The following is a 135,989-nucleotide window of genomic DNA, read 5'->3' on the forward strand; positions in this document are numbered from 1 at the left end:
GCACAGCATCGCCAGCAACATCCCATGTGCTCACTGCATCCATGCGGTGCCGGGTACTGTATCCCTGGGGGTCCTTGGGACAATGCTGCCAAGCAAGGCTGGTGCCCTTATGGGGTGATCAATGGGGGCACAGCTCTCTGTGTCAGGTACCACCATGAAGGATCTGCTCCTGGAGAGGAGCCTACCCAGCCCTGCAGGCAGCCAAGCAAGCAGCAAACCCCCCCTTGCTGCCTCCCTACGCTGCTTTGTTCGGCTCCATGTTGTCCAGAAGCTGAAGCTGTTCCGCTGTGCTGCAGAGCGCAGCCGTGCTGCTGGGTGGCACTGTTGGGATGCACACTGCGCTGCGCAGGAGCACGCACACAGCAAAGGACGCAGCACACGCAGATCTCACGCACCCAGCTGCATCTGTACAGGGCATTGCACCCCAATGTGAACGCTTCCCAAGGGCTTGCACACTCAGAGGTGCAAACTGTGCAAAGAATTGCATGCTCCAAGGTGCATGCTGCACACACTGAGATGCATGTTGCATCTTTATGCATGCATCCTTATGCATGCTCTGATGTGCTTTGATTTGAAGAAGTAGTAGCACGCTGCACCAGGGCCTGCACCCTCCAGGGTGCACAACACCCATGGCTTTGCACACTCAGGTGCATGCTGCACCAGGGGTTGCACACACCAACATGCTCGTTGCATTGAGAAGTTGCATGCCAGGATGCACCACGCACCCCCAGCACCCCCAGGCACAGGGTTCAACCTGGCGATGCTGGGCAGTGCAGCAGCAATGGGGCTGCAGCAGCAGCAATGGGGCAATCCTGGGGGCCTCCAGCTGCAGCCAGCACGGGCCGGATGTGCAGACCCAGGGCCCCAGCAAAGCGGTTTTGGGTTTCATCACGGCCCCCCTGCTCTGCATTCCTGCTTTCCCAAAGGCCTCCCTGCAGACAGAGGCAGGGAACCCCCCTCCCTGTGCTCGTGCCCCATTGCTGCTGCTGGCCCAGGGACAAAGCAGGGAGCAGATGGAGGTGCCCTTCCCATCCACCCATCGCTATCAGCTCCCCCACTTCTCAGCCCCACAGCTCCCCAGGGCTGCATCCCCCAACTCATCCCACAACAGAGGGGGGTGTTGGGGGAAGTCACCCTGCTAATCCCCATGGCCCCGCTCCTAATCCTGCCTAATGGATCCTTGTCACCGCCACAATGGAATTATCCATCTGGAAGGGGGAACTCCTGGCCCAGGAAGTCACAGCTGGTGGCCTCCAGCCTCAAAGCTGAGCTCAAATCCCACCCCTCTGCGCCCAGGGATAGACAGCAGCGGAGCAGACCCCAGCCCCTCTGCACCCACCCCAGCAAGAAGCCAAATCTACTTCTAGCCCTGCCCAGCTCCAGGCTGCAAAGTGATCCTAGCTCCTCCCAGCCCTTTATAGGCAGCTCCCAGCTGGGTCCTGGCACAACACAGGGCTGAGACCTTAAAGAGATGGGATCCCAAGTGTTGGGTCCTGGGGTGGGGTGCTGGGGATAGGGTCCCAAGGAGGGGATCCTGGGGATGGGGTTGCCTTGGTCGTGTTGGGGCTTGGCCTTGCTTGGTTTCTCCCCCTGTTGCCCTGCTGCAAGAGAGGTTTGCACACAAACCCACACATCCCCAGGGTTCAGGCTCCTTAAAATAAAGGAGGGTCTTTGTGCCCACCCCTGCAGCAGCAACCTACAGAATGTGCCCCAGCCCCAAAGCTGGATCTGCTGGCGAGATGCAGGTATCAGCTCTGTCCTTTTTCTCCTCCTCCTCTTCAACCTCCAAACCCAGCAGCTTCCTCCAGCCATGCAGGAAGTGCTGGCATCCTCCTGCAGCCCTGACTCATTTCCAACCACTTTGAGGCTCCTCTGTTCCTCCCAGCTCCATTTTGGGATGCAGCACACCATGAGGATGGGACCCCCTCACCATGAGCAGTGACAGGGCTGTGATGGGGACCAGTGTCTGGGATGGAGACTGGTGCCTGGGATGGGGTCCCCAATCCTGGCCGTGCTTTCAACCACCCATGAGTCCCAAAGGAATGGGTTTAGGGCATGGCAGCTCTGCCACCAACCCCCATCCATGGGGGCTGGGTGCTGTGGGCTGTGGCCAGGAGGAGCTGAGCCTGCAGGGCCACCTGCTTTGGGGTGCTGCGTGGGCAGGTGCTGAGCACACACTGCAAATTCTTCTGTGCTGACTCCTTGATGCTGCAGTGCATTGAGAGACGTGCACAGAGTGATGGGAGCTGTGAGAAACCCTTCCCTGGCCGCCTGGCAGTAGAAATGGAGCTCTTTCCTGCCTTTGTGTCCCTATCAGAAAGTGTTCTCCCATGGGACTGGGGGCACCCAACTCCCATACCAGGGGATGCACAGCCCCATCCCACCTGGGGTCTTCAGGAGCAAGGGATGCAGCCATGCAGCACTGCCCCATCTTCCTTCCCTCATTTGTTTGATGTGCTTCAGCCAACCAAACTGCATCATCCCCGATGCTCCCAGCATTTCCCTTGCTGGATGCAATTACATTAAGATAATGCGATAAACCTGGTTAATAAAGTGTGAGCAGAGCCCCGGTTGCATCACAGCTGGGAGGGGGCACAGCGTGAGCCCCCACTGCCCCTTAGCACCTCGTGGGGCTGAGTGATCCCAATGGGGCTGCATCCCCAGGGAACCCCCACAGCACAACGCCATCCCCTGCTCCAGGACCCCCCCACCCTGGGGCCACCCTTTGTTTTCCTATTGCTGCTGCTTTTTTTTGTTGTTGTTTTGTTTTGATTCTGCCTAATACAAGTTTAATGAGGCCGGACGCCTGCCAACTGTCAGGAGAGCCTCTGCTGGGGGCATATGGCAGCAGGATGGGGCTCCCGGGTGTCCCCAGCCCTGTGTAGTGTAGGCATTGCTGGAAGGAGCAGCTTCTGTGCTGGGTCTGCCCAGAGGGACTCTGGGGACACCCCTCCACCTCAGTGGCACACAGGAGCAGGGTACCCCCATGCACGATCACCCAGTGATGCTCCTCACCCAATAATCCCACTGCTCAGCTCTGGGTTTTAGGGCTGGGGGGGATTGCAGAGGGCTCTGCAGCTCCCAGCAGTGAAGCCCCCATGCATTGCTGCATCCCCAGTGCTGGGGGCAGCGCGGTGACACATGGGGACATCTCGCTGTGTGCTCAGCCAGGCACTGCCACCCTCCCTGCTGCTGGGGAGAAAACTCCTTTTTTTTCCTCCCGTGCATAATTGCCTTTTTTTTTTCTTTCATTGAGCAGAAAAGCCGTTTCTTTCCCATCCTCACCATCTGCCCTCTGCAGTAGCAGGAGATCCCACAGCTGCACAGCCCTGTGGCCAGGTCCTATTGCCCCTCTGCTCCCTGTGAGAGGAGCAGAAGTGCTCCCATATCCCAGCAGTGGAGTTTGCTTCCAACCACCCTCAGGGCTGGGAGCGAGCTGGACTTGCAGGAGCAGAGCAGGGCAAAGCCAAGCAAACCCATCCAGACCTGCCCACACATCCTATGGGCGCAGCCGGGGGGGCAGCTGGAAGCAGTAAGCAGTGCTCCTGGGGCAGAACCAGTGCGCCCAGTGCAGAACCAGTGTGTGCTGTGGAGGTGAGGAGGTGGCTGGGGGTGTGCCCCCCTGCAGCCCATCCCTTGTTCCCCTTCAGGCAGCTCAGTTCCCTGATCCACCCTTTGGTTTTCCATCCCAGTGCTGCCCCACTTGCCTTGCAGTACCCCCATGCTTTGCTTCAGCGTGGATGCTGGGGAGCTGGAGGAACCACTAGTTCCCAGCCACCCCCTGCCCAAGGGGGGATAGATCTGGGTCCCCCCACTCCCAGATGCTTCAGCCCCAGTGGTGCCTGGCACGGGGCTTTGGGGTGGCTCTGTTGGGGTTCAGCACTCACGGTTCTCTGCTTCAACCCTGCTGCACGGCTGGGGGGTGCAGAGAGGTATAAGGGGGGCACGCAGTGTAGCACAGGTCCTGCAAGAGGAGGGGGCCTTGCATTTCAACAGGGAGTCTCGCAGCACAGGGGCTGGTGCTACAGAGTGGAGGCGGGAGGCTGCAGAGCATTGTGGGCTGGTCCCACAATTCAAGGAGAGCATTGCTTTGCAAGGAGGGGTCTCCCAATACCGCGGGGTCTTTGCATTGCAGAGGGATCCCTGCAGTGTGGAGAGGGCCTTGCATTGCAGAGGGGGGTCTTGAAAACAGGGGTGTTGTAGGATGCCATGGGGTTCATGCAATGCCGAGGGATCTTTGCAATGTAGAAATGAGTCTCGTGATGCAGAGAGGGTCTTGTGTTGCAGGAAGGGTCGTGCACTGCAGGAGAGGGCAACCTTGAAATGAATGGGGAGGGGTCGCAGTGCTGAGGAATCCTTGCCACGCAGGGTGGGCATTGCCATGCAGGGGGTAGTTCCGCTGCGTGGGGGTGATCCTGAGATCTGAGCGGGCTCTTGCTCTAACAACAGGGGGGCTATTGCAAGGAAGGGGGTGTAATGCAGCAAAGGGCCACTGCAGTCGTGGGGTATCGTAGTGGCGGTACTGCGGGGGGTGTATTGCGACATGGGGGTATCGCAGTGCGGGGTTATTGAAGCGATGGGGATGGCAGTGGGTACCGTGGGTGGAGGGTATGGCAATGTGGGGTTATGGCATTGATGGGGATGGCAGTGGGTACCGTGGGGGGGCTCTGGCGGCTCCGGGGGCCGCGCGGGGCGGGGAGGGGTCGTGGGGGCGGCGCCGCGCGGTGCTATAAAGGCGGCGGAGGGGGCGGGCGCGGCGGCGGCAGCGCGGAGCGGAGCCGAAAGTGCCACGATGACGGCGAACGGAACGGCGGAACCGGTGCAGATCCAGTTCGGGCTGATCAACTGCGGCAACAAGTACCTGACGGCGGAGGCGTTCGGCTTCAAGGTGAACGCGTCGGCCGCCAGCATGAAGAAGAAGCAGATCTGGACGCTGGAGCAGGACGGGGAGGATTCCAGCGCGGTGCTGCTCAAGAGCCACCTGGGCCGTTACCTGGCGGCCGACAAGGACGGCCGGGTGAGCTGCGACAGCGAGGAGCCGGGACCCGACTGCCGCTTCCTGGTGGTGGCCCACGGCGACGGGCGGTGGTCGCTGCAGTCCGAGCCGCACCGCCGCTTCTTCGGCGGCACCGAGGACCGGCTGTCGTGCTTCGCCCCGTCCGTGTCCCCCGCCGAGAAGTGGAGCGTGCACCTGGCCATGCACCCCCAGGCCAACCTCTACAGCCTGGCCCGTAAGCGCTACGCTCACCTGGGGCCGCGCCGCGACGAGCTGGCCGTGGACCGCGACGTGCCGTGGGGAGTGGACGCGCTCATCACGCTGCTCTTCGTGGATCAGCGCTACAGCCTGCAGAGCTGCGACCACCGCCTGCTGCGGGCCGACGGCCGCCTGGTGCCCGACGCCGAGCCCGGCACCGCCTTCACGCTGGAGTTCCGCTGCGGGAAAGTGGCGTTCCGCGACGGGGAGGGCCGCTACCTGGCGCCGTCGGGGCCCAGCGGGACGCTGAAGGCGGGGAAGAGCAATAAGGTGGGGAAGGACGAGCTGTTCGCGTTGGAGCAGAGCTGCCCGCAGGTCGTGCTGCGCGCTGGGAACGACCGCAATGTGTCCACCCGGCAAGGTGAGCGACGGGCGGGGAGCGGGACGCGCGTGGGTGACTCGGGGACGCGGAGCGTGGCGGCCCCGCGGTGCTTCTGCTTCTCCCTCGTCCCTCGGGCATCGATCGCTGCTCACGGTGCCCCCCGCGGCACAGCGGCCCCCCCCCGCTCCTCTCCCGCGGGGTCCCCCGCTTCCCTCCTTTGGATCTCTGCCCCCTGCGAACCTCCCGTCTCTCCATGACTGCCCCATCCCCCCATTCGCTTCCAGTACGGCGCTCTGGGTTCCACCAACCCCGCATTCCGCAGCCCCCCATCCTTACAACACAGCACCCCGGGCGGGGCGAGGGGCACGGGGAGGGGGTGCCATGCTGAGGGTGTATGGGGGTCTCTGTGGAGTCTCCCATGGCCGTGGCGGAGGCAGAGCCGCTCATTGTTCACCAACAAAGCCTCTCCCAGCCTCCATCCCCCATCCCTGAGCATCGTTCATCGCATGGAGCGGGGCTGCAGGATGCTGAGCTCCCCCATAACTGCGGGCCGCAGTGCCGCCCCCATCCCCAGCTCTGCCGGCGTTACACGGGGAAAGCAAAGCTCTGCCCGAGCGGAACCCGCACAAAGGCGCGGTGCCACCGCTGTGTCCCCTCCGTCCCCTCGAGGCCACCGCCATGTGCTCGGCTCCCCACGGCCGCGTGGCAGCTCCGCTCCACGGGCACCGAGCCACAAACACGGGGTTGGGAACGTGGGGGGGGGGAGCAAACCCGGGAGCCGCGGGGCACAGAGAGCAGGGATGGGTGCGGGCACGGGGCTGCTGCACAGAGAACAGAGCCCGGATTTTCTTTATATATATATATATATTTAATGATGTAACATTTCAAGGTTGCAGCATAACCCTGATCTGCACGCGGGGAGCTCAGCACTTTGCTGCGGGAGAGCGAGTGCTGCGTGCAGAACAGCCCCTGAGATAAAGGGGTTTGGCTGCGGGGGGGACCGATGTTGGGATTGGGGGAGAGAGGATGGGGGATGGAAATGGAGGGAGGTGGAGGGGGGATGGAGGTGAAGGATGGGGGGAGGATGGAGGGAGGATGGCGGTGATGGGAGGCTGAGCTGGAGGTGGTTGGAGGAAGGAGGGGGATGGAGGCAGGATGGCGGTGGCGGGAGGAAGAGGAGGGTGGAAGGAGAGGAGGATGGTGGGAGGCTGAGCAGGAGGGGGATGGATGGAGGAGGTTGAGGATGGCGGCTGTGGGAGGCTGGGATGGATGGATGGATGGATGGATGGATGGATGGATGGATGGATGGATGGATGGATGGATGGAGGACAGGGGGGATGATGGAGGCAGGCGGGCGCTGCCGCAGCGCAGGGGGAAGGGCTGCTGCAGCCCTTTGTCACCGGAGATGGGAAAACCAGATGTGGGGTGAGGTGCGGGCTGGGGGCCCCGCGCTGGGATGCAGGGAGGGGGGGAAGCAGCCCGGCCCCATGGCTTTGTGCTGGGCGATGGGGGCGGGGAGGGAAGGGGGGTGCAGATCTCCCCAGCAACGGGGGGGTCCCTGCAGTGCGAGGGCTTTTTCTGAGGAAAAATACTGCAGGGAGGGATCCGTGACAGTGGGGCTCAGTGTGCCCAGCAATGGGGCTGCATCCATCCCTTCGGGGTCCTGCTCAGCACCGAGGCTGGGGGCTACTGGGGGGTCTCTCCCTGCACCCAGATTGATGCAGAGCCCCCGGCCATGCTCAGAGTGGTGCTGAGCCCCACACTGGCCCCATTGCATTCATAAAAGCAAAAGCAGCAGAGCAGCGTGCAGCTTCCTTCCCTGCTGAATGGCTGCTGGTGGCTGCAGCAACAAAGAGCCCATTGTGGGATGGAGGGTCCCCGAGGGCAGAGCGCTGCCATCCTCCTGCCCTGCCCCCCTCCCCTGCAGACCCCACACCCTAAAGGTGGGCATAGGGTTGGGGAAGGGATGGAGTTCCTGTTGTCCCTCACTGGGCTGCACCCCTGGTGCTGCTTCTCCCGGATGAACATTGGTTGGGATTTGTTTCCTGGTGCAGTGTATTTCTGCTGGAAGGATGGGGAGGGGACGTGCAGGGCTCTGCAGGGGGATCTGAGCCATCCTGCTGGCTCCCAGCAGCATCTCAGGGCACACAGCAGGGCATCCTCTGAGCAAATGTACATTTATCCAGAGAGCCCTGAATGTGCTGCCCTTCCTTGCAGTTCTTCCCACAGGGCAGCACTGGGATTTCAGTTGCTTTGGGAGAAGGCAGTTGGGTGAGGGTTTGGACATCAGTCCTGAGATGCTGGAACCATCCACGTCCCTCCCAGCTGCCCTTGCTGGGGGCTTAGCAGAATATGCTCTGTCTTCACCTCCAGCCTGGCTCCATCCATGGTCATACATGTGGGGGCCCTACAGCCACCCTTTGGGTTCCTCCCCAGCCGTTGGGTGCCCACGCAGGGAATTTTTTGGGGCCCTCCCCCCTCCTTGCCTCCAGCTGTAATTAGCAGCTTTGTCAAGGTCAGGGAGCGTCGTGCTGGCTCCAGACTCTGCATTTACCAACAGCAGTAATTAAAGAACGCCCGCAGCGGGGAGCAGAGCAGTTCTGCTGGGGGCAGCAAGTGGGGACACGTGGCTGGGATGGGGGGGGGAGGGAAACAGAGGGACATGGTCGGGTTGCATCCACCCCCTGCAGCCCCAACCCTCCTGCTCCCTCACAGCCCTTTGAAGCCTCCCCCCCTGCAGCCCTAATTGCATTCCTTTCCGCTGACATGCAGTAACCCAACCCTGCGTTTGGGCTGGGGGGTGGTGGGAGACCCCCCCTCCCCCTCCATACCCCCCTCCTCTCTGTGGGCCCTGCGGCTGCTCCCCCGCCTGGCAGAGGATAAAGCAAAATCCCTCCCCAAACCCAGCCCAGGTGGGAGCTCGGGGGCACCTCCTGCTCCTCCCTTGCAGTGCAAAGCAGCTCCAGGCTGCACACTGTGTCTGCAGGCCCAGGACCCAGCAAAATACCCGGCACAGATAGAGCATGGAGGTGTGCACAGCACAGGGTCTGTGCAGGGGGCTGGACCTGTCCCAGCATCCCGCTGGGGGCTGCAGTGTGCTGGGGGGGCAGCGAGGTTTTGCTCTCAGTGCTGAACAAAGGCAGTGGGTTTGGCACTGCTTTCCATGCTGGGAAAGCAAACATTCCCTTCCAACAGGCAGCTCCTGCATGCAGCGTCTGCAAGGCACAAGGCCGGTCCTGTGGCAGATACACAGAGTGGCTGCCCCATCTCATGGTCCTTAAACACAGCCCTGAAGTGGGGATTCATGGTGGCACTGCTTTAATGGCTTGAGTCACCCTGCTGTCACCTCCCACAGCAAAAACAACACACGGCCTATTTGCATGTGAGATAGGCGAGTCTGTCTCCATTGGATTGTGTGCTGGAGCCCTGAGCTGGGGGCTGGCCCTGTGCATGAGCATCTGCATGGGAAGCTGGGGTTGGACCTGGATGCTTAGAGGGAGACCAACCTGTGTGCATATGGCTGCAGGGATGGACCTGTCGGCCAACCAGGATGAGGAGGGCGACCAGGAGACCTACCAGCTGGAGATCAACAAGGACACCAAGAAATGTGCCTTCCGCACCTACACGGGCAAGTACTGGACCCTCACCTCCAACGGGGGCATCCAGTCCACCGCCTCCACAAAGTGAGTCCCTGCCTCGTTCCCCCCACTGCTCTGGGACCCCTTTGCCTTCTCCATTGGGTGCGGGGATTTGGGCAGCAGGGAGGAACCCAGGTGCTCACCCCAAAATGAGAATTCCCAGGGCCTTGGGGAAGGCTGGAGCTGCCAAAAACATGGAATCATTGAGGTTGGAGAAGATCCATTTCCTAATAGCCAACCCGAGCCTCCCCCTGTGCATCTGAAGGCCATCATGTCTTGTGTTGCTGTTACCTGCTGTCCTTGGGGTTGGGGTCTTTTCTCACACAGCTTCCCCCATCCACCATAATCCCAGCCAACCTGGACACCCCCCTTTGGCTGTCCCCAACCCCTGGGTGTCCCCATATCCCCGCTGAGCCACTCTCTGCCCTTAGGAACGCCAGCTGCTACTTCGACATCGAGTGGTGTGACAAGCGCATCACCCTGCGGGCCGCCAATGGCAAATATGTGACAGCAAAGAAGAACGGGCAGCTGGCAGCTTCCATGGAGACAGCAGGTAAGGGATCCGGGGCTCTGAGGCACCCTAAGGGGGTGGGTGGGTGACAAATGGGAACACCACTCACCATGTCTATGGTGCCACCCACGGGACCCCGCACTCACGGCTGCTGTCCCCGGTGCAGGTGAGACGGAGCACTTTGTGATGAAGCTGATCAACAGACCCATCATTGTGCTGCGTGGTGAGCACGGCTTCATCGGCTGCCGGAAGGTGACCGGCACCCTGGACTCCAACCGCTCCTCCTATGACGTCTTCCAGTTGGAGTTCAACGACGGAGCCTACAACATCAAGGGTGAGCCTGCGGCCTGGGGTGATGTGTGACTGTCATTGCTTGGAGGGTCTGGGGGGATTTTTGGGGTTGGATGCCTCATCTGGGCCCTCATATTGGCTAATGGCTCCCGTCTGCCCACAGATACCACTGGGAAGTACTGGATGGTGGGCAGCGAGTCGTCCGTCACCAGCAGCAGCGATACACCCGTGGACTTCTTTTTTGAGTTCTGCGACTATAACAAAGTGGCCATCAAAATCAATGGCAAATACCTGAAGGGTGACCACGCTGGGGTCCTCAAGGCATCCGCCGACACCATCGACGCCTCCACCCTCTGGGAATATTGATGCACTTTAGCGTTACCTCCCATTGCCAACCTCTCTTTCCCCCTGTCTGTTTGGTTGGGTTGGGGTTTTTTTGGGGGTTTGGTTCTTTTTTTGGTTTAATTTCTCCTCTCTGTGCAAGGATTTCCAGCCTGGCTCGCCCTCCCCATAGAGCCCAGTGCGTGGTGTTGGAGGTGGATGCCCCCAGGGGCTGTTGTGCCCACTCTGGCTCTGAGCATCACCCCAGTCCTTCTATTTTCCCTTCCCCTATTGGAAAACAAACAAGAAGGAATAACTGCCCCACATTGGTGATAAGAGGACGGGGTGGGGGCACACAGCTCCCATTCCCTCCCCATTGCTGGGCATGGGCACCAGCTGGCAGCAAACCTGCAGCTGTCCGTATGCAGAACAAATTCCTTCACAAACGTTGCACAGTGAGATCTGCTCAGTACTTATTTTGGGTTTTTTTGGGGGTTTGGGTTTATTTTTTTCCTTATTGAATACTGGAACAGTGATGCCAATCACTGAGTGCCCATTGCCGGGCTGGGAGGCTCCTGTGGGTTCCTCCCAGGCTGCGGCCATGTGCCACCTCCTGACTGGAAACAGCAAGAAAGATTAATGACCAAAACAGTATTTTTGTTAGTCCGTATTTATGTACGCTGTCGGCAGCACTGTGCTCTGTGCTCATGGAACGATGCTGGCGATGCCCAGCTGTTCCTTAAGGTGTTGGGGCACTTCATCCTTCGGGCTCCCTGCAGACACCGCAGCCTTCCACCCCCAGCTCCAACCCGAGGGCTGTGGCGGTGCCACCGCTGTGCCATAACCCGGGGCTCTGCAGCCTTAAAGCTCTGCCATCCCTCCAACCAGGGCTCGGTGCTACGCTCCCACCGCCCCATCCCCAGCACGGGGACACCGCCTCGGCTCCAGCACCCGCTGCCTCCCAAGGAAGAAGTGTCCTGATGGAGCCCGGGTGGCCCCTCACCCTGGCGCACACTTTGCTGCCTTGTCACCCACTGTGTCTCCTTTGTCCTCCCCCCCCACCCCGCTCTGTGTGACTTTAGGTCCTCACCTCCCGTCTCCTGTTGTGACCCTCCGTAAGCATCTCACTCTGAAGTTTAATTCCACGGGGGGTTTTGTTCGTTTTGGGGGTGTTGGTTTTAGAACTTCTTGTTGTTTTTTTTTTTTTCCTAATTATTATTATTATTTTTTTTTGTAAGTGCCATTTGTATAACTTAAACAACAACAAATAGCTACAAACTGGAGAAAAGTGAATAATAAAAAGAAGCAAGAGCTGCATTCGGATACGAGCGGTGACGTGTGGTCTGTTGGGGCTCCGGGGGGGGGGGTCCTCACCCCATTGGCATCTATGGGGCACAGCCTGCCAGCTGGAGCTGTGGGTCTGGGGCCAGGCAGTGCTGGGTGATAGTGGTACCCATTGGCTCCTTCCTTCAGCCTCAAAGCAGTCGCTGGATGGAGGCTGGGGTGCATTTTGTGATGCCCTGCAGCCCCCTGGATGCTCCAGAGCTGCTGTGGGTCAGAACTGCTCCTCCTGTGCATTGGGGAGATAAAGAAAGGGGGGGAAGCAAAGCACCCCGTGCAGCGCATCCCAGAGCATGTGCGGGACCCTGTGCTGCAAACAAGGGCTGAGCAGAGGAAGGATGCGATTCCGCTGTTATAAACAAGGCCAACATTAAAGCTGTGCAGGAAACGTCAGCACTTCTCGCCTTCAGCCCCGCGCCCCGCTGAGCCGCGCTCACACCTCCTGGTTTCCATTTACAGCAGCGACTGGGAACCATTTTCTATTCCATTTCTCCCGACAGCATTTGGAGAGCATTAAGCTGAGAGGGGGGGAATGGGGATGTATCTGCTCCCCCCCCATCCCATAAGCACAGCCTGGAACTGGAAACCAGAATGCACAGATTTATTTACAAAAAAAAAAAAAGAAGAAAAAAATCCAAGTTACAATATAATACAGGGCAACCTCTGTACACACCGGATATGAGAAGGGTTTTTACTACCAGAAGGTAAATAAAAATATTCCTTTATTTTATTTCAATAAACCAACCTATTTGCTTTCGGCTTAATGTTATACAAAGTTGCAGAACATGCACGTCTTTACAGGGTTTGTTTCTCTTAACAGGACATTTTGCTAAGTGCAAATACTAAGGTTTCTCTTCCCACCTTTAAGGCAAGTTAAATGGGACACCGCAATTAACCATAATGAGTACCTGGTAAAGGATGCAGCCACGGCTCCTCCAGGGCACGAGGGGACACAACCAGACCCAGGGCTCTGCCAGCTGTGCAGGGTTTTTGCTTTTGTAACAGAACAACCCAAACCAGCAATGGACGCAAACATGATCAGGAAGCACCGCTGGGCATCTCCCAGGCCAGAGGGAAGGAGCAGCCCAGGCACAGGGCACCATGGCCATGCAGGGGAACAGCCCCATCCCTGCCCCTCTCTTTAACCCACCACAGCTCTCCCTGCAGTGGGACATCACTCTGGGGCAGCAGGATGAGCCCTGTGCCCCATGGAGGTGATGGTGCTGACCCACAGACATGGGGACAGAGCCCCAGCCATGGGGACACACCCCAGGCACCACCACCCCCCCATGCCACCTCCGGTACCTCCTCACCACCACACTCCTGTCCCTTTATCTCTGCGCTTCTCCCTGCTCAGGCTGAGGTTGCAATGGAGCCGTGCATCTCTGCAAAGCATCAAGAGGGAATGGAAGCCCAACTTTTGCTACCCCTGTGCTGAGGGGGCACACAGGAGCTGAACACGAGAGCAGCAAAGGGTGACACTGTGCCTGCAAGAGATCCTGCAGTGCTGCTCCAACGCAGAGCAGATGGAGCCAGATGAGCTGCAGCAGAGCACTGAGTGCCACCTCCATCCCCAGGGCAGAGGCACTCTGAGCTCCCACCACCCACCTGTCAGAGAGGTGGGCAGATCTCAAGCACATCGGCCCTGGGGCTGCCTCTGGGAATTAACTAAGGAGGAAAAATAACACAAATTGTATTAAAAAAAATAGATATAAGTGACAGCAGCAAGTAAATGCCACTGGGTTATTAATGTTAGAGACCATGGCACTGAGGGATGGGAACGCTTGGTAGGATACATTCAACCCACAGGAAATGTCTGAGAACAGACTGAACTCTGCAAGACAAGGAAATGCTACCTGACAAACAAACAGCCTGGGGACACCTGGATGGTGGGACGTGGGGGAAAGGCAGCAGGGAGCTGCAGGCTGGTTCTCAGCAGGGGACAGCAGGATGCAGCACAGCCCAAACAACCCGGGAACTACTGCACACGGGGTGGGTAAGAGCCAGCCTGGAGCTCCTGCTGGGTTTGCCCCTCTTGTTGGGGCTGTCCCAGACACAAAGCACAGCCACTGTGAGCAGAAGATGCTGGTGGTTACCAACACTTACACCACAGCACACATCACACACAGCTGCCTATTACCTATCCCTGACTGATGCCAGAAACTGGCATGTTCCGCATGGGAACAGCAAAAGGAAGGGCATGTGCTGGATGCTGGGGGCAGCTTCCTGCTGGGGAAGAACACCTGAGCCCCCAGGAGGGGCAAACTGTGCTCTCAAGGATCGGGGTGGCCGAGTTTTCTGCTTCCTGGAGCCCTGAGATGGGATGTGGCTGTGGGCTGCAGGACAAGAACTGAGAAATGAAATGGCTGCTGCATCCCCTCACTCCTTGCAGAGTGAGAAATGCTAAATACACTATGTTAACTTGGTTTGGAACAATTTATTTCTGCTGGGAGGTGTTAGCAGGTTACAGGGATGCTGGAGAAGACGGGAACCCCAAACCTTGGGCTTAGGGCAGCCAAGTCCCATTACCTTGTTCCTGAAGGTCTTACTCAGGTGCCAAGTCCCTCCTCCCTTCCCACAGGACTCAGGCTGTTGCAGCTGCTCTGGCCAGCAGGGAGGTTGGAGTTTTGGAAGACTCCCAAGGATCTTCTGTATCCCCTGTGCTCCATAAGTCTCATTTACCCTCCCAGCAGCTGTCTGAATAGTCTTTGCCAAATAAAAATAAAAAACCAAAAAAAAAAACCAAAAAAAACCAACAAAATAAAAAAGGACTCCCAACATAGGAAGAGACCTTGGAAATGCAGCACCAAGCCCTGTTGCAGGACAGGTTGAAATGTTTGATTGTAAAGGTCCGGAGAAGCTATAGATAAGGGTGTAGTGCAGGTGTGTGTGAGTCACAGCAGCTCCCCTTGCAGCTGGTTATGGTGGGGGCTGTAGCAGGACGGGGTGATGTTACTGGGGGGCTTCGTCCTGCAGTGACCAACACTATTCAAACCAGGTCAGAAGCGGTGCCGAGGCTGAGGGCCGAAGTGCATAGGCAAGTTGTGCTCCAGCTGAACGTTGATCTGGGGAAAATCATAGTTCACCCTCATGTTGGGCAATGGGGGCACGTAGGGGGCAGGGATGGGGCCGATGTTGAGGGGGATGTTGTTGTACATGGGACGGACGGGAGGCAGAGGGAAAGGAGGGTGCACAAAGGGGTAAGGAGGCATCCGTGGCTGATGGAGGTTCTGAGGAACGGGTCTGGGGATGACTTCAATTCTCTGCATTTTCTCCATGGGCTTTTCCACCGGAGGGCCGATCCGCTTGAAGCTGTTCTCTGCAGAGGAAGGAAGCGGAGGAACCAGTCATCCTCCTCACCAGCCTTGGCCTGCAGTCTCACACCCACCATCCCCAGCACGTTCCTCAAGCACTCTTGCCCCTTCTCCTCCCAGAACATCCTTGCTCTCACTCCCTGCATGGAGCATAGGCACGAGGTTGGAAGGTTGGCTCCTTCCATCAGCAGCACAGCACGAGCACACTCATGTAGGGCTGCCCCCTGCGTGCCTCTGTTCCCTTTTCTCCCCACTGTCCCACCAACACCTGCAAGCAACACCACTTCAAAGCCAGGCAGGTTCCCAGCAGGAACAGTGCGATGGTTTGCATGCAGTGTTGGAAGAAGGCAGCAAACCCAGAGCTGGGAGCCCCACACTCTGCAGTCATCCTTGGTCTGATCTCAAAGCACAGCAACTTACCTCCATTTTTCTTCCTCTGCTCCTCTTCAGCCTCCTTCTGAATCTCTTGAATTATCTTCTCGTCATCCTCCTAGGAATCAGAGCATAAAGAATCAGAATAATTCCTGCTGTAGCTGCTTTCTATTCTCTCAGCACAGCTTTTGGCATGAGTTTGTACAGGAAAAGAGACAAATTCAGCTGGGTTGTCTTTGTCCAGGATGCCCCATGGTCAACCCAAAGCAAAGCTGTGACAAGGGACTGCCATACGAGCAACGTGCACAGAGCCAAGCTGGCTCCATAGAATATACCTAAGAGGCTTAGATCAGCTTTCCAGGGAGATCACTGCTAAAATTCATTGCCTTGATGGAAACCAGAGAGCTGCAACCCAGCTCCGCCCATCCAAAGAGTTGCTGGAGAGCCGTTAATCTTCTCAATGGCAATCGTCTATTAAATATTTACACTGTGCGAGCACTTCTTGAGTTTTTGGCCCAGCAGCTGGAATTAACACAACTTAAATCCTGGCTCTAGTAGCTAAACGGTGCCGTAACGAGGCCATTTAGATCTTATCTGTAACTGTGAGGAGGACATAAATCACAGCACGGTGCTGTAATATCTATCCAGATGTCATAGCTGGAATATTCAGACCCATTGCTCAATGGGAAATTGAAAGCATCCCTCTGCCCATCACCTTTTCCTTTTTCTCAACCCAACATCTCAGCAGTCAGACCCAGGGTCACTGTTGAGCATCAGGTGGCTGCAGGGACCCAGCACTGCTGCTGGCACCTCCTTGATCAAGTGAAGGGAGCACAGAAAACAAAGCACTGGAAGAAGACCATGGAAGTTCTGAGCTGGCTGAGAAGGACACCCATGGCACCCATTTTGAGCAGTGCTCTGGGACTACATTCAAAATACGCTGCAGGTGCCTTTGGCACAGCCAGCCTTCCCAGCCCCACACGTGTCCGGCAGCACCAGAACCTTGCTGCTCTGCTCCCACCACAGATAAGGTTTCCCCGGGAGACAGAAGTTATCTTCATCTGCACAAAGCCACTGAGCTCGGCACCTCCCTCCCTTGGATTGCTCTTTGAATCAATGGTTAAATGAAGGCCTTCCAGCATGTGGTATTTCATCCAAGCGGGTTGTTTCCATGGCCCGTTAATTACAGCCTATCCATCTCCATAAAAAGTGCTGAAGAATGGCTCTTGTGAGCCTGCACGGAGCTTCTGATCACCCCACGAGCATCAGATTGCAGCTGGAAAGCAGCTGAGCCAGACAGCACAGCTCCTCACTGTCCAGGCAGTGCAGGGATGGCCCCGAAGCTTCAGGATCTGTTCAGTTTTGTCTCATGGATATTGTTTTTCAACACCATTGGAAACCAGATTAGCTGCCTCTCCCACCCCACTGCTCTTAATGGAAACATCCACCTGTGGGTTGGTTGTTTTTTAGGCTCTATGGAAAGAAGATAACAAGCTCAACAGAACACTATTCCCCCCATTCCCTTTCCTCACACAGAGGTAAAAATCTCACCTCAAAGCCTAGAAATATGCAGGTTCTCTTCTACTTAAAGTCTGAGTCCAGAATTAGCTTTCTAAAGCAGTGCTTTCCAGATGCTGCCATCCTACTGCCATCAGAGTGCTACCAGCCACGGGTCCATCCCATCCCATCCCATCCCATCCCATCCCATCCCATCCCATCCCATCCCATCCCATCCCATCCCATCCCATCCCATCATCGATCCCTGCAGAAATCTGAGGGCTCAGACCATCAACAGCCCAGCTCCATAGGATCCTCCTGCAGCAGGGGCCATTTGACCCCGCGTTACCCTGCAGCTGACCCCTGCACCACATTCAGCCCTACAGAGCCATCTGCCCGCACCCCCGGGATGCTGCTCCAATCACTGCAGCTCCTGGAGCGGAGCAAAGGCACAAAGCAGCAAACCCCCATCTGTCAGAGCTGCAAAGCGAGCCCTGTCCGCAGGGATAACATAAACCACATCACCTTAAGTGCAGAGCCCATCTGCAGAAAGGGGCAGACCTTGCAGGCTGGGACCCATTAATATCAAGGGAACAAAAATACACTGCACAACATGCACCTTCCTGCTTAGAAGCAGGAGCTGACACACACTGGGTTTGGCACAACACACTGGGTTCGGTAGCTGCAGTATTTCGGCAAGACCCACATTCCAGCTGGAACAGAACAGGGAGGGGGATGCATGCAGTGAGGTAACTGGGGGCTACTTGGAAGGACAGCTGATGTCATGAGACCTGGCTATTGCATTCTGCACCGTCAGGAGCAAGAAATAAGCCTGACCCCTCTGCATTTGTAGGGATTCATTTAGGAGCAAAGGGCCCGCACCAAAAAATAAGGTTTTCTTTGCCACGCTCGGGCTGGTTTGGTGCTGATGTCACATGGGGTGGAGGCACCGTTTCAAAAGCCTCCTGTGTCTGTTTGCTGAGAGGATTCCCAACCCTTCATAAGGGCTGGATGATGATTTTCATCACCCGCTTGCAAGGAGGCATTGATCCCATCGAGTTCACAGTCATCTTCCCGTCAGCTGCCATCGCCTACAGCAAGAAGAGATGAGGAAGGGAAAAGGCAGAGCCCTGAGTGCTGGGGGGTTTGAGGTATCAGAACAAGGAGGGGTCCCTTGGCTGTGAGGGACAACATGAAGGGTGATGCTGCAGCACGGGAGGAGGGGAAAGGTGAGGGCTGCTACCCCTCCCTATCTGCAAGTGCTGCAGAAAGCAAGTGAGGTTATTTGCAGCACCTGCCACAGCACTGACTGACACAACAGGGCCGTGCGTGCCCATGCTGTGAGCAGCATCACACAGCAGTGAGCTGGGCAATGCCTGGTGCTGGGGGCTGCACCCAGAGCAGAGCTGGGCACGGTCACAGAGCTGCTGGGAAACATGGGAGGAAGGAAATGCAGCAGTGAGAGATAATGAGAGCACTGCCAGCCACGCAGGGCCAAGCCTCAAACAGGACCCCCCTGCTCAGAGCAGCATACCCACAGAGCTTTGGAAAGCGCTGCTTTTAGCTGTTGTGCTTCTCACTGCCTTCCTTAGTTATTAAGTGCTGGAGGAAAACGGCTGCTGCCTCCTGGGATGGAGACCAGGACTGGGGCTGTTTGGGCTGCACTCCCTGCCCGGCCTTCAGCAAGAGGCTGGGGGTGTATCTGCCACCGTTACCTCCTCCCACTTTCTGCCATTCCACATATGTGTGGCCACAGCCGTTCCCAATCAACTCGCAGTGATTTTCAGGCCAAAGGACTGCAGGGTTTTGTTTCAAATCATTCCCAGATCGGCTGCAGGGCGGTGGGGGCTGCTCCTGCAGTGCAGAGTGGGAACAGGAGCAGTGCTGCAGGGGGGGAGCAGAGAAACGCAGTCCTTTTAGCAACAGCCGTTGCTATTGGTGCATCTTGATGGCTTTCTGGGCATGCCATGAATTCACCATATGCTTCTGATTAAGGCACTATAGAGCATGTTGGAAAGAAACTGAGTTTCGAGGGTGTTTCCCCACCACTGCAGACTTCCCTTCAAACACTGAACTCACTGCATTCCATGCACTTCCTCGATGCAGCTGCGTTTTGTCAGTCTTTGTTCAGCAGCTCCTGGCAGCAGTGCTGGAAAGAGGGATAACTGCATGGCTGCAGCAGAACATTGATCGTGGTGCGATGGCTGAGCACGGCTGCAGCTCATCTCCGAGCCTGCAAGCATCGCCCAGTGCTTGTGAAGCATTACAGTGCAGGCAGCAGCCTCTCCTTACAAGCAGTCAGAAGGGTCTGCTTTATTCTCCCAAGATCACGGCAGACAAAGACGCACAGATGCTGCTGCTCCCTGAGTCCTTCATTCTGAACCCGAGCCGTGAATAGGTCCATTGATCCTCCATCAAGAATCGCTTCAGACTCAGAAAACCTTAAACGGACGGTGAAGAACAAAGCTGCCCTATTTTAAAGGAACTCAAATTCTGCCTTCAATAATGAGGGATTAAACCCAGGCAGATTTTGCCACCAAAGTGTGAAACTACCCAGCCCAGGTCTAACAAAGCTGCAGCCTGTGGCCGTGAAATAGAAACAGACGGTGCTCCTGTGACTGCACCATGGTCTGCTGTGAGCACAGCTCTGCAGAACACCACCAGCCCATCACCCCCTAAAAGCCACATTTTGGTGGCAATTGTGTGCCCTCCCCATCCTGCAGCAGGAGATGCTCCTGGGCAATGGGCTGCAAAGCCCACCATGGGCAGGCCTGTGTCCTCTGCCTTTGTGCACACACTGAACAGGGCTGCAGCTATAACAGATGCACTCACACACGGACAGCACAAGGCATCCACTGATCTCAATGGAATGAAAGAAACGGAACAAAAAGAGGAAATGGAAGCAAGGAAGGCCCAAGAAGATGCCATGCCAACAGCCCCGGGGTTGGACAGCATCACCCCAGACAAAGGACAGGACACTGCAATGGCATTTTGCAGATTCACATCCCCACGTGCAGATCCACACTCACATCTCCTGCATCACCTCCTGCTCACAGAAAGCAGATCACCAGGAAGGACCGCACCACAGCCTCTAACAGCACCACTCACAATGGGCAACGCAAACTGAAGCTCATCATTGCACCCTGAGAAGCCAACAGCTGAGTTTCACGTTATTCTCTGCACTGCAGCGAGGGCACTCACCCTGCTTCAACTCCCCAGAGGACCAAAAGCAAAGCAGGCAGTGCCAGCTCTTTGCTGACGGTGGGAAATCTTTCTCTGCCACAATATTGGTTAATTAGAGAGCTGGAAAGGGCCCGGTGACAGTGCCTTCTTTGTGCTGCCTGCTTATTTATTTATTTTAAAGTACAGTATGAGCTTTTTTGAGAGGCCCCATGTTTTCTCTGGCTCGGAACAAACGCCATTACTGAGCACAATCAGCATCCTGACGGGAACAAAGGACTCAGCACCACGTTGTGTCCCAGTGGGAAACAGGGAGGGGCTGTGGGGCTGTGGGATGGCACAGCCATGCGTCCCAAAAGGGGGTACCTGGAAGCAGGTGCCTCTGTTTAGAGTAACACTTCTCACTGACAGATAACACACAATATAAGCAGGCAAGAAGAGGACTAAGAAGCTTGCTCTGGTAGAAGGAAGAGATGCAGTGCCTTTGCTTTTTGCTCCATACGAGCTCAGGATTGTGCACATTCCCAGCAAGAGATGCTGTGAGCAGGCTGGCAAGCTGCAGCATCCTGAGACAAAGGAGCATTGGAACAAGTGAAGCCCAAAGAAGCTCTGAGAAGGCAGATCCACACTCACACTGCTCTGCTACTCTGCTGAAATCGGGAGATTCAGCCCCTGCCTTTGGATTTCTGGTACGGACAACCTCTACTCATAGAGCTGCTGCATGAAATCGCCCCATCCCGCAGCTACAACAGCATTACAGTGCAAAGTTTCAAGTTTCTTACTACAGCTTCCCTCACAGCACAGTGGTATTTCAGTTCTTCCTTTGCAGCTGTTGACAACAGCCGTGAGAACGGACACAATTGCAGCTTTGGCCCTTTGGCTCACAGGGATTGGCAGAGAGAGAGAGAAGCAGATAAGCAGAGCTATGGGGCACCAGGAGGACAGCAGGTGCAGAGCCACAGCAAACAGCAACCCGGATGCAGAGCTAAGAACAAGTTGTGGTCAGATGGGACTCCGTGCTGATGTGGGCTTAGAGGAAAAATGTCACACTGCCTAAAAACACTCGCTTCTCTTCATTGGAAAGCATGCATTGCAATGGCACTGAACGATAACTGAAATCAGAGCGCAAACTGCTCCCCAGCATCCTCCTTCACTTACTGTGGGATCCGTCCAGAGAGAGCACTTGGTGCAGTCCTGGCAGGGAGCACCAGGTGAGCGGGGGTGCTGGCAGAAGTGGTCGTAGCCATTGATGGCAGCCCTGCACAGGTAGCACATCTGAGCTCCGCAGCGGCACGACATGCGGTTGCAGCCCTCTGATTTGATCAGGCCGGTCCCACACTTGTGGCATTTTCTGATTCGAGCTGCTGTCATTTTCTCTTCTCTGCGACACAAAGAGGAGAGGAAGGAGGATTAGAGAAGGAGTGTCTGCATTCACCAGTGCACTACCATTCCTGCCACTACATCCCAGCAGCCCCACAGCCCCGCTCCCACTTCTTTCCTCCTACACCATCTCCACAGTCCGATGCTGTTCCAAGGAGGTCTGGGCTCAGCTCCACTTGGAGCCAACCCATGACAACTCGAGAACAAATTAAGTGAAAGAAAGTCAATGGCAGCCTGCGTGCTACAGCCCTGATTCTGGTTTCCATGCGAGCCAAAACACAGCGGTGCTGGGCTCCGGATCGGGAGGAATTCACACCATAAGTCAGGAGACCAAAGGGCACAACAGATTCCTGCCTCGGCTGTGAAGAAATACAGTCAAGGAGATAAAGCTTGGGAAAAGCAAACTGCTGTGGTCATCTGCCAGCTAGTTTAGTGCCCGGCTGTTGCTGCGGCTACAAAGATGCCATGATCGCATAGACTGCTTTCAATCCCGGCTGCTGTGCTACAGATTTATTTGGCTTCTGTTAAGTTTAAATCAGTGGCTGAAAAATAATCACAATTTTCCCCACAGAAACTCAGCTTTCCCAAGAAGATGCTCTGCATAATTTTTCCAGAGGTTATTCCTTTAGGTGTGCAAGACAGGGAGGGGTGGGAAGGCAGCGCAGGGCACAGTCCCTGTCCCCAGCCCCTGTCCCCAGCAGGCAGCCAGGAAGGGACACGCTCTGAGAAAGGTTTGGCTCGTGGCAATGCTGTTTTGGCACAGAACTGGAGGAAAGCATCGGTCACTTAATTAAAAGACTTAAGAATACAAGTTGTCAGCCTGAGGGCCAATTTTATGACCGCTGGGGATCACGTTACAGTTTAATTCGCAGCCGAGAAGTGAAATTTGACGACAGCAGAGGGAAGGGACTGCATTTGGACAGAGGGAGGCACGGCCCCTTGGCTGCGCTGACCCTGCAGCACAGAACCAGCAGCCAGCATCTCCACCCAGCTGCTCCAGGGGATCAGCAAAGCCTGCACGCGTTTGGGAGATGACAGGGTGGGATTTTTAAGGAGGATCCCAGCAACAGAGCAGGCAACAGCACAGCCCCTCAAACTGCTTCATACACAAAGCCAGAGGAGAAGTGAATGGCGAGCAGAAAAACGAGCAGCCAAAAGTGGGGATTTCAGCTGCCTTGCAGCTACACCAAGCTCCCCTGCAGCTATATCCAGCACGATGCGTGCCCAGGCTTTGGGAAATGGGCTAAGAATAGACAGGAAGGAAAAAAATCAACTTGAGCCTGACTGCTCTGAGCAGCAGCTGCTCTTCCCTCCTCTGCTCAACAGGATGCTGCTGATGCAGACTTTTTTTGGAAACTCTGAGCGAGGCAGGAAGCTTGGCCTGAGCTCCAGCTGTGCTTCCCTTTCCTTACGCAGGGCTTCAAAAGGAAGCTCTCATTGTATGGTGCAGTGCGGCTCACCTATCTGCTGCAATGATCTGCCAAAAGTTTTCAAACCGCTTTGCTTTTTGTGTTTTTTTTCCATATTAGGGACATGACAACTTGTTTCTCCTCCTCCTCACCCCTCTTTCCTATAGGGAAAGGAGTGGCAAGAGAAAGAAGCCATATCAAATCTGTAACAACGTTCCGCTCTCAAGTACAGGCTGTGGGATGAGCAAGCAACAGTCATTCAGCTTCACAGCGGTGGAGCTTTCCAACCTCTACTCATACCAGACAGACTGAATCAGAGAGGAAAGGATTGGGCAACGCAGGCAGTTCCCGTCGGGCTGTGCCAAACATGCAGCCCTGCGGCTCAGCCCTCACTCGTTTCCTAAAGCCAGCGGATTTTGTCATGTACTGCAGCAAGGAGAGAAACGAGGCCTTCCAAAGACATGAGGGACACATCTGGGTATGTCAGAAAGCGACTCTATTCCGTAAAGATTCCTACCAACCAGTTAGAAGCACAGATGAGCACCTTTGCTTCACAAAGCCGTGGCTGAGTAAGCCACTCTTCAGCATGTTGTCACCAGTTGAGATTTTCAAATGGTCCTGAGCTACTCTGACTCAATACACACCCCTGCCTCTCACAACACCTCCCTTCTGCCCCAGGCGAATGGAGGCAAGACTCAGCGGGCTTTCTCACCTCTGTGAGTCTCTCCAGGTGCTGGCCTGTGAGACATGGGGCCAGCCAGAGCAACAGGCCACGCTGCCAACAAGTCTCCCACGTTCTCAGGTTACCACCTGGATCCGCTGCCAATTACCTTTCACAGAAAGAAAGCCCATCCCAGGGGCTGTCTGCCCCCTCCAGCTTGATGTCTTCAGAACACAATGGAAGGCATTGACACCCAGCAAGGCTTCAGGGCTTCCAACATTTACAAGAACAGCTGAGTTTCTTATCCCTTCCTCCACACCAGTTCTGTGCCTGGTGTATTGCTGTTATAATTTTACCCACTCCTCATCTGTGCCAGCTTGTGGGGTTCACTTACATGGATGTCCTATACTTGATGTCGTCCTTCTCAGCCAGCTGCTCGCAGGTGAGGTTCATGTGCTCCTTCCACAGCCCCTGGCACTTCCGACATGTTTCCTGAGGAAGACAACAAGCATTAAAGGATGAGAAGACCCAGCACACCACTAAGAGCATCAGGGACTGGAAGAATTCCCATCTTTTCCCAGTACATTGCAGATTCTTACTTGAGGATGGGGCTGGCTGTGTAGAAATATGAGGGCCCAGAAGGTCTGTCCTCCAGTATAGACCACAGCGAGTCCATCAATAATAGGAGCAATGGGGTGGTCTTCAAGGCATGAGAACCCAGGAACAAAACACAACTGGAGCTACCAACAACAGTGCAAAACAAGTCCATCCATACCAGTCTACCTAAAACTCATGGAACAGCCAACAGCTTGGCTGCAAACTTGCAGCAGCAGGCTGCAGACATGAAAACACAATGCTGAAGGTCAGCAGGCCTGTGGGTTTCCTGACCCAAACCTTTCACCTTCACACAAGGGCCTTTCAGATCAGCACACGCTGCAAAGCTTGTCAGTGTTTTGCTGCTGCATTGAGAACTGCTTCATCCCACAGGCATGAGAGTCTACACTCAGCTTGGTGAAACCTCACTAAATAAAGTTAGGATGGCTTACATGAGTAAACAGCTGAAAAGCAGGATGTGGACACACATCCACAGAACAGAGGTGGCATAGCAACAAATATTTATGAATTGAACCAGAACAGCTGAACTAAATTTAAAGCAAGTGACCAAACTCTCTTGTTCCTATAAACTCTCCAGCTAAAAGGCTCAGCCTGGCTGGTAGAGCTGCACAGAGCAGGAGCTGTGGAGGCTCTGCTGCCAACAGAACTTGGACCAGCACTGGGACACGGTTGATTTTCTTCATTGGCCATCCAAAGAAAACATAATTTTGTTTTGGGTCAAACAAGAGATTTTCCTTTAATTTGAGAGAGATTAAAAAACATCCAAATCAAACTTGGAAGAAGAGCGTGTTTTGTGATCCAACTGTTTCATCTTCAGGATGGCTGGGACTCAGCCTTTAAATCCAACCTCCCCTGGCAGGAAAACCATCTGGCTGCAAAGCATCCTCCCTCCCTCCCTTCCTCCACCACGCGGCCCCACCAGCCTTGCCCTGCTCCAGTCATACAACCAGAGCACTGAGACAACCCCCAGTGTGCTTTTAACAAAGAAACTGGACATTCAGTGAACATATATCACCATTTGCTGCTGTCTAACCAAGTTCTCCTCTGCTCAGAGACACACGTAGGCAGCAGAGAGCTTTTGATCAGCCATCAGACAAACAGGACGGAGACCAAAGCTCCCAAGGAAGCTGCCCCTGGGAGGGTGACAAATGTTGACTTGTTTGTGCTCTCCAGGAGATGCCTCACAGCTTGGGCTTTCATCTCAGGAATTAAGGGCCCCTCGTGCAGCTTAGCAGACAGGATACTTCCGCACCTTGCAGGGCACGGGGCTGTAAGAAGGTGAAAGCCATGCATCCCAAAGCATCACCAGCCCTCCTTCCCCTTTCAATCACCACTCGGGCCGTTTCAAGATCAGAAGTGCTGAATGGCCGTGCACAGCAAGGGTTAAAAGCAGCCCTGCTACACGGAGCCACTTTCACATGCCAGCAACAAAGATCTAACAGCTTTTTGCCAGAAGGGTTGGCAGGCTCTCCAGCCAGGAGCCTGCAATTCCCAACTACTTCACTCCAGGAGCCTCTTTCGCTGCCCAATTAGATGCCCGTCCGCAGCAGATGGTGCTGCTCAGGGTTTGGTACCAAGCCCCCCCCTTTGCCTTTTGCCATTACACCACCCTCATTTCCAACACCGTGGTTAAATAATGCCTTCCCCTTGAGCTGTTGCTGCTTGCCCAACATTTGTCTCCTACACTTGGGAAAAAGGATTCCTTGACAGTCGAGGAGGAAGAAAACAGGCACAGCACGCAGCCTCACGAACACCCCACATTCCTCCCTTTGGGGTGAGCACCGTGCAGTCAATGCCATGGGTGCTGGGCTACGTGTGGATCACACGTGGGGTCCTGCCCATAGGGAGCTGTGGCTGAGCACTACAAAGAACAGACCTCCACCACTTCAACTCCTGACCCCAGCTGGGTTCAGCCCATGCCAAGTACAGCCCCTGACCCCGCTGCCTCCTCCCAGACTGAGATAGGACGGATGTGAGGATGCAGGAGCTGCTAACAGATCTGCACACAACTCCCCTCCCTGCTCTCCCAACACAATGGGCCATTGTCTGTGGGTACAGGAGCTCCCATTGGATCCCTCTGCACAAAGGCCTATGGTTCAGGCAAAGGGAGCTGCTCCAACGCCATAACCGCAGTCAGAACAGCAGAACAACCTTTTGCATTTCTATGCTCCCCTGATTCAAACCTGCTTGGCCGATGGGAGGTTTTGCACCTCTCATGCAATAACAATTCTGATCTCGACAGAACTTCCACAGAGGGTTCTTTCATTTCAGGAGCAGCTTTTTGCTCGATAAGGAAACGTACTCCACCATTTCCATATTAATGAATCTAAACACACAGTAGGACGGCTGATTTTCTCTATTGTATAACCTTGGCACCAAGACAGGCTACCACACAACAAGGCAGCTCTAAACCCACATAGAGGGGGAATGCATCCTTCCCACCCCCCGCAGCTTCCACACCCACCCCAAACCTAAGAGGCTGCCTGGCTTCTCCTTCAGTGCTTAGTGAGCAATAGGCAATGCTGCAAAGCATGCTTCACTTGGCTTTTAGCAGCACGTCAGTTCAATTCCTCATGAACCCACTGCATTTCTCCTGCAGTTCCCAGCCCACACCTACAGGCAGGTACAGATATACAGCCCACACTTCAGGTTTGGAGGAGCTTTGGCACTGGGAACGGTGCACGGATGCAGGAGATTAAGGATCTCCTGCCTGCAGCATCTGCCCCAGCCTGGCAGGCAGCCTGGGACAGCCCACAGGGCACCGGGCCGGGACAGCAGAGGGGAGGATGTGATGGAGAGGGTGTTCCATGGCTCTGTAATCTCCTCGCCATGCAGCTGTTGGAGGCAGAGCTCTGTTTCCTCTCCCCGGCCGCCAGGAAGCAGCCGGGATTAACACAAACAGTTTGGGTTCAGGAGGATCCTTTGTTCCCAGGGTCAGCAGCTTTCTGTGCTGGTGCAGCCTGAGCTTTGGGCATCGCAACCTTTGAAGGCCCTTCTTAATTGCCCCTGCACCTAACGAAGGCGGAAGGAAACACCTTATGGGATTGGCCCTTCCTCAGCACTTCCACTGCTCCTCGCACCGCAGACGCTGCAGTTTTAAAACACAGCCCAAACTTATTTCCTTGTGACTCCACCCTCCACTAAAAATAACCCCGTGAGCTCCAGCCCACGGATGGTGGGGGGGGAAAAAAAGCCTCAGCATCCCCTCGGCCCCACATTGCTGCCAACCTGGCCGAGCTGCACGGGTAGAAACAGAGGATGCAAACACATGAGAGGCTATTTGCACGGCCCACGGCATTCCTGCGTGCCTGCTGCTCCTGGAGGAGTTCACACGAAGCCATTTACTGACTGAGCAAAATGCAAAGAGGGGCGGCCACGAAATAAAAACACGAGACAAGCTCAGTGTAACCAACAGGCAGCACACGGGGCTGTCATCGCCGCCCTCCAGCTCGCAGCGGTGGCTCTGAGCAGAGCCCAGTGCTTCCTTAACTCTCCATATGCTGTTAATTAAATCCTCCTGCTGCCGCCCCACGGCCCCCCCCAGTCCTATGGATGGGCACACGGGGATGCTGGTGGCTGTGCTCCCTGCTGGGAGCCAAGGGGAGGCGAAGCACATCGCAGCCCTTTGACGCTCGCTGAGACCCAGATCGATTCCCTGCTCCTTCCTGCTCTTAGAGACACAATAGTGCAGGGCTAACCTCAAACCAGCCAAGTTTTACTCCAAACCAGATGTGAATGCAACAGGCTCAGAATAGCAACTCCATACTGTGCTGGTTTAATTAAAGGGCGGCAGCTCCCAACCAGAGGAGTTAATGGGAAAGCACAGAGAAGCACTCAGCCTTCCTCCCCACTGAGTGCCCACTGCACTGCCCTCATCTACAAACGGGCACAGAAGTGGCTAAACAAGGGCACAACAAGCACGGATAAGCTGTTGTGAGCAAGCTCCTGTAGGGCTCTGCATGGGATTTCCCATACATTAAGCTGGGATTGAGAGGATACAACCCAGCCTGAGATGATCCACTGAGGAGAGAGCCAGCTTTATGGGTGTACGAAGAGAAGGGACCGCAGCTCTGCAGGCGCGGCTCCAAGAAGCGGCACTGCTCCCAGATGCACAAAAGCCGCGGTGGTTTCCTGCTCCTCCTCCTCCCAAAGCCCCGTTCCTCGGGCAGCGCTGCCGCTCAGTGGCTGCTGCTCACACGGCAGCACTGGGAGAAGCACCGGGACTCAGGTCTGCCTGCCTTGCACAGCACTGGTTCAATGCAGCAGGAGGAATACAGCAGAGATGCAAGCATTGGACTGGTCTGCTAGTCTCTATGGATGTGCCAGAGGGCAGGTAAACAGAGTGCTGTGGGTGATGGGGAGTCAAACTTGGATAAGGAAAATCCACATTGATACCCGAACACACGTCAGCTGTGCTGCATAAAGCTCTTACAGCCACATAGCAAACAACGCTACCAAATGTGACAGATCCAGCCAATACTCTTGTTAAACTGAGCACCTTCAAAACACTGCAGACACATGGTGCCCTTCTGCTTCCAGCAATGCACACGGAGGGTGAAGATACCTACAAGCTTATGAGGTCTGTGCCATCCAAGTCAGCGCTTGGCAGCTCCTTCCCTGTGCCTGCCTGAGGCGGTGGCATCTGTGTTATCCACAATTTAGAATCATGAAGGTCAAAAAAGACCTACCCAAGATGGCCAACCCCAACCCATCCCACCACGACACCAAACCAGTTTCCTTTGGAACTGTTCAGCAGTGCCTGAACGCTCATCCAGAAAAGAAACGTGTCCCTAATATCCAACCTGAACCTCCACTGCTGCAACTCAAGGCCGTTCCCTCCCATCCTGCACTTCCCAAAACATCTATTGAAAACCCAAGCAAGCCTTTCCTCCTCCAGAGCTCAGCTCTAAAGGCCAGATTAGCTGCAGTTTGGTTGTGGTAGTCAGGCACCCAGAACAGAAATATCTGCAGCTTCACACAGGACGTGCTGTTCTGCACCAGTATCACAGTGCTGGTCACAGGGGAAACTGCTACACGAGAACCTGCTCGCCTACCAGAACACACTGAGAATAAGAGGAACAGCCCTTCTGTTGGTGCTTTCATTTCATCTATAAAACCTTGAGGAATTGTGCAGGCAGGGGAGCCCAGCCCTCAGTCACTTTACCAGGGTGGGTTAAACACAAACCTCATGCTGAAGATGGTGTTGAAATCAGCATACCTGAATGCCCATCGCTCTGTCTTAGGGCAGGAAGCCAGAGAAACTCAGTACGTGCTATTGGAGCCCTGCGTGTAGCTTTAACCACAGGTTGTAGACCCGCAGGACTGACTGCAGATAACAGCTATACGCCTTCCTGGCCACAGTCAATAATTAAATAGCAGCGGATGGGTTCAAAGCTCCCAGAGCTGACCCTCCAGTATCACCCCCTGCTGCAGATTGCCTCTCTCCATTTGGCAGAGGAGATCTACGAGGTTATCTGCTTAATCCTATACACAGCCCTGCACAAAATGGGATGCTGCTTCCAACAGCTTGTGCTCTAAATCACAAAATCTAGCAGGGCTAAATAACAGCAGTGAGGAAAGCTGTGGGGTTGGTGGAACAATGGGACAGGGATGCATTCAGCATCAGGTGTTAGGATGGTAACACCTTATCTTATTTGCAGTGCTATCTGCTAAGGAAGCATTGTGACACTGCAAGGAGGAACAATCACTGAAGTGAATTTTGAAACTTCCCTCTTGCAGCACCACACAACAAAATAATCCCCCACCTCCTCACCCCATGCAAATCCCCAGCCAGGACTGCACAGACCACCTCTCCCAGCCCCGCTGCCCATCTTCCTTGCTGCTCTACCCCCCAGGACTTCAACATGGCAATCCTGGCAGCAATTTAGCAGTGCCAGCAAAACTCTTTACCAATTCAGAGCTTTTTTTTTTCTTTTTTAAGAGTACAGCAGAGATGAATGCTGCAGGTCACTGTAACACATGGGATGAGAGGTGAGAACTTTGTGAGCAGGAATGCTACACCAGCAGCTCTGCACAATGGAACCTCAGGAACTGCAAGGCCAGCTTGTTTTGCCAGGGAAATTAACCTTGAAGGAGGGAAAGCCCCACGAGTACGGCGCTCCTACCTTCAAGCCAGTCATAATAAAGAAAACAATAAGATACAGAGAACCAGCGAGGATAAGAACTACAGGAAAACATGAGCAAAACGCTCCGTGATGTCTCAGAAGTTGAGGAGACTTGTTTTGCTTTCATGCCTACATGGCACAAAGCTCTCTCCTACCCATTCCTCTCCATACAGGCTGTGTGCTGCCACTAACAGAGGAGGACACACAGCCCCTGAATTTGGGCTGTACAACAGGCAGGGCATAACAGACAGCCCTGCAGCATTAGCAGCTATAGCACTTACAGCAGTGAAGCAGAGAAGCCCTCCGACCTGCACACCTCCATCTTCCAACTTCTCCACCATGACAGAGAATCACCCGCAGCCCATCTGCCAAGCTACAGTAAGCTGGTGGTAAAAGCAAAGGCTGAACCCAGCACAGCCTGCAAGGCTTCATAAAACCCAAAGCATAGAGCACAGCAGCACAGGGACAGGCCATACCAGGCTGCCTCCCCCAGCACTATTCAAATGCCTGCTAAATGAGAAAAACAGACATCAAGCAAATGAGCATGCACCACAACAAAGCCCAGCAAAGCATTAAGGACTAATCAGGGAAATGGATGTGCAAGCAGCTGACCAGTTCCTCTTTCAGAGCCCTCAGATGTCATTTTCACTTGCTCTTCTTGTGCCTAAAGCACCCATGAGTCCACACCAACAGCTGGGCTTGGGTTTGTTCTCCATTGGTGCAGAGGTGGCAAGGAAGCCCCAGCACTAAAGCCTCAGGATGGCTTTCCAGGCTCTGTGACAGCCAGGTGCTGCTCCAGAGCTTTGGAAGATGCAGCCCCTGCAGGAGCAGGGCACTGGATGGGAGCTGCTGCCACAGATATTCAAATCTCTCATGCTAAGCTGAGTTAGCCCTAAAACAAAAGCTGGTAATGCAGCAAGGCAGCGTGCTTCCCTGCAGCCAAGTCAGACCATGGAAGAGCTGGGAAAACGAGACCAACACTGAGCTCTGCAGTGCTCAGCATCACTCTGGGGAAGGCTCAGCTGAACAGAAGTGAGAAGGGAAGAGAGAGCTGCAATGCTTTTCATTGTGAAATCCCAAGTAAAGCACTTCCCTTCCTGTTATGCCTACAAACACTGATCAGAAATGCTGGTTCCCCTCTTCTCTCCTGGTTCACTGCAGCACTGAAGCGGTTTAATTAAATGCACTAATTATTTGCACAGCCTGACTGCTCCATGAAGCAGCGATGGTGCAAGCCTGCTTGCTGTTAAAGACAAGAAAAAATGTACAAGCTGCCTCATCTCCAGGGAACTGCTTGAGAAACAGCACTAAATCCCGAGCAGCAGCAGCGGCAATTCCTGCCACAGCCCAACCACACCAGCCAAATCAACCAGCATATTTCACACTGCACCATCACTGTGAGGTTTCCATGGAAGGGTCCTGCCTTGCTCAGCAGGAAAGCAGCTCCCACTGCCCTGCAGATGGAGCGAGCACTGATGCTTCTGCTGCTGGGGTGGGCCCAGCTGTGCTGTGCCCTCAGAGGGTAACCCAGCACCAACACAACCACAGCGTGGGATGCTGAGGGATGAAACCAATGCGTTTGGCAGCACAGATGAAGCATTTAGAAACAGGATTGGTTGGGACCATCTCCCCGCAGCCCCAGAGCAGTTTACAGATTCTGTACTCTTTTTCCTCTGATCCCTATTGTATAGTTAAGGGGAAAAAAAAATGCACTCATAAACACACTATTGTTAAGGCAGAGCTGAAGAATGTGCATTTGCTACTGAAAACCATTTCCAAGCTGCTTCGCCATCACAGGGGGAAGCATTTAGCTCCTACAGACCAGCTGGCAACCACGAGGACGAGGTTCTCCGTGTGAACAACCCTCCCTGCAGCCGGCTGGGAAGGCATCCAGCCCTGAGACACCTTTCTGAGAGCTGTTATCTACCATTCAACATGGGACCTGCAATGTGCTGAGATACGTGAGCCTACATCCACTGCTGCCGCCTTGGATACCCAGGTCACTTGTTCAGAGATGCACACAAAGATGACACAACCTGTTGGGCCAGCTGAGAACAGCCCTCTTGCTGCCTGCTGGGGGAATGGGGATGGGTTCACTTACCAGGTTCCATTTTGCTAAGGTCTGCAGCCACTGGAAGCAAAGGAGCTCACCAGCAGCCCTGGGAACTGGCTCTCCCAGCCAGGTTGCCTTTTGTCTCCCAGTTTCAGAGTTCAAGGGTTGAATAAGAACTGAAACTACAGCAGCAGCCAACGTGTTTCGCTGAGAAGAAACAAGAGCTGCACCACTTTAAAATGGAGCAGTTGAAACAACTGCCAAATAAACCATTTGCATTTGAGTCGTGAAACGGGATACGAAGTGCTTTGTAGCAAGAAACAGGAGATTCGCTTTATTAGAAAAATACTTTTAAGGCTCAAATTTATCAAACCATTCGTGGCCATGGGTGATTTGTAAAAGACATTATTGGCTGAGAAAGTTGGCTTTTGGCTCACCAGCACCATCTGCAATTACCACCCAGAGGGACGTTACCTTTCAGCTAAGGAGTGAAGCCAGTGCCCACTGCCTACACAAAGAGCACATTAAATTCAGTATAAAACAGTTCCTTAGAGGCCAGGAATAAAACTATTGAGATGTCCATAGAAGGCCGGGACACCTCATTTGGTGCAAAACACTGCACGTAACTGTCACAAAGAGGGTATTGTCCTCATATCTAGATTCAATCAGAGTTCAATCTAGGCTCAAATCAGACCACCCTGGATGGGCAGATAAACTTTACCCCATGAAACTGAGGGTAGTCAGGATTCCTAATTGCTGTCTTAAGAAACAAGGCCAAAGCTTAAGTGCACTCCTCGAGCAAACAAACCCAGCACCTCTGGGTAGATGTCGTAACTGGGTTTATTTTAGCCCAGAATTTGCTGTGTTGCAAATCCCATCTCCACCCAGCGGGAGCGGGCAAAGCCATCCCCTTCCCTGCCCGCATCCACCTCTGACCCAGGACTGTACTGGGAGGAGAAACCAGCACTACTGGCCATAAAAGGAAAAGACCCATTCTGTCACATATCTACAGAGGAGAGTCAGCGAGGAGGAACTTCAGCCACTTCCTGAAAACAACGGAAACACCGCAGGCCACCACCAGCACTGCAAGGATTGAAGGGTTTTCCCCACTTCCCGCAGGGATGCACACTGACAGGGACAGCAGGGAGGCACAGCTGGCTGCTGCAGGGGAGACAAAAGAGGAGGAAAACAAAAGGGACAGCAGCAAACAGGCAGTGAGGACACCTGGGATGCACAACAAGGACATTCGGGATGCACAACATCAGGAGGGGACCGAAAACCTCCTTCCACGCAGCTCTAACTAACTGTGCATTCTCCATTTAACAAGCTGAGAATTTCATCCACATCAGGAATGTGTTTGTCCTTTTAGATAGGGCATGTTTGCGTTTGCTTAGCAAGCCCACGTTTCTTCCATCTGATATCGGTCTGAATTCCTCAGCTCTAAGCAGGCAGGCTTGTTTCACACATAAGAGCAGGCAGGAAGGCTTTGATTTAGAAATAGTTTGGTGGGGGTTTTTTAATGAAAAGGCAAAACAGCATTTTCTTACCTTTACAGCACACAAGACAAGCACATGTTAACCTGCCTACACAAAATGAAGGCTATATGGCTGGGCTGTGCGCTGCATTTCAGACATACCCAGAAGCTGATGGCACAATTCCATGTTTTGTTCAGCACTGGTTTCACTTTCAGAATCATCTCAAACAATGCAGCAGGAGTTGGGTGAAAGCCATAAAACTGATTCCGAATCCAGAAATAAAAAGGAGCCTGAGCTTCAGTTTGTCAAGTCCCATTAGCTGAGCTAACATAAACATGATGGCATTTGGGGGAGAAAAAGCAGCATGAAGACTCCACGACATCCACACTTTGTGGGGGAGGCTGCTGCCATCGCTGCAAGAACAACACAGCTGAAGCTTTGTATGAGAAAGGCATTTTGAGAGAGAAAGGGAAAGCAGCACAGCTTCATTCTCAGTGTCTCAGAGCTTCCCCCCTACCGTGGTTCCCATGCACATGATTGAGGTGCAGCCCCTCGCCCAGCACAGCCACCCAAAGCAGGTGCTGTACCTCATCTCATCATCTCCTGCCCCAAAACTCCACTAAACTTTTGTCACATGAGGCCGCTAAAAATAAGCCCTTAAGAAGCCCTGTTATTTTTACACAGTCACAAGAATCACTGGATTGCTTCTAATTATCCCATCCTTCCTTGGAATTTCTATTTGTGCCTAACAAGACACAACAGGCTGCCTCAGCAGCGCAATCAGCCCACGTCTTGATTACAGGCAGCTGGATAACTTTGGTCTCTCCTTGTGAACAACTCTGGGAGAACAACAGCTACAAAAAGGCAGCTTTAATGTGTTCCTTGGGGTCCGTGTTAGAAAGGGAGAAGCCCTACAGCCAGGTGCCAGAGCTAAGTGGAAACGTGCTTAAAAATACAGCTGGAGTTGGACTCCATGTTCCTCATGGGTCCCTTCCAACTCAGGATATTCTATGATTCTCAATAAGAATCCACTCCACCTACACACAATCAACGAGCAGACTCCTAAAGAGCCCCAGGAGTAGAACTGGGTTTGTTGGTGTTGCCTCTCCTTCCTATATAACAGCCCTGCAGACATTGACTTTCCCTCCAGACAGTGGCATCATGGAGGAATCTGCTCCAGGCACAACAGCAGTATAAATAGCAAACCATCTGCACTGTGCTGGTGTACCAGCCTGGCAGCTGGAGCCTTGCTGGTAAACACGCTATCAGAATGTGCACACTCTCACAATATCTCTGACGTTGCAAGTCAGCAGAGAATTATTACTGGAACTCATTACTACACGGCCAGAAATTTGCATGGAAGACTTGCTGGATGCTCACTCACATGATTAGTGGCTCCTACACAATATCCCTAATGTTCCCTCAATGCCCCAAAGGGAAAAACATTTCCAGAACTGATCTCTGCAGCCCCACATCCTGCAGATGGAACTCACCCTATTCCCACTGCTGCCATTTCATACAACCCTTCTCCTTTGAAAACCTCGATGCTGGTACCTGAAAAGCCATCCCTGGTGACTGATGTTATGGCAATATGCACACCTGGCTATTGGGATGGATGCTGCCTCCCACCTGTCCTGGGCACCACCTGCCTGCAGCCATGCTGACAGCTCTATGACGTGGGTACAGCCAAATCCCCTCCTTTCTACCATTGCAATTACATCAAGTTTCTCCATTCAGGCAAAGAAGGGAGCTTACAAAGCATTTCTGTACTGTTTTCAGTGATACCTGTTGAAATAAAGAGGTTGGTTTGCAACAAGTCTGAGCAATGCAAGAAAGATTACAGCAGGTGTAGAGTTATCATTGGTGGTAAGGCTTTTTTTTGTTTGAAAAGACAGCCTAAGAGGAAGATTGCTTAAGGAAGAGCAGGGCTCTGGAGCCCTCTAATGGCAGCTTGTTACCAGCTTCCCAGAGCAGAACCCCATGCCCACACCCATAGCAGCTCTTTGTATACAAGGGTGCAACGCTGTTCAGATAGGATGGGAAAGGATATAACCCAGCTGAGGCTGGATTTTGATAACACAAGCGTTTAAATAAGAGACAGAGCACGCTCCCAGCTGCCTCGCTGCTCCTGGTGTGTGCATGAAGGCAACCCATGTGTCTAAGAGCAATGACAGAAGGCAGCGAGATTAACAAAAAGCAACACATGAGCGAGCAGTGCTAAGGCAATTCCAACACTTCCTTCTCCATTGCTGACCACCTCAGGCTGGTTAATGGACTGGTTTTGAACAAGCCCCATCTCTGCAGAGCCACAGAGCTGCCAGCAATGGCTGGAAGCCGAGTATGGCACTGAAAGAGTTACAGCGATTCAACAGCAAGGAAATATTTATGGAGGGAAGATGCTGAGCTGTGCACGTTTCCAGGCAGGAGACGGTTTTAATTTACCTCTTGCAAAGGCTGTGATTATTTGCTGCTGGTTTTTCTTGACAGCAATGCTTGGAGGCTCACTTGCTCCCTCTGCTGCCACAGCTCAGCAGCCCATTTGGAACAAAACACTCCTAAACACAGAACTACAGGAGCAGCGCTGCTACATGCACAGACATCTGTAGGAGATGCTAAGTGGAGAGTTGCAAACAAAAGTACAAAGAAGAACCCAGCATAGGACCTCCCTGCACGCCCACACCTGCATGCACCAGCTCATAGCAGGGAAACAACAGATCCTAGCTAACACCATAACCTTTCCTTCAGTATATACATGCAGAAATGACTACCCGTGGTGTGCAACAACAGCTGCTTAAAATAATGTGCTGAAATGAAGGCTGTTCTGCAGAGTTCAGGCCAGAAGTGGAGGCACAGCCATTATCTACAGCCCTCTGCATAGAGATCTGATTTCTGAGCATCAACACGCTGCTGGATTTTTAGCAGCAAAAATCAGTGTGACTGAGAGCACAGTGTGTTCTGCTAGGATGCTGCTGCGACTGTGTTGTTTTCAGCACAGGAAGACAAAGGACACACAGCAAACCCCCTGTGGACAGGGCAGGCATTCTGCACCATTGGTGGCACTTTATCTCAGAGCTCCCCACACCTTTCTCCCTGAGTTTGTCCTGAGGCTTTTCCATCACACGGGTTCCAAGACCTCTCTTGTGGCAGCACTAATTAACACACTGTAAGGTCCCCAGGAGAGCACTGCCTATGGGATCCAGGCTCCCACCTCCTGCAGCCCTTGGCTGTCATCCATCCTCATCTGTTCACACCTAGGCTGGCTCAGCCTGGACAACCTGAGAAGCAGCTTGAAGTGATGGGGCTACAAATTCTAATGGTGCTAAAACCATCGGTTTCAACCCAGAACAAAGACAAGAGTGACCATCAGACCAGGGCATCGTATAACACCGTCTTCTCCCTGCATCAAAAGCTCCATTTACAACTAAGTTTAAGATTTCCCTTCTTCTTCCTTAACCAAGGTACCCAACTCAATCCAAAGACACCAGGCTGACTCCAAGCACAGGTTCACCCCATCTCAGTGCTGCCTTGCTGCTACCTGCTGTGTGCAGCTCTGATGGTGCTCATTCACAGACTCCCCACTGACCTCACAGCATTTCTCTTTCAAGAGTTGGCTCCAACAGCTTAATGGCAGGCAGGATTTCTACATCCCACAGAATACATTCTAAAGTTGAAGAGTCTTCTGGCTTCCTGTCATTCTTAACTAAGAACCAGAACAAAACAGTGTAATTAATGCCACTACACAAAGAAAGATCTGCTTCCTCTGACTCCATACACCCCAGAACGCAAGTCCAAGGACTCCAGCAGCTTTCCTGCTAATTAAGCTGCTCTCTTCCACTTCTCCATGGTGATGTGTTGTGCTTCAGAGCAGTTGCCCAGCCCAGCAGTCCAGGTGCCCAAGGACAGCACCACGAAGAGACCTGAAGAAGGCAGAGCACAGGGCCTGTGGTACTCCAGGCATTACCAGGCAGGTGCTCTGAACAGAAAGCAGCCTGGAGGAAAGCAAACAGATTGTGGGGATGCTGCATCTTCCCAACAAATATTTGTAACGAACCCATGTGGGAGACAAGTGAGAAGACATGGGTCTGTTCTGGTACATTGCACAACTTGCTGTATACAAGCACTGTCCAACCAGAGCATTGAGTAAATACTTTCCAGACCAGTGAAGCCAGCCTTTGCCCCACACCCTGCAGCTCTCCTTTGGGCTTTGTGGCACAAGGGTTGCATATCCAGCCTGAAAAACAACCAGAAAATCAGAAGAATGGTGCAGAGCAGCGGGGCAGCACGTGGTACGGACACACTGATAGTCACAGTCCTTCCACTGGGTGCCAACAGATACCCATTGCTAAAACAAAGTGAAGAATAACACTCACTATCTCAGTAACAACATCTGACCCGTGTCTGGCCATGGCAACTCCCCACGTATAACAGGATGCTGGTGAAGGACAACGTCTCGTATCCAACAGCCACATCATTTAACTCTCAGGTCTCACAGGAGGGAATGGCAGAACTAAGAGCCCCAACTAATGCACAGCAGCTTCTGCAGCTCTGGCCACCCCATTGCTCACCCAGCCCTATCCCAGCACGATGCTCCAGCTGCCCTCATTGTGACGGATCTGAGCCGGCTGTGATTGGAGAGCACGCGTGTGTGTTCACACGTGGTCATGCACAGCTATTGATGCCCAGACACGTTCCTCCTTTATGAGTTCCATACACTGGGAATGAGATCTCTGATTTTACACAACATGTTTTATCTGCTTACAAAGGTAATGTGTAATGAAGGCAACTGCAAGTGTCACTGCGGTAAGAGCTCCAAATGCAGATGAAGAACCCGATCCACATTTCTGGGGAGCACCTGTATCAGTGACTGGACCAGGAAAGGCCACCTTGAGAGCAGCGCCAGTTTCTGAGCTCAGGGTCAGTTCTGCCTCTGTTAGCAGAGCTTTGCTTTCAGAGGAGCAGCTCAGGCAGCTGCATTCGGCCTCCAGCACAGAGCAGGGTTTAGTCTGGCAGATGGAGATGCTCAGCAAAACTCATTAATCTGTTATCACTTTCACCCACCCACAAAAATCCCAGTGGTCTGAAGTCATGGTTTTCTGACACAGATCTTCAAATCTATCGCTCATACAACAGCTGCAACCAGAACCAAGTTCCAGGAAGGAGAAAAAAAAAAAAATCAAGTTTCATTTCATTACACAGGTCAGAGCTGTTCAAGATGGATCTCACAGAAAGACAAAGTTACCTCTGAGAGCATCCAAATGGGTTGGCTGAGGTACCCTTTGCTCCACACACCTGAACCACAACACAGAGGGCCCAACAAAACACTCTCCAGGAGCCTTCCTTGAAAAACAGCCCAGGTCTTGAGTGCAGGCAGAACAGCACACAAACAAATCCCATTCACATAACCTCATCTCACCGCCCTCCGCACAGCCCCAAACACGGGAAGGGTGAAAGCCAGGGCTGAAAACAACTGCAGAGCTGCAGAAGTTGGCAAGCTGCTGCTCAGAGCGAGTTGGTGTCGTGCCTATCTCCATATCTAGAAAGGTTCGATGCGCTCATTCCGGGAGGCCAAGGGAAACTAAATATAGCAGCAGGAGCCAAGTGCTGGCAAACAAAGGGGCACGGGATGCAGCTACCTGAACTCAGCCCTGCTCCAACCACTGCAATCCCTTCCCTTGTTTGGGGGGAGCACCGGGATTGCTCTCAGAGGGATAATTGCACACACAAACTTTAGGATGGAGGTATTACAGTAACACCAACATGCTCAGTGGGGGATCAGTTCTTTCAGGCTGTTTGTATCTTTCTCCCCACTCTGACATCTGCTCGCATATAGGTGGGAGCATCCTCATTTCACATGCTGGGAGCCAAGGGCGGCCCCCAGCAGCATTCTCAGCAAAAGAGCAGAGACGTGTCCAGGAACATCTGCTTTGCTTCAACCTCTGCCCTTCGAGGAGGGCCTAGAAAGGGAACAGCCTCCAGATGCAGCAGGCTCTGCTGTTTTGTGTGGGGCTGGGCATCATCGCGGGGAGGCTCTCAGTATAGAAGATGCCTTGGGGCAGAGATGCTCACCTCCATGTCTGAATGGCACCTCCACCTCTAACAGCCCACGGCGCTGTGTTTTCAGCAGCAGCCCCAAAGACAGACCCTAATTTTAACGGGGCTTTGAGACGTAGCTTAAAGGCATGAAGGCTTCCAACAGAAAAAGGAAGTCAAAGCAGCTCCTTTTGAAAAAAATAAATAGAGCAATAAAGCATTATCTCGTTGGCAAAGAGTAGGTTACAGCGTTTGGCTTTATAGGAAGTCAGTCGGTTGGGCTGGAAGGCAAACTGCCTCCTCATTGTCTGGAAAAATGCTGCTCTTTACTCTTTTGCTTTTTTTTTTTAAATACAAGATTAGTTTTTAAGAGCTGTATGATCTCAAAATGCTGCCAAGTGTGCTTCGCTTCCGACCCCTCACCGCTTCCCTGCGTGCCCCGGGAGGTCCCAGCAAGCCAGCAGCCAAAGCCTGACTGATGCCATTTCCCCACTGATACCCCCTGCCATATCCCAATGGACAGACCCACAAACCTATGGGGATGGCAGAGGCAGTGCCCTCCCTGCACTCAGATGAAAACCCTCCTTAAGCCCCCCACCCTCTATTGGCCCCTTTTAAAGCTGCTGCGAGGCAGTTGAGCAGCTAATGGGCGGCTGCAGGATGCAGCTCCCCCCGCCTCGAATTTCGGCACTGATTTATGACAAGTGGACTCACGTTTCCATTAGCTGCAGCTCTCTCGCCTGACCCTTCTGCTTCGAGAGGCGGACTCGGCATTAAACTCCCATCAGCTTTCAATCCTGCTGACCTCAGCCCCAAAATGCGCGGTGATGTTTTACATCAGCCCAGCACATTCCATTAATGCTCCCCAGGCTCAGGACCAGCAGCTGCTCTGCTCACACCAGTAGGGGCACAGACGCCATTAAGCATCAACTCTGTTCCAAAACTCAACCTGCATTTACTGGCTGTGGCTGGAGGTGCCCAAGGCCAGGGTGGACAGGCCCTGAGCAGCCTGATGTGGTGGGGGCACTCAGCCCACAGCAGGGGTTGGATGATCTTTAAGGACCCTTCCAACCATTCCAGCATCCCAGGATTCTTACCAGGGAAGCCCAACAGCTCTTAAATACCTCTTCATGTAGGGGATGCTCTCCTGGCACTACCATGTACCAACTGCTCTCAGCGAGTTCTGACAACCTCAAAGTGGCGCTGCTATAAAAATCACAAAGATTAAAAAGAATCACAGCATCATTAAGTTTGGAAAACACCACTGAGATCACCAAGTCCAACCATCAACCCATCCCTACCATGACACCAAACCAGGTCCCTCAGTGCCACATCTCCATGGCTCTGGAACACCCCACTGCCAGTGCCTGAACACCCTTTATGAGAAGACATTTTTCCTAGCAGCCAACACCTCCAAAAGGAGCTAAGCTGTGGCAGAACTCACATGACATGTTACTCCCATTGTTCCAGCATTAGATGTGCATTAAATTAACCCCAACTCAACCCTGCTGGTGGTGACTGCAGTGGCAGCTATTAGGGTGGGAAGAGAAAACACTCGCATGCACTCAGCCTTCTGTAACACGCTGGGGATGAGTGACACAATTTGCAGGAGCCCTCCAAGGTGGCAGCAGCTCTCAGATCAGCCAATTCCATCACAGAGTTCAAACACTGACTTAAAGCGTTTTTCTCATCTAATCCCCTTTTCAACCAAAGATGAGAAATAAAAACGAGCAGAAGAGGAAGAAGCTGGCACAGGGTGAGATGATTCAAATCACTCCTTTCCAGTTCCTCAATTCACCTGTTAGGGGACTGAAATTGGGAATTTCAGTCTCTGGAGCAATTAAAGGAAATTAAATTCAAGGAATGAGGCCTTATGCACTCAAAGCTTCATTAACCCTGTCACCTTTTAATTAAATACGTGAGCGTGAAATTTTGGATAGAGGAAACGTTTGCCTTCCTGACACTGCTCAATTTTAATGGCAAGTCAGTGCTTACCTCTTACAGAAGAGTGTTGGGGTTGCAAACTTTGGACCTCTCCAACTCCATAATGGTTATATTAAAAATGTGGTAGGAATTACTGCAATGAACGGAGTGCAGCCCCACCACCTGAAATAGGAACCAGGCTCCAACCCCACATGTTGGTTCATCAGTGAGAAAAACAAAGGTGGGCAGCCCCATCAAGGGAGATGCTTCAGGTTGGAAGGGACCTTTAAGATCATCCAGCTCCAACCGTGGGCTGGCTGCCCCCCACCAGGCTGCCCAGGGCACTTCCAGAGATGGGCACCCATCACTTTGGGAGCAGTGCCAGCACCTCAGCACCCTCTGAGTGAAGGATTCCTTCCTAACATCCAACCTAAATTTTCCCTCTTCCAGTCCACAGCCATTCCCAGCAGGCTGCCACACTGGTACCAAAGCCATAGAGAAGGAAGCAACACGAAATCCCCTCCCCAGTTTCCACGTGGCTCTGCAAGGAGCTTACCACCCTGTGCTGGCTGCCTTGCCAAGCCACACACCTCATACCCATCACTGGGTGAGCTTATACACTCCCATTGTTTATCCTTTTCCCCTTCCTCCAAGCACCTTTTGGGGAAGAGGAACTGCCTCCTTTTGCCAGCACACACTACTTGTATCTGCATCTCAGTGCTGACCTCTGTATTTCAGCTGTTTTAACTATTTCAAAGATGACAGCAAGGAGAGCATGCATTTAAAGAGATTGCCTTCTTCAAGACCATCACATACCATAAGAGCCACACGCTGTACAGCCTGTGACACTTCCCTTCCCACATGCACCCCACGACACACAGACATTTGCAGCAATGCCTCCAAGGGATGTCACGGCCCTGAGCCGACGCTCTGCCCAATGGAGTGAAAAAGCACAGCCCCATTAAGCAGCAGTAGGACGGACAGGCAATTCCTTATGCTTACAGCAGCCCATTATTTGCAGGTTAATTGCTGCACATCCAAAATAATGTTCTCGTTCTGATTTCATAGCAGCCATATTCTCTTATATGGAGCATGGAGAGACGCTTGCTGCTGTAGGATGCCCTTGGTATTACCAAGGACAATTTAAATGCATCGAGCGTGACAGGCTCTTGCTGAATGTGAAAATAAAACATCACTTATGCTTCCTCAGCCTTTGACACCAACAGAAGGGGCTTCGTACTACAGCCCTGCCAACAAAGAGCACATGGACGCTGCGATGTTTGAAGCACACCCAGGCAGAACACAATACAGCCCCTGGAAATCTCAGGTCTATTAACCCTTAGCTGTGTGCAAGATGGTCATCACAAGTAGTAAAGGAGAGAGAAGGACACATGGTGAGCACACATGGGTGTGTTGCAGCCAAGGGAGGCTGCTTCCAATGCAAACCTGCACACACATGGAGTTCTGCTCTGCACTCCTGATGCTATCATTTTACAATGACAGTATTTACCAACCCAGCTTCTATCTTGTTCCTCATTCCTCTGCTCCACGTAGTAATTAGTAATGCCAGTGTTCTGGCTGTATTGCTACAGCCCCATTAATAATGCAAGAGTAGTAAGGGAGAGAGCAGAAGAAGAGAGGCTTGAAGGTTAAAAGCAATAAGAGAATGCGTTCTGGGGGGCAGCAGAAGGGAGGGAGGAGGAAAAGAAGGAGTGACAGCCTTCTGAGATTATCAGCCACATACCTCCAACATACCATTCCTTTCAGGTGGAAACAGTGGGTGAGTCAGTCATGCCTAACTAGGAGATAACATGTGAATGCCAAGTGACACATCGAGGAGATTTTTACTCAAGGATTATAAACCTTCTGTTTCACCTTCCCTTTCCCCTGGCAGCTATGCTGCCTCACCACTCGCTGCCTGCATTTCTCCGTTACTCACCATTCCAAGGCCAGAGGCACTGGGCAGCCCAGTGATGACACACGCTGACGTTTCATCTCTCTGGAGGGTGTTCTGCACAGATCAGCCCACACCTGCCCACCTGCTGCCAGACCTTTAGTGCCGCAGTCAGGCTGCTCGTGGTGCACCTTCACCCTGTGGCTCTGCTGAAGCTTTTTATCTCATGTGCTCTGGACCTGAAATAGGTGCTGGATAATGGTAGACAAACCAGCATCCCCTCCTGCTTCTAAAGCCAGGGAGTCTCTTCCAACACAGGGGGCAAATCCCTCAACACCAATGGCCCCCATCCCTGTAAGGCACCAAATGAAGCTGTCTTCCGCTGGCTCAGCTGGAAGCTGCTCCCCACCTACATACAGCGCAGAAATAAAAGAAAGCAGGAGTCTCTGTGTCTGGTATTGATTCCTCAGCTGCTCATGCTGAGTGGAGGCAGGCCATAGAGGCAGCATTGCCTGCTGCATGCCAGGCATCCTCATCCTCAGGCAGCTCACCTGGGGCTCGTTCTGCTCCAGCACAGCACAGCACAGCACAACACGCCTCTTCTGAAGGGCAGTTGCAGTTTTCTGGAGGACTTGCACAGCACACTAACTCACTTAAAGGTCATTCAGCAGAACTGACCAGCCACACCATTCCTCCCCCAGCATTTGGCATTTCCACTTCCCTAAGCAGTGCCAGGCCTCTCATTAGTACATCTGAAACAAAACATGGGTGCTGCTCCCATTAGCCCAGGCTGGACTTGCATCGCTCTCCCAACATATATTCCCATACATCCACATATCAGTTATTACTTCACACCAGTACAGCTCTCTCTTTCAGTTCAGAGAATTATTTCCCAGACCTCCAGCTCAAAGGACTGCCCAGGAAGATGGAATGCCAGCAGGCTTAGTGGGATGAGCTCATGAAAGAGGGACAAAGAAGGAAAAGGCTGAAAAGATCAGCTTCAGAGCCGCATGGCTTCGTCAAAGAGCCCATTCAAGTATCACTTCCTCTGCAGGGAGGAAGTGAGAAGGGCTGGAGGTCCAGCTTCCCCTCCATGACAATGATATAAAAGGGACCAGTGTTTGAGAAAAGAGGAAAGCAGGCCAGCCCTGAGCATGCTGTGACCAAATTAGGAAACAAACTCAATTGACAGCCTCCAAAATGGACATCAGCTGCGGCAGCGCTGCGCTAGCCCAGGAAGTCTGATGACTGTGTCATCTGCTGAAACCCGTTTATGCGCAAACAGAAAGGAGAAGCAAAACATCTCCTCATGCTGCATAGCTCAGGTTATGGCATCTGGGTGCTCTGGCCCCAAGGAAGAGGCAATCATTCAGCCACCCTGCCACAGAGCTATGCAAAACCTCTGCTGCTGACTCACGGCCCTCCAAAGATAACTCTGCCCTGGAAGCATGATGGTACAGGACAAGGTGTGTGCACAAAGCCTTGTTTCTGTTGGATTGGTGTGTTTTTCATTTTTTTCCTAGTGCTTAACTGCAGCAGATGAAGCTGAGGTTAGAGATCAGTGATTACTATGAGAGGAATGTGAGGGGGAGGGAAGAGAGAGGGAAGATGCAGCATCTTGAGTAAGGTCAGAACAATGTTTTTCAATTGGCTTTGAGAGCAGCCCTTTTCCATGCCCTCCAACCTCCATTTCCACCACAGCAGCAACATGCTGACCCCACCGTGATGCTCTGCAAACACAGGTAGCACTGGGCAGGGCTCTCACCCCAAACTCACTCCTGCTTCCCCAGTGGCACAGGGGAAGACACCCCTCCAGGAGTTGGACTTATCCCCTCCAACTCAGGATACTCTATGCCCTGTCCTGAGCTGACCCCACAGTCCCAGGGCAGCTCAGCACCATCGCTACCTGTTGTGACACAAGGGGCCAGTTTACTTCACTGCTTAAAAATCAAACCAACCAAGCAACCTGAGTGCTCTGCTCCATACAGAGGTTTAGGGTTTCTCCCTGTTAGTGATCATCTCACATTACTCCCCCTCTTCTTGTTGTTCCACCTCTCATGCTGGGAATAACACTCCTCCCTTTCTCTTTCAAGTAAACCCAGGAGAAAAAGGCCAAGTTCACATCGCTGGCAGTGGGTCCCTGAACTCTGTTCTGCCCCCAGCACTGCCTGCAGGTGGGGGCAGCCTGACATCTGTTCTCATGTTCTCATCTAAATGGGGGCAAAAAGGGCTGTGGGAGAGGGGTGAGATGCAGCCAGGTGCCATCATACAACCCAGGCTGAAGTTCTCAACCAACACAAAGTCACATCCAGCCCGTTTAGCTCTGGCCCTTTCCTTGGAGAAGGGACAAAGTTGTGAAGGAGAACAGCACTGCCTCTTATGGACCTGGACGAGGTACTCACCGGCCAGGAAACAGCAGCAGAATTGCCTTTTCCCTGAATGGATATTGCTATATAAGGCAGAAATGAAGCACAGGAGTGAGCTTTGTTGCTTGAAATTGCACTGACTTGCACAGTCTATTTTTAAGAGAGACCACTTTGAGCTCTTGCTTTCAGCAGCTCTTTCCTTTGTCTCCTTTAAGAAACAGATACCCCATTTACACTGACCTCTTTCTCAGGTCCACTTCCAAGCGTGGCTTTGCCCTCTCCTCTGTCAGACCCATTTATCACATGAAACATTTCCAGACATTGCTGCACAAACGGACCTGACCTTGTAAAAGCAGCAGCACCTGAGCTCCCATGGTGGAAACTTCCAGGTGAGCTGCTGGCACAGCACCTGCAGCCCACTCCCATGCATCCCAAAGGACGGTGGTAGAGATACTGACAAGGCAAGGACTGTCTTGGGTTCAGGAGACAACTCGGGTGCTGATTCTTATCCTAGAGGCTGCCAACACAGCAACACACCACGATGCTGGGAAGCAGCAAGAGCCCTCAGCACACAGCTTCCCTGCAGCCCCCTACAAGGGAAGGGCACGGCTCAGCACAAGGCTCGGGATGAGATCTCCTGACTCTCAGCACTCCCCGTGTAACTTTGACCCTACACACCCCAATGGGACGAGCCACGTGGTTGGGCACGCGCATATTTCCTGAGCGGGCCTGTACTTTTAAGGCTTTGCTGCATCAGGAGCACCCTCTTCTTATCTACCTTCCTTTAAGGACTTGGCAATGAGGTCTGACAGGGCGTTACCTGTTGCCTGCAATCACCTCAGCACCCGCAATCACCTTCGGCCTCAGTCTCTCCCTCTTGCCCATCCCTTTGGAAAGAGATACGGAGATGACAGGCGCTCCCCACCGCAGCACTGCTGCTGATAGCATCGCCGCTCGCCCCGCTGCAGCACAAGGCTCCTGCTGATGGCTTTCAGTGTCCTTTTATGGAAGAAAAATGAATCGCCTGCCCAGCCACGAGTGCCTCCGAGCCGAAATGACAGACGGAAAGTTGCCATTTGTTGTGGTTTTGGCAGCGAGCGAGCAGAGCGCGTTCCCATGCGCCGCGCTTGTTTAAAAAGGGCGCAGCAGAGGCACTGAGCTGGAGGAGAAAGCTGGGAGCTGCGGGTTTCCAGGCATGCGGAGCTGAGGGGGAGGATGGCAGAGTCCTGTAAAGAGCCCCGAGCCTTCTGCTGGATCACATAAGATAGGGATGGGCTTCCAGGCAAAGGCATACGGAGGCTTGAGTGCTCCATTCCCTAACCCCACCAGTAAGAGAAGCAGCAACACCATGCTTCCACTTCTCCCCTATCCCCACAATTTCTGCTGAACCACGTTCACACAGACATGGGAGGAGGGGAGCTTAAACATGGGAGGTGGGCCCTAAGGTTATTGCCACCAGGGGTTTGCCATGAGCAAATGCCATCGTCAGCCCTGCTCTCCACTAAAGCTGCAGGGCTAAGCCATCAGCAACGAGCAAATCCAAACAACCAGGCTTCAAGGAACAGCACACAGACAGCGGTGATCAGAATGGCTGAACAGCGAGCGAGACAGGACCAGGGGGCCTCTGAAATGTTTGCAGTGCTGTCAGGAAGCTGAATGAGACAGCAAGACTCCCAACAGCTGGGAAAACATGTTGCAAGGCAAAGAGAACCAAGTAATTCTCCATATGCAAATCTGACACTGAAGCATTTGGGATAAGCTCAGTTTCCCCACAACACCCCATAATACACCTGTAGCTGGATCCTAGGGGGCAGGGGTTGCCTTATTTTGTGCCTCTGAACGAGGCACCACTGTGTGCCGTGTTATTGCAACAGGTAGAGAGACCACAGAGCCTACAGCGCACCTCATCAGCTGCTTCTGTAACCTTAGATCTGGTATGCCATGATTTCTTATTTCAGCAAGAAATGCTGCTCTCATTGAAGTCACTGTGAACCATGCAACGTGACTTATTAGCATGGGCTGTGGATGCAGCATTAGCACCCTGCTAAGAAAAGCCATGTTCAGGCACAGCTTGCTAGGCAGAGCTCCATACAAGCTTAAACCTGTCTCACTACCAGCAGAAAATGAAGGTGAAGAGCAGCTGGGTGCATCTGCTCCTAGCCAGCACCTCGCAATCAATCCTGAGAAATACCAGCAGCTTGCAAAGAAGTCCTTAAAACATCAAACCTCCATTCTGCAAATTAAAAGTGCACACAAAGACTGCTGTGCTCAGAGAGCCCAGGCCAGAGACACAGAGGTGATGGAGGGGGTCCATCCCACAGGTGCATTGACACACACACCTCCAGCACAACAGCAGGCAAACTCAGTCCCTAAGCACAGCCTCATTAGCAGGATGCACTGCAGAGCCCTGAGAACAGGAGAGGCAGCTGCCCCATCCAATGCAATTTAACACTCTGCAGCCATGTATAATCACCTCTTTGCATCCACCCAGCAGACAACTCGGTTCAAATTAGCAAAAATCCTAAAGCGTGCAAAGGAGCTTTAAGGAAAAGTGCTGGAAATACAAGCCCTTGTGATGCGGCTGTAGGTTTCAGCTTCAGGTTTTGAGCTCGCCAGCACCCAGAGGGCCAGCACTGCTTCATGCACACACCATTTCCATAGCAACAGCAGCTCTCACCTCCCCATCTCCAGGCTGGCTGAAAGCCCCGCAGTGCTTTGTGCTGAGACTGCAAAGAGGGGAGAGCCCTTCCCAGGCCACAGCACTGCACTGGGATGGCTGCGAGCAGCTGGGAACAAAAGCTTTGTCTTCCTGAACAATACAGGAGCTGGGGAGGAGGGAGGCAGAGCAGAAGTAAAGGGTTTCCTTTTCTGATGGGAAACAGACCTTTTCCCAGTGTGCAGAAGTGCACACTCACTTCCCAGCACTTCAAGCCAGCAAGCAACCCCTGCCTTCCATGGTTTTACCCAACTGCCAGGTTTACTATGTCAGAACACAGGGAGGAGAAACGTGCATGGTGAAGCAATTACAAATTCATGGTAAGATGGAAGTTGACCGAGCTGGCCAGCAATCCTGCTGCTGGGAACCTGCTCAGTGCACACAGTCCTTCTGGGAACAGATGGACACTGAGCAAAACCCCAGAGCTCCAGCAGACCCTCGTGTCAGCCTGCGGAGTGACAGCTGCTTCCCTCCCACCCCAGCTCAGACAGCAAACACAGCAGGTTGTATTTGTGGGGTAGCTGAGGCAACAGCTTTCCTTGACTAATTAAGCTTCTCCTCCAGCCCGCAGTTAGTGATATTAAGATTCAAGCCGTGGTCACCTCAGAAAGAGCCAAACTTCCCTGGGCACAGCTGGAGCCTCAATGGCCCCAGCAGATGGCATGGGCTCATCTGCATGCTCCACAGGGATCCATCAGCCACAGACAGTGACCAGCAGCTCTGCCCATGGGTGAGGCTCTAACAGCAGAGTTCTGGTCCCTGCAAGGTACCATTGGGTCAAACTATAGGAGATGTGGGCGAGATGCACAGGGAGTAACTTGTGTATGCCTACAGCTCTTCCTCTGTTGAACCCAACCTGTGTTCAGCCAGGACTGCTCCCAGCTGGCTTCCATCACTTATTTTACAGCACATCCATATCTGCCCCAAATATCCTATGCAAGACTTAAAGGAAAGCCAGAGCATGAACACAAAATCTTCAAGCAAGATGAAGGATCCAGGTGATGGAGCACAGAAACACAACAGGACCACCACCTGGTCCCCCCTCTCCCCACCCTATAAGAGCCTTGAGGCTTCCAGAGGCACCTTCTGACCTTTTGCTTTCTGTACCTCCCCTCGCTGTAGGTTCAGCTGTGCAAATGCAGCCCTTTCAGCCAGAGAGAGACTCCTTCTCCTTCCAGGATCAGTCATCACCACCCCAGAGTCTGCCAGAGGCACTGCTAGTAAAGCCAATGCATCCTCTCCAAACTCTGTAAAGCTCCCATAGAGGAAAGGGATAATCTAGCCCTTTCCTCCCTAAAGGCAATGGTTTCCTGCGAGCAAGAGCATTGGCTTAAATTCCTCACTCTGGAAAGAGACAAGATAGCAGAGAATGAGAAGAATCACCAAAGTTGCTGCTATGAGAAAACACCACATCCTGCTGTCCCAATTCTTCATCCTCGCCTTCAAATCCTAAAGTCGTTCAGACTTCTAAGAAGAGCCCTAAGCTACTCAGCAGATTTTCAGCTAATGAATCAACACAAGCTGTCCAGGAAACCAGGAATCCAGCCCACTGGAATGCTGCAACCCCAGGGCAGGGGGAGGGGAACGGACAAGCAGCATCCTTCCCAGCATAGGAAGGAAATGAAACAGCAAACCAGAAGGAAAGGAACATTTCAGCACTGACCTCTTATCCCAGTTACTGCGCCACACAATGCATTTTAAGGGGGAAAAATACATAAAACCTTCAACTTATTTTTTTTGCCCATTTGGAACATTTGCATTTCTCGAGCCTGGATTCTGTTCCGTGCTGCTGACACACACACATTTTTAAACCAGTTTGGGTTTTGCAAGAACAGATTTAAAACAAACAAAAAAAACCCCAACACGCTGATTTGAACGTGAATCCACAGTGCCACCTAGTGCCCTGCACAGCTCCTACCTGCATTTCTTCCTGCACGGAGGAGGGAGGCACTACAAAACGAACCTGGATCTCAGGTCTGTGATAAGGGATCTGTGTAACACTAAAGAGCATCCTTCCCTCACCCCGAACCCCCCCACCAGGAAAGCAAAGTTCACTGCTGGCAACTTCAGCCTCTACAAACAACATAATTGACTTTCTCTTGCTTTCCCAGCACAGGCAAATGGCCGTACTGCCTATGGGAGCCCAACATTGCAGCAGCTACATGCATCGAAGTCCAAAGCACCCACAAACTCTTTGCTGCATGAGCATGCAGCTCTCTGAACGCTGCATGAGAATTAAATGTAGTGGTTAACAGCACACACGTTGCCTTGTAGCTTTGTGACAAACACTAATAGTGCACTGGTCACCACACACGTGCACCAGCAGGACTCTGCTTATGTTGAAGAAACTCAGAAGCAGTTTTTACACATCTGATCTTCCCCAGAACAGACAGTGTAGAAGCACAGCAGCCAGTTTTCCCCTCTCTGTACCCCCTTTGGACCCCATGATTCTTCTTTGATGGCTACTAGCAAGCTTTGGGAAGAGCACAATGATTTTCTGCCCTTTGAATGGACTCAGACAAGTTTCTGTCCCTTCCAATCAAACACGTATTCAAGTGGTAGCACAAAAGAAAAAGGTAAGATGTTAAGAATAGTGTTTAGGGTTGTTTCAGCCCACTCACCAGAAGGTGTAATAGACAAAGGATTACAATTTGCCTTTGAAACACCTGGCTCCCTGCTCACTTAAAACATTCCTGTATGTGCAAGACAGCATCCTAAGGCTTTGTAGAAGCTTTTGTAGCCAACATCTTTCAAGCCTCCCACATAAAAGGGATTCTGTTGTCTATATCAACAGTACCCTGAATACATCTGTCCAGGCACAAAGAACATCAGCAGGATCCAACAAATACCTTGACCACAGCTCCATGCAGCCACATCAGATCCTCAACTCAGCTGGGGCTGTGCTGTGTGAGCTGCGCTCAGCTCTGCTCATAGCCCTCCAGAAGAAACCCCCAAGGGCAAATGTCACCCGATTACCTTTCTGCAGCGGGGATTAGGGCAGCTGAACCTCTTCACATCGCTGTCCAGTAAAGCTGGGAAGTTACAGAAGGGACACCTGCAGCCCAAAATAAGAGGCTATTAATGCACAGTGCCAACAGTGGATTTAGTCAAAAAGCTCTGTGGTGCTTAACAGTGCTGCCAAGCAAATGTCTGCTGCAAGGATATGCTGACTGCTGTCCTTTTCCCTCATATTTCTTCGATCACTTCCCTGTTTGCAATCAAAATGTCATATACTCAGCACTACTCCAGATTGTATAATATAAAGGATCAGCAAAGAGTTTGCAAGCGAGTCTTAAGGGAGACAGCTCTATTGAGTTTTAATCTGCTCCCAGTCAAAGGCAGACCAACCTGAGTAAAAATAGCCCTGGCAGGCACAAGTCTGAGATAGCAATGCAGCTCTATCCCATAGCTGGCAAATATTTAGGGGCTTGGGGAGCCATTTTTTCCTTTTTACAATGGTTAGAGCAGTTTGCACCTTGCACTGGGCACTGACCTGACAAGCTCATCTGCACAGGCAGCAGCCACCTCCTCCTCGGCTTTCCGCTCGTAGTATTTACACAGGATGGTTTCTGGAAGCACCTTCTCCAGTTCACTGGTGGGGAACGAACACGTGCAACTGCCTTCCATGCAGCTGAGCTCTGACTGCGGGTGGAAGAGAGCTCAGTTTCAGTACAATGCCAGTGACAAACCAGTGAGTGCTTGGAATATCCCATGTAAACCAGAGCAGAGCTGTGCTTAGAGATGATAGAGCTTTAACCAGCAAGTGACTGCCAGAAAGCAAGTGTACTATGGTACAATCACGGCTGCCTCATCAAAGCAGATCAGAACTCAAAACATGTACTGGACACGAAGATACTTGCTGATAGTTTGGATCACAGTCCACAAAATCCACCCCGATTTCAAGGCAGCCTGTTATTTCTGCACAGTCTCCACTGGGATCTAATGCTCTGTTTGTGACCAACACGTTACATTCTTGGCAATACAGTCATAGAAAACACAGCTAGGTTCACATATAACAGAGATCCCAGAGTACCAAAGTACCCTACAGTCTGATTATCATACCCAGCACAAATGAGCATGCACACTTTGGAGCAGGTAATAATTCACATGTAGCTCAGCATCAGGACACCGCTACCATTTGGACCAACCCTGGTAACTGTCCCATTCCTAAGTGACACTGTGGTTGAGGAAACAACCCCCAAATTAAGTTGGGATCACAAGGAAGTGATGAAGGACAAATATTTTTACCTAGGAAGGGACTGGTCAAGTCAGAGGTCACACCACACAGAGCAGACACCACTGGTTTATTAAGTAGTGAATCAGAACCAGATGAGTTCAAGCTATTGTTACTATGAATGCTGTAGAAAGTTCTCCTAGCAATCCATTTCAGTTTGTTCAGCATGAAGCACACGAGATGGAGGTCAACAAACTAAAATCTTACAACCCAAATCCCATTGGAAAGTTGTTAATGGTGTGACTGACTCATTGGATCGGCATCTCAAGACAGTTCTGATCAAATACTTCCCAGGAAGTGCGGCTGCATCTGGTTTAAGCTACAAAACTATGCAAACAGCAACGTGATCACCCAACAGCAACTCATCCATTTTCCCCTCATCCAGTTGGGAAATTCTTACCTTCCCAGAGCCAAAGACTGCCTCCTGAGCGTATTTAATTAGGCACTCCTTGCAGAACAAGTGACCATCTGCACACTGGGTTAGCTCTTCAAAAGCAAACTCCCCATAACAACAGCGGCACTCTATCATCTGACCATCCTGCAACACAACAGAAATATTAGCAACAGCAAGAAATAAATAGAAATCAATAGCTATAGCAACATACCAACACAATGCTGCAAATAAACACCCCGTGATGCGGGGTACAACTGTAAGCCATAAACAATGACAACATTAATTATAAAAAGGAGCCATAGTTACACACCATTCCATCAGATATCCTGCTCAGCGGTCAGAATCCACTAAGCAAAACCAGAAACTCAGTTTTAAGTAACTTAATACCTACACGTCCGGTTTGGCAGATTCCAAAAAGCCAGAGAACACATGGTGTTTGAGTAATTCTTAGCTCACAGGCACAAAAGCATCTTGAGTTGGGGAAGCTGTGATCGCAGAGAAGCAACAGAGTACACACCATCCGCATGGGGAAAAGCGAGCTTCAAATCTGTTGCCCTCTAAAAGAACAGCTACCCAGCTGTCTGCAGAAACCCTGCCTTGGCCTCCTCACCACAGTTATGAATGTGTACCCGCTTTTTCAAACATCCAATATCTTCTCTGAAGTCTGAAGAGAAGCAGGAATTGAGAAAGAAAAGGCAATCAATCCACGGCAGCTGAACCTACCTTTAACTTTTCTCCACTGAAAAGGAGAAGCCTGATTTTCAGGTTTTTAAAGAGCCTTTTCTGCAAAGGAGAAAGGCCTTTCCACTGGCAGAGCTCCAAGAACAACAGCAAATCTGCTTCAAAGTCTCAAACAGCCATAACAGCAGTAGCAAGAGCAAGCCTGGTGCTATTCTATTGCAGTGTTTGTTCTGCCCAGTAAAGATACAAGTAGTAGCTGACTGAATTACTGCAGATCATTATGTGCATCAATACAGTCTTTGCTGGACTCAGCTCATCTACTCTGTCCAAAAGCCAGCCAAGAAATGCTATGCCAGCTCAGCAAAAGCAGCACAGTGCAAATGCAGCTGGTCAGGAAAGCTCCCTTCCAGAAGCAAGGAAATTCTGAAGTGGTAAGTGCAAAACAACACCTATACATGAGCCGAACTCAAGGATCATGTTATATACACTGACCTTCTGATACTGCTCCTCATTCATCTGCAGAGCAAGGAGAAAGTCTGCATGCTGTAAAAGAGACGTGCACCTTTATTTACAGAACAGATAAAGCAGTTTTCCAGCCTTTACACTCTTACGTTATGTTATCTCAAGATTTACAGCCCACCACAAAAGACACACTGTCTGCTCCCAACATCACTCAGCCCATCCCTCCAGTCCATTAAGATATTTATGATTCAGCTAAAACAGATGGGGGGGAAGTCAAAGGCAGCAAGAACAAAGAACCAAATTCTACATTACGAGGGGCTACTCTTCATGTTCCTATGGGCAAAGCTCTACCCAATGGGCCTCTCCAGTGAAAGCCCCAAGGAACACTACCATTGCTTTCAAAAGGAGGCTCTAACCATTTGATTAGCAGAAGCTGATCTTTAAGAAGCTACTTCAGAAAGGAGTGTATGTGCAGAAGGGTGAATTCCCTATGGAAGATAACACAGCAGCAGATGTTGTAGGGTTCTGCTTTGAAAGACACAGACCTCAGCAAGGGAGGAGATGTTCTGGAGCCTGGAGTGCCAAGCTCTGCAAGGCAGTGAATGAGCAGACTGCCCTGGGCCTGGCAGCAGGGAGGTTAACATGGTGAGTGACTCTAAGTTCCATTCAGTGTCTGAGTTTCAGTAAGAGGCAGATTTCCATGTTCAGGGCAAAGAGCTCTGCAGCCATTTGCACTATCAAACCAAAGTGGCTCCTCCCACTCACCTCTGCCATCTCTTTAACTTTTTGCTCATAGAATTCCTGCTCCAGTAGCACTGGTGGGAGAAGTGAGAGCTTGTCATAGGTCCTCCAGTGCCGCCTCTTATTCTCCAGGAAGAACATCCGCTTCTCAATCTTCACGTCACCTAAAGCAGAGTTACAGACACCATGAGGCAGGACAGAGCAGCGAGAACAAAGCTCAAATCCTTCCTCCTCTACACAACTTCAAAACCTCATGCACCACAGTACCAAGCAGATGTACTAATGAAGAGCATCTCCAAAACAAGATAGCAGACAAGGACAGAAACGCTGCTGTTTTGGGAACATATCCCCTTTCAAGGACAGCCCTTCTTAGAGTAAAGCCTGTTCTGCTTACAGTAATCATGCAGAGAGAACAATAAACACCGCTTGTTATTTACCTTGCTCAAATTTGAAGTCGATATACGAATACTGATTCATTTCTTTTCTCCTTTTTCGTTTCCCACTGGTTTCTGGAGACAGCTCCTGCCATTTTTTGATGGCATCTGAAAAGGCCTGAAAACAAAACAAAACAAAACCCAACATGCAAATTTAAGTCCCTTCTGTTCTCTGGGAGAAATCAGAAGCACACAACTCTGTACAAAGAGGAGAGCCAGGCACCACACTGCTCTTCCCTTTGTCCACCTTCCTGCTTTATGTACTCATAAAGCAATCATTCCACTACAGCAATGGAGCCACCAGGCAGAGCTGAATGGTACTTTGCACTGCCTCAGCTATTAACACTACTATGGCTGCCATCCACACTGGTGCAGAGCTGATCTTTTTCTTCTTCAAATTGAATTCCTTTTCTGAAGGTCTATAGTTAGAACCTGGTTTTGTTCAATTCAAGTACTCAGTGCTCAATCAAACAAAGAGGAACAGTGGGTTTTGCTTTAGTCGAGTACAGAGAGAAGCTCAAGCAAGAGAAGCATAACAGAGCACATCCAGTCACAAGCTTCAATCTATATTCATGTTTAGCCTGGTGATACTCCAGAACAAATTTCTTTGCAGTTCCATTACTGTGAAAACTTCCACAAAGAATTTAATGATTCATTTCATAAGTCATAATTGTAAGAAACAGGGCAGGGAGACTTGGCCTTCTCCTCAATTACATGCTGTCACTTACAAACTACTAACAGCAGTTGAGTTAAATGTTTTAAGACTTGGCTAAACGTCTTGGTTTTATTGGCCATTCCACCCCATTTCCGCAAAGTACAGGAGTACCTCTGAGTTTAATGCACCATTTATCATCAACTAACTATCATTTCATCAATTATTCTGTTACAGAAAAGTAAAAGCTTCCTGCAGCGTTCTATCTGGCTGATGAGCTTCGCAAGAGTCTACTAAGCAAAGACTTCTCGAAAGGAAAGGAGGATGATTAAAACAAAATCCCACAGAGAAACCCCACATAACCACACAGCCAGAGAAGCAAGTGGCACAGTAAGGCTTAAAAGACATCACACTGCTCCCCACAGACAGCACAAATAACCCTGGGAAAGAAAACAAGAATTGAACAGGAGAACCTTTCGTGTAATTGCATAGTGTCCCTTGAGTTCGTGTAGTGCCCACTTAATGTCTTGGCTGCTCAGCATCTTGAAGTCTGCCATGAGAAGGTCAGCTGCCTGAATGAAGCACCGCTGATCGAGCGGGGCAAGCTTGGAGAAGTCAAAGTAGTCCACTTTGGGCACCTGAGAAGGAAATGCAGAAGATGAGGGAGGATATAAAAAGACTTGCTATACGTACACACACATCTCAAACTACTCTTTGCAGGATAGGAGCCTTCTGCAGGGCACCCTGTTCTGAGCACACACCTAAGCAGCAGCTGGGAGGACAGCATGGGTGTGAAGGTGTATGCTGTGCTCCAGGCAGGACACAAGACAAGTAGCTTAAAGCCACTGTGTGCATCAAGCAGGGAGACTTGCACTTCAGAGGCTGAAAAGCAATGCATCAAGGTCAGACAAAACAGTCCTCAGGCCAAAGTACTTCATGTGACAGAATGACCAAGAATTCCTACAATGGATGTCACATTGAGTCCTTCAGCCAGCGGGTGGCTGACAGGCAGGCAAGCCTGAGGGGCCTGCTGATGGCACAGAGCAGACAAGAGGCAGCTGTGCAACAGCAAAACAGGAGAGTCCTGAAGTCATCTTGCAAGCAACTACTGCCATTACACACCATCTGAATTGCACCCAGAGGCCTCCTACCAAAGCATGGCTCAACCAGGACACTCTGCAAGTACACACAGAACCACACACCCCAAGATCACTTCACATTGGACAGGCTGGAGCCGTGCTGTAGGTGAGGGTATTCTCACTTGCCTTTGTCTCATCTTGGCTGGCAAGCAGGCTGCTGCTGGGATTTAAAACCATCCTGCCTTCCTTCTTCGGGTAATCTGGATTTTCCAGAAGGAAGTTACAAAGCCTGGAAAGAAAACTACAGTTAGTTCAGGTTTGGGGAGCTCAGGCTCATTCCTCACTGCTACAGTTGTTAGCATCCTCTAACCAAGAGGCTGGGCAGGCAAGCCACGGCCTGCCCTGTGACAACCAAGAGAGGTCTCAGGCTGGAACAGACTGAAAATAAATGACTGAGAATTAAGCAAAGAATTATGTGACTCCATCCTGCACCACTGCAAGTTGAGGAGCCCTCATGTTCTGCTATAAGGAAACTAACATTGCAAGGGCTAAACAAGGAACAATGGCAGCACAGCAGCATTAACTGAAGCAGCTGACATCCAACGTGCCACACAGATCTATGGAAAAACAAGCACACAAATCCCTATAACAACTGCAATAGGTCGAGATCTTCCTGGTCAGAAGATTACTGCATCAAATTTTAATTGAAGCCTCCGGTCTTTAACTACTTTCCCATAAGGGCAGAGGCAGAAATATGCTTAAAATTGTTTACATCAGATACATACTGCAAACACAGCTCTCATTGTCACGGAGCCTGAAATCACAACGGCGTTGTCCAAGTTACACTGCAAACTGCTTTAGTGGGAGCGGCGTTCAGAAAACCATCACTAAAAATAGTTGGGAAATGACATCCCAGACAAAGCGCCGCGTGCCTGAGGTCCTGCTGCAAACAATTCTAACTCTGTCAGGAGAATTCAGCTGAACTGAGCATTTCAGCTCCGGAAACCCTCCAGCAAGTGGTTTTGGAATACCCCACTGCTGGGATCCACACCCACTGCACACAGCCCTGCCAAGGGGCTCTGCTTGTTAGCAGCCCCCAGCCCCTGCTGGCTGGGCCAAGGAACTCAGGTCCTCAGTTTCCCCTGCTGCAGAACAACCTCCTTCTGAAAAGAGCTAGGAAGAGCAATTAACATTCATAAAACTGAATAAGAAGGTGCATGGTTGCAGCTGCTAATTTACATCCCTGATGTCAGAAATCAGTCCCTAATTAAGAGATCTGATCCACCATCAAGGCACCATTGCTTCAGGCCTGCACTCACACTCAAAGCAGAGGCATTGCTTTCTGTTTAATCAGGTATTGACATCTTGAGCTTCTGGCCAAGCTGAAGGCTTCGGCACACAAAAGCTGAATGGATGATACCCAGCTGGGAGCAGCTCTCACATCACATCTTTCACATCAGCTGGAAGTTTTAAGACCATCCTATCGGAAAACAACAAAACATCCCGGCACCGAGAGTTTAATAGCTTCCATCTCCCTGCTTTTGTCAAGGATAACTGTTCTAATCCAGCGAAACAAACCTCAAGGAGCTCAGACACGAGGGCCTCAGCTGCAGCACAGCACATTTGAGCTCTCCTGCATGCTGCCTTTTGGAGCTTGGGATTTTCAAAGATGTTAACCCTCAGCATCCAACAATGAGTTCAGTGGGCCCCAGCACACACACACTTGTGGCACTGCTCTGTAATATCTGCACCCCGGGACACAGAGCCAGCTAAAAGCCTCATCCCTGGCCAAACCCAGCTACCCCCAGTTATTATATACCTCGAGCCTGATTCAGCTTGACACGCCGTGGAGATCAAAGAGCCCCTGCCAGCAAGGCTGCCCAGTGCCACGACCCATTTGTTCCGATACAAAAGACACGGTGACAACTCAAAAGACAGTTTGGTTAAAGGAATAAAAATATGGGGAAGAAATCTTTATCATCCTGCAAGTCCGCCACGCGCCACTGAGCAGACACTGTGGGCAGCCTGCGGGGCAGCCTGGAAGCACCTTTTCATCTCTCTGGTTCTGCAGCACACAATAGCAGAGAAGAGATTCCGAGAGCAAAAAGGGAAGGAACGCATTAAGACTTACAGAAGCCAGGGTTTAATTCCACCAGGCTTCACTAAATCCCTGCAGGACACAATAACGGGTTTCGCATACAATCCCTGAGAGGGTCCTGCAGCCACACACCTAACTTCAATGGCCCGACTGCCCCAGGGATGAGTGCTCTGTGCCTCCTGCATTTCCAACACAGCCACCCACTGCTGGGTGCAAGTGCACAGCGTGGGCACCTGAGAGCTCATCACTGCTGCAGGGAAAGGAGAAGGGCTGCGACCTGATGAATTCCCAACCAAGCAGCATTTCTCCCAAGGCACAATTTCACTACACAGGCAAAGGGATAAGAAATCCAAGGATGATCGCATTTACTGGGCTTAGCTCCTTGCCACTCATTTATATCCAGTAAGCCTCACATACTTGAATACAGCTAACTGTAAAGGCATCAGATCCATACAAGATAGAGTGAATCCTATGGAAATCAACACCTATTCATTTTTGTGCCGTGTAATAACTACACTGAATGTGTTTCATACAAAGAGAAGAGAGGGGCCACCCAACATCAGCAGTCATTTACCCCACACCGCCCTCCCCTCGAGCTTCCTGGTGCCAACACACACCATCTCTCACTCTTCATCAGCACAAGCTTTACTCAGCGGGGTGGGGAGATGATGCAACTTATCAACAAGGCAAAGGACTTGTTTTAGTCTTTTGATTCTAGCGTGACTCCTAGAGATGCCAGATATGATTCTTAACAAGAAGCCTGGAGTTGCTGGTACAGTCAGCTAAGCAGCAGACCTCGGGGTGATTTCCCATAGCTTTTACTTCCCTCACTGGCTCCCATTCCTGTCCAATTTGACCCAAATCTGTCCATCAGCAGACACCTATATAAAATAGATCCTACTGGTCCTCAAAATGTTCTTATCTGCAAAAGGTGGTTTGAGAGGAACTGAAATGGTACCACTGCTATCTATTCAAGGGGATAAAAACCAGCACCAAATGAAGTCGTCCAGACCAGTGTCAGTTTTTACCTGGAAAAAGGCATGAAGAGGCAGGAAATGAAGGAGGAAATTGATTTTTATGATTCAAAACTCACCAACTCACCTCTGAGCTCTGTCCTACAGAAGCCAACCCCTATTCCTGACACTCATCTCTACCAAGCCTGGTAACAGGAAGAGATGACGTGTAATAGCTTTAGATCTTCCAACAGCTAGTTAACAGAATGTGCAAATTATCTTAAAAAGCAGAGAAGCTGCAGCATGATGTCAGTCATACAAGCTTTAAGACAAGCTCTATTACACCTTTAAAAAAGAAATCCATGCTTTTTGGCACTCCCAGCCTGGATACACTCAACAGCATTATTAGCAGGAAGGAAATGGAAGTGCGACTGCAGCCAACCTGTTTTATGGTATTCCCTGGCTCTTTGATCCATACTTACACATTTAAGTCATAGCAGTCCTTGATGCTGATTAGCTCTTCGATGTATTCCTTCCTCACATCTGGAAATCTCGCTTCCTACAGTAGGAAAAGCTAAGGGTTATGCAGGTATTAGAGGAGCTGCATAGTACAACCTTGCAACAGCACCAAAGACAGAAACAAATGTAAGAGCAGTTTTCTAGCATGCTCCCTAAACAGGGGTTAAAATGGGATCCAAGAGACCGTTTACATCCATACAGCTTGGATAGTGCAAGCTGCTGGCTCTCCTGGCTGCACTTGATAACTAATAGCTCTTTTTTTATGAGAGCATGGGTAGTGGTGGGAGTGCCTGGCTTTATGAGTGATTCAGGGTAGATGGAAGGAGGAGAGGCACAGAGGTACAGACTACAACACAAGCAAAGTTAATACAAACCCCAGATGGAAGATAAAGGACTTTGAGGTTGTGTGCTGGAATGCATTCCAAAGGCAAGAGGGAAAAGAAACAATACACAAACTCTTGACGAGAGCAGAGCAGACAACAAACCTTTACTGGCATTAGCCATGTAGCCAGGAGCCCTTTAGTGCTCTCTCATTGGGTTTCCATATGGGTATTGCAATTGGTTGCACCAGAGAGCACTTCTTGGCTTTGCAAGACTGAACTGGGAAGGGTTGTCTAGCAACCTGAACAACGTAACAGTACGTACTCATCCACCTCTTAGAGCAGGTCAGCAGTCACCAAGGTCTTACACTGAAAAGTGACTGTTGACGGTGTACTACTTGCAGAATAACAGTATTCTCCCCCATCTTGGTTTCCCAAATTGAATCAGATGGAATTAACACACAGTAAGATGCAATAGATTTGTAAAAGATAAGCTAGCAGGCAGCAGGATGACTGTATGCAGAGGGGAGGGGAAACCACCAGGTGTGAAACATCACCAAGCACTGTTTCCTGCTGCTTTTGTACTGCTCACTGTGCTACCCAAGCTAACAAACACACCACAGGTATGGAGAATAAACCCGTGTCACTTTGCCTCACCACACCCCAACACACTCCATACGTTTCTGCTACATTTTCCTGGCCAGCCACCCACCCCAAAGTGAACACCATTGGGATTCGCATCCATTCATCACTGCTGCCACAGCAATGGGGTTAATCTTCTTTAAACCAAAGTTTGCCAAGACTGCTCATTGCACACTCATATTGCGCATCTCCAAGCTTCAGTCAAAGAGTTGTGCTTTGAGCACGTGCAACACTGCATGCCTTGAAAAGAACATCTGAAAGCAACATGAATGTAAAAATAGGGACACTTACTGTCTCTCTGATGAGCAGGGCTGTGAAGTTCTGGTCCTCCTGTCCAGCAGCCCCTTGTTCTGGCACACTGCTAGAACCCAGTTCACGTGAGCCCTGTGCAGGGAAGGCTGGGCCCGGCCGCTCGTTGTCTGTCGCCTGCTGACCCCTCGTCTCCTCTGGTGGATGTGCTGGCTGTGGCGAAGCAGGACCCGGGATGCCATCCTGCTGCGGCTCCGGTCTGGGGAAGGCCGGCCCTGGAGCCTCCTCTCCAAACGCCCTCAGAGATGCTGAGCCTGCCTCGGGCTGCCCCTGCTGCGGAGCACAGCCACTCAGCACAGTGTGTGGCTCTGTGTCCAGCAGCTGGAGGCAGGGGGGAGCCAGTGGGCTGCTGTCCTGGGTCTCCTGCACTGTGGTTGCAGCAGCTGTTCCATCAATGTTCTGTGAGAGCTCTGGCTTCAAGTCCTCCCCTTGCCAGCCCTGGGCTTCCACCTTTTCCCCTTGCTGTGGAGGAAAGTCTGCTTTCCCCAGACTAACGATCTCCCTGTTAACAAGCTGCGGGCTCATTTTTATTGCTGGAAACAAACTCGGACCAGGCTCAGGGTCACTCGTAAGTTCAGACCTGGGGCCATTTGGCTCAGGTGGTCCAGGCTGCCACAAGGCAAAGTCTACGCTCTCCTCCTTGCTTGGTCCAGCACTGCTCTGCACTGTGAGGTCTTTCTGGCAAAGCAGAGCTGAGACATCCTGCACACACACGCTCCCCAAAGGCCCTAAAGCGCTTTTAGATCCTCCTTCTCCCACAGCATTTGCACCCTGCCACTGAGCAGCAGGTCTGATGACGTTGGGGCGCACAAGCTGCTGAGGTTTGGAGGTCTGAAAAGAAGACAGAGGAGAATAAGTAGAAGTTCTTTTCCACTCACCAGAATCCTTGTTCCAAATGATCTTTTGCATCTCACTAGATTTCTGATGGGAAACAGATGAAAAGCCAGTTTAGCAATGAGCGTAATAAAGCATAAAACTATCAGCTGGATATCTTTGTTCTCCTTTCCTCTGCCCAAAACACGATTAAAAACTCAGACCCAGCTAAATGCTCTCGTGTCAATGCTCACTTCAGACATCCTAAGGAAGCCACTTTAACTTTAGGCAGGACTCCCACAGGAATGCACTGGGTATCTGCACGTGAGTTGCTTATAAAGGCTACGAATAAAGCAGCAACACACATAAACATGAAAAATTACCTCTGCCAAGATGACCACATCTTCATCATCTTCATCATCATCATCATCATCCTCGTGCTGCTGCTCTGCTGGTGATTCCTGCAAAGGTAATTCTTCATCCGAGGAATCTGATATTGTGATAAGACCTTCATCCCTGCGGTTTATTCGGTCTGTAACAGGATAAGTCATGTTACCTGCTTGCAAATTACCCAAACACCTGCAAAAGCAACCCTCACGTTTGTGCTGCAGCAACAAGGGAGAAGCACTTTGAGGTCACAGACACTCCTATGATCCTCAGAGCAAAGCCTTGCACAAACTATAGGTCAAGAGATCACAATGGCACATGCCCAGACCTCTTCTATGCAGAGACTCTTCCATCCTAAGCGTTAGCATGAGTTAAGCTGCTGCAAAGTGTTCCCAGTAGTTCACAGAGTAATTTTTAGAGATACCCTGAACTTTCAGCATCTCAGGCACTACACATTTTCTTTTATTAATGTGCAGTACATTCTAGAGGACAGATAAGGTTCTGTGTGCAATGTGGCATCTCCTGAAAGAGTGACTTTGTGGGAGCACCGTATGAGAGCCTGAGATAGGGCCCCTGACTGAGAGTGCAGATGATATCCTGCTATTAGATGACAGTCCTCAAGGTTTGTCACAAGTGTAATAAAGACGCTGCTGAGCAAAGCTGCTGGAAGCAGGGAGGGAAGAACCAGCCAAAAGCAAAGGATTTCTGCACTGCCTGAGCAGCACACATCCATGCTTTCCCTATGATCTGAAATCTCACCCCTTTCCTATCAGGTTGTTAAAGGGTGGAACACCACGAACCCCTCAGATCTGCTGGAGCTCCTCTGCACAGCCAAGGAGTCAGAACTCCGCCTTAAGGCAGTGCAACACCAGAGAGGGAAGAGCCAAGCACTTTGCATGCCAGCATAGATCAAGAGGCTTTGCAGCTATCTATAGAAAATTAAACAGCAGGGTGTGACACAACGGGACAGGCCACTAGGAGTTTTCTATTAACAACACTCCTGCACATTTAATATCTATTATTCCTGCTCCCTGTAAGCAGGGCTGTACAACTGTGACTTTGGGAAGTACGCAGACATCAGTGCTCACCTTTCCCTCTGTGGCTATGGAAGCTGCTTAGATGAACTGCTTCTTCATTTCCAGCTCTCTCTGCCATTTTCAATAGCTGTTCCTAGAAGCATCAAGGCCCAGGCATGGCACTCAGGCTAGCACGAGGAACTAGAAGACAAAAACAGAAGAGGGTAAAGTGTGTAAAGTGTGTTTCAGTTTCAGTTCTGATTTCCAGCACAGCACAACCAGGCCCACAGAGGGGGAGGAGCATGGAGATGCTCAGAGCTGTGAAGCTGCAGGAGGGCAACACAGCTCTGCCCAGCCAGCACTCGGACCCTCGAAAGCTGTTTTCTGTTTCCCAGAAGTCAAAAAAGTCAGAGTGGTGTTTCTGCCACCACCTGCTGGTAATAGGAGTGAAAGCTTCAAAGCAGAGCTGTGTGCCCCGCGCTCTGCAGCCTCCACAGCCAGCACCCAGTGCAGGGAACAGACCGAGCACAAGAAATGTGGGCATCAGAGCCCAGCAGATCTGAAAGCCTGGCTGCTGAGAAGCTGAATGCAAAGCAAGGTGCTGCTGGAACGAAGACGAGCACCCCAAACCCTCAGTGCCCCACGTGAAGGCTGAACTGGGGCTGCAGAGCAATCAGGGATGCTCATCTCACGCCATCCAGGCACTGACCCTTGGAAAGAAGCTGCACCCCAAGGGCAGTGCGTGACCAGGCCCAGGGACAGGCAGCACTTACAGCAAACACTGCGTTGCCATGACCTGCCGTTCTGAAGAACAGCCCTGCCTGCTTTGTGACACATCCCCTCCTCTATTAGAACTTGCTGGAGATTCCAGGACAACACCTGTACACAAACCAGAGACACAGAAGGGATGTGGCTCCTTCCCAGGACTGAGCTTTGGGACTGAGCTCTGCCAGCCACCTGCTCACAACCTGGCACCACACAGGGCTCCACGATGGGATGGGATCACTGCGACCTGAACAGCTTCCATTTTGTGCTCTGACAGCCCACAGCTCCAGCTTATCACACAACAGCTAAACACAGACTGAAGTTGGAGCAATATTTGGTCACTGGAACACAACTGGAGGCCTTTGTATTGAGAAGTATTCATCTCATTGTCAGAGCATTGAGGAATCTGTATTATTAAATATTTATGGCTGCATACGTTGGAAGAAAATGGTGGGTCTGCTCTAAAATCCTTTTGCTGGTACACAAAAGCAGCGTAAATCCCTCCTCAGTCATTCTGACTAACTTCCCCTGCAGGGAGCAGGATTTGCAGCTGGCACAGCATGACAAAACCTGCTCAGATACACGCTATGAACTTCAACATACACATTCCCCCCCCCAGGAACTATTCATCCCCATTGTGAAAAGTCAGGAACACACGTACCCTGCAGAACTTGGGGGTTATTTCCACAAGGTGCCTCTGCTTTATGTGCAAGGAGAAGCAAGCCTTGCTCTGAGAGGCACTTTGGTGTTCAGAGAGGTGCAGAAGTGCTGCTCCACTCCTGCATGCTATCAGTAAGCACGCCTGCTGAAAGCACTGTCCTTTTAAAAAGGTCACATCCACATGATCCCAGTTCCATTTGCCTGGCACTTGTGAATAGCTATCGCCTTGCCTCGCCACTTTCCCATCCTCAGCCCTCCAAGTGCTTTAGAAAAACAAGATCAATGTTGTTCTCACCACTTACAAGATAGAGAAACAGAAGCACTGGAAGGAGCAATGTGGCCAAGGTCAGCAAGCAGGCGAGAGGCAGCACCAGGAATAGCACCCAAGCCCCTGCAGCCAGCCAGGTGCATCCATGCCCATCAATCCTGCAGGCTGGTCCTGCACAGCACGCCCTGCCGTGCCCACCTCAGCCCCACCACACTGGGAGCAACGCACTGAGCAAGGAAAAGCCATTGCTTGAGCCATCACACAGCAAGGGATCGTTCTGAGGCTGGTGAGGAGGGAAAAGCCACAAATCAGCCCTGCAGCACTTAGCAGTGCAGACAGAGGCTGGGCAGGTGTCTGCTCAGATCTGCTCTCTGCAGAGCTCAGTGGCTCAGATATTCTCCCTGTGCAGGGACATGCAGTGCATCAGAGTTCAGTCTGTGTGGGTCAGCCAACACTGTGACTGCTCCGCGCTGTCCCGGCTCCAGCTGGGACGGTTATCTTCCTTCCCAGCAGTGACAGCAGTGCTGTGTTGTGGGTTGAGGCAGAGCAGAGCTGACAACACCCATGTTTTGGCTCCTGCTGCACAGTGCTTACACTGAGCTGAGGAGCACAGCCTGGGAACTGGCTGGGCACTGCCCAGCAGGTGCAGCAACAGCACCGTGTGCCATTTGTTCCATACATCCCATTGTTAATTTTCTTTCCTTTTTGTTCCGCTCAACTGCCTTTATCTCAACCCATACATTCACCCTTTTTTCCCCTCAGTTCTCTCCCCCATCACAGCAAGTTGGGAGGGAGCAAAGGGCTGGGAGGTGCTGAGCTGACCCACCACCCTTCCCATTTGGCTCTCAGACACCGCTCTCCATCAGCAGCTCTGGTTTCATCTGGCAGTCGGCTTGTTCCTTCAGCATCAAAGCAGAGGGGTAGGAAATGCTCTGTAAAGCAGCTCAGGATCACAGGCTGTGTGTGCCCCCTGCACAGCACCCACAGACCAGCACCCATTGGCGCTGCCAGTTCTGTCCAGCGGCACAATCACAAGTTTTTCACTTGTGTGGCACCGGGCTGCAAAGAAAGTGAGCTAACAAGATCAAAGCCCCCCCAGGGGGCTGCCCTACATAAACAACACAACCAAGGCAAGCAAAGCACATGAAAGAAGCTATTTCACACCACCTCTGTGACTTCTATGCCTGGATAAGGCTACCTATAACAGAGCCCCAGCACAACTATCAGCCTCACAATGCAAGAGCAGGATACAAGAGCCATTCTAAAAGGAAGATCTGACAGCTGAAGGCATGCACACCTCCCAGGCAAGCTGCACACACACACAGATGTGCCCTCTCCAAAGGCACTGCTCCCAGCCACCCCAAGCAGACAGTTCTGCTGCTGGGATGTGAAAGCAGGTCACAGGTGCAGGCTGATTGCTTACACATGAGTCCCCAATCCCACTCAAAATCCCCGCAACCACCACGTTTCATATTTTTAGCCTAACCTAAAAATAGCAAGCAGCAGCACGGTGCATCTATTCCAACTCCCAGCACAGGCTGAAGTTTCCGGCTTGCAAGAATTGGAGCAGAACCCGAGCAGGCTTCCTCCACCTCCTGTTTGTGCTGTAAAAAGCATCTTCAGATGGTGCTGGGATTGAAAGCGACAGTCAAGGGGGGGGACCTCTCCTACCCACCACATCGTAGTCTATTTATTCCTACTTAGAGCATTTGAAATCTTGAACTCCCACATACCCGAGCTGGGAGCAGACACAAAGTGCTCTGTTCTGGCTCTAGCTCAAGGCAGGAGGACATGCAGGAAGCACTGCAGGGGAGGTTGGAATTGAAACCCCGACCAAATGGAAGTGGGGGGAAAAAAAAGAGCAACTTGAAAGAGATGTCAGCAGCATTAAGTCTCAGTGTGTTTTAGCCTCTCCCCCCGCACAGCAACACCACTGCTGCTCACCTATGTTGACAGAAGAGCATCAATTCCTGCCTTCTGCCTACAGGCAGCACCAAGGCTTCTGGTCGCCTGCAAGCAAAGTGAGGTTCTGGCTCGTCTCAAGCTGCTAAAACAAAGAGAAGCTGCTTAAATAATGCATGGCTTGTGACAAGCCAGAAACAGAAAAGCTAAAACTCAGCCCTTAAGAAAAACACAACAACACAAAATAAACTCCGCCTGACCCATTGCTAAGCTTTCAGCGAAACATTTCAAAGGGTTCAATCTGCTCCTTGTAACAGCTGCCCAGCAGAAGCAGGGAGAGCTTAGCAGTGCTTATCACGCCAAGCAGCCTCATCGCAACTGAAACAAGGCTGGCAAGAAATGCCAGAAGATTGTTTGCTGTGTGCGAGGAAACCAGTGACACGGTGTACACCTTGCAAATGAATACAGCCAGAGCTGCCAGAGCAGCTCACATCACCACTGCTTCCCCAGCTCAGGACGCCAGGCTCCCAGTCAGCCTCACTCATGTGGATGAGCCATTCGGGCACAATGATCGCTCAGCCACAGCCCAGGGACGTGCTCCACTGCCATCAGTTCATCTGCCAACATGAAGTTCAGAAAGAAAGGAACCTGTCTGGCTTTATTTTATCCACCTACAACATACAACAGTAGCAGATTTCCCTGTGGGCTTTCCTAGGGAAGGTGAGAGGGCTTTAAAACAGGTGCATTTATTGTCCAAGCTGTGATGGTGCGTGCCTGACACCTCCAAGAGCACTTTGCAGTGGCAGCGTGTGCACAGAACCAACATCTCAGGTTCACAGTCCATCGCTTTAAAGAACCACATTGCTCTGACTTTGTGGTCTAAGAGCACACAGCACCATGTGAACTGCAGCTCTGTCACTTCCAGGGCAAGTCTTTATCCTTTCTTTCAGCCTTGACCTCCCATGTAAGCCAACCAAAGGCCCTTCCTTCTGAGCAGCACCGTTACTGAGGTGCTGGTATCTGAAAGACACAGACATGAAGACAGGCATGAAGGTGTGACACAAGCCTATGTGTGCCCAGCTGGTGCTGATGGCTCTGCCTCCTCCTCCCTATCAGCCTGGGGGCCCACATAGAACAGAACAAAATTAGCAACCTCTGTGCCTGGGGATGTACGTGAGAGTGTTTCTCTGCTACTTACAACTCATAGAGTGCTCCAGGAGAAAGGAGGCAGCGTTTCCTCTCCAGATCCTCAGTAGTGCCTTCTTTGTCTCTTTTCTTTTTTAAGGAAACCCAAATGTCACCTTTAAAAGCTATAAGAGAACAAAGAAAGTGGAGTGCAACTCTTGCAGCAGTCATTCAGCAGCCGGGACACATATCTTCAACTCAGTTTTCTATTGCAAGCAGAGAAATCAAGGGAGAAATCAAGAGTAACAAGGGATTGAGTAGCCCAGACCAGGGGGCTGCAAGGCACAAAAGTACTCTGAGCTGTGGGAACAGCCACAGGGCTTCAAAACCACCACAGGCTTCACGGTGATGCACTGACTTGGAAGTTCACACCCAGCCATCCTTCTGAAGGCATCAAACACCTCAGAACTGCAGGCTTCCCAAAGGAACCACCTCACAGCTCACATCCTATTTACTACAGCAGTGCCCTTTTCTGAGCAACCCACATGGGGGGGTGGCCAGGAGCCTGGTATGCTGACACCAACACACAGACACGGATTTATTTCAGCTCAGACACTTTGCTTCCAGCACAGCTCCATCAGGTCCTGACAGCACCCCCTGCAACACAGGCAGGGAGCCACAGCAGAACAGTGTCAGTCAGCAGCATTTCCTACTGCTAAGCAATTCAGCTTTCCTGAGGATCATTACAAGTCTGAAATGACCACAAGCTCTTCAGCACCGACCCTGAGGAAACAACACCACTCTGAGCTGGTTTCAAACTAAACTTGAGGTTCTGTGACATGAAGGCAGAGAGGGCACGATGGCCTCCATCAGTGATACAAGGCTGCTATCTCCACCTCAGTGCTTCAGAGAGCAGAGCCCACCCCAGCTCCCAGGATACTCAAGGGCCCCTCCTCTCCCTGCCTGCCTCCAACACAGCGCAGGAACTGCCACAGCAGAACAGCAATGAACTTATTTCCTGGGCTGCTGCTGGTGTCCTAAATCAGCTGCATGCTTCAAGCTGTTGGCCATGCACTCACCCCAGCGGGCAGAGATGCTGCTAAGAGCAGTTGAAATCACTCAGGGCAGCTCAAAACACATCCACCCATCCACAAGGGCACACTGTGCACAGAGCTTCAGTGTGTGCACAGACTTTGGAGGCTGTCAGAGCCTCTCCTTTAGGAACAGGGGTCCTCTCCAGACCGAATCCACACGCATAAGTCAGGCTCCTGACACAAAGAATTAGTGGCGTAGCTCTGACTGTCCCATAAAGAATGTGGCTTCAGCAAGCACTGACACCACAGCTGAGCCTTCCTGAACACACTGCTCCAGCAAACCACTCACCGTGGCTCCCAAAAAACAAACCCAAAGGCACCTACTGCAAATGAATAAATGGGAGCCTCTTCCAGCAGCAATGAGCAACACCCAGAGGGTTCTGCTTCCCTCTTAGTGGTGCCTGTGCTGCTCAGGTGTTGCTAATTAGCCCCCAGTCACACTTCCTGCTTCTCCCCAGCTGTGCTGGAGTTGCACTCCACCTGTTTTTGCCACAGGACTTTTAAGCAATTTGTGACCAGCTTCAAAGCACGAGACACGACGCTGTGAGCAGAGCTGTCAGAGGCAGCGCTGGATCCACACTGCTGGCAGCAGCACCCGCTGCATTCCCAACAGACAAAGCAACGGCCTGACATGGAATCTGGAGTTCTGGGGCAGCTTCTGAGGCTGGGACAGACTGCCAGCACCTTGTTGTAAAGCAAAACATACCTTGTCGTCAGCAGAGCCCGCCCCAGCCACTGAGCTGGGAGCAGCAGCCCTAAAAAGGAGCGTGTGGGATGGCAGACAGGAAAGTGCTTGAGGAGGGGAAAGCGAAAGGCAGAGGGGAACTGTCATTGAAACTGAAACAGCACCGAGTGCTGCTGTAGGAAGTGGGGGAACCTCCTTCCAGCCCCAGGAGCCCAGCCCCAAGCTCCTGTCACGGTGATCACTAATTATCCACGCTACACAGACACCCAGCGCACTGAGACGCTCACAGCATCAACAGGACTGAGGAGGGTGCAGAGCTTCGTGCAGCGCAGGCCCTAGAAATGAGGATACCAGGTGAGAACGGTAAACGTGCACACAGGGCCCATGATACAGACTGCAGTGTGCTGATACAGCACGGGAACACAGCAAGAACCGCTCCATGCTCACACAGAGCCACGGCCTCACACAGCCCCTCACCCTGCTGTATGTAAGGCACCTTATGCACGGTGTAACCCAGCCCTGCTCTGCTGCACACCTCACATCCTGCTGCGACCAGGACCCTCCTGCAGCCGCCCCAACAGCCGGACACACGCAGCTATTGCTTCCCAGCAGCTCGGCACGCTTCGAACCAAACACAACACACTGCAGCAGTGCCACAAGTACAGCCGAACAGCAGCACCATTTCTCAATGCAAAGCACCACGAGTCCCAAAGCAGCGGCTGCACCACAGCACTTCACAGACGGGCTGAGCGGACACAGCGCTCTCAGCCGCCCCCAGCACCACACAGACGGACGGGAGGCACCGGGGAGCAGGGCCCGGGACAGGCCCAGCACACAGCGCCCAGCACGGCGGGGTGACGGGGAGCGGAGCCCGAAGCAGCCCCGAGGTGAGGCCGCTCTAACGGCTCCGCTCTAATCGCTGCCCCCCGCTCTGCCCGCAGCGCTACTCACCGGGACAACAACCTCCCGCCGGCCCCGCTCCATTGAGCCGCCGCTGCCCCGCTCCTTCCGGCCTGACAGAGCCACGTGACCGCCCCGCCCCGCACCATAGAGTGGAACGGCGGGAACTGGGGAAATGGGGCGAGAGGAGAGGGACAGAAGGGCGGCCAAGGAGGTCCCGTCACGGAGAACGTACCATAGAGTGCGGGGGGGGCGGTCCGCCACGAGCAATGCCACCTTCCGGGCAATGCGCGGTGACGGAGGGGGCGGGGCTAACAGAAAGGGGCGGGGCTAAAGGGAGGGGCGGGGCTAACACAAAGGGGGCGGGGCCATCACGAGCGCACGTGGTGCCCGGCGGAGCGAGCTCTATAGGCCGGCCGCACCATAGGGAGGGCTGTGATTATATGGGAGGGCTGTGGTCTATATATGGGACCCCCACCTCCAGCTGCCCCACACACTCACCGCCCTCCCAAGGGTCGCTCTCTCTGGGATTCTTCCCCTTCTTCCCCCATTTCTGAGCCTTTGCAGGGCATCTTCTCTCCCATCACCTCGTTCCAATTAGAACCCTGCCAGGATTTCCCCCCATCTTCATTTAGGGCCTTTGCAAGACTTTTTTTCCTCCTAATCTAGACCCTTTTTAGCCTCACTCCCCCTCCTTCCCTTCCCATTCCCAGCACTATCACAGCATTCCCCAGCACTCCCCAGCCCTCAGCACTGCCCCATTACCCCATTTCAGACTCCCAACTAATCCCCCCTCCTCAAACCAACACGCTCCTTATAACCCCCCTGTCCTGCACCTCTCTCCCTTACCCCATTGCTGTGCTGTTTGTGCCCAGAGGATGGAGCAGCAATGCTAATTTCCCTTTGATACCCAACGCCTTCTTGCAAGGAGTGCTGCCCCATAGGGAGCCCTTTTGCTCTGTGCAGTCCATAGCACAAAGTCAACCAGCCTGGGTGCATAGCTGGCAACACAGACCTGGACTGATGCAGAGGTTTCTGATGTGACTCCAGAGGATCCTGCTGCATTTTCCTGGCAGCGTCACTCATTTTGTCTCTGCTCGAAGCAGCTTTTTGCTCTCTGCCTTAACGCTGGAGTTGCAGGGAGGGAAGGTCTCATAGGGGTGGGTGCCAGCGCAAGGTTCCCATTGCCATCAGCTCTGGGGTGATGGTGTTTGCTCTTTTCTCCTTCCCATCCTCTGAGAAGGAGAAAACCCCAAGGAAAAGTTTCTGACATGGAGAAATCGGTGTTTTTTTCCCACCTCCCTCCCAGTGAGGAGCTGTGCCAGCATCCCAGTGGGTGGCAATGGGAGCAGCCGCCGTGTTCCATCCCACTGGAGGGCAGAGGGACAAATCCCACCTCCGTCCGTGCCTCGTCCCTCCTTCAGCTGCAGGAAGGCGGGTGCATGGAGGATGGCTTTTCCAGGCTGCGCAGGAAAGAGCCACACATTGGAGCTGAGCGCTACCACTGCTGCGGGTGCTGCAGCTGGGACAACACAACCAGGAGCTGCAGCTCAGGATTCCCTCCTCCAAGGCAGTGACCTCAGGGGTGGCTGCTGGTGAGGTCCTGTCCCAGCTGCGAGGGGGCAGTGAGGATGGAGCCTGGCGCGTGTACCCCAGAGCTGTGCTATCCAAAGAACGGCAGCACCCAACTCAACGCTACGTCTGATAGCACCAGTGACCTCCTGGCCACTTCCTTCCTGGGTTGCATCCTGGGCACCATGTGCGTGGTGGGCACGGCGGGGAACATCTACACACTGGTGGTCACCACCGTCTCCATGAGGCGCAGCGGCTCCATGTATGTTTACATCATCAACTTGGCCTTGGCTGACCTGCTCTACCTGTCCACCATCCCCTTCGTGGTGTGCACCTACTTCGTGCGGGACTGGTACTTTGGAGACCTGGGCTGCAGGATCCTCTTCAGCCTCGACCTCCTCACCATGCATGCCAGCATCTTCATCCTGACCATCATGAGCACTGAGCGCTACCTGGCTGTCGCCCGCCCTCTGGCCACGCTGCGCGGCTCAAGGGACCGTCGGCGGCTGCTCACCTTCCTGGCATGGCTGGTGGCCTTCCTCCTTGCCCTGCCCAGCATGATCCTCATCGACCTGCGTACCAGCCACCACCACGGGGTGACCAAGCGCATGTGCCACCCCACGTGGCGGATGGGGCCCTATAAGGTGTACCTCACTGTGCTCTTCAACACCTGCATCCTCGCCCCGGGGGTCACCATCTGCTGCGTGTATGCCAAGCTGGCCAGGACCTACTGGAGATCCCAGAGGGCTCTTGTTGCTCATGCCAAGCACGCCAGCCACTGTCCCAAGCAGAAGGTCTTGTACATGATCTTCAGCATTGTGCTCGCCTACTGGGCTTGCTTCGTGCCCTTCTGGCTTTGGCAACTCTTCAGCCTCTACTGGCACGAGCGTGGGGAACGGGGCAGCTCCACCATTGTCCCCATCAACTTCCTGGTGACCTGCTTGGCCTACAGCAACAGCTGCGTCAACCCCTTCCTGTACACGCTGCTCTCCAAGAACTACAGTGAGTACCTGCGGAGACAGCACCGGGCAGTGCAGCAGGGCTCCTCCGCACAGCCGCCAGCCCCCATCCCACCCCTGGGGGGCTCTAGAGAGGATGACTGCGGCCTGTGAGAGGTGGGTGCCCATCAGGCAGGTGGCAGAGATGCAGATGCCTTTTCCTCTGTTGTGGTTCAGTTTCTCAGCCCTTTTGCTGAGAGCTGTGGCACATCATTGCTACCTGGGTGAGGCTGATAAGATATCGGTTATAGCAATAAAGGATGAAAGGCTCTGATCACTGAACTCGCTCTGAGCCTTCTGATAAACGTGCTTCTTGTTGTTATGTTTCTACCAGGAGCTCTACTGAAAATAATCTATCACTAGATTTGTTAGAGGAATCATTTCCTGGATGAAAATGGCACCCCGGACCCTCTCCCATGTCAGGTGCTCTATAGTAGCACTGTTCCCAGCTGGTTCAGGCAGACCTTCAGACGAGCCCATGCTCCCTGCACAAGGGGACAGCGTCTCTGCTCCCCACGGGTTCCCCAGAATGGGTTAAATCTCCCCTTTGATATCCAACAGAGCAAAGGCATAAGGAGCCCTAAGCAGGGGGGACTCTGAGCAGTGTCCCCATGTCAGTCCCACCTGTCTGGACTCATTTAGCCAGCATCCAATTAACATTTCACTCCAAAGTCTCTCAGACCAAATACTTGCCCAGAACGATTCAGTGTCTGTAGCTTTCTTGGATCAAGGTTAGCTCCGTAGAAGAGACCAGGTTAAGTTCACATTGCTTTCTTATTCTCTCCTCACCACCACATCCAGGTTTATCTGTCAGATCTTGTTCTAGAACCCAACCAAATACCGAGAGTGATGCCAGGGTCTCCTGGGTCCTCCAGGAACGTCTACCTCCATCTCCTCCCTGTACCAGAACCGCCACAGCTCAGCCATATGGCTTCCACGCACAGCCCAACCCCTGGTCAGTTTGCCAGCTGCTGCTGAATCTGGGACAGAGCTCCACAGACTTGGCAGGGCACAGCAGCAGCTGTCTGCAAAGCCACACTAACCCTCCCTTTAAACACCCCTCTTCTGCGGTCCATAAAAGCCAGGTTGTGGTGGAAGGAAAAAAAGAAGTCATTCTTAACCTGTTGATGTCTAAGCCCCCCTCCTGTCATCTTACAGCCAGCCCTAAGGGCTCCAGGCAGATTTTCTTTTATTTCATGTCGAGTAGTGCACAGGTCCCAGGTTAAGTGGCTCCTGCTCTCCAAGGGGGGATTAAACCATGAAACAATGCTCCAGCCAAGGCTGGAAAGGGATCCGCAGGACACATGGGCATTGTTTGCATTATTCACCCAGCCACTAACTGCAAGATTGCAGACAGGGGTTATACATTTAGGCTTGATGTTATTTCAAGTCAGCCAAATCAGGAAGAGAGGCATTATCCCTTCCTGCCCCACCGCACCTAAAGGGATTTTGTCTGTACGTGTTTGTTGGCAAAGCTGTAGGGTTTTAGCAGTACCCTAAGCCACATGTGAAAAATAATGCCCGAAAAAGTAAAATGATGATGAGGGTTTATAGCTAAGCATCAAACTGCAAGCCACCATCAGAATATATGAAGAGGGCTGTCAACAGAAAGCATTCATAAATTAAAATACGTTCTGGTGTACCTTGGTCAAGTATATCTCAGTGTACAGCAGGGGCTGCATTCCCCCAGGCAGGCGGAGAGCCGAGGACACGGGAGCATCATCATAAATCAGAAGACAAATCACCACTCCTAGAGCAGCGCTCCTCACAGACTGTTTTTGTACATCCTGCAGAAGGAGGCAGAGACTGGAAAATTTAACCTGAGGAATTTAATCGACCTGCCAAGCTTCTGCAAAAGAGTGAATTACTCTTTTAAGTTCTGTAACATTTCTTAAGAGAAACTGGGATTTGTTAATCAGTTTCCCAAAAGCTCATGTAGCGCAAGAGTCCTACTGCAGCCCCTCTATTACCACTAGGTTAGTCCAGAGAATCCACTCCAGTGGTGTGTCTGGCCATGCTGTGAAGTTGCTTAAAGAATATATCTATTAAAAATAAAGAAAACCAGAATCTACACAGATGAAGGAAAGCCCAGCTTTCAGCTTGGGGAGGGAAGGCTGTGCTGCAGCGCTGAATCACGCGTGCTGACTGCCAGCACTGTCTGCATGCAGACTCATACCACTGAATCTCCACTCACAGAAGTACAGGAAAGCAAAGATTCATCAGCATTAATCAATCTTTCCCCAGCTCTCATTAAGATTTCCCCCCTGCCCATCCCAACTAAAAGCTGAGATTTTGGAAAAATAATGGGACATATAAGAGGAGAAATGGATGAAGGGTGGTAAACAGAGAAGGAATAAAATGCACTCCCTCAAAAGGAGGAGTTTTAGCTGAGCCATCAGTGTAAGCCTGTGAAACCAGCTGCATTTTCACAGCTCATCCACCGAGCCACCCCAGCTTCCTACTGCAGGTACCTGTACTCAGCACAAGGTGAGGCAGTTCTGTCAGACAACGCCGTTGCTCATTAGTCACAAGTCTGGTCACTGCTAACAGCGGCAAAGCTTCATCGCACTGCACTCGGGGTCTGTAAAATAACGGGATTAATTATTAACCCCAATGAGCATTTTGTAATGCTACAGGTTTTTTTGTTCTTGCCTCCTTTAACACTGTGACTCGGTCAGTCCTCCACCCCCAGCTCCAGTTGAGCTGAGCACATTTCATTCCGAGTACCAGTTTTCCTATGGCTTCCATAAATACGTTAACAAAGCGGTGGATACCAAGAGTTTAAAGTTGTGAGTTTATTGCATATGTAACAAAAATGAACATGACCTCCTGGGTCCAGCCTACTATACAATCACTGTTTATTCCAGCTGGTTCCATAACCACATTAAATAGAACTAGTATTTCTTTAAATACTTTGATTTAGACATAAAATGAAACATTAGTGTACAACTTTCACAAAATAAATCTGCCATAAAAACAGTGGGAAGAATAACAAGGATAGCAGCAATACTTAAACATGACATTACAAAATAATAAATTAAAAAAAAAATACATTATAAAGTGGTCGAGGAACAAAAATTAACAAATTCAAAACAGATCCGTACTGTGTTTCTGGGAACTTGCTGTGCCACGCGGCCCTGAACCTGAGCTACAGAAGGGCCCTGGTGGCCAGATCACTAATTTACAAAGTCTATTGGATTTCACAACCACCTCAACTTGAACAAAGTACATACTGCTGAGCAAACGTTGATTTCACCCCCTGGAGCTTCAAGCAGCCTTTCTGAAGCAGGGTCTTGTCTAACATAATGCCCAAGTTAATGCCAACATCCATAAAACAGCCTCATTTCTTCCCGATATAAACACGAGCAAAGTGGTGGTTTCCTACATCCCTGAGCATATAGTATAGGCTGATGAGCAGTATCAGGGCAAGCACTGAAGGTCTGTGCCAACGGACCAGCTTTTAGGTTTGCCTTTAGGACAGGAACGAAAGACACATTGTACCTTGTATTTCCTTCAGGTCTGATCCAAGACGCATGTGTGCACAAGGTGGAACGTGGAATGACTGAACGAACACCAGACTTTATGTTATTCTTTGGGCAAGTTTGAGGAGTAACAACCAGTTCAAGTGCTGGCAGACCAAGTAAGAATGAACACACTCAGACAGACTCAGAAATTCAGACAGCTGAGGTTATGAGAACAGCCCACAAAGCCTCATAGAGTCAATGGCTTGAGCCATGCAAACTCTTGTTTGCGTTTCATCCTTCCCTGGCCTTGAAATCAGCCACTGGAAGAAGAAATCATCACTTAAAACCCATACTGCCTCGCTTCTTTATTTCCTCCATCTATCCATCCATTCAGCTTTAAGGCCTGCCTCAAATGCATGTACAGAACAATACAAAAAAAGGGTCTTTATCATCACTGAAGTGGCACAAAATTGCAAAGACGACACAATGGGAGAGGTGGTGAAGCTGTATAAAAGAGAACTAAAATAATTAAAAAGATGGTGCCCTATTCTCATTATTGTCAGCAAGGAGGAGGTACCTTGACAAGGGCTTTTAAATACAGCAAACAACAATCCTTGCCTATTCTTATTTTGTGCATTCAATAAAACACTGACCTAGAAAAGACATTAGGAACTATCATATGTCAACTGTGTCGTTGACATAAAAGCTACTTGACCTATAGACTTCCAAACCAAGGGCCCTTACCTTCACCTCACTTGGTTTTCACTGACCCAGTTATAGAGCTTGTGTGATAGGATTTCTGTTAGTGGTGGGCTTTAGCATCTGTTTTTTCAACTCTTTTAGTGAAAAATTCACATGAGACTACATGCAAAGCTTTTGGGCAATAATCCATTCTGCATTTTTCCTATCTGACTGGTTTATTGCACATTCAAATGTACTGAAAGGATTAAATACACTCTATGAACAGGTACGACTTCACAGCCATTTTGAAAAGCCAGGGCCATGGGGATCCTGCTGCTCAGCCCAAGACTGTACCGACGTTCACCTACAGACAGCTCCATTTCCTTTCTGCAAAACACACACATGATTTCACTTGTGTCCCAATGATCAGAACTGCAGAAACCCGTCCCCAGCTGCACCAAGATTCCTCCAGAACATGGGTGTAAATACACCTCTCTCCTGTACAGTCTCGCTGGCTGAGCACCTTGAGCCACCCTGTGCAAATCTCACACTATGGTACAATTTTACACCTTCAATGCAATCCTCACTCCCAACCACAAACCACGAGAGTTATGGTCAATGGAAACAAACAAAACTGAGAATGATGCCAGAATTTCGACAAGTGTCTACCTTCTGTCCTATCACAGTTTAAAGCTATTATCAAATTCAATTTAAAAAAGACAAAATAGAAGTATTCCAGTAGACATCTTCTAAGAACAACCTCTTACCCACAGCTGAATTTCAATGCACTATTCCATAAACAAAAACATCTGTTAAATGTTTCAGTAATGAATTTCTCTAAAAATCAGGCTTGCCAAAGAAAAAAGTCCTATACAAGCAAGCCTGCTTTACTTAAGTTTAGACATGTTTGACAGATAACTGGGGCTTTCTGAAGCTGTGTTATTTGTTAAAATGCTGTCTCATTTTGGTGTGCAAACTGGAAAAAATGTTAGTGATTCGGGTGTTTGATTTGCTTTTGTTACCCCCGGGAAGTTATCTTAGCAATGTGTTAGAGAACCAACCTTTTAATATTAGTTTCAGGTATACTAAAAAACAGCCTTATATGGCTCTCTGGAGAAATTCTTATCCTTACAGAACTGAAGTCGTAAATCCTTTCAATAGCTTTCCCTAACATTTAAAATGTATTCACTGTATAGTTACCCTTTTACCACAGCCTCCAAATAAACCTTTCACACAGCCAAAAACTTCAGAACAGAAGTTAGCTCTGTTGATGTAGCATTTGGTGATTTCCATTTTGAGTCTTCAAATATGAAGTCGCAAAAACATCTCAGGTAGAACAGTGGCACAGAAATCACAGCTTTGGAACTGAAGTAATTTTGTCCTCCGCCTCCTCCTTGCAAAGCTTTCTCTGTAAGGTAATTATATCTGAGCAAACTACGGAAAGTAATTCTGCAGGAGGAAATAACTGTTTTCATGTGCAAAACAATTAGGTTTCAGCCAGGACAACCAAAAAGAAATCATACAATACCATTTAAGCTGTCCCCAATTCTTTCGCTTCTCTCAAGTTAAGCCACAGCTTCCACTGGGAGCTTCCTGCTAAGGCAGAACTAGAAATACTTTGCCTTTCAGTTAAATGCTCATATGGAGGTAATTTCTGCTAGAAGTTCACTTTTTAATCAGGTTTTTAGAATGTGCAATGCAAATTCTAGCGCCAGTCAGACACACTGCACCCACTGAACCCTACAGGGCTCAAGCTTGATTTTAGACAAACTAACCAGGCACTCCTAACCATCTGCAAGTCCTCGGCAAATCAAGCTCATTCTTAACTACACTGCGATTTTCCTATTAAAAAAAAAACAACAAACCCACAGGTCATCGACCCATCACAATATGTGTTACAAATCTAGCAGAATATCCTGTGTATCCAAGGCCAAATGCTGAACTTGGCTGCATTACATTTTATGGGGATGGAAGAAGAGGGAAGGGCTTATTGTAACAAAGGGGGAAAAAAAAAAAGAGTTGGAAACCACCAACAAAAGCCCCTGCCCCCACCATCATCCACCAACAGTGGAAGGGAAACAAGCCATCTCCAAGTTGTCTAGAGTTCCGGTGCTTCAGACAGCTTAGCAGGAAGTTCACAGCAAGCTTCTTCTAGCTTTTGATTTGGTGGTCCATGAGCTAGCATCTGTTTCCTTTGGTTGCTTTTTCACTCCACAGCAAACCCACATGTCTCTTCCACAGCTGTCAACAGCTTCTCGTAAAGCTTCTCATATGACTCATAAGGCGGAATGTCAATCCGGTTAAAGCTAGAGATAAAATAATAACACATTGCAGATTATGAACCTAACATATATATTGAAATTAAGGGAAAAAACCAACAAAAAAACTAACATACAAACCCTAGATTAGCTACATAAAGATAGAATTTGTAAAATTCATGTCAAAGCCTCAGCTCTTTCAATGGTCAAAGGAGACAACATCAAAGGAGTAACTGTACTTCTGCAGCAGGAATGCCTTACTTGGGCTGGGTCAGGGAGGAAGAGATGCAGGAGACTTGACACCAGGCAGGCCCGCTCCTTGCTCTGCCTGTATGTAATCTGTGCTTCTACTGAAATCATTTCTTTTCCCTGACATTCCATACGAGAGCTCAGTTTTGTATCAAACAGCACTTTTCTTATACTTTACATCTAAAAACTACTCTTTCTAATCCTCAATGAAGATTCATTGCTATGAGTAATTTATCAGTGAATACTTTTGCTGAATATGTGGACATTAACATCTCACTATTCAGAATAATTGATCTCAGGGCAGACAAAAACCACAGGTAGAACAGAAGACATAAGCCAAGCATCAAGCAATAAGAACTTCAGTCAACTATTTTGCTGGCTGCAGAGTACAGGTATTTCCAAGCTAGCAGAACATACTTGGATTCATCTAAGCACCTCACACGGGTTAATCCATAGCCAGGACTAAGATGGCTACTTTAAGACAAAGGGAAAGTACACACTGACAAGTGGAACATTTCATCTTACCAAGTGTGGGCTTTTGGAAGGTTGTCTGTGTTTGCATCTATTAAATGGATGGTAAACAGTCTGGGTCCTGCAGCGCCTGTAGAACCTTACAAACAGACATTCTAGTTAATGCACTTCAACAAAATAGCATTAATGCACACGTATTTTGCTATTTATAAAAAGGCAAGAGAAAATCACAGTTCCAGGTGCAGATACAAGTGTGCTATAGCCTGTCTGCAGATCAGATTTGCAGCTGGTGAAGAGATAATAGAAATGATGGGTCTCTTAATGACAACAAACTTGCAGAGCAGTATTTTGGAACGTGGTTAAACTTCACATAGTTATATTGAAAAGTCTCAAAAGTAAGAAGACTTTTCTTGCAAAACAGAACTATGCATTCCAATTCTGAAGATCAGTTTGCTGTCAGCTAACACAAGCAATGCTATTAGAAGAACCACAAGTCTAGGACACTGCTACCTTTTATGACAACCAAAACTGCAACTTTCAGGAAGTTGTTTCAGTCTAATGGTCTGCTGCCAAGCATCAATGGGGATACACTTCTCATGTAAAAGAACTGCTCAGTCTGCTCTATAATCACGTACATGCTCTTATGCAGTGATACTAACAACATCAGTCCACAGAACTGTAAGAGACTGATAAGCCAGTACTGACAGCAGCCTAAGTGCTACGTGAGGACAGATTGTCCAGCTTGCATGACTTGTTAGCAACAGCTAAAGTGGTCACCAGCAGCCACTGATAAACGTAGAACTGCTCTTAGGATGAAAAGCTTGCAAGTGATCGAGTTATCCAGTATTGATATTGCTGATATTCCAGAAGGGCCCAATAAATTCCACACAGTCTTCCTCCCACTGCATGTTAACTCAGCCTCCACATCAGTCACCTTGTAAAGCCTTGAAACCTTGAAGTGGGACACGCGTTGAACCTGTCACAAACTGCAAAAGCCTTGCCCTTCTTTCTTCATCAAATGTTTCCACCGCTTGCCAGAACCACTTCACAATATTGCTATCTGCCATGCAGTGCTTTAGGCGTGTGTTTGACTTCCAGTCATTCAGGTCTATCTTATCCAGGCCTCCTATGATTAGCTGTTAATGGATTAGAAAATGCTTTAACATTCAAAGTCATTTCAGTTTTGCAGCTATGAAAACATACATTGAATTATTTCACAATGCCCAGCATTCTTTATGCACTCGAGCCACCTTCCTGGTACACAGTAACCCTCCAAAACAGTTTAGAACAGGAAGTAAATCTCCCCAGTTAATCTGCAATGAAACTGAAGCCGAGGATTGCACCAGAACTGGAATTTTCAGAAGAAATCAGATTCAAATGCCCATTCAAGACCTGCTTTTTAAATCTACCCCACCTGAAAAGTACAGTGAATCTTTGTGAGGACACAGCACAGACTTGGATGAAGGCATGCCATCCACTGAGTTGACACAGAAATCATTTTCCTGATCTGGCTTTGTCCTAGAGCTGCTAATAACCCACTACAAGAAAGTGCTGCTCAGTTTATGGTTACAGCCTAATTGGTCTATTGTCCATAACTAACCATTAAATACAAAAACTTAGCAGCTGTTTTTTGATGTTGTTTATGAGAGTGTCTGACAAAGACTAGACAGATTACTTCAATCTCTTTTCCAGATGAAACCAGGTTGCAAAATATTGAAAGAGGAAGTCATTATTGGCCATGAATCTAACCAGCTACCCTGGCAACGACAAACAAATGGCATACAGGAGACATCATCACTCAAAACAAAATGTGTGTCATATTCTAAATTTCCCACAATATTCCATATTGAGAATTCCATTCTAAGAGCTGCCATTTAGCAGCTGTCTTTTTGTGACACCAAGATAGTACCCACTTAGACTAACTTACAGTATTAGGGCTGTTGTAACTATCCTAATTTGGAAAGAATTGAAATATTAATTGGATTTACAATCTGCCTTTTTAAACAACTAACTCATGGAACACAGTAACTTCGTGTGAACAACTGGTCTGCACAAACTACTTCCATTAAACTACTTCTTCCAATGCTCCAAATAGTCCACTGCCTTCTTTAAAATAATAAACAAAAATCAGAAAGAAAAACGGTGCAGAACTCTGTACCTCAGGATTAAATGCAAAGATAAACTAATTCATTTTCTATGTGCTCTCTCACTTATACTTTAGCTGCTGTAAACCATGACTTATGTGTCTATAGAAACAGACGTATTAAAATAGTTATTGAAGAAAACAAGTTCTGGGGCACATAACAGGTTAGGTCTTGCCAGCAGCTCTTCAGGCTTGCAATTCTCCCTCTCTCTGCCCAGACCACCTGCTCTGAGCATTAGTGATTGGTTACACAGCACGGTGTATTCATCTCCCCTGTCTGAGCAGTCCTCTCACTAACACTAACCCAAAGCACATCTAGAATAAAACAAAGTTTTCTGTTTAACAAACGCATAACCTTCTAGTATAGAAACTGTAATAAACTGTATTGTTATTTACTTTCAAATCAGTGCTTGAGTTTAGAATGTACAAATTACAAACTAATATTCCAAGAGGTTAAGATGTATACCTCAAGCTCCTTCTGGTCAAAAGGCTTGAGGAGATGTTGGGGAATGAGTTCATTAAAACCTTTCTGCAGAGCCAAGAACTGTGCTTCTATGCCTCTCATAAATCGCCAGTTCACATACAACCTGGGGGAAGGCAAAAAAGGTCAGAGTGATAAGCTGGATAAGAATGGGCTTTTTTGAGCAAGGCTGGAAAAAGTTCATTTTACAGAGGAATTAGTTTTAAAAGACATTTTATGAAAGAAATGATTATTAATTCCTTTTGCTATCGACAGTTAATTATTATACCATCAACAGACAACACAATGTACAACTTACAACTTCTTCTTCCCAGGCTTTACTACATTACATTGCATGAAAACACGTAATTTATGAATCAGGTATTTCCCTCTGAAATACCCATACCATTAGTTACACCATATAAAAAGAAGCAACGTGTTCACTGCCTTCCTTCCACTACATTTGCAGGATATGTTCTGCAATACCTGACATATTCTTTCTTGTTCTCTTCTGTCACTGGAATGTTCCTGCCGTTCGGTTTGAGTTCGTGCTGTAAAATCCTCCCAAAAGCATTGTGTTCCACACAGAAAGTATGGTCCAGAACCGGGGTGATATCGTTCTCTCTAACAAATGAAAGACAGAAGGTAAACGTTGTATTTTTGATCACTTGCAGTGGCAATGCTGACAGCTTGTTATTTGAACACACAGTGTCAGTATAAACCTGGTAAGCATCCATCTGCATTCCACACCACTAGAGGAATGCTGCCACAACCACTGATTTCCATACGGCTTAATGTCTGCTGAGGAGCCCAGTCAGAGGCGCCATTCTCACCATTACAGTTGTGGTAGTATTTGGGATAATGAATAAATGATTAAACCCTAAACACACACACATATATATACACAACAATAACGCAATCTGCTGTCATCTACTGAGTGCAGCACAGAAGAAATCAATTATTTTCAATAACATACCAATAACTTCAAACTTAAATTTAAAACAGCCTTTATGAAAAAGGAACAATGCGAAGAAATGCTGAAGAATCCCAAAGCTTCACCTAATGATGATGGGTTTGTTTTGTTCTAAACTGTACATGTACAAAGTTCAAATTAATTCAATTTATTTTCTTTTTAATCAATACTGTTGTTTTTTTGTTTGTTTGTTTTTAAATCCATGCTTTCTTAAGGCCAAAGGTTGTACTTCCAAACTCAGGACGGAGTTCTGAGGATTCTGATACTGTGGTATTCTACCACACTCACGCAACTCTTAATTCAGAACCTAATTTACTACAAGGAGGCCTAACACAGTTTACATGAGAACAATTTCCTCACATAGTTTGAGCTTTTTGACACAGAAATTGTTCCTTGGGAATTTTGTCCCCATCTCCCCTGTTACAAGACCCTTCTATTTTCTGTAAAGCATTATCTTCTCCACAGCAAGACAACCAATAAATACAGTACTTACAGAATCCAGACTAAACTTTTGTGTAGTTCTGGGTCAACAGATTCCAGATCAGAGAGCTGAATGGGTTTCCCCAGGAGCTGTTTATAAAAGGGAACCGTGAACCCCCCATTGATATAGTGTCCATGGAACACAGCCAAACCCATTATCCGACCAACAAAATGGAAATAAGACAAATGGTCCTGCAGGGAGAGAGGAGAAAATCAGGCAGCACAAAGACACTCTAACACTGACATCTCGTGGCTATTTAAGTGCAAATCATCTGCAGCCCCTCTGGGCAAAAGGAACCACATTTTTTCCTCATAACATAACCAAGAAGAGAAACATTTAATGATTAAACATATCAAACAAGTCTCTGCACTTTACCTAATAAACTATATACAAGTACTTTAGACCTTGCAAGCAGAATTGCTTCTCCTTTTAGGGTTTATATCAATACAAGTCCTGCAATAATGAGGAAGCAAACACCCAAACTACACAGCAGCTTATTGAGAGGCCTCTCATGCTTTTCCATTTCTGTGCAAACCCTGCTCCTCTGCATTATAACAATACAAGATGTGTTAACACATTTTTACCTCACTTCACTGTCTATGTTCTCATTGTGAAAGAATTAGCTGCAATTATAAACTGCAAGGGACAATCTCTTAAAATACACACATTGCTCAGAAGTCAATACTTACGGGATTGATAGAGGAGTCTGGATTGATTTGCAGCATGTAAATATTATCTGTAGAGTACTGGAAGAGTCCATAGTATGGATTCAACATTTCATGGCACAGTAAATACAACCATTCTCTGCCAAAAAAGAAAGTGTTATTTTAAAAGAATGCAACTTCCACTTAAGTTTTAGATAACACAGTTACTGTGAACCATTAACACGGTTATCAGTTTCTTATTTCAAATTAAATCTTCTACTGCTTTCCACCTGCAGAAGAAAGAAGTACACTTAAAATCTTACTGTATTTTTCAACGTACAGGTTGCTTGGTTGTAGTTTATAAGTAGTGAAGAAATTAACATGAATTAACATAGCTAGTAAGCAATGAGACAATGCCATCTCATTCCTTATCCATTCCCTAAACATGGTCAGGGGCATATTTAAACTAATCAAATCTGTACAAGACTCATTGAAAAGCACACACAAGAACACAAACACATACACAAAACCCCACCAGTTTTACAGCTAAAAACTGTCAGAAAAACTAAAATCTCACCTTGCTACTCCTCCATAATCCAGGCCTTCCTCGCCTCGAAATTTTACCATAAGTCTCTTTTTCAAATCCTTGGGCCTCATCTTCATTATCTGACGGTAGGATTCCTGTACATGTGTAGACATATTTATTGGTTGGGTTGGTAGTTTTTTTTTTTTAAACAGATTAGACATTTTATTTCTTTTCTATAATTAGCTCTACTAAGAAGCAGTAGTACAATAGATTTTTTTTACTCAGCTGCCAAAAAATTCTGTTAAAGGGCTAATCTAAAGCACATTTCAATGACAAGACTAACATTTGTTGGTATAAAGTCCACAAAAAGCTTAATTCCCCTTTGCTACAAAAGTACTTAAAAAGTAATCCGATCTAAGAATAGAAGAATGCCCAGTTAGAGTTACTTTTTACATGCCCACACACACAAGCAGTAATAACAAGCAGATTCCATTCCTTTTCAGTTTTCAACTTTTGTCATTTCTAAATGAAAAAGAACGCTCAAATTTGTCAGCAAAACCCATGTACACTTTACATAACCCAGCTTTCACCATGAAAGGTGAAAGCCTTTTAGCAACTAAAAATTTGTATTGGCAAAAGAACCCCAAACTACTCAGAATTTCTTCTTATAAATGGCCAAGTTAAAACATGAAACTAAATGAATGTTCTTTTTCTTTATTTTAATCAGAGTTCTGATAATCTGTATGATACCACCAGATTCACCACTTCTCCCATTAAACTGACTTGATGTAAGAAAAGACCAGTTTTATTACACTTGAATGAGAGAAGTTGATATTTGTAATAAAGAGTCCATCAAATACCTCAAATATTTCCTCTCTGGACACTTCAATTCGGCAGTGACCTGCCTGCGGCTGCTGAAGGGAAAGCTCATGTCTAAGAACTTTCAGCTTTTGCACCAAGTCTCTTTCATATCTCTGTGCAGGCAACTCCTCGCCCTCTTCCACGGACCCCTCATTTGGAGCTGGCAGAGGCTGCTGGCTGGGCTCTTTTAGCTGGCATTGATGGCTTTGAAAGAAAAGTAAAATATTTATTCTAGAAGCATTACAAAATGACACAGTAGAAAAGAACTACCTCTACGATTACTGGAAGAGAAATGTGTACTTCTCCTACATAGACAAAGCCTCAAACGTTCATCCTCATTGGTCATGCCTTTATGTGGGTTGAGGATCCATTTCATATTTTAAATAAGAGATTCTGCAGTATATTCTTCAAGCACAGACTGGTTGGATCTAAGGCAAATTCTGAACTCAAGCACAATGCACACCATCAGGCTTCTTCCAGGGCCAGTTCTGTAACAGTGCAGCTGCTTTTGCATGATGTAGAGCTTGAATTTATTAAATCCCGCTAAACCTGAGCTGGCTGTGCACTGCACCAGGAGACCAGACTCCACCTGGCTTTATATTCCTGCTGTCTGGAGCTCAAAGGAGCACAAAGCCAGCTCAGATCTACCAAGAGCTAGAATAGAACTAGAACTGCTAAGCCAGAGAGACATGAGCAGAGTGCTGTGGAACTGCCTGGCAGATCCTCTACTCTGCACTGCAACATTTCTAGATCTGCATATTTTCTCCGACACAACTTGGTGCAGTTTGGTCAAACCAACTTAAAAGATCAGCATTATGCAGAAATATGCAAGCCCTCCCTGGGGACTGCAAAGCATAATAAAAACAGTTTTGTAAAGTCTTTGCATGAAGGTTAGACAAAACTAGGGCTGACAACTAATATTCAGACCCTGATTAGACTCGCACAAAAATTCACCTCCTTGCATCTGTTGCCTAATATCATTAAGCAATGGGGTTTTGTTTCAGCATCTCATGACTCCCGGACTGTAATTAAAATTGTACAAAAATAAATGGCTTAAGAATCCAAACTTGAGATAAATTATTTATCATACAAACTTCTTACTTCATGATGTGATGTAGTCGTGGATCTGTGAATTGTGTGGTTCTGTTGTTATGATCTACAAAATATATTCTTCCTGAAACTGTACTTCTAACTTCCCAACCTGGAGGCAGAGGTCCCAGTTCATCGCAATTCACACTGTTAAGGTCTCTAAGGAGAAAAGTAAACAAAGTTAAAGCACTCCTGAAGTGAAGGTGGAACCAATTACATTCAGGGAATGGGGAGGGGGAGTGCATTTGGCTCTTTGTGATTCCAGGCTATGAAAGCCTCAGGAAAGCAGTACACTGTAACTACTTTAATGTTGCCTTTTTAGAATCCTTCATCTAAGCAGTGCAACTTTGTAATCTGTCCTTGAGAGTAACAAAGCCATGCAGCTTAAAAGTAACTTCAACATGCAACATCATCATTTAGGCAGAGCTGCAAAAGGCCAGAGAGATCTTCTTTGTAGCAAAGAGTTTGACAGAAAATAAAAATAAAAAATCCTATTAACACTAATGCGACCCATGTGCAGAAAACCTAAAAATGAAAGGCCTCTAAATCAACCACTGCCTCCAAATACCCAGGAGGGTAAGAAGCCAAGGCAGCCAAACACTAAAATGGCTTCAAAAGAAAAATTCACCTATTTAATTAGCGAGGTTAGAAACTTAAGTATGAGAAATCGCTCACAGAAAGGCTTCTCTGACACGTTCATCCCTTTCATTCTTGATAGCTTTAAGGTGCCATCCTTTGTAGGAGCTGCTAAAGGCAATCACTCACCTTCAGGTAGCACAATAGCGTTTAAATTCAACACGGGATGTATTTACAACTCGAGAATTTAAAACGCTTTAAAGCTGCTCCATATAGTAAAATACCAACAATGGCAAGAAAAAGAAGGAGGGGAACCTGGAGACTGTTGTTTTGACAGGAACGCTGTTAAGGGAGGTGTTCTCTAGACAGTTGAGGCGGGTTTATCTATTATGCAGGGCTGAAGACATCACTCTATAGATTTCATTACCTAAATCTAACAGCCCAACATCAGTATAAGGGTATGAGAGGCTTTAGAAAAGGTAGAACACTTTGTACATCAAAGGCTTCATTACTGTCAAGGGATGGCATAAGCCAGCATGGGGTACACAGGGAGACAGACAAGCCTTTGTTAGGCTCCTTGAAAGAAGATTATAGTTGTAACCATTTGTTTCAATCAGCTGTGCATCTGAAAGTGCTTTAGAGATCTGATTACACCAAGTTTTAACCTACATCTGTGCTAAATGCCAAGGTTACATTTTTGCACTGTAACTCTGTGGCAAAGAAAAGCCATCTCAACCCAAAGACGGGTGACCACTGAATCTGAGACACTGCTGTGACCACCTACATTGCTGGTCCCAAAATCCTGGCTAAAATGTGCAGCAAAAAGAAGCAGCAGCTTTCATTAAGTAAACCAGGATCAGTTGGAGAAGAAACAAGGCTTTGAGCATCCAAGCCTGACTTGACTGACATGAAGAATGAGCATTGTCATTTTTTCTTCCAACAGCATCAGCTAATCTAACATCAGCGCTTTTATCTCTCTCTGAACCTCATTTTTTCATATCCTCCCATATACTGTGGTTATATCTACACTTTTGCCTACACTACTGTATATAATTTTTCTAATATCCTGTACCACACCGGTCTATTACACAATGAACACAGCAGCTGAAGAGTTACAAACGCTGTTCTTTACTACCGAACTGGGTGTGCAGGCAGCCCAGTGAAACAGTCCAGATTCAGAGCTCCTCAAGGAAGACAGACAGACCTTAGTCACAAAGACCTGGATTAACTGCAGGTTAAGTTTTAAAGTGGCTTTACTAAATTAATCATGTGGAGGATTCGAATTTCCTAGCTGCAAATCATTGGTCTGAAGCATAAAAACCCCAGCACTACTTCAAGTTTAAAGACTGGAGGTAATCTCTGCTTCAGTTGTACAAGAATGGGCACTATTATACAGAAATTACCAATTCAATACTCAGGCGGCAGTCACCTTTTTATCTAATTTGTAGTCCAAACTGTTTCTAAAGAAAAAAATTTGATTCAGAAAACCAACTTTATAAAAAACAATAACAAAGTCACAGTGACCTTTTGGAAGGGTTTGCCAAATGGTAATTCCTGAAGGACTACATGTTTTTCTTTGCTTGTTTTACAAGATTCACTGGTAGATAATTCTCCCTTTCAAAGTCATCTTTAATGTACAGTGCAAAGCTAAATGGAGAGAACCAAAATCACCCCTCTGCTCATCTCTCTCACATTAAATTTAGATAGTCTATTTCATAATTATTATTCTTCAAGTTTTCACTGATTTTTGCTCTAAAAGATTCAGCTCACATCTGTACACACACAGAATCCCACCCCATCGCCCTATAAATACATACCTTGGTATCCTAGGGTCATGCCATGTGCTAACTCCAGTTTGCGTGTGCAAAAAATAAACCTGGCCCTGTACCGTTGTTCTTTGTTCTGCGAAAATGGATGGAAGATTACTTTAAGGCACAAACCTAAAAAAAACCAACCTGAATAAACAGTTAGTTTGAAGCCATTGGTGTACATTGTCTTTCTGTCAGAGCTAGGAGAAACTACTTGAGCCATCCCACCCGATCTCTTGCAGCACAGACTGCTTTGCCCTTAAACACAGTGCTCACAAGTTTACTTGACGACACAGTTCAGCAATCCTTTTCAAACTCAGAAATCCAGCGTGTTTCAGTTTGTATTTTTATTTTTAGATCTTGAGACATCTCAAACCCCCCAAACTGGATTTCTTTCCTCCTAGATTTGGCGTGCTCTTTTCCGAGCTTTAAATTCTCCCTAATCTTATCCTTCTTAATCTTCTGTACTACTGGCTTCTTTGCTTTTATATTTTCCTGATCTTTTCTCAAATGTGGGCTCAAACCTACACGATATGCCAAGGGGGAAGGAAAAAATAGCACTACTGCTCTAGTTTAAAGAGCTCTTTACATTCATTCTCCCTAGATACAATGCCAAGATTAGCAGTGAATTTTCTGTAACAGCATCATACCACAAACTCATGTTTAATTTACCATCAACCTCTCAGTGTATCCTGGAGTAGACAACTGCTAATTAGACTCAAACTTGCAGCTGCACTGCTTAGTTCCTTTTCCAAAACACAGACCATTAGATGCTTATAGATACTTCACGTCCTAACAGGTAAACCGCATCGATTTGGTAAATTGGGATAATTTTCCTCTGAAGTCTTTTGAAAACTTAAATCGAATGGCTCTGGAAAATTCTTACCATAGCCTTCAGGTAGGTCAGGAGACTGGTGACCATGAGGTCTGTTCTGAGGTGTCTGGACATGACCTCTGACTTCAGGAGTCCGAAGTCGCTGTGCCTGAAGCCTCTGATCTTGACTGGGGGACTCTACAAAGCGACAATTGCCTCCACCTGCAGCCCCTGTAGTGTCTGTGTAGGGTGCTGGTTCTTCCATAAAACAACTCAGTGGCCTCCCCGGTCCGGAATCTTCATAAACCGTTCTGAAAATGGGGAAACTTCAAGATTTTCCATCACAGAAGTGAATGCAGAAATAACTGCTTTGTTTTTGTTTGCTTTTTTTCCCCTCTCTCTCCATTACTTTAAGTAACTTCCAGCCCAAGGTACATCACTTTCTTACACCAAATTTCCTACCCAAACAGAGGCACTGGTAACAAGAAATATCAAGTCCTAGTCAGTTTAGATGATTTTCTTCTGAGGAAGCATTCAGCTACAGCTTTACTACCTGTTACGCGTTCCCAGAGAAGATAATAGTCGTTATATTCTTTCCACATATGAACTTGTTTTCTAAGTAAGTGTAAAGAAAGGAGTCCTTACCCTTCATTCTCCAAAAGCCCTCTACAGTCTACTACAGAACCTCCGGTGCCTATTCTGTCCCGTGTCTGTAAACTGACTGAAATAAAAACCAAACACAAGTTAATAATTGTTCCCTAAGCAACAACAAAAACCAGACAACCCATATTTACACAGCATAAAGCACTGAGGAACACTAAAACCATACTGCACATATGAGAGCACATCACTCACGCCAGATCCTTCCATAATCCTAACACACCATTGATTTTTTAAAAAGGGTGAAAAGGCATCAGAGGCATCACATCATCAAAGCTGAAGCTGAGCCTATTTCTGTGAATGTCAAAAGGCAGCTCCCACAACTGCATTCCATGAGGATTCGGGAAGGTTATATGGGAGGAAATTGCTCACCACTAGATGTCATCATTACAGTGAGAATTTAGATTTTGCTAGACATATTGATGTACATATATTGAAAGGTTTGGGTGCAGGGCAGGGCAGGGGGAGGCAGAGCAATGTGGTGATATGGGTTAAGTTAGAGTGCAAAACTAGCACTGACAGAAGTGGGAAAAAAACAGACATAGACAAAAATCAAGGATGGTATTAAAACAGCAATTCTTTAAGTAACTCTTATCCAGGTAACATTCTGTTTGCCTGCCATCTTGGTCCAAATGCAATTAGTTTTACAGTAGCATTCACCCTTCCAGAGCTGCAATAGGAACCTTGCCAAATGCACTCCCTCTTTTTAATATTGTTTGCCATTATTAAATAAGAGCAAATCAACTCATTTGTAAGAGTACAACAAAACAATTTGTGTTATGTAACCTAATCCCATTAAAACCTGAAGAAACAACACAGAAAAGGCTCTGAAGCAACAACCATGGATTTCTTTTTCAATACATTATTTGCCCTCATAGTGTATTTATCTAAACAGATAAATATTTAACTAAGAGTATTCTTACCCACTATTTGGCCTCGTACAGCATCAGTATCTGTGGGATTTAGTTTGCATAGATCCAAACGCTGGTCTGCAAACAAGAATTGAAAACATCAACAAAACACCAAGAGGCTAGGAGAGAACACTACTCACTACAAGATACAAGGCAATGAAGGTTCTTGACTGTGCCAGATAGGAGCTGCTCTTACATCCAGTATCTTTTAGCCTGCTGATGGCATTGGAGAGGAGTCGGACACACCCCAGGAAGCCAGCTCCCTGTTTCTTGTGGATTTTTTTATGGTTCCATACACTGATGGTTATGGAATCTGTCTTCCCAACATACCTAAAAAACATACATAGCAGAAGAGTGATTTTAGAAAAAAATACCACTTTACTCCCCAGTATTTCTGTGGAACAAATTCTGATACACTGGAGTACATTGGTCACGCTCCTCTATTACAAATACAGAAGTGCTTAAGCCTGGAATGGTGTTATTAATGAATTACTGCACTATGATTTTACACAGCACATTAAATTGATATTGCTGCAGCACAAATTAACCACAGACAGCCTCATTAAAACCTAAGCGTCAAACTCATTGAGGTAGAAAACTTTTTTACAATTTATATTTCTTATATTTTGAAGACAGTGAATCACTATAAGGACAGTGTGCTGTAAAAGCTGAACTGCACTCGTCCTGTAGAGCTCAGTACAAGCAGAGGTGCTCTGTACCTAAAATACACCTATTTCTACATTCAAACACAGAAAGCAAACAGAAGCAAACCTTTATTAGCAGACAGTTTTTTGTTATTGCAATAATTAGTCCTCCTCAGTAAATATGATTCTTGGTAACACAGGATGAAGCACCGGTGGCAATTCTCCTATTTCATTTATCAGACAGATCTATATATACACATACAGGTTTACATATGACCTAATGAACAACTCACAGATCATAATGCTGGTTCCATTTGGGGTCCAACGTGTTCTTCACAGTGTCAGTTGAGTGGCACTGACCTGACCCATCAACAACTATTTTTGCAAATGGGTCAGGAAGTCCTGTGGAAAGGAAAAGGGGCTGTTACACGTAATAGATTTTGGTTTGTTTCTTCCCAGATAACAACATCATGAAGTCCTCTCAAGAAAGGAAAGGTGCCATTATCCCCAAACTGAAAATAGAGAAAGCAGTTCCTAATTAAAGAACAAGGTATTTCTGCCCTACACATTTCTATCCGCCATAAATAGTAAAATAATTTAGGAAACAGGTTAAACATGCTTAATTTAACAGTGCTTAAATGGTATAAGCATACTAGTAAGTAGGCATTTTAATTCAATCCTTAATGTAACATTGAAACCACTGCTCTGGGATACTTGCACCCTTGGCATGTTTTGCATGTACTTCTACAAGGGATGGATGTTATTGGTAACCCACAGGAAGAACTGTAAGTAGCATCCTGCTTGCAGTCTCATCGGCCAGACTTTCAACAAGAATTTGAGATCCTTGGTCTTTCCCAACACTGGAGCCTGCATCACCCAAATACAGTTGAGGGCAATGCGTGTTTAAGTAGTGATGCAATGCTACTGCAAGCACATGCAACCACAGAACAAATCACATCCAAAAATGAGCCAGGACTGTAAAGCACATTCTACAGATAAACCTGGTTAATTAAGAGCAGAAAGTTAAAAAAATTAAGGCATACTTACTGAAGAAATCTTTCTTTGCAAGATTCTTGGCACATAATACTGCAAAACAAAACATCACATTAAGAAATCTTAAGAACAAATAAAGCCTTACAGCAATCACACCCCTGACAATACTGCCCGATTTTAATTCTTAAAAGAAACCCAAATAATTAATATGAGCATCGTTTTCTTTATCTGTGATTGGAACATGCACTTTGCTTGTTTGCTCTGTTGTTGCAAAGTACAGATTTAGTGAATAACTCTTTGTACCAAAGCCACCTTGTTTTCTATGCTACATGCTTACGTGCTTAAACAAGGTTTTGCTGCAGTTGTTTCACCCATCTTACAATGAGGACTAAGCAGGTTTTGGTCCAAGAACAGTTCAGGGCTCCTGGAGGTGACCTCTGCAGCAGGTCCTGTAGGACACTGTGCAGCCTCCTGCTCTTCATGGCGTCAGTACAGGCAGCTCTTGGAGGTGTTGCTCTACCAGCCTCAACACCTCACCAACACAGAAAGCTTTTGTGATGAACGTCACACAGCTTCATTCAGGAGACAATAGAAATACTGAGGAAAAAGAAAGCAGCAAGATTTTTTCCTTTATAAGGGCCACAACTGAGACTTCATTTCCCTCTCTCCGATTCTACTCAATAACAGAGTGGTTCAAGCAAAGATGAGATCAAGAAACTTGTACCAGTCTCCATTTCTATTAAGTCTCTCACCAGCTACAAGCCTAAATTCTGCTGCTTAGTAAGGACTTCTCAGCACAGCCTCAATAATTCAAGTAGCTCAGTATCCATCAAGTTCTTATAACAAGCCAGGAACAGTAACTACAGAGCCAAACATAAAAATATGAGAGCTCTGACTTACCTAACGCCAGGTGAAAGAAAAGAACCAAGAAAGTTATTTATAAGACTCAGCCTTTGAGGGAGTCTCTTCCCCACCAAGTTCTTTCCTTCAGCAGGAGAATGAATAAACTCAAGGTGGTCATTGCCCCTGGCAGAGACGCTTCTTATCTGTCTGGCCCTGCACTTCCAGTTGCCCCAGGAGCATTCACACCCATTAGCTCTATGCTGGGCACACTGAAGATGTGTATTAGTATATATTTCTCTTGCACTTCCATTGGAATTCCACAGCAATGGCCCATCAGCTGAAACATCTAGCAGAATATGAACTGCTTCACCTCACACGTCAAGGCAACAGACCAGAGCCATCCCAGCTTAGCACAGATGTCCACAGAAGAAAAAAAACCCACACACAAATCCTTTGATTTTATGACTAATTAAAGCAGCCACTACATGAAACTATTTCTAGTATGGATTAAAAAATATGTGCTTCTGAGACTGGTGAACTGTACGATGAGGGAAAGCTCCGCTTGGGCTTTTAACAGCTGACCAGAAAGGAAAAGTCTGCAGGACTGGGGCAGTCTGGTTTGGAATAGAACAGGATGGCAGAATCAGTCAGTGGCTGCTCTATGGAAGCACTAGAGGGCAAAGCTTAATTTCCTCTTCCAGACAAGGAAAAAGAAGCAGAAGAGCAGGCAATGAGTACAGGTAAAATCAGAACCGGAATGTTCCAGCACTCACCAAAATGAATCTGAAAGTTCCTCTGAGTGGCGGAGCTTTTTCTTTTTTAAATCAAATAACTCATACCACTTTCCATCTCCAATCCTAAGAATCTGTTCTCACGTTGGATATGTACACCATCTGTAACAACCTGCATATTGTCTGACTATATAATTATCACATTTATTCTGTGTTTCAGGTGTGCTTTCTAGAGCTCACCAGCAGACAAAGCTTCTAAAGCTGTTACTTATATTTTTCAGTTAATTCTTTCCTGTCTGCCACAGTCTTGCAGTCCATAGCAGAGGAGCACGGCTGCCAATTTGCCAGTTGTAGCCCATGAAACCCTCAATTTTAGGTTGCAAAAAACCATTATCCTTTCCAGTAAGAACACTGGCATAACAGCTAATATTAGCAGACAGATTTTTATGAAGCAACCTCTAGGAGCAGGTGACCTGAGAGGGACCTTTGGCTTTGCTCCACTATTTGCACATGAAACTCACCGAGGTAAAAATATTTTCAAGTGCCCTATCACTTCAAAGGTATAAATTTCTAAATTCCAGTAAAGCAACAAGTGACAGGTCAACACTGGGATGCTTGGACATGAAACCAGGCCAGCAGTGGGCACAGAGCCCTCCTGATTTGTAAAGCTGTGCCCAATTTGCTTCTTCAATGTAGAGCCCCCAACAAGACCTCAGTGGGACTGTTCTGGGATCTGAACTCAGGTGGATTTACCTATAAAAGCTTAACAATTTGTTAATGTTACCCTGCATGGCAGGTTGCTGCCCACAGATGAGACGCAGGGAAAGAGGTGGATGCTGATCTGCAAACTGGCCACTCCGCTCAGGCTTTGCACAAAACCCAGCATCCAACCTTTGCAAAGTGCTTTTCCTTTCTTTCAAACAAGGCTTATGGCTCATCAGCAGGAGAAATCTGCTCTCATTTGTTGCAAAGTTACAAAAGGCATTAATTCTGCTGTCTCGGTCATTTGCATTCCACCATCTGAAAGCCAACTGACTTGTTCCAGCTTGACACACTATTTGTTTATGCTGCACTCCGGATTGCTACGCAGCACTCAAGAACTTCTTTTTATACTGTAGAGCCCAAGGAACACTGAAGCAACGTCTTTACATCCCTATTATAATATTTATAAAGGGATGGGAATGTTTTTTTAAGCACCTGACATTACTGAGATAATTTCAAAGGCCAAATTAGCCAGCTGGGTGAAGCATTAACGTGAAAGCATATTTGGCAGAGGGTGAGGAAAGGACGAGGCTTAGACAAAGTCAGGATTCACCCTGCGGTTCAGTGCAGCCCGGGGGAGGCGAGCAGCTCTGTGCCAGCCCCCGGTTGTTCACCCGCTCCCAAAGCGTAAGTGAATCATCTGTAGGAGCTGCAGCAGGTGTAGGAAGGGAAGCACGGCACAGCTCTGCTGCCTGCACTGAGCCAGGCTGAGCATTGCATCAGAAAGCTGCTGCTTTAGCAGCGAGTGGCCTCTGGAGCATGACCGGCCTTCCTGGGAAGGAGGAGAGCCCGGGTGAGGAACAATTAAATGTCCCCAAGTAAACAGAGCCACCTACAAATCTGCTCAGGCGCCAAGTTCCTCCTCCCCACTGCACTCAAAGGACAGCTGCTGGTCTGCAGGGAGCTCCTTCACACTGCTGTATCTGCATCGACGGTGCTTTTACTCACATTTAACTTAGCACTCCCTCAGCATAGCACTATTGCTGCTATCGTTGTTTTCAGGTAGATGAGTTTTGCAGCAGCATGTAAAGATTCAATAGACACCAGTCTGTACAAACACAAAGGAGCATCTGCATTAGGGACTGCATTAATTCACACTCTGCTCCACGCTCTGAGTTAAAGGTAAGCACCTCCTGGATGAAATGAAGGATCTTTACACGTGGCTCCGATCTGAGCCAGCAGCAGCATTCAGCTCAGCACTCCAGTTAGACTGGGAGACGAGGCCGACCAGCAGCACGTCCACATCTTCCTTGGGAAAGGGGGAAGGTCGTGCTGGGGGATGCTGGCAAACAAACCTCTCAGCCATCCCTGGCCTTCCCTTTGATATTCCAGGTTAATCATTTGTGCTTGTGCAAACGCACTGCTAGATTCCAGGATATATTCATTTTACTTTCTGACAGAAGGTAAACACGAGGCCAGCGGGCTGATGACGTCGAAAGGACTTCACTTAGTATTTCCTTCTGAGCAGACCATCTTTAATCATGGAGATATGGAGCACAAGCATTACAAGCACTGCAAGTTGTTGGGTCTCTTTCATCCTGAAAAAGTCTGCAGAAGACTACACAGAAAAATCATGGGCAGAAAATCTTCCACAAACAAACAAACACGCTCAGACAGAAAAAGCACAAGCATCAGCTATTTACCACATGCTGCTCTGACAGCCCAAAGCACCACAGCCCACAATTAAAACCTTTGCTGGATCTATGATGGGAAATCACTTCCCTTCCGAATGCTTCTACACCATTTGTGTGGAGCCGCCATCCCCCCCAGGGCGCCTTGGAGCAGGACTCTGCTTATCGCCCTTCTTCTGTGCACATAACCTTAAATGAGACTTTGCTGCAGATAAATGTTTGTTTTTATTTCTACTACTAGGCAACCCGGGAAGGTTTTTTAAGTGCTTTGTTTTTTTTAAGGCTGACAATCATTTATGTTTGATAGGGTACAAAAGCAAGTTTAATGGAAAAGGAAAGATGGGTAAAGTGTGTCAAAATGTGGTTTCTATGCAGCAAACCACATCACTGAACTGAAAGATACAGTTTTATTCACAAATCGAAGCTTAAACTGTCACCACAAAGGCCAAGGTTTCTATTCTAGTCCTTTTCTTGTTTGCTTTAAGAATACTTGTAGTCTTCCTCTGTCTGCTTCAGACTGCAATGCATAAATCCACAGACTGCTTTAACCTTACAGTAAGTGAATCCCTGCGGTGCTTAAAGCAGAAAAGGAACCAAACTGAGTCTTACATCTGCCAGAGAAACCAATTACCTGTACAGAACTAATTTTACACATGTATCTGCTGATGTGTACGTACACCGAGTGACCTTCATGAATGCCCTCAGTGCCATGGTGCCAACCAGACCTGCAGTGCACCACAAACCAGCCCCAAATCCCTGACATTGGGGCTGCCACACATCACACCCCAGCATTTGCAGACTGCCTGTACCGAAGCTGAAACCAAACTTAACTACCAGATTAAAGCGATGCTTCATTAGAAAACCTCAGTTCTCAAAGAGTTGCTGGATTTGATGCATGAAGCCTTTTTGTGGCCCTTTTGTGTAGGCTGCAGTGAGAATCAAAGCCTCTTTTCAAGGCATGCTTTCCTCGTGGGCTGGAACTTGGCTTCATGCAGCCAGTTGCAAACACAAGACAACTTTGAAGAGCTCTTCAAAAAACCACACACCCAGAAAAAGCCATTTTTATGAGTCCATTAACATGTCATTAAAGTCTCCACTTTGCCAAGAATCAGATTTCCATCCTACCTAAGCATAAAAATGTCATGCATGAGAGAGAGTCCTCACAGCACAAATAACAGCGAGTTGACAAAACCCAACAGTTTCATCTCCAAGATTCCTAAAAATTACTCAAACTGGAAAAGTCCTCCTGGGCACCGACTGGCTGCAGGTCTTCACATCTTGTATGTATTCTGCAGCAGGTCTGATTAACCCTACATAAAGAAAATCACTAAAAAAAATCAGTGCAGGACTATAGGAAGAACTAATGCCATTACATTCCCAGTGACCTGAGACTGCAACACGACCAGAAAAGCAAGTTTGAGGGTGAACTGAGATACAAACCTTGCAGAAACACTAAGAGTTATGGAATTAGCTGGGGAACTTTGCAGGGATTAAATAAAACGAAGAGATCAATAGGAAGCTGAATTAACGCCGATGCTGAATCAGAGAAAGGCACACAAATTAGACAAGTAGAAATAAGCATATCCAATTATCTCTCATACTAACTCTTCTTTCCCCTTTGTTCACCGTAACAAATGCCTGATACAAAGGCTAACTCCCAGATTACATTTTTCATTAAATCCTATTATTGCATCAGTTTTCTTATGAGATTGCTATGCCTTCCTCTAGTGCAGGCCAAGAACTTCCTCATACTCTCTATGCAATCTCCTATGTTCTACTCAGATGTAAAACCCAGGTAACCCCAACAACTGCACTGTTTGTTACAGCTATCCCCAGCCCAGCCCCAGATCTGAACCAGAGGCCACCCAAGAATTTCTTTGGCCCTTGTACAATGGGGCAAATTCCAGCTACACAGATCTCCCACCTCTCACTCAAACTAGTTCCAGGGCATTTTTGTAGCTGTTGTTCAGGGCAAACCTCTCCAAGTGACCTCAGCACCTTTAGCTAACCATTTCTCTTGCCCCTACAATGATTTCTTAGCTGTAGGGAGCACAATCAGGAACACTGGAGCAAGAAGAACACAGTAATTCTGCCACCAAGAAGTGCCCTTGCAGCACGACCTTCCTCCATGTCATTGGACCTTTTCCTTGCAGACTATCTAGCACCACATTCAGAACACAACCATGTTCTTTGCAAACTGGAAGTAAGAGCTAAGTTAGCTACTGCCATCCCCATTTCACAGCAGCTGGAAGACCCATTCTCAAAAAACACACAATTGATCCCACTTTAACCAGAGAAAACATTAACAGAACATTAAGTTATATATAACTACTCCATGGTCTTTAAAACTCAGTCCTCTGACGCCAAGACTCATCAAACTCAGTGAAGTTTTGATTTCCTAGAATGTCCACAAATGGTCTCCCAGCTCCCTGCAAACAGCCCATATGCTCAGGCTTCAGCTATAGCATCAACTTCTACATACACTTGCAAGAAACAGAAGTACCTGGAAAGAACAAAAACATTCTCATTAAAATAGCATAGAATTTGCCCCGAGATCAGAATACTGTTCTATCTCCTCGCTGACAGCTAACTAAAACAATCCAAATGACAAAATTCCTACTGGAACCACAAATCAGCATTTTACATTTACTCCACACTCGATTGTGCAAGCTGTAGTTATTGGGAACAACATAGTTCTGCATTTCTTCCCTTCCACATCTCGTGTCTCCAACCACACGGACTTGAATAATGTCTGTTTTCAAGCAAAGAGTATTTATCAAGACAGGCTTATCTGCATGGCTTGCACATACTTGTGCTCACATTTTGAAACAGACACCAACATGTATTGTGCAAGATCGCTGCTCTGAAGTTGAAAGCTTGCCACAAAGCTATGTGGCTCCATTTTCTTAAATTACATTTAAATAGAAACTGTGCTGAGGTCTTAATACTTCACTTTTATAGTTACCCAAGTGCTGAAAAAGCATCTGGAAAAAAATTCCTAAAGCATGAAAAACATGTTCCTCCACCCACATGCACTCATAACTCAGATTCCAAACTGAATTTTACTAAGATGGCCAAAAATATTTTGCACTTTTAACACTTGGAGATTTCAAAGCACCTTTTTCAATGCCACGCAAGTACCTAAGGGGACTGAATGCTCAACCAGTGCTGCTCACAACAGGTGGAGCTGAGGACTGAGCTCCAAGCAGTCCTGATCCCCTGCCCTCAGTAAACAAGAGGTCCGTCCTAGAAAGGCTGGCCAAGTCTTCACAAATACAGAATTGTTCCTCTGGAAAGCACCGGGTGAACAGCAGTGAATTATGAATCAAATACAAGAGAAAAAAACCAACAACCAAACACTCTAAAAACGATTCCTAAACTACACTGCTTTTCACTACTGCCTGGGCAGAAATTACCTTCTAACTGGTTGACACTCCTTCATGTGAATGAGAGCCCTTTGCAGCACAGTCTGCTGCTAAGCCATCATTTAATTTAGGTGTGTTTAATTTAATTTCTCTGATCTCCACTTTCCCAAGCTAAACGTATGAAGTGTTAAACACTATATTTTCATTATCAAACAGAGGCTCGCAAAGACTCTCCCTTGCAGCTGATTGCTTGCTTACTAATTCAGTACATGAAAGTCTTTTCCAATAAGCATCCTGTGCACTATAAAACACTGAAATTTAGATCCCCCTCTTCCCAGATACTCTCTGTGGGGCTACCCACACCATTAGCACAAGTAGATTTTTTATAAGCAGTTTGTGAGACTCCAGTTACGACTACGTTTATATACGATTAGCAGCTTTTTTTCCCTCCCACAAAACACCATCCAATTTAATGGACTTGGAGTTTTTACAAGACTCGCATTTCCTAAGTCCAATAGGAAAGGCAGCACAACTGCTCTCTGCTGCTTTATCAAGGAGGGAAAAGAATGAAACAAAAGACCAAAACCAGAAGTAATACGTTTGAGGACGTTTGTGTCTAAAAACAGACAAGGGACAAGGCAGCCATACCAAGGAAAACAAACCCAGCCTTGGGTTTGTCCATTGGGTTTGTCCATTGACCACCTTGGGTTGGTCCATGCTGCAAAACATTTCTGGAATAATGATACACAACAAACCTGGGTCAGCCGTTACACCCAAGGCTACGGGGTACAACGATGGCTGTGTTTTCTAGCCCAGCATCACCTCCAGCTCCTTGCCCATCTCCTGCCCTGCTTCAAACTATCTTCCTGCAGGTCAGGAGGAAGAAATAAGTCTGCCCTTCCACAGCAGGACCTGTGCCAGCAGGAAGCACAGTACTAAGGGTCTACAGCCAAGTGCCATTTCAACAGAAACACCAAACTCCAAACCTAAAACATGTTTTCTGTCCCAAAAAGCGGTTGGTATTTATAGTCCCTCATACACAGGCAGCATCAATACTTCAATATAACAGTTTGAACGTAAAACGCTATTCTACAGGAGGAAAAATGAATACAATTTCACGCATACTTAATCTCAATTTGAAAACTGAGATTTGTTTTCGCAGACAGAGCCAATATTGAGCATTTTTGGTATCTTACAGCAATTAAATAAGGTACAAAATCAACTCAATAGGAACCAAATTTTCCAATTAGCTTATTTTAATACACAGTACAAAACTCACGTCTGGTTCTCATCAAACACTAAGTATATTGCTCGCAAGCAGCAACACTGTTATTTCAAAAATGAATGGTGTTAAGTCATGTGGAAGTTGTAAACTACGTAAACGATTAGTCACATAGGCTCAAATGCATCAAGAGAACAATTTCAGTTAATTCAGATGGAAACCTGCGTTAAAGCTTTACCTGTGAGTTGGGCTCCTGTCAAAGCAGGACTGCTAGTATCCATATTGAACTAATGCTGCATGGGGAGCTGAAGAAAGGCTGCTGGTAAGAGAGATGCTGTGGTGACCCAGGACACCTCCAACTTTGACATTAATTGCCAACAAAATGAACAGCAAGAAAAAAAATCTTTAAAGGCACTGAAAATAAGAAACAACAAACGTTGCTATTTGTAGAACCTGTAAGTCTCAAACATGACCAACGTGGTTAAACCATTCACGAATCCACATTTCTTCATTCCTTCTGAAACATTATAGAATCCAGGATAGAATTTTGGCAGAAAACTCAGTTTTGGTAAGGAAATGAAAAGCATTCTTTATATTAATACCAAGAGAGGCATCAGTGCTGCCTCACTGCTTTCAAACCACATACCTCAGGTAACAAACGCCTTACAAATTGTCCCCAGCTTCTAACACATGTAGGTGTTTTCCATGCTCATATTTTAAGCGAGGTATGCTGAGTGCTTTTTGGCATGTTTGGAAAGAAAGATAAAATGTCTCGAGTCTTAAGTAAAGCTTTTCAAAGCTAAAGGCTCCACTGCCAAAGGAACCGCTTCATGCCCTTGCAACTTTGCCTTCCTTATTGGTAAATCTGCTGCTCGTTTTGTGGTAAGCATGATAACAACCAGATGAGCTGGAGGAGAACTTTCTGAACAGACCCAAGAGCGAGCTTGGATTTAAAACCAGGACGCTGAAAATCAATATTCACTGAAGAGTTAACAGCGTGCAAAGGCTATGAGCAATGAGTTCATTTTGTTCTGGGCTACTTAGCAAAGGGACAGCCAAAAACTGAACCAGATGGAACTCATTCAGAAGAGCTTCTTTCTTCCCACGGCTCCCCAGGCTGCAGTTATCAACCTGAGGATAGTGAGCGTGCGGATCATCAAGATGGAGCTGGTGCTTGAAGGAAGTGGCACGGCCTAATGGCCCGTGATAAATGATGTTTTGATCCTAACCTGGACCTTGGTACTGGGTTATAAACCATCCTTGTGTCTTGTAGGAATAAAACCTGTAGGATTTGCCCAAGATAGAATTCAAGCATTCTACTGACTTCTCTCTTTGATGATGATCTCATTACCAGTTCTTGTATGTGCATAGCAAGCAGTTCTAACCACAAATCTTTTGCTGGTTTGTACCGACAGCATCTGAAACCAAAGAGTATAGAGCACTGAAGTTTTAAAGCACATTTGTTTTAAAGCACTCCGTTGAGAAAAGCTATTACTACAAAAAAACAAAAACCACATCAGGTTAGTTCAAAATACTCCTTGGTACTTTGCTGTAGGAAACCTATACCAGAAAAATGAAGTGAGCACTTTGATTTGTTACACACAACTGACGCTGCGTGCCGTGAATGAAGCAGGCATCCCATGAGCCCCATGCAATGCCCTCCTGGCCTGTTCTGCTGCTCACAGCTGAGCCACATGCAGGAAATCACCTCCCAGCCTCTCTCTTTGCTTTCATTAACAGCTCACATTCAAATCACATCCATCAAGCCTCACAGGATTAAAGAGGCACATGCAAAAACCCAGGAAAACGTTATCAGATGTTCAGGTAAAATTCCCAATTAACTGAAGCTGATTATTTAAGCACTTAGTTACAAGAAAGGAAAAATAAGGCAGTAACTTAAACACAAGTGAAAATAAAGGTGCAAAGTTTAAATGCAGGAAATGGAAAGAAACCTTTTGTTTGCTCAGGTTAAATTCCTGGCATTGCTTCTGATTTTGAAGAAATTACACTGGCTGTTCTAGGATATTGGTATCAGCTCCTGGAAAAAGCGAATTCTAACATCTTATTTGCCTCAATTATCCAGTCTGTTATAATCCCTGTCAACATCTGCCCAAGATGCTACACAAAGTGCTCTTTACTGTCTTTCTGCATTTTATCACGTTTAGAGAGCTCAGTTTCAACCTTTCTTGTTTACAATTGCAAAAACATAGCAAGTCCCAGAGCCACGGCTGTGCCTGCCCCAGCTGGCAGAGGGCACCAGCACCCAGAGCTGAGCAGAGGTTTGGGCCGCGTGAGGACAGACAGCAGGAGCGTGGGGAGGGAGGGAGGACAGCAGTAAGGAAGCTGTGGAAGAGAGGGAAAGGAAGAGGATGGGACAGAAGTCAGGCTTGTTCCATAAAAAGACTGTAATTACAGAGATATAAATAGCTCGTTGAAGCTGAATTTTCATTCATTCACCTACTTTTGCTCTATTAACCCTAATATAGAATCACTGTTTTGTTCTGTATGACATGTCTGTACATTGCAGGAAAAACATCCTTGGATTGTAACGCACATGCCTAGGGATTAGTATAGAAGCTTTCCTATGCAGAAAAAAACAAGGATCTGATTTAACAATTGCTCATATCCAGAAAATATAATAGAAGATGAGAACAATGTATAGGAGACTTTATTGTGCTGCTGTTCTGCAGTCAGCGCTGTCCACAGGAAGCACTCACGCACTCTCCAAACCTACCAAACCACCTATTAGTCACCCTACAAGTGCTTTGGCTGAACCAAACTCCCTTAGTTCTTATCTGATCTCCAGGTGAGGTGATGTGCCTCCCAACGCCAGCAGGCACATGACTGCACTCTACCTGAGGAAATGTGGGTCAGTAAGCACACACCTGGCTACTGGGGTTGCCTGCTCTCCGGGGACTGGTAGCAGCACGACGTGGAGCACTGGGCTGTCTGCAGGCACACGGTGCAAGCGTTTGAATTCCATCATGCTCACACCAAACGCCAGCCCTAGAAGATCAGCACCGAGTCCAGCAAAACGCTCTGTGTCTTATCGCCATGCTGAACAGCACTGAAAATGTTAAACCGATTTAGAAGGCTGACAGACACATCACAAATCAGCAGCCATTAGAAGGAAACATCTTCCTTCAAAAATAATTAATCACCCGTTGTGTTTGAGTACAAACACCCAGAGCTCGCAGGCGGGTGTTACGCTCAGCTGAGCAGCAGCAAGATGGACAATCACATTTTGCTGCTTCTGAGCTCGGGTAATGCTCACAGCCAGAGCTGGTGCTGCTGGTACCCAGTCCCCAACACCCACCCCCAACACACCTTGACCAAGAGATGGTCAAGCTGGATGTGGTTAACCAATAACTACACGTGGCATTTTAGTGAGCCCTTCTGCCAAATGGCATTTCCAATGAGTAGCAAAGTTCAACAGATCCACATTGTATCAATATCATCCCTCTCTTGCACAAGCAAAGTGAGCTGCTTCACTTCTGGCATTTTAAACAGAATGTGTAATTCTTGTGTGAGCCATGGGAGGCGCAAAACTGAATAGCACCAAACAAGATTTCATGACAAGAAGGCTTTTATTCGGAATAAAGCCGTATCAGCCTATGTGTTACTCCCTTGTTCTAATTATATAGGACAGAATCTATTTAAACTGCCAAGTTAATGACTTCAAATTTGATCAATAGTCTCTGTTTATTCAGCCCAGCACCACTGACAGTCACCGGGGATGAACAGCAAAACAAACAGCCTGGCTGGGGCAAATCCATGGCTGAGGTGGGGTGAGTAAGAAAAAGCAATCCACAACAGCAAACATCCTTTGATTTAGCTGGGAGGTGGGGAGGGAAGGCTCTTCCCTCTGAACACATTGAGACAGCCCGATCCCTTTGTGGCCATATGACATTTATCCATATTATTCTACTAATGACCGAGTGGTGAGCTGGGAGCTCAAGCATAACTAACATCACAGACACAGAACGAATCCAAGCCTTATCTTGTACCATCTAGCTATGTTAAATATTTCACATTTGTTTTCAGATTAAGCCATGGTAGCACATGACAACAAGAGGAGAGCTGTAAGCCTTAGGATTGCATGCAGGAACTTCCCCCATTGTCACCATACCCACTGCTGAAGGAAATTTGCTTTGGAGCGGCTCAGAGAAAGGCCGGAACCAGCGCCTTGAGAGCAGGATGACAAATGTCCTTGACTAAATCTTCTGCCAAAAGATGCAAGGAATGTTTTAGTTACAGACTAGCTTCAGAGAGCAAAATAAAAATAGAGTTTAGAATGAAAGCAGATAGCGTCCAGCGTGCACATAGCGTTCTAGCAAAGATGTCTTTAAATGAAAAAGCTTTGCAAATTCAGTTTCTCAACAGTGGCTTAACAGCAATGTATATGGAAACCCTCCAGCAATTTTTCAAGAATACCTTTTAAACTATCCAATAAATGAAACTCCCTTGCTAATCCCAACCTGAATCTGCAGGCTGTGATTGTGATGAAAAGGCTTCACTGCACAGCTCTGACCAGGATGTTCACCAGTTTCTCAGCGCTATGCTTTCATCACTTTGCCTGCAACACTGCCACGATTTGCCTTGTACAAAACACTGGCATCCATTGCATCAATAAAAGATAAATCATTGCTGCTGAGATACCTCAATCAAAGGCCTTATATAAGATGGAGAAGGTGTCGTGCTTCTTCCTATCCAGCCTTTGTGTATACCTTTCATACTCCAACATGACTCTCCTCCAGTGACAACACTCGGCTGCTGGATCACATACTAATAAAACATGAAGTTCTCCTGAACAAAACGTTCTTCTCAAACCACTACATAAACACAACCAAAGTCTAAAATGTAATACTTAGAAAAACAACACGTAGAGACAGTCGGTTCTGTCAAAGCCTCCCAGGTTTGCTCTCCATTTTAAATTGATTAAATAGGTTCAATACATTACATTTCGCATGGATGGTTAGCAGTGCTAATGCTCTACATAAAATGAAATGCTCTGTGAGGAACACTCTCACCAGGGCTGGCTCTCACTGCATGCATTACTTGCTCTCACAGTAATTTAGTATAACAGGGCCTAGCAATTTCACTGAACAGCATTACAAAAGCCATCTCTTCACAGTTCATAACACAGAAGCTCCTAGAAATACCTATTTCTTCGCAATGGACTCAGCACAGGGAGTGCAGCGGGAGATAGGCTGACACTTGGTTTACAGGAGCTGTAAAACATCACTTTTTTCTTTTTTTATTAAGAAGGCGGTTTCTATTTATCAAGGAGTCAAGATATTAAATGCAAACCTTTATTTCCATTCATATCACTAACACAACTCACACGCCAGGAATCTGATACTGTCCAGGCGCTGAATGACAAACTGCTGGGGAGAAACAAAGGAGAGCGAGATTTAATAAACAATTTTCATAAGAAAAACCCATAAACAACATTTCTCTTCCTGGCTAAAATAAGCTCCGTGGCATTAATTTGAAGTGATAGCACTGTACTTTTAATTAAAAAATGCCAGTAGGAGGTTGATGCATTGTCTGATGCTGCAAGCAACACTCACAGGACACAGATAGATCTCTGTGCAAGGAATTAACACACAATTTCATCTGGGTTAAAAAGCAAAGCAAAACTCCTAAGTCAAAAGCAAAGTACGCAAGGGGTTATTACAAGTGATTGATAAAGTCATCTGGATGTTTCTCCCAGAGAATATCATGCTCTGAGAAACAAAGAAAACCAAAAGAGACAATGCTGGGAGAACAACTATGGTTGTTCACTTATGAGAGAAACGAATGAAGATAAACTTACTGTAGGTAGGTGGTGGATTGACACACACATGTCCTTCCTGTCCCATCCCAGAACTGCTCTCCCACTCCTGCTGACTCCCTCCAGATCTCCAAATGAAGAACCTAAACTTATTTAGATGAGAACGAGAGGTGCGATGCCTTTTGCAGCCTCGTTATATCTCTTCCAGTCTGAAAAGAATCTTAAGTTTGTCCCTTGATTTCATTCATCAGCCTGATGGAGGAGACAGCAGTGCCCTGGCTCTGAGATGCACAGACAGCTTGGTGTGCCAGGTTTCACTGCTGAATTGAGGAACCACCAACCACTTAGGAAATGGATCAGTATCAGCCTTCTCATCTAGAAGAAATCCCCACAGAAATTTTTGCTGTGTCCTTTTCATCGCTTTTCATCTATGCTACAATTCTTTGCTGCTATCCTTAAATAAAAGAAGAAAGAAAAGCTCTGCAGCTCCACAGAGGCATCTGGAAGCACGGCTGTCTGAACAACTGGCAGCTGCTCTGCAGCACAGAAGCACCCCAGGAACAAGCAGGGCATTTTGGTTTTCCTTGCTGTAATGACTATGAGAGAGAAGCCGCTTCATCCCAAGGCTTCTAAACATATTTACCCACCAGCCCTATGATGACTATTTCAGTCACGTTTACACCACCAGCATCATCTTGAGCATCACAGATTACTCTGATTCCTTCTGCTGGTTCAAAGTCTGTTTTCTCTCTTCACATGTGTATGATTTACATCCTGAGGCGATGGTTAAAAAAAAATAAAGGAAAACCGCTACTATTTTTCAGCTCAGCTTTATTTCCTTTTCTCCCCTCTTTTATCCAAAATAGTTCTCATCTATGCCCTAGTTCAGTTTGGAAGTAGCACATGCAGACTTGATAAGCATCCCGCGAAGGAAATGCCTTGAATTGCAGACTACTTACGGCAGATTTTCCCAAGCAACTTTTTATAAACCCCATTTGATGGGCGCTTTGCTAATTCCTATTGAAGTTTATCAAAACATTATTTGTAGACAAGTCAAATTACCCCTGTGATTGAACAACAGCAAAAAGATCATTCGCGCCCAAGCCAAAGCCAAGCTGTTGGATTACACAGGAGCATTATTTATGCTGTTACCAAACAGACTTTTCTAATTCTGAGAAGGTATTTAATTTTAGACTAAAGAACGTAACACATGCACAACACCAATGTACACATCCCTTTTGTCTGCCTGAGTCTCGTCCTAGCCCAGGGAAAAGAACTGCTAAGGCGGCCTGGTGACAGCAGCACTGCTGTGATGCTCTGTGCTCCCTGTGTAGCAGTCAGGGCCAGCTGTGCCCCTGTACTGTGTTATCGGCCTGTAACAGCTGCATCTTATTCATATGGATTGGGAAAAAATCTGTTAACATTCTGTCCCCTAAGATGAACGTTACAGTATGTGACGAATTCTGAGCACCTTTTTAAAGCCAAGTTTACCTCAGTTGCATCACACAACCGCCAAGCTGAGCAAAGCCATAATGGTTTGCAGTCACATCCCTTTGTGCACAGTGGGCCCTTGCTGCCTCAGACACCTCTGCTCCCTGCCAGCTCCACGGATCCTCCTGCAGCTGAACCACAATGTGCTTCAGTGCTCACCTGTAAAACACGGGGAGCCCAACAGAAATATTGTCCTCCTTGCTCAAAGTATTTCAGGAATAGGTTAAATGCATCACCAGCCCCTACGGTGTAAAACCTCTTCATGTAAAAAGATTCAGAGATGAAAAATTGGTTTTCAGAAGATCAGACTTTCAAAATCCCCAACGCTCCAGGCTTTTTGTTTTGTTTCTGTTCCCTCTGATCTGTTGCTTAACAGGGTATTTACACACATACAAGATCGTAACACGCTCATCACAGTGCTTAGCTTGACACATTCCTCTCTGCAGTCACTAAAGAAAGTTAAGAGTGACTGCATGTAATTTCTGCTGTTATAATAACTTCAGGTCAATATCATCAAGATATTGTCCAAGTTACCCCTTCAAAGGCTGACAGCACACCTCTACCTTATGCTGAGCTGCTCAACTCAGACATTCCCAAATCTGATGGGTTCTCTGCCATTCATGCTAGAAGTTCCAAGAAGCCTTGTTCCACAACGACGTGTCCATTAGCCAGGCTCACACATGTTCAATACAACATCTACACCTTCAGCTTCTCAGTTTAAATGCAAGATCCCATATTCTTACAAAACAACACGGGAAAACCCCAAACACATCAGCTGCAAGAATAAAGAACAAAGCATCCATTGGAAGTCTATCAACCACTGCAAATCTGAATCAGATTGAAACTGTGCTTTTCCAAATAGTTCACTTGTGAAGGAAAAAAATAAATCAACAATCAACAGCACAATCCATACACTCAGTTCATTGTCAGGCTGATCTTTCTTATTCATGCTCTGCAGTAAAATGGAGCTCGCATATTATAACAGATGCATCCACTGAGCGCATGGAATGAGGCACTGAGGTCCATCCCACGCTGGGGACGTGACATGGACTGTGGTCAGGGCTGGAGGAATGAGATCAGAGTGATGCCAGCAGTTGTCTTCAAGCTGAAACAAATGCAACTATCTTAAAGGAGTTCTGACTTTTGAAGAGAAAAATCCCAATGGAGAGCTTCTGAGAGAGTATCTTGGAAATTAAGGAGATTAATTAGAAGAACGGGTTTTCAACAACACACCCTAATTTAATTTTGTAAAGTAAATGAGAAAGGGAAACTTCGAACTGATAAGAATACATGCATTTCATTGTAGTCCAATGATTAGAGAAGATAAGCAGATTTTGATGGAAGACTGAAATGCAAACGCATGGAAAGGACAAATAAAATGCTATTCCTTCCAATTTACTCATTAAAAAATGCTATTTTATTCCAAATACTAAAATGTACCAAGGTGGAACTCATCAACTTGAAGGAAAAAATGGCAACTTCTTCACAACTATCATTATACACTAGGAGTTAATGCAGAAGCAAAGACGACCACAAGACCAGAAAACATCAGGGCACCTCTGAAAGAGAGGCATCCAATCAGCTTCATGTGGGGCTTCTTCAAAACCTCCTGGGAAAGAAACATCTATTTGATAGGAAATAACAATCATGGCTAAATCTGGATGCTAGAGAGGCAATTCAGGAATACTCATTCTTGAAGCATCCCAGTGGTCACTAACACCAGAAGTGAGTCGTGGACTAATGCCACCCTTCCTTCTTCAACACGTAGCAGTGTATACTTAAGTGACAATAAGGAAACAAAGCATAAAACAGAAAGCTGGAAGGCACACCTGATTCCCCAGCATTTCTTACAGCCTTAATGGCACGGATTGGGATGAGGAGCGAGGTGCACAGAGGTGCACACAGCTGGTGGGGCGAGCGGCGCAGTCACCGCATCACAGCTCCCCAACAATCCAACATTGTTTCACCCCCGGACCGATGAACAAACTCCCCATTTAAATACATGCTGTTGCATTCTATTAGTATGCATAATAGTGTCCATATTCTGAAAAAAAAAAAAAAAAAAAAGGGATTTTTCATGGGGGAGGGGAGAGCAAATGAACGGTGCTCTGCCGGCTGTGTGTCTGTGCTGCGAACTGGGTAGCCTTGGGGATTTCTGCCTGCTGTGCTTAGTGTCCTTGACAACAAGCCAGTTTGAATTCTGGCCTTTAACTTGACAAAAATGACTTAGTGAAGAGGAAGGCATCAAGCTATTACAGCCCTGTGGAGAGATTCTTTCTAAAGCAGCATGTGAGCTTATTCTGCCAATTCAACTGGAGCGTCATCGCATTTATCACCCAGCTCCAGCATCCCCAAATATTCCCAATGTAGCTCCCAGTTCATAAGAGAATACTTGAAAGAAAAACTCCCAATGCTTTCCCACTGTCCTCTCGTTGCATTTTATGACTTCCACAGGGATGACAGATGGAAATAGGAGAGGAACATGCCCAGGGATCCCCTTCAAAAACGGCAAGGTTTCCTTTCCAAGAGACGTGAAACAAAGTTTATAAGCAGTGTAACATCTTAACCCGTCACCCAGCACTGGCTCATCTTTAGCCAACCAACAGGCAGGTTTCTCCTGCTGTCACATAAATATTCAGATACATCTTTTACAAATGGATATATACCAATATACACCTACAGCAAACCTTGCTGCAGGGTTTAGGAAATCACCATCTCTTTCTTCTTTTCTCTTCCAAGCTCAGCTCCTCCCAGCAGAAGACAACACACGCTCATACCCCAGCTTTTCAAAGTCCAGCCCCTCAGCTTAAATTCTTGATAAAGACTCAATGTCAGCAGCTGAAGTTGCACAGATGTGCTCATAATTCATCTTCGGGTTTTCCTCCACCAGTTCCCTGCAGTGAGTGACAAATTCCTGGCAAAGGGGGGTCAGCAGACGAGCAAGGAGATAACATCTTCAGTTATTGCAGCAGCGCCTGCAGGAACTCATCCGTAAGCATCTGAAACATCATTATCTGAAAGCAGCACAACTTCCCCACTACCAGCAGTAACATGAGTGCTTGCATTAACCAGCTGCATGGCTAACTGCAGGCTCGCTAATGTGCTGGCTGAAGAAGGGGAGATGGTATCGAGGTAAAACTGCAGGGAGTTGGTCAGCCGTATTGCTGCTCTCCCCATCGATGTCCTGCTGTTGGCCAGGGCTACACTCAAGACCTCAGCACGTACCTTATAATGCCTGAACAGGTCACAGCAGGAGAAATGTCACAGCGGCTGTCAGCAAATATCCTGAGATTTCACATCTCCCTGACACATTCGCCCACCCAAAGCAACTTGTGGTACAGGAAAGAACAAACCATTTCCAGATCGTGGCACTACAGCTTTGTTTCACTTCGGGACCATAAATCAGCATCAGTGTTTGGTTCCCAAATGCAAATGATCAAAGCACCAATACAGATAAAAGCTTTCAATGATATTGCAGAACCCATCACAAAAAGGTCTTATTGCTCACTCACAGAAAGCACTGGCTGACAGAACAGTCTCTTTTCCTAAAACCTTCTTTAATATTCTCTGCACCCAAACATGAGTTTCTCCAAACGAACAGGGCAGCCGAGTGAGTATTTAAGTCTGGAACCATAAATAGCAGCAAGTAATCTAACCAGACTAATCCAACTTTAAACATGTCAGCTGGACTTGCTTAAAGTTGGGCGGCAATCCAGCCAAACCTCCAACACACACAGTGCCAGGGCCAGCAGCACAACCAGCCGCAGTGCTCCCACTCCTATTTACCTGCAGGGCACTGGTGGCTGCTGCTCTGGTGCTGTCAGCAGGTCGGGACCAGCAGAAAACATCCCAGCACGAAGCTCACTTCCTTACTGGGAGATCTCTCCATTTTACAGCACGGAAAGAGTAATGCTACAATGTTTTATAACACGATAAAGCCATTTAGGGAAGAGGATGAGAACGCTGTAAGGAATTAAATAAGAAATCATTAAGCAGCTCCGCAACAACATTCCAAATTACATTCCTTTATACGAAGGCACCCAGTTTGAGAAAAGAAAGTTTCAAGTTTGGAATAAAGTAGTTATTGTCTCTACTTTCGCTGCCTGAGGGAATGTTCATGCAAACTCCTTTTGGAGACGTAATTTACTTCCACCAGGACAATGGTGCTGGCACAGCTCGGACGTACTGAGAGAGACAAAGGCAGCAAGTCGCAGCCCACCCGCCTGCTCTTGGTTCCCACCCCAGCAGCCCAAAGATACCAGCTGTCCATTGCAAGTTCCCCTTGCTCCATGCCCCACATTTCCATGCCATTTCTATCAACAAGCCCCTGTGCAGCCACAAACACAAGGGCAGACCCAAATGGCCGGCTGGCCAGCCTGGCCTCCTCTCACACCAGCACCATCAGTCTGCAGCCAGGACTCTTTCCAACATAAAAACATAAAATGACAGACAGCCCATGAGCTATTTACTACTTTTGATCTGGAGATCCCTGCACAGATAGTCATTGTTTCTGAACACGGGACATAAAACTGTCTGGGTGGCCAATATTAGTGTTGCTATTGATCAGTCAGTTAACTCTGCTGAATCGATCAATACTACATTAGTCATGAAAGGGAAGCGTTTGTGACACTTTTTAACGTATGCCTTCATAACAAGCTTAAGTGTATTGCTTTTAAAGAAACGTCATATTTTACTTTGGACTTGAATTCACTTCATTCTTTAATGCTTTCCTTAAATTACCAGTGAACGTCTGTGAAACAAACCCAGGGCAGCCATTTATAAGCACTTTGCAGATGGGACTTCCCTAAGCTGTTCTAAGTACAGGGAAATGAAAGTGGGGTTTTGGATACTTCCCTGCACCACCTCTTTGCCTTTCTTTGCCTCTGCTAACACAGAAATCAAACATTGCCTGTGAATGCACCCACCTCACATAAACCAAGCACTTCCTCACCACCTTCCTCATTCCTCCTTGACATTTCTGACATCAAGCTCTCCTTCCTCTCGCCCTCCATTCAAATCCTCTACAGATACAATAACAAGCAGCAACCCAACAACCCCCTGCGCTGGGGCTGCCAAGAAGGAATGCCTTTCTTAAGGCCGAGGGATGACTGTGCTTTCCTGTTACACCAACTGCTGCTCTTCTGCTCAAGAACCTGCTTTGGCCATCTACACGTTTCCATGGGCTGAAATGCTACATGATCCTCTCCCCTTTCCTGCTCCTTCTCTGAAACGATTCATTACATTTGAACTAATGCTTTTTCCTTCCCCATCTTTTCTCACTTCCTTCTCCAGCATCAGAAGCCAGACTGCCTTTAACACCCCTGCTGCAGCAGTGATGATAAAGCCATATCGATGAAGTCAGAACAGAACCTCAAGGTTTTCTGGTAGAAAAGCTGCACACTTAGTCCATTTCCTCCCAGCCTTCCCAATTGCATGGGATTTTCCCATATGCAAGTTACCCAGAACAAGAGCAACTCTGAGATCCAGCACAATGAGACTGCAGTTTTCACAAGTACTTCTGGGTGAAATAACAGTATGAGTAAGAAGCACGTAAAGCTTTGGAGTTGATCAACCCTTTGGAACTGCCCCCAGGGAGCAGCGACTGCAGCAGCAAAGAAAGGTTTTAGAGGAGGACATCAGCTAAAAAAGGGATGTGCTTCACAAAGGCCTTTGGACCACATTCCTCCCTGACCCAGAAGAACCTGAGCAGACTCCTCAAGCACTCACAATACCATTGCATTGTTCCCATCTCTTTTTTGAGTCATCTGTCATGGCTGCTCTACCCGCTGACAGCACGGATACAAAGAGACTACGGATATAATGACAAGTCCTACCTTCCTTTGCCTAGAGCTGCTTCCAGCAGTGAGACAAGGCCATAAGCACCCTTGGCTGCTCTATCACCAGCAGTGGTGAAAGCAAAAGGAACCCTGCATATACTTTAGGAGAAAGTGAGATATCAGGTTCATGAGCCTTGAGGTCCCTTCCAACATGGACCATTTTGGGATAGGGAGAGATGAGCATGTTTGAGGACACAGACATTTTAACCCACCACCCAAGTTACCTGCAGTTGGATCTATTGATTTATTTATTTTTCCTTTCTAAACAGAATGTGCCATTTACCATTTCACTTCATTGCAATCTGCATCATGGTAGGACTGACACCACCCCGCACGAGCTGGAAGATCTAATATATTCATATGACTGAAATGCTTTTAACTCAATGCTTGTACAAACACCATGCCAATAAACAAGGAAAATGAGAACAATGCCTTTAAAAGTAGCAAGATTCAACCACCATTTGCTTTTCCTAATGCTCACAGGCACCTTCAGACTGAGCAGTATTGCACTACTGAAAGTAGCTGTGTGAAAACAAATGATTTCTAATCACAGGAAATACAGCGCAGGTAGTAGATCGTAACAGAAGACGTTCCCTGTCTTGAATTAACACCACTCAAAGCTCCCAGCAGCAGAACAGATGAGGAAGCAGCAGCCGCGATAGCTGTAGTGCTTTGGAGCAGGTAAGTCAGCCCAGCAACCTCCAGCCACGTTGAGGATGCAGCATTTCTTAACAACTCCAAAGGGAAACCTCTCCCAGAGCAATTAGTTTCTGATGAAACGCAGCAATTTTTGTCATACCACCCAGGTCACATGCTTGTAAAAACCTAAAATGAGTTTGAGAGAGCAGAGTTCTCCAATATAATTAATTAAAACAACAAAATACGAGTGAGAAAATCCAAGTTGCTCAATAAGCTGCAACTTCAGCCTCTTGCACAAAATGCTCTCAGCCAGGCAGGAATAGCACACGCTAAAAGGCAAAGAACACTTTGACGCTGCATTCGCTCTTTAGAACTAAAACCAACAGCTTCTAAAACCAACAGCTTCTGTCTGTTATTTAAACGATACCTGCCCGCTCCACAGGGCTGCGACCACAGCACAAGTTACTCAACTGCCTGCGTGTTGATGGACTGACTGGCATACAAACAAGGCACGTCAGTGACTGAGTTGGCATTTAGCACACGGCTCCACAAAACTGATTTCAGATCAAACATCGTCTTTACACCCTAAAAATACTTGCAGCCTTCTCGTGTCCGAAAGGATTTTCAGATTGATATTTTCCTTGCCAACTGCAGCCTCCTAAAGCACGAGCAGCACGGGATCAAGGAAGGATTAAAAGCAAACCAGGGTTTTATGTTGAAGAGTCGCTGCTGACTGATTGCAGTGCACACCAGAAGCAAGTTCACCTGGAACTGGAGTTCACCTTGTGCCATTTCTCTTATTGTTTGGCAATATCTCACGCTCCCACAGCCACAGTTCCATAAAGATCAATACCTGTGCCTGGGTCTGAATGAACCACGGCACCGAGATCTCCAAGTATCCACCTGTTGCCTTTAAAAAGGTCAGATCGGGTCTTATTTATTAATAATTCACCCCACAGCCTTAAGAATCAGAACCTGTGCCTCTTCCCATTAGAACAGCAGCTCAGCATTAGCTGGAGCAGCTCTCAGAGCTAATCCAGACCTCGGAGGGTGCAACATAAATTGGTTTATTCATGTGTGCACACAGAGTTGAGGAGACACAGAGTGCAGTCATTCATTGGCACCTTTAGCTCAGGGGAAGGACTGCAGGAGTTGGGTTTGGGAGAGGAAGCAGGAGAGGAGGAGAGCAAAAAGGGAAACAAAATACAGCAAAACAACAGACCCAAAGCAATGAGACGCACACAGAGAGAACAACGGGGCTCTGCAACAAAGCCTACGGAGCCCAGCGGAGGCAAACGAGATGAGAGGAGGGTTCGGACAGAGCGAACCTGAGGGAACGGCGGCTGCACTGCACACTGCAGGGGGCGGGTGGGAACCGGGAACCGAGAGGGGGAAAAGAATAATAATAATAATAATAATAGAAATAACTTGGAAACGCAGCAGCACCGCGGGCTGGGAGCGGGAATGGGGGAAGCGGAGCGAAGGAGCGGGGGAACAGCTGGGCCCCGCCGCCACGGCCCGGCCTCACCGGCGGCCACGGCCCCCCCGGCACACACACATATACACACACATACACACACATATATACACACACAGCCGCCCCCTGCCCACAACCGGCCCCTCCGCACCGAGCAGCGCCCCGGGCCCCTCCCGCGCCGTTATTACCTGTGAGGCGGATCTTGATGCTGGAGCCGTTCCGACGCGTCCCGGGATTCGACATCGCGCCCTGAGGCGAGATCAACCCGCTGCCCCGCTCAACCCCATACGGGCCCGCTCCAACCTCCGGCCGTTCTCCGCGCTCCGATCGCGGCCGGACCCGCCGCCGCCTCAGCCCGACCCGGCCCGGACAGCGGCTCCGCTCCGCCTCAGCGCCGCCCCGCGGCTCGGCCGTGACGTCAGGAGAGGCGCCGCCATCTTGGGGAGGTCGGGGATGGAGGGGCCGAGTGCTGAAGGAGGAGTGCAGCGCCCCCTAGTGTGTGGGAGGACCTACAGAACACAGCTGCACTGCTAGGCCGCAGCAATGTGTTCCACACAACTCCAGTCATCACTGAGCTTATCACCGAGATACTCTTTGGTCAGAAAAGTTCATCTCAATGAAAGGTAGAAACGCTCTGGATTAGGAAAGTAAAGCATCACCAACCCAGCACGGCACCCATAGACGCTTCGCTTTCAATCCAGTGCTGCAAAGGTGAAAGAAAGCAACTTACCTGTAACAGCCTCAAATAGACATGCAGGAAAAGCACTGACCTTTCCCTTTTTAGCTTGCTCTCAGTCAGCAGAACACCAGCACGCAGCAGCCCTGTGTCCAGGCTCAGGAAGAGCAGGAGCCCAGCTCCGGTCCACATCTCCATTTACACCGAGGAAGCATCAACCTCAGGCTCCTTTTACCCACTGAAATCCAATCATTTCCAGATGCTGCCTCAGCAGCACACTGTAAGGTGGTTCTGGCAGCAGAGCCCCCAGTGCTAACCCACAGCACAAAGGAAGGATGCACACAGGCACTCATCTCCAGAGCACACTCAGGTTTTGTGCTATTCCGATTTTCACTTCATAGTGTCAGATCCAGGAAATAAATCGACTCCAGCACTTCAACTACACTCAGCAAGCTCAGGGCTGTGCACCTTGTACAGACCACAGGGGCTCTGCTTCCTTCTTTCTAGGCAACCTGGAGGAGAAATACCCTCTATCCTGCAAGGAGGCCCAGGAGACACAGCACAAACACAAAGGCCAAGCAGGGTTCAGTTCCTTCTTAACAGTTAACAAGAGGTTACACACTGCAGGCAGGCAATGTCTCACACAGAAAACACTTCCAAAAACTCCAATATGTAATTTTCCCATATGTTTAAGGAACCAGAGAGCTGTGATCTTCACCACAGCAGAAGTATGAGAGAAAAGGAATAGAGGCAAGAAGTACAAATCCACAAGTGCAATTTATTACTAAGTTCCACCTGTAAAAGGGCTATACATCTCTACTCCCCTTGGTCAGGACACCCAGCCTCCACCCACCAAGTCAGAGCTGTGCAGTGCTTCAGCCTTTGAAGTCTTCACAGTGGAGAAGCAAATTATATACCCCTTCCACATCCATTCCAATGCTGCAGATCAGGAGTCTCCTAGGAGGAAGTTCACAGCCATCAGTTAATGGGTCTGCATCTTTACTTGCTTAAACACTGCAGGCAACTTTCAGACGTCAGCTCTGGGGTCTGTCAGACCACTATAAGCCTCTACTTTGGTCTTCCCTAATCTGTAAGAACAAGGCTGGCTCCAAATACGGACTTGTGACAGTTATGGAATTCCCTTAGGACTCCTTGCTGAGGTCCTGTACTTTTCTCACAAGTTTAACACAAGAAGAGTCAAGTAACCCAGAAGGAACTTGAGCACAGTTATCAGTGAGTAGGAGGCTGCCCTTCCTAGCAACAAGCCAGCCAGGAAAGAGGAAGCCTTCTCACATTTGGAATGCATATCAGCAATTGCAGTGATGCCAGCTGATGCCATTGGAAATTCCAGCAGCAAGATGCTATCAAAGCATCTCTAATGCACAGCAGTCAGCTGACAGATCAGGGTTCTATAGACCTCTGGAAGGTAAAGGGAGTAAGCTATAAGAACTACCCCATTCAATTTCAAGAAGATACCTAAGGACTTATCTCAGCATCTTTAAAGGATGTGCTCCGCTTCGACACACAACAGTTCATTTTCTAATGAGCAGCAGCAAGAGCTCACATACCTCACCAGAGAAGTACTTCTCTATGATATTCAGAGCAGCTCTATAGACCATGATGTTGTCATGGGTTTGCAAGGCTTCAATTTTCTCCAGACCATCAAGTTCTTCCACCAGCAGACACAGCCTCTCTGTCTCTCCCAGCTTCTCAGCTGCCTGCAAACAACAGAGGCAAGTACAACCCATGTCAGTAATGGGGTCAAGGTGGTTCCTGCCTAAGGGCCAAGTGACTGCAGGTAGGAACACAAGGGTCTGCACTGTGTTCAGAGATGCCTAGAATATGACTGTAGTATCAAACTACAATATATCAAACTGTCCCTGTTTTTTCACTATATTGTGGTTTTGCTGCCAACCAAAACACCTCCTGAACCCTTGGGAGACCCCAGCACCATCCAGTTCCAAGACCTTCATTTTCTGTATTGGCTCAGTGATTAGCACACTGTTTCTCCTTTAGGAAAGGAGAGGATGCACTCTGGAACTTCATGTCAAGCCCTTTTGGCAACCCAAAAGGACTCAAGAACAAGTCAGGCATGAAGTCTAACTCACTCCTGCAAGACTAACTGCTGGGGAGGAGCTGCTTCAGCTGCACCTGCATCATGCGAGCATCCCTCTCACTCCTCATTACTTATTTGGCAAAAGGGATGTAAGATCTTACCAGGAATAGATTTGAAATCGAATCCAGGATAACCAGGATAGTTTTGGTGTCTCTGACCAAAAGCAGGTTGAGCAGAGGCTTGAGGACCCCAGACTGGACAAGCTCCACCACCTGCTCCACAGTGCCACCAGTTGTCAGGTTGGCCACTGCCCACACTGCCTCCTTCTGGGCCCTGAAATCCCCCTAGAAGAGCAACAGAAAAGGCATTCCCAGACTTTAGCATCCCTCAGAGCAGGCTGAGATGTCAGGCAAGGAGAGCCACTCCTTGTACATAATGCAGACTAGTCTGCTTTCCTAGCACTGCGTGGACACACAGCAGAGCTGCCAAGACCAGCTCCAAGCTGTTTCTTTGTGCAGATGTATTAAATACAATGCTCATGCTGCTCCTCAGATCCCAGCAGCTTCACAGAACACTGATCAGGTGGCTCTTGGGCACAGCACCTCACAACAAAGCTGCACAGAATGAAGCTGAGCACTGCCCCACATGCACAGAGCTATGTCCATCCCCTTACCTTATCAAGCAGCTCCACCAGAGGTGGCAACAGCCCGCAGGTGATGAGCTGCTGGATCTGCTGGCAGGGCCCAGCTGCAATGTTGCTGAGTGCCCACGCTGCCTCCTTCTGTATAGCTGACTTCGTGTGTCCCAGGAGAAGGGGCAGGATAGCCAGGACACCAGCATCAATAGCTGCCTGGGTCTGCTCATCAGTCCCTGTAACCACATTCCCAATGGCACGCAGAGCTGGAGTCTAGACAGATTAGAGCAGATGGAGATGAGAAGTCTTATCTCAAGGGATACACACCAGAAAAACCAGCAAGCACCTTCACTAAGTGCCTGAACCTTCATTTGAAGTCCCATGGATGATTACTGCTATGGTTACAGACCTACCTACCAGCCTCCTGTTCTGATCTAAGCAGATTTACAGGCTCTTCCCAGCCACAGCAAGAAGGAACATAGCACTGGCTTGATCAGCAACAAGCAGAACCACAGAGTGAAGAGGCAGCAGACCACAGACAGCAAGGAGCTGCTCCCTCCCTCTCCCCAGATGTCCCTACGTTAAAGGCCCAGAGATCAGGAACTGACAACTGCTCCTTACCATGATGATAATCTCAGGGCTGCCCATGAGCTCCACCAGCCGTGGCAGAATCCCTGTATCCACCACAATCTGGATACGGTCATTGGAGCCATCAGTCAGGTAGGACACAGCCCAGCAGGAGTCAGAGACAATGTCCTTGTCCTCGTGCTCCAGCAGGCAGGTGATGACAGGCAGCAGCTGCCTCACTGCCTCCAGGGGTGGGTATGGGTTCTTATTCCTGCAGAGGTTTGACAGAGTCCATGTGATGTTCCTCAGGAAGCCAACCTGGAAGATGAGGAAGCTGTGAGATACTTGTTGCTGAGCCCTCTGGTGCAACCAACACTGCTCCACAGCAGCAGATGTTATCAGCCAAGAGCAGCCTCTTTAATAAGGGCTGAGGCTTGTTTGAAGCAGAGAGATAAAAGAGCAGACCTCCCCTCCTCCAGTATTAAGTCCCAATAACCTCAGATCTGATGGCATGACAAGCCACTGTGACTAACAAAGGCATGAAACAGCTCACTGCCAGGTCCCCAGGACCAACTACAAAGCATTCTTTGGACAAGACCAAGGGTGTTACTTTAATATTAGCAGCCCAGCATCACAGAGAAGGGTTTGAGTTCCCTCATCCCAGTGAGAAGAGCAGTGGAGCACCATTGTCACAGGTCCATATTTGCAGCCCACCTCACAGCACTCTGAGAAGGTTCTTCTTCCCCTGAAAGCTGTGGGGCAGGAGGGCAGGGCACAGCAGGAGAAAGCAGGAAGGACAAGTTCTGCACTGTGCATGCATATGCAAGTCTGCTGTGCACCAATTGTAACTTACTCCTTGCTTGAGATGGTCAAAGCTGGATGGAAAAGCTTTATTTAAATCACTACATTGACTTAAAACGCATCTACCTGGCATCTTGTTCAGGGTTAGGCTCATTAAAAGCAGTTTAAACAAGAGACCCATCCAACTGACCTAACAGCTGGTTATTTGTGAGTCATGTCACCATTCACCCATTACCCAAGTGAACAGGAGTGCCAAGTCAAGAACAAGAAAGTTATTTACTGGAGTTACAGGTGACACCAGAGCCAGCAAGGGAGGAATCACATTGCAATTGATAAGAGCATCTCTGTACAGAGGACCATCACCTGCACAGATAAAGAGGGTTATTTATGATACATATTTCAGTCACAGACAGGCAACATCCAAGAGCAGCCAGAGGCCCCACTACTAATGATGCTGGTGGGTTGGACCAGCCCAGCAAGATGCACTCTTGTGTTTGGCTATGGCCAAAATCCTCTGCAAGACCAGCCCAGGGTTGGAAAGGCTGCCAGGCCATAAGAATAGCAGAACAGAGCTGCAGGGAGATGGGCCCCATCTCAAGGAACACCGCTGTTCATCACCCCAACAGTAGCTGGGGCAGTGACCATGTCCTAACCCAGCCCTGCCTGGGGTCCCCACTCACCTGCAATGTTGCCCAGTGCCCACACAGACTGCTCACTGATGTGCATGTGGGGGGAGGACAGGAGGGAGACGAAGGCAGGGATGGCCCCTCCCTCCACCACTGCCCTGGTGTGCTCTGAGGTGCCGGATGCGATGTTGGTCAGTGCCCAGGCTGCTTCAAACTGCAGAGCAGCATTGTCAGAACGGGACAGGAACTCAACCAGCCTGGGGATGATCCCCAGGTCAACAATCTGATTGAGAGGGGGGTCCTTCTGCGTGGACAGGATCCTCCTGTAAGAGGGCACAGCACAATTTATAACCATAGGGATCCATCTGCATAGGATACCATCAGGGCCCTGATCTAGCCAAGAACAGCTAGAAAAGGGAGCACTTCCAGCTAGATCTAAATTCCAGCCACAACACCTGTGCTGACAGAGGAGGGAATCCATGGTTTAGAGCTGTGTTGTCACCAGATCTCACCATGGTGCAAGCTCAGGGTGCTGCCAGGACACCCCAAGCAAGGGCAGGCTCAGCTGCAGTGCCAGCTGTACTGCACACCAGGGATCTACCCCAGGAAAACCCCAGCTCCAATGCAGCTTCCCCTGGACCCTGGGGACAGATTCCTGCTGATGGTGACTCAATGGGGACAGCCCTGTTCAGCCACATCCCTCTGCAGAGCAGCCCTTTTTCTGACCCAGCCTCCAACACCAGGTTCCTTCCCATCCACCTCAGGTGACTGCAGCCAGCACAGCCCAGAAGGCACCACCAACCCCAGTCCCCAGGGCTGGCAGGCTCCTTCCCCAGTGCATTTTGTGCCTTCAACACCCCCCAAGCAGGAACAATGTCCCCTGGCCCCCAAACCCCACAGCAGCCCATCCCTCCCATCGAGCAGCATACCTGGCTGCCTGAGTTGCCCGCAGCTGGAGCGAAGTATCGCTCCCATTCACAGCTTCCACTATTTCCTCCAAAGACAGTGGAACAATCTGTGTTGGGATGATTCACAGTCAGTCTGTAAGTCAGAACTCCAAGCCAGGACTCCCTCCAGCGTAATCTCACACTCAGTCAGCTGTCTAGACCCAAGGCAATCACTGCTCCATATCTAAGGTGCTGTCTGCTCTTTATGCAATGCAGTTTCAGGATGAGACAGAGGAAGAGAATCCCACAAATGCCTTCCAGGCAGCTGATCCTTGTAATCAAATGCAGGGGAGTCCCTGGCACCATAATGGGGCCATGAGCACAGTAATTACCATGCTCCGGTGCCTGGAGGTGTACCCAATTCTACCTACCATCAAGGGAAGCCACATTACACATTTCCATGCAGAACAGCACAGAGGAGGGCTGGGCAGCACTTAAATCCCTTCCCAGTCCCTGCATCCTGCTCCAGCTGTTAACCCAGGTCACCAGAACTAGATGTGGGGCTCATCCAAGTCCCAGAGCAGACAGGATGTTCTACACCAGCCACGTGCTACAACACTGACCCACCCAGGAGCAGACACCCAGCACTCACTGTGTTCATCTCTTCTTCTGGTGAGGGGCTCTTCTCCAGAGAGACGATGGAAATGCTCCTGCGCTTCAGGATCTGCTCATCCTTCTTGGCCTTCCGCAGCTCAATGTTCACCTCCACCCGCTGCCTGCGCAGGGCCTGGGGGCACAGGACATCACATAAGCACCAACCCAGCTCCCCCCACACAGAGCTCATCCCTATGCCAGATCTGACTTAACAACCCCAGGACTGCTACAGAGAGTAGAGCTATCTCCTCACCACAGCCAGGAGGGTCACAAAGCATCTGTGTCCCCCCTCAAGGATGCTGGCAGCAGTGACAGCCCAGAGCCACCCACCCAAAGCCTGTATCCCACTACTACCGTATCCCAGCAGCTCCACACCATCTCTCTGAAGCAACCCAACAGTCTGTGCTAAGATCTGAGGGTGAGTAGGATTCAGAAGCTCTCATATAGGCTTCAGCTGGCCCCACTGTTCTGGAAGGAGGTGCCACAGACAGCAGGGTCTGTACTTACTTCATTGTCCTTGCCCTTGTTCTTGAATCTCTTCATCCTCTCATCATGCTTGTCCATGACTGGCACCTCAGCAGGTCAAGGATTGATTGCTGCCAGCTGAAATCTTCCACGTGCTCTGGGGCAGCAGAGGGCAGAGTCAGGCCCCAGCCACACCACCTCTACCCCAAGGACCTGGGACCCCACAGCAGCACCCCACATCTGCTGCCTCCAGCAAAAGGGATGTCAAGTCCCCTGCCCCCAGCAGATCTCAGAGGGATCCACACACAACATCTCAGCCTCTAAACTAAGTACAGGCACAAACCACCACTTAACACCAGGCTGGGGAAGTTATAGCTGTGACCCCATGAGGAAGCAAGGCACGCCTCTCCTTGTAGAGATAGGAATACCTTCCTCCTGCTCCGGGTGCCACCGATTTAGACAGCCTGAAACTAGCAGGACCACCAAAGGCTCCTGGAAGCACCAGCTCAGGGTCCTATCTGAAGAGAGGCAGCCACATCCCAGCCCAAATCCCACCCCATAGCCCCAGAATCCCCATCCCAAATCCCCCCCATACCCCCAAATCCCACCCCAAAGCCCCTCAAATCCCACCCCACACCCCAGAATCCCCATCCCAAATCCCCCCCATGACCCCAAACCCACCCCACTGCACCCTAATCCCACCCCACAGCCCAGAGATACCCATAGCAAAGGCATCAGATCATGCACTGGCCCAGTGTGACCAAGCTCAAGCAAGTCCCCTTCAAACACATCTAATGTAACCCCAGGTGAGAGGCATAAGCAGGACAGGTAACATTGCTTCTAAGCTTCTCATAACAAAACCCCACAGGCAAACATAAAACATGCACACAAATGAGACCAAGGCATCCCTTCAAGCAGGCAGCAAAGCATGGTTTCACCCAGCATGCTCTCCCACTAGTCAGGTACCACCAAAAGCACACATTAAAAACACATACAGCAACCACCCACCACTAAAGAGGACAAAAACCACTCACCCTCAACCCTTCCTCTCTTGCTCCCAAAACCCTCAGCTGCCCCTTTATTGCCCCAGTGGAGCCACACACACCCCAGGCTGGCCCCAACCATTGGCTCTCCCCAGACCTCCTCATTAGCCCCAGCTGCTCCTGCCACAGCAATTTGGGTGCACCTGGAGCAGCAGTATTTCCTTCTCTGAGCTACTCTCCTGCCTGGGCCACCCTGACACCTCCAATTCCTCTTTCACCTCCATCATCACCTCTATATCTTCCCCATACAACGCACAGCACTTTGCCCACTTTGGCATTATTACTTTCTGGGGATATCCTTATACTATCTGATCTGGGGTAGCATGGAGAACCCAGCAGGGTCCTACAGTCTTCCCAAGTCCATCAGATTTCAGACAGGGCTGAAATTCCATTCCATTCCCAGTCCCCAGCAGCCTCAGCCCAGAGCTGGTTTGCATTTACAGCTCCCAGCCCCGTGCACTGCTGCTGTAGGGAGAGAGAGGATGGGGGAGAGTGATGGCATGTGAGGTGACACGGCGGTGCTGAGCTCACCCCATGCTGAGGACACGGGCAGATCAATATTTGCCGAGTGGGAAAGGGGACAACCGCTGGAGGAGAAAACGGTTCTCTTTGCAGCATAATAAGAGGGTATCAGAGCTAATGGAGAGGAAAGGAGATAAAACCCTAAATCGACACGACAGTGTCCCCTGAGCTCAGCCGTGTGCGCTCAGGCTGAAAATCCACGCGGTGACAGGTAGGGAAGCTGTGGTTCTGGCACAGAGATTTGCTGCTCCCTCTTAGCCTGCACTCCTTCACCCAGCTGCTCCCATTGTGGCCCTGCACAGCAGTGGGATGGCGACCAGTGGCAGCTCTTTTAAGCCCCCGAGACAAAAGATTATTCCTGTTGCTGTGTCTCTTTAATAAGCCTTGCCCTGGGGTCAGAAAAAAGCCAGCACTGGCATCTCTGCAGCCCACACCTCCCCACCACCCTGGTGAACCCATGCACACCGTGCCCAGGGCCTTGTGTAGGATAGAGGCTGGAAATTCCCTGTGTGGGGTTGGGATGAGCCCTCCTGGCACAGCCCACACCCATCCCTGCATCCCAGTGCCATCCTCACTGCCAGCCCCAGGGATTCATTGCAGCCCCAGGGTCGGTGCAGCCCCCATCTGAGCTGCAATCAGAGCTGCGTTGTGTTCAGCACAAAATGAGCACATAATAAGTGACAGCCCCTGTCCGTTATGGTCTGTGTGATGGGGACATGCAGCAAAAAGGTGGGAGAAGGGATTTATTGTTACCATTGACTTGCTGTTGAGTTACAACAGAGCTGAGCACTGCAGCTGGGTTAGGGAAGGGAAGGGGAGGAAACGGAAGGGAAGGGAAGGGAAGGGAAGGGAAGGGAAGGGAAGGAACCACTTTCCATCAGTTTGGTTGACAGTGCCATGGACAAGGAGAGATGTCAATGATGATGGGTAACAACACACTGTGGTCCTTGGTCCAGGTGCTGTGTCCCTGCAGGGTGATGGGCTGGCATCTGGAGTAAAGCAACCTGTCCTAAAGGAGGCTCAATTTGCACCCAAATATATGAGAATTTGGCTCTGTTTGATAAAGACCGACTGTGCCATGGGCACCAGATGCACCGTGGGACATCTCAGCTTGATGTTTTCTTTGGGTGAGCAAATATGGTGTTCACATCTGACACCCCCATGACCAAAACACTGGTCCTTTCAGAGGGGGCTTCCCAAGGCAAAGAGCACTCAGCAAATGCAGCTGTGGATGTCCAGAAGAAACGAATACCTCAGCAAATCACCATGGCCCCGGGGGCTGTAACTGCACACCGGGCTGAAGGCGAAGGAACTAATTTTAACTGCTGAGCAGCATCCTTCCTGCCAAGCACGGAGGGATTAGAGTAACGGTTCTTGAAATTGTTTAAAAATAACATCAGACTTAATCATAGCTATTTATTAAATCCATTATCCTCTGTCAGTTAGGGGACGCTGATTCATTCAGCTGTGGAAGTTCTTAAACCTCTTACGGCCAAAAGTCTTGCAGCACTTTTTTGCTTTTCTTAATGGGGTCCCAGTAGCCATTATTCCTTCAGTCCCTGAATCTGTAACTGTAGGAACTGAGACAGAAAGTCTGACAGTGAATATGGGGATGGGGAGTAATGGAGCAGTGGAGAAACACACGTACCCAAAATCTGCATGCTGCTCCCTGTGGCAGGAGGTCTGTATGGTGCTTCTTTGCCCCATTTCCTGAGGCTGATGTTCATGGCTCTATGGGATGAAGGGAAAGGAGGGGAGGTGGAATCTCAGAGCTCCCTACTGCCCCCCGATGTTATGGATGCTCCAGCAGATCAGCGTCCAGACACTCTCTGCCTGCAGACAGTGAAGCTGCTGACTGCCCATGTCCTCCTTTGGGGCCTTTCTGCAAGTTGGGGCCCACCCAGCTTAGAGTTATAGGATCACAGAATCATAGATAGAATCGTTAAGGTTGGAGAAGACCACTCAAATCACCAAGCCCAACCCAAACTGTTGCACAGAAGAGGACAGCGCTGTGCCCATGAGTGAATCAATGCACCCCATGGCCTTCTCAAAGAGAACTGCTGGCAGTCCTCACTCCCAGATGCAAGGTTTGCAATAATTGCTTACAAAAGCCCCAAACCACGAAATGCTGTGGATGCTCTGTCTCCAAACGAATTCCCTGCATTTCTTTTGGGTGATATTCACAGAAGGTGATATTGATCTGTGGATGCAGCAAAAATGCCCTCACACAGAGCTCAGGGCCCTGCAGGTGGTCTGGAAACTGCAATAAATAGTGGTGGGAGGATTACTGGCAGCGGTTGCAGAGAGCACAGTGATTCAATGAGAACAGTGCAGCCACCCGGGGACCCTCAGCCAGGTGGGGTTTCCCAGTGCAGCATTTCCTGCCAGCTGCAAAACCAAAACAGAGCAGGACGTGATTTATCTGAGTAAACAGTTGTCCAAGTAACAAAAGAAGTTCGTGCATCCATAGTCAGGGAGGGAAAGCCTGTCTTTTTTTCATTATTGCAATATTTGCTATAGAAAGGAGCCTTGTGTGCTGCTTCGGCACACACAGATGTTGCAGCTTCCAGGGCTGAAAGCAACAGTCCCCTTCCCTTCCCTTCCCTTCCCTTCCCTTCCCTTCCCTTCCCTTCCCTTCCCTTCCCTTCCCTTCCTTCTTCCCCTCTCCCTCCCCCTTTTCCTTTTCCTTTTCCTTTTCCTTTTCCTTTTCCTTTTCCTTTTCCTTTTCCTTTTCCTTTTCCTTTTCTTTTTCCTTTCCTTCCCTCTCACCTCCTATAAGGATTTCCAGGATCTCCCTGCAGTCTGGCTGGGGGGCTCTGAGCATCTGCAGGTGTCCCTGTTCAGTGCATGGAATGGGACCAGATGGTCTTTAAAAGGCCCCTTCTACAATAGAAGGAAATAAACCAGTTCCACCAACCCCAAATTTGGGCCCTTTCAGCACTTCTGCAAAGTCTCACAGTGCTTTGATTTTTATTTTCACGTGTCTTTTTTTCAGATCAGTATTTCTAAAGCTGAAATGGACAGTGAAAATGGAAAACAGCACTATTTGCAACTGCAGCCTCCTTCCTCTGAGTGCTCCATCCTGCTGCCATATGCTGCAGAGAAAGGCGGATTTCTCTAAGCTCTAACACAGAATCCAGGAAGAAAGAGGTGTTTTTTTTTTAATAGATCTGATCTTTGAAATGATGAAATTTCCCCTCCCTGACTTGCAAACTCACCCCTATATGCACTGCTGTCTGCCCCCATTGAGCGCCCAGAGCCTCCCAGCCACTGCCTGTTATCCAGCAGGTGCTGCAGTCCTATTGCCAGGCTCCCTTTGCTCTTCCCACCCAGGGCTGGCATCCAGAGAGGGAGGAACCACAAAACTCCTCACACTCTTATTTTTTTGGGTGTCAAACACACCCTGTTCTGGAGTCATTGGGTGCATGGAAAGCTGAAGCAGATTCTGTTCATTGGAGGGATTTGCATTGTTGTGGATGGAACCAAAGTTTGGCCCCACTTCCCCTCCTTTAGTGGAGGACAAGGTGTTTCTCCTTTCTGTAGCTGCCTCTGAGGCTCTTTGGGAGCACATAACCACCTCCCCCAAATGCTGCACAGCCTTTCCTTCTACGATTATCCCGTAACCATTACTCACATCCACCAGCACAACACTGTGATTGTCTTGCAATCAAGATCCTAAGAATAGCTGTCCAGAGAGTGGGAGCTGCTCTTTGTTTGCACACATGCACCCAAAGTTCCTAAGGCAAAAAGACCCCTCGTGTTTCCTGACCCCTCAGCCTGCAGAAAGAGCAGAGAGGAAACATATGGACCAGTTATTCTTTAATGTGGGATTGTCTGCATCCCTCCTACTTTCAACTCATCCCAGATTTGCATCCCACTGGGTGGCCATATGGTGGGTTTGCCTCTCTGGACGGAGAGCTGACCTGGGCCAAGGGTTGGGAGAGGTTCTGTGCAACAGGGGCTCGTTGCTTATTATCTGAGGAGTACAACCAGCAGCTTCTATGTAGGCAGCTCGAGGAGAAGAAAGCTGTCTTCCCATATCCCAGTCAGTGCTCAGCGAGGTCCCACTTGATCTGGCAGCACTGCCACTAAAATAACACAGATCATTTTCAGATGGCAACGGTAAGCTGCCTCACGCCCATTGCCTACATCTCCCCCAGGCAGGGAAGACAGCCAGGACAGCTTCTGCAATACACATTGGGAAGGTTTGAGTGCTCAATCCCACTTGCTTCGATGCAGCTGCTGTGTCAAAACCTCACAGGCAGCCTGAGCAACTCAACCCAAAGGAGAACACTTCAAAACCTGCTCAGGAACAGAAGCCCCAAAGAGTTCCCAGCCTTGGCTAAAGCCCGGATAACCCAGAGCTGCATTCTGCCCTCTGTAAGCTGAAGGCTGGATGTAGATATGCTCTGCACAGCTCATCAGTGCGGCATTGGGGTTTCTGCTTAACAACCACCTGCCTGGGCTGTGTGGGGCTCCAGGCAGAGCAGCTGCGGTGCTTTAGCAAAAGCTGCTCCAGCGATGTGGGCTGGAGCCTGCTCGTCCCACAGACAGCTGTATCTCCAGGAGGAGCTTTTGAAAGAGGAAGACCCGACCCTTTGTCTGCGTATGATGCACATTTTCCTTTTTAATATCATTTTGAAGGGTATCTGTTACCGAAAAGGGCTTATGGGGAATATCTGCTGGCTCCTGAGACGGTTATTGTGAGCAGGACTCGAGCTGCAGAAAGATCAAACGCTCTCTGGCTGCTGAACTCGCAGTGCCCTTTCGGCAGCTGTCAGTATTGTGCAGCTCCTGGGAGCTGCTCCTTGCAAACCGGCAGTTCCGACTTCCACTGCCACCACCGCAGGCAGCTCCAGCTCACGGCTGGTGAGCACTGTGCCATCTGCAGGCTCTGCTTCCCTCTGGATGCTCCCTTCTCTGGTCACATTTTCCCTGTGCTGCCAATGGGGACACTTGGGACAGCTGCTGTCAGAGCACACAGCCCTTGGCCAGCAGAAATCAGAGACGCTCTGTCCCACATCAGCTCATCGAATTTCAGTGGGCTGGAAAATGGTTGTAGATGCGTAGCACAATGGGCTGGTTCCAGCTTATGGAGCAGATGAGACCCAAAGCCCCTTGCACCTGCAGTGGTGCTGGGTGCAGTGCTTTGCTGCTGCAGATGGATGGATGGATATCTGTGCCTTAAGGAAGAGGTTGGCTCTGCCACCCAGAAATGTGCATCTCAGAGATGCTTGTCAGTAACAACTGACTGAAAACACTGATTGTGAAAACGCCTGATGGTGACGCAAGATTTGGGCATTTGAATGTACAAAGAACAGTGAGGCAGCTTTGTGACTCTTCAGCACGTTACCACCGCCTTTGTTAGGAACAGAATCCTTCCAGATAGCCTGGAAAGGAACAAAGCCCCCAGACTCAGGCCACAGCTTGTTTCCTGTAACACAGAGCTGCAGGGAAGCTCCCCCAAAGGCACAGCAGCCAAAGGATTCAACATGTTTTTGCTTTGGCTCCCCCAAGGCCTGTCAAGCCTTTCCCAGTGTGCACAACTTGCCTCTGCCACGCTGTCAAGTGGCCACGCTAACACTCAGCAGCAGGAGCAGTATTTAAGTATATTATCAGTCTCCACCAGCTATTCACACCGCTCTGTTGTGCAGACACACAGAGCATGATCAGAGCGTGGACCGTGGCCCTTTGCTCCCTCTTCTTTCCCACTTAGCAGCTATTTTCTCCCTTTGCTCCCAAGCAGGCTTTGGAAAGTGTCGCTGTGCTTAGACACGTTCTGATTGCACTTGGTTGCACCAGCTTATAAGCCACATTGTCCCCTGTCAGTGTACCAAAGCCTGAGCCTGAAAAGTGGAAACAGAATCTTGGGACATTCTTCCTTTGCCAATCCCTCTCTTGGAGCACACGTACCTCTCATAGCAAAGGGCCCAAGGAGTGAGGCTGCCAGTGTGATGCTGTCTGTGCCCAGCAGTCAGTGTCCTTCTGCTGCCCAGACAAATGTCAGCCAGAAAAAACTTCCTGCCTTTGAGGGTTGCCATCAGCTCAACTTGGGGCTCTGCAGTTGAAAGGTGAATAGGAAATACTGTAGGAGAAAGCGATCAAAGAGACGAGGTCAGACCCTGTTCCTACTTTGCACAACTCCATCTCAGCCCATTCCAAACTCAGAAAGCAGCACCAGCTCCCCAGCAAGGAGGTGGGCTCAGCACAAAACCTGTGTGTGCCAACGCATTGCTGTGAATGCAGCTGCCCTTCTCTCCTGTTCTGTTTTCCAAGGAGTGAGTTCAGTTCTGCTTTGAGAATTTCTCTAATGCAGTAAAACAAACAAACAGCCTCAGAATCCAGGCAGGATGCAGGTGAAACGATGCATGGCTTTTGTTGGCTGAGCTGCTAAAGTAAGTCCAATAAGGCAGATTGATGCTGGAGGCTGCAGCACACCGCTGCAGTGTGACTCCTCTTCAGGAGCCTCCCTCACATCATCTGTGCACTGATACTGATTTATCTGCTGGCAGCAAGAGATGGGAGTCCTCTTTGTGACCACCTCCAAATTACACAGGGTCAGGAACCATCCATCCTCTGCATGAGCGCTGCCCCCAGTGTCCCACACCCAGCGGCTGCTCTGCCTGCTGCCTGGCTGGTGCTGCTGCCCAAGCTCAGCAGTACAGAATTGATTGAAGGGTGCTGGTTCTGACCGAAACTTTGCCACCTGATGTCGTTGGCATCATTGTAAGCACCCTTGGGTGCCAGTGAGACACAAAACGCCCCTCAGTGCTGCTGCTAACTGCGTCTCCTACACCTTTGTACCCCCTGTTCTCATTTTAGATGCCAGAGATTGAATCCCAGCATAATCCCTCTGGGGTTGGTGAGCAGTAACAGCCATCAGAGCTGCTGCTTGGATCTGCTCACCCGGAGCAGGAGGAGCATAGAACTGGACATGTCACCGTTCACTCCTACCAGCCAGAGCCGAGCAAATTGCTGGCAGTTCTGATTCAGCCTCTGGTGCAAAGCTGCCGAGTTAGGAGTTTCTACAGCAACCCGCTTACTCATGCATACGATGCTCTCTCTCACACGTGTTCCCAACCCTGGCTTTTAATCAGGCAGTAGAGCTAATATAATGCAAATAAAACGCACCTTGAGCTGTGTAATAAATCTAACCCCATGCTGTGTGCAGGGTCACCAACCAGCAGCCCAGGCTGCCCAGAGCCACATCCAGCCTGGCCTTGAATGCCTGCAGGGATGGGGCATCCACAGCCTCCTTGGGCAACCTGTTCCAGTGCGTCACCACCATCTGGGTGAAAAACTTCCTCCTAAGATCCAACCTAAACCTCCCCTGTCTCAGGTTAAAACCATCCCCCCTTGTCCTATCACTGTCCACTGAGTGCTGTCAGCCAAGGCAATGCTCTGTGCTGGTAAGCTGGCCATGCTGGGAGACACAAGAGATGAACCCCAGGAAAAGGTTGTGGCTACTTTGCATGTCACTCCTATGGTTTCCCTGAGGAGGATGCTGGAAAGAAGGCATTCCTGTGGAATAAATCAGAGCCTGTTCTGTGAAACTAAGGCAGTATTGCAGACTAAGCACTCTGGGCATTCATTTACTAGCAAGGACCATGAAATGGCACTGGGACTGTTGTGAATGATTAGGGATGGACACACACCTCCCCTCCATTCACTGCCTGGAAACGGGGCTGTTTGTAGGACATGCATGTTCTGGCAAGCCATAGGAATGTCCAGAAGTTTTTTGCAGCCTCATTTGTGATGCAGGTGGAAATTGTTCAGTAAGGTGAGGAAAATACCTCAGGTTTATAGAATTGAACAGTGGCAACTGCAGGCAGGCAGAACCTTGGGGTCTCTGTGCAAGATAAGCACTGGCTGTGTTCACTTGATAAAGACACTGGTAGAGAGCGGCTTTCTTGTTCATTACTAATAGGGCAGAAGGGCTGAATGGTTTCGCTCCAAATCAATGCAAAAATAAATACATTAGTAAACAGGGAAAGCCCTGAAATCTGAGCCTTGGGGAGCAGAAAAAGAACATCTTAGATATTCAAGAGCTGGACTTCCCTCTCCTAGAAACAGCACAGAGAGAGATGGCGAGGTTCTGAGTGTGGGAATCCAACCCTGTGCTATTCATTATCTTTTAAAATCAAACAGGACCAGAACCCTCTGAATCGAGGATGTTCTAAGAATGAT

General features: G+C 48.9%; 5 protein-coding genes across 17 annotated transcripts; 2 read left to right on the forward strand and 3 right to left on the reverse strand.

Annotated features, from left to right (window-relative positions):
- Positions 1-4,732: 4,732 nt before the first annotated feature.
- Positions 4,733-11,660, forward strand: FSCN1 (fascin actin-bundling protein 1). The gene is made up of 5 exons (XM_015876616.2): positions 4,733-5,615; positions 9,103-9,259; positions 9,646-9,767; positions 9,892-10,059; positions 10,180-11,660. Exons 1-5 carry the CDS (start codon positions 4,793-4,795, stop codon positions 10,380-10,382), a joined length of 1,473 nt encoding a protein of 490 aa, XP_015732102.1. The 5' UTR covers positions 4,733-4,792; the 3' UTR covers positions 10,383-11,660.
- A 598-nt stretch (positions 11,661-12,258) lies between these two features.
- Positions 12,259-72,103, reverse strand: RNF216 (ring finger protein 216). 9 transcript variants are annotated; one of them, XM_032447620.1, is made up of 19 exons: positions 71,873-72,050; positions 69,216-69,327; positions 64,495-64,623; positions 63,403-63,551; positions 62,665-63,037; positions 62,189-62,634; positions 60,899-60,975; positions 57,552-57,654; positions 56,760-56,924; positions 55,638-55,752; positions 55,225-55,364; positions 54,490-54,540; positions 53,323-53,460; positions 52,182-52,330; positions 51,665-51,743; positions 23,886-23,983; positions 21,200-21,422; positions 15,413-15,482; positions 12,259-14,997 (listed from the first exon to the last, which is right to left on the reverse strand). In XM_032447620.1, the coding sequence occupies exons 3-19, from the start codon at positions 64,559-64,561 to the stop codon at positions 14,678-14,680; spliced, it is 2,763 nt and encodes a 920-aa protein (XP_032303511.1). In that variant the 5' UTR covers positions 64,562-64,623; positions 69,216-69,327; positions 71,873-72,050; the 3' UTR covers positions 12,259-14,677. The 9 variants fall into 9 exon arrangements, with proteins under 9 accessions (XP_032303511.1, XP_032303507.1, XP_032303506.1 ...); XM_032447616.1 differs by adding an exon at positions 68,060-68,159 and having other exon boundaries at positions 62,189-63,037; XM_032447615.1 differs by adding an exon at positions 68,060-68,162 and having other exon boundaries at positions 62,189-63,037.
- Positions 72,104-72,305: 202 nt separating this feature from the next.
- On the forward strand, positions 72,306-80,427 carry LOC107320729 (urotensin-2 receptor-like). The gene is made up of 2 exons (XM_015876902.2): positions 72,306-74,395; positions 77,909-80,427. The coding sequence occupies exons 1-2, from the start codon at positions 73,453-73,455 to the stop codon at positions 77,995-77,997; spliced, it is 1,032 nt and encodes a 343-aa protein (XP_015732388.2). The 5' UTR covers positions 72,306-73,452; the 3' UTR covers positions 77,998-80,427.
- Positions 77,169-119,272, reverse strand: SMURF1 (SMAD specific E3 ubiquitin protein ligase 1). Of its 5 annotated transcripts, none has more exons than XM_015876900.2 (18): positions 119,060-119,272; positions 95,152-95,190; positions 94,398-94,506; positions 93,657-93,790; positions 93,473-93,538; positions 92,535-92,610; positions 91,962-92,200; positions 91,085-91,169; positions 88,704-88,850; positions 87,602-87,806; positions 86,793-86,896; positions 86,261-86,375; positions 85,584-85,762; positions 84,604-84,741; positions 84,124-84,244; positions 82,449-82,650; positions 81,569-81,644; positions 77,169-80,842 (listed from the first exon to the last, which is right to left on the reverse strand). In XM_015876900.2, exons 1-18 carry the CDS (start codon positions 119,112-119,114, stop codon positions 80,743-80,745), a joined length of 2,190 nt encoding a protein of 729 aa, XP_015732386.1. In that variant the 5' UTR covers positions 119,115-119,272; the 3' UTR covers positions 77,169-80,742. The 5 variants fall into 5 exon arrangements, with proteins under 5 accessions (XP_015732386.1, XP_015732385.1, XP_015732384.1 ...); XM_015876899.2 differs by having other exon boundaries at positions 81,569-81,653; XM_015876898.2 differs by having other exon boundaries at positions 91,962-92,215.
- Positions 119,273-120,305: 1,033 nt separating this feature from the next.
- KPNA7 (karyopherin subunit alpha 7) lies at positions 120,306-127,349 on the reverse strand. Its single transcript, XM_015876901.2, has 11 exons — positions 127,272-127,349; positions 126,280-126,394; positions 125,771-125,905; positions 125,161-125,246; positions 124,286-124,554; positions 123,886-123,968; positions 122,859-123,122; positions 122,277-122,510; positions 121,765-121,947; positions 121,116-121,265; positions 120,306-120,504 (listed from the first exon to the last, which is right to left on the reverse strand). Exons 2-11 carry the CDS (start codon positions 126,334-126,336, stop codon positions 120,457-120,459), a joined length of 1,509 nt encoding a protein of 502 aa, XP_015732387.1. The 5' UTR covers positions 126,337-126,394; positions 127,272-127,349; the 3' UTR covers positions 120,306-120,456.
- Between the last annotated feature and the right edge of the window lie 8,640 nt (positions 127,350-135,989).

This window comes from Coturnix japonica, chromosome 14 (assembly GCF_001577835.2).
Source record: "Coturnix japonica isolate 7356 chromosome 14, Coturnix japonica 2.1, whole genome shotgun sequence".
Classification (NCBI taxonomy): Eukaryota; Metazoa; Chordata; class Aves; order Galliformes; family Phasianidae; genus Coturnix; species Coturnix japonica.

What these genes read in the sequence shown, in the direction of transcription:
- LOC107320729 (XM_015876902.2), top strand. Translation starts at nt 73,453, where the DNA reads ATGGAGCCTGGCGCGTGTACCCCAGAGCTGTGCTATCCAAAGAACGGC. An exon ending in GCTGCTCTCCAAGAACTACA is followed by an intron (nt 74,396 to 77,908) that starts GTGAGTACCTGC and finishes TATTTCCTTCAG; the next exon opens with GTCTGATCCAAGACGCATGT.
- FSCN1 (XM_015876616.2), top strand. Translation starts at nt 4,793, where the DNA reads ATGACGGCGAACGGAACGGCGGAACCGGTGCAGATCCAGTTCGGGCTG. An exon ending in CAGTCCACCGCCTCCACAAA is followed by an intron (nt 9,260 to 9,645) that starts GTGAGTCCCTGC and finishes CTCTGCCCTTAG; the next exon opens with GAACGCCAGCTGCTACTTCG. An exon ending in AGCTTCCATGGAGACAGCAG is followed by an intron (nt 9,768 to 9,891) that starts GTAAGGGATCCG and finishes TCCCCGGTGCAG; the next exon opens with GTGAGACGGAGCACTTTGTG.
- KPNA7 (XM_015876901.2), bottom strand. Translation starts at nt 126,336, where the DNA reads ATGGACAAGCATGATGAGAGGATGAAGAGATTCAAGAACAAGGGCAAG. An exon ending in GGCACTGGGCAACATTGCAG is followed by an intron (nt 123,969 to 124,285) that starts GTGAGTGGGGAC and finishes TTATCTGTGCAG; the next exon opens with GTGATGGTCCTCTGTACAGA. An exon ending in TGGTGGAGCTGCTTGATAAG is followed by an intron (nt 121,948 to 122,276) that starts GTAAGGGGATGG and finishes TTGCTCTTCTAG; the next exon opens with GGGGATTTCAGGGCCCAGAA.
- RNF216 (XM_032447619.1), bottom strand. Translation starts at nt 64,561, where the DNA reads ATGGCAGAGAGAGCTGGAAATGAAGAAGCAGTTCATCTAAGCAGCTTC. An exon ending in CCAGCCAAGATGAGACAAAG is followed by an intron (nt 56,925 to 57,551) that starts GCAAGTGAGAAT and finishes TTTCCTTCTCAG; the next exon opens with GTGCCCAAAGTGGACTACTT. An exon ending in CTAATCCCCGCTGCAGAAAG is followed by an intron (nt 23,984 to 51,664) that starts GTAATCGGGTGA and finishes TGTCTTCCTCAG; the next exon opens with GAAACATGTCGGAAGTGCCA.
- SMURF1 (XM_015876896.2), bottom strand. Translation starts at nt 119,114, where the DNA reads ATGTCGAATCCCGGGACGCGTCGGAACGGCTCCAGCATCAAGATCCGC. An exon ending in GGGCTTTTGGAGAATGAAGG is followed by an intron (nt 92,216 to 92,534) that starts GTAAGGACTCCT and finishes AAAATCTTGAAG; the next exon opens with TTTCCCCATTTTCAGAACGG. An exon ending in TTGACCAGAAGGAGCTTGAG is followed by an intron (nt 82,651 to 84,123) that starts GTATACATCTTA and finishes ATCCATTAACAG; the next exon opens with CTAATCATAGGAGGCCTGGA.